Genomic DNA, 110,981 nt, shown 5'->3' with positions numbered 1-110,981 from the left:
AGGCTATTTTCATTCATTCATTAAGAAGCTTGCTGGAAATAACCTATAACTAGCCCTCGAGATTTAAAAAAAAAATGCAACAAAAAGTCTTCTTTTCGTGGAAGTTGATAATTTCACTTATTTTCACTCTGTTTTTGATAAGCTTCTTTAGTTTCCTGGTGTGCTTCAAATAATGCTCTCATCAACCCGAAACAGATAAATCTAGAGCATATTTTAATTAGGCTGACTTGTACACTAAGTTGTATCATGTTATTTTAAAATATAGGGGGCTTTTTACAGTGATTCGTGAAGGCCGCTTCACTGGTCCATATTAGGCGCCCAGGCTCCTAATATGGACCCTTTGTGATTTTTTCTGTATTTAATTTTTGCTGAATGTCTATCAAAGCTATTTCACTCTAATTAGGCCTAACGGTTAACATAAGAGAGAAGGACTACCAAACACAAAATGAAACTTCTTCGCAAGAAAACAAGCTAGTTATCAGCATGAAACAAAAAGTGGTCCATATTAGGAGCCCTTCCCCTACATCGCAGCTTTCTGGAGGTAGCGGAGGTCATTTTACAGTCGCCTTCTGTAATAGTAAAATCGTTCTAAAATTCTTATTTCTGTAAAACACCAGTAGTCTGCCACCTCAAAGATTTGTCCAGGTGTGTACATGGGATAAGTAAGTCTCACAAAATGTCAACTCGAAAAGACAACCACGCTTAAAGGCCCACTCTGCCTCCCGTAAACCATTAGTGTCCGTTCACAGACACCACCACGATTTTATATACAGTACAAACACGCTTTCGTTTAAACGCTCACCGCTAGGGAACACCCTAAGTTCTCTCCATAGACAGCGAGTTTTTCAAAGAATTGATTTATGAATCGGAACGCCATATCGAACGCCACGTCCACGCAAAATAAATTCGAAGTTTTGAAAGTTTGAAAAAATGGAGCCTGGATGCAGATCAAGCGAGGTGTGAATTGACTGGTGTGTGTAAGATGCAGCTCTTTTTACTTGATGGTGGGGAAGTAGGTTACCGAAAACCATGCAACTCTCCCATTTTTTGGAATGCTAGTCAACTGAGATTTCCCAACATTTGTGACTGTTTGAGGCTGTGCCTGTGTAGAATGAGTATTGCGCTTAAAAACGTACTGCCGCGACAGGGCTACCATCACATCCCGTGAGCTGCATCTTACCATTGCCCAAGCAGACGAAGTTTCTGCAAATTGCTAGTTTCTTCAAAGTCCACCGCCGCCAATCTTTGTGTCACTCGTAGTCGTTTGTTGTATTTTAGATTCAGAGGTATACAATCACGTGCTATTGCAGATCTAGAGTTGCTATAAAAACCGCAAACACTCAAGGTCATGAATAAAGTGGGTCACAGAGGGCCCCGGTTGCTCGGGGGTTGAATAAACCACGAGACATGGTGTAGGGTTTACGTGTGCTAAGTAGTCACTCAAGTGACATGTGTTTTTAAATGCTACCACGTATGTGTTTCATCATGTTAGTATTGTTGTTTTCGTGAAAAGATTCCATCGTTTTGTACACCTCCTGTGAGGCGGAATGATGGGGCTTTAAAGTCTACGCGGATCAGTTTTCCGTCAATCTAAAAGGGACGCAAAGTTTAGGGTTCCGGCACAGCTGTTCAGAAGAAGGTGGTTTTATTTGACGGGTGATGCTTTTATGACCAAATGACACGTTACAAAATGTAAGCTGGCCGTTTCCAAGATGTTTAATCAATACCCGAAAGCGTCAAGTTCTCAAGCGCGCAAACACACGAGCGTACACACATAAGAACACTCACACGCATGCGCACAAACACGTGCGCACATAAACACACACACACACACACACACACACACACACTCGTGTACATTGTATTTTGGTGAACAGAACTGCAGAAATAACGTGAGAAATGTGTTACCATGGTTTTTATTTTCACAGCTCTCGAACTCGTCGACTCGCCTTTTTTTTTATTAATCTTTTTCTTGTTATTATTATAGTGGTGGTCCTGGGGATGATGGTGTTGGTGGCGGTGGTTGTGGTGCTACTGCTGCTGTTGTTGTTGTTGTTGTTGTTGTTGTTGTTCTTGATAATGTATTATAGTGCAATGTGTATTATAGTGCGTGTGTGTGCGTGCGCGTGTTTGTGATAATTTATTATAATAGTGCCATGAGTACTGTTATTCGTTGATATGTGTTGAAAAGTGCACTGCAAAAAATGTTATATTATTGTTTTCCCCTAATGATTATTCAGCGCTTTTACAGGGTTTAAACCCTGGATACACGCGCTTGATAAATAGTGTGCATTCTTCTTCTTCTTCTTCTTCTTCTTCTTCTTCTTATTATTATTATTATTTGTTCTTTTTGTTGTTGTTGTTGTTGTTGTTGTTGTTGTTGTTGTTGTTGTTGTTGGGTTTTTTTTCTTAGCCACAAAAACCGATTCTTCAACAACGTCTTACTTCACTCGTCCATTTCGAGCAGCGAAGTCTGGTTGCGTTCATGAAGCGATTATTGCACAAAAACCATTTACCTTATAACCGTAATTTCTCATCTGAAAGCAAATCAAACGCAGCTTTGTGCTTCATTGTTTTCAATAATGAAAGCTGCTACCTACCAAAAAAATTATAGCACTTTAATTCTTATTTGACACTCCTGGGTACACCATCGATCAAAATAACGACACTATATATAACTATAAATCCAGCACTAACTTGTCGGCTATAAATCCTACACGCGCGGTGTTTTTTTACTCCGCGACGTCGTAAATCATAGCACTTTCTGTCGATAAAAAGCTGTTCGCTTTTTGACGTGTATGTGCGCCGTAAGACGCAAGAAGAAGATATAGTGCATGCACACTGCGAAGAAACCACAGATGTGCACTTGTTCTTGTTTTATTCTGTCTTTTTATTCATTGTTTTCTTTTTCAGATTATGTAAATCCCCTTTATGGAATGCAACCTCTGTAGTGCAATATCAAAAACAGTTAGTGCCTGCTGCTCATTGCCATTTGTAGCCAGCGCATAATGCCATACGCGGGGGGGGGGGGGGGGAGCGCAGTGCATGGGTACCGGTCTGTGTGTGTGTGTGTGTGTGTTAGTGTTTGTTCGTGTGTGTGTTAGTGTTTGTGTGTGTGTGTGTGTGTGTGTGTGTGTGTGTGTGCGTGTGTGTGATGGTCTGGAGTACGTCAGATGTTTTGTTTGTTTACAATTAGACAAGCCACACTCTTGCGTGCATTGCTTATATTGAATGGACAATATATTATCTTATGTCTTTCATCTTATGTACATTCAAGATCACTTAACATTTAATAAAGGTGTTTTTTTCAAATTGATTGATTAATTAATTAATTGATTGATTGGTTGATTGATTGATTGATCTTTCATCGGAAACACAATAAGCATTTCCAAACTAAACAAAGCACAAAAGAATAAAGACACACTCTTCCTCCTGTATTCAGTTCAGGTCACTGTCTCGGATCTGGTCAGGCTTTTACATAGGATGAGACCATCCCTCCATTTTGTCACCCACCGAATTGGGTGCCGTCTGTGCACAATGGTTTTTTCAATTAAGGAATTTTTTAAATGCCACCATTTGCACACACAAATTATTCATTACAAAAATCCAGCTCACCACAACAAGCAATTGAAGGGTTGCTTTTTGGTATGTGTTCTGGGCGGGGATGTAGCTCAGTCGGTAGCGCGCTGGATTTGCATCCAGTTGGCCGCTGTCAGCGTGAGTTCGTCTCCACGTTCGGCGAGAGATTTATTTCTCAGAGTCAACTTTGTGTGCAGACTCTCCTCGGTGTCCGAACCACCCCCCCCCCCCCCCCCCCCCCCCCCGCGTGTGTATACGCAAGCACAAGACCAAGTGCGCACGAAAAAGATCCTGTCAGAGTTCGGTGGGTTATAGAAACACGAAAATACCCAGCATGCTTCCTCCGAAAACGGCGTATGGCTGCCTAAATGGCGGGGTAAAAAACGGTCATACACGTAAAATTCCACTCGTGCAAAAAACACGAGTGTACGTGGGAGTTTGAGCCCACGAACGCAGAAGAAGAAGAAGAAGAAGGTAGGCCTATGTGTTCAATTGGAGGAATCGTCTCTGTCTCTGCCTGGCTAAATCTAAAATGGTGACCCGAACTGTTTTCACGAGAATCAGCGTGTTTTTTAAGCTATGAAAAATGTGTGCTGGTAAAAGAAACCATCGTTTACGTGTAAAACAATAATGTCAACCACGACAGATCTGTGCCTGCTTTTAAATGGGGTAGCAGCCAATAATTGTTCGTGGGCACTGCAAAAATCAGTACTGTTGCCGGGCTGCTTCGTGAGTAAGGCGGAAATGTTGTGCTGGATTTATTTTGTACGAGCTGGCTTCAGTGTCGGTCTGCAATATTGATTTAGTGACAAATGTACACTCTGGACTGGAAACAGCAAAGTCGGTGATGTTGGGTATGTGTTTCAGAAGGATGATAGCTTTACGCATGTATAAGTCTGTATACGGATGTGTGGAGATTCACAAGATGGTTTACACGGTAGATAAGATACCTTCACCGCAGCACCTAATGAAGTTATTTCCACTAATCTGACAACATTGAATGGTCTAGAGATTGTAAATGATGGTGTGCGTGTGTCCTTCAAAACAAATAGGCTACGTGTTGAAAGAACATTGCAACCAATGATAATAATTATTGGATATTTGCTTTGCAGTCAATCGCCTGAAACAATTTAGTACATGTGATGGAATGGGTGATCGTTTCGAAAAAGCTACTTCCATAATAAGTACTGAAACATGAACATATATATATGTCAAAGCATCACCAATGAGTGGCTAGCCAATATTCAGTTTCGTGCTGTTGTTTGCTTAGACTGTCCTTAAGCGTTTGATATAAACTGAAAATGAACGCCTTACTAAAAGGTGAGTGATGCATGGAAGAGGATTTTATTACTTCTATCCACTAACGTGTGACCTTTTCTCGCAAATAGACAGCACATTTCTCCACGTTAACAATCATTCATTGCAAACAACAATAACATTGGACTTCCACAAGTACTATAATCCGTCTTCCTCTACTGTCTCTCTCTCTCTCTCTCTCTCTCTCTCTCTCTCTCTCTCTCTCTCTCTCTCTCTCTCTGCGAAGACCTGCTTTTATTTCATAACAGCTAGCTTCCGTGAACACAGAAATAGTTATTAAAGTAACTAGAATTTAATTAAGTGAACGAACAAAATCCACATGTAAAGATTACTGGATCAAAGATCTTAATATTAAATAATGGAAATCATAGTAAACAAGAAAGCACAAACTCTTTTTCTCAAGCTTTCTAACGCTGCTATTGTCACAAAAGTTGAAAGCCGTACATTTACCAGGTGAATTCATAGATTTAAACCTGTCCTGGTTGGGGTAGAAACGAGCTGTAAAAACACAGTAAAGCATATACTGACTAACTGTTTCAGCTCATGTCATCGTTGCACTGTTGGAAGACTCACTCTCATGTACTGTATCTGGTTACAAAACAGTAAAACTGGAAAATAATTGTTTCAGAGTTAACCTTCAATGCGCGAGAAGCGGATTAAACCCTCAAAAGGGATTATCTGCATGCTTACTCCCATGGTACATGAAGTTCAATCAGATTCAGTTCAAACAGTGTCTGTATATTAACGTATCTGCATATCTTTCTACACAAGTGTAACCGAGTGCCGAAACACTACGATCACCTCGGGAAGCGAAGTGCAATCAAACAGGATTGAAAATGTTAGGGCTAATTTCTTCGCCCTATAAAAACTGTTATGCAAACCCGAAGGTTTCCATGAACATACAGACAATCGGAAACCACCAGACTCCATCACAAACAGAATTCCACAATACACCGGTGTTGACTTTTAAAGGCCAACAACTCGGGTGCAGAGTCGGCTGTGAAAGGAGCGGTAGCCTCCCCTGTCACAATCACCCCCGTCTGAATGAATTTTGTCCCGAAGTTCCGAACCGGGGGACCACTGTCCATCACAAGTTCGCAGAATGGGAACAGCACAAAAATGTTAAGTGGTCATATTATGCCATTACCTGAACATATCATGCCGAGTCCCATCCCTGCTCGCAAGCGCCAGATGTAACCGAGTGCCGAAACACTACGATCACCTCGGGAAGCGAAGTGCAATCAAACAGGATTGAAAATGTTAGGGCTAATTTCTTAGCCCTATAAAAACTGTTATGCAAACCCGAAGGTTTCCATGAACATACAGACAATCGGAAACCACCAGACCCCATCACAAACAGAATTCCACAATACACCGGTGTTGACTTTTAAAGGCCAACAACTCGGGTGCAGAGTCTGCTGTGAAAGGAGCGGTAGCCTCCCCTGTCACACAAGGTAACGGTGTACAATTATAAAAGGAGAAAAAAGTGTGGAGTCCAACAGTATAATTTTGTTTTCTTCCTCCCTTCCATCCTTCCTTCCTCCCTTCCTTCCTTCCTTCTTTTCTCACTTTTTTGTTTAATAATGTTTTCATTTATACATGTATACACAGCATCAGTTCCGTCGATGCTCGTTGTTAGTTATTCCGATGCTCACAATGTGTAGGTAAAAGAAAAACTGCATCCCTTCAGCTTTTTCATGTCCATGTCCAGGCGTTCACTTTGTGCTACTGTCAAGTGGTTTGTCCAGTCCCCCACCTCGCCTGAGACACAAAACAACAGGTGTACATTTTACGACATTTAGCCTACTTATTAACTTATTGATGCTTTTCTGTCCTGTGTTCTGTAACTGAATACAATTGTTCGTGGTAAAACTGTCATGACAGTATGTATGTGTTGTTGTTGTCGCTGTTTTGTTGTTGTTGTTGTTGTTGCTTTTGTTGTTTGTTGTTTTTGTGCTTGTTTTTTGTGTGCTTTGGGTTTTGGTTTTGTTTATTGGTTGCTGGTTTTGGTCTTCGGTCGGTTTGTTTGTTGTTTGTTTTGTTTGTTTGTTTGTTTTCCTTTTTGCTGTTTGGTTTATATGGGTTATTTCAGTTGTGTGCTAATTGGTTTTTGTGTGTGATTGTTTTTGTTGGTTTGTTGGTTGGTTTGCTTTTTGTTGGTTGGTTTGCTTTTTGTGCGTGCGTGCTCCGTGTGCGCGAGTACCTATGCGCGGGCGCGTGCTGATGTGCCAGCCCTTGCTTGTGTAGTTGGTGTCTGTGTGATTTCTATGACGCCTTGTTGGTGTTGCTGTTGACAAACCTTTGCGGTAGATCCGTACTGGAGGCATGTGTTGCGGGTGGTGTTTGTTGGTGTCGGCCTGCTGCATGTTGCTGAAGCTTGTTGCCCGCGCGATGTCTGCGCACAGTTCTGGGGATGCCTCTACTCCAAGAAACTCTCCGAGCCTACTAACTGTGTTCACTGGGTCCTGCTCGCCACAAAACGAACACATTTTTGTATCTTTCTGACAAAAAGGAATAGCAGGTCAAATCAAATCAAAACCAAACCAAACAGATAGACTGCTAACGCTCCAAAATCAAGAATCAAAAATCCAGAAAGGCTATTCATACCGTTTTGTCTAGAAACAAACGTTTCTTCTTCTTCTTCTTCTTCTTCTTCTTCTTCGTTCATGTTTTTAGCACGAGTGGTTTTTACGTGTTTGACCGTTTTTACACCGCCATGCAGGCAGCATACGCCGATTTCGGGGGAGGCATGCTGGGTATTTTCGTGTTTCTATAACCCACCGAACTCTGACATGGGTTACAGGATCTTTTCCGTGCGCACTTGGTCTTGTGCTTGCGTGTAAACACGAAGGGGGTTAAGTCACTATAGCAGGTCTGCACATAAGTTGACCTGGGAGATCGGAAAAATCTCCACTCTTAACCCACCAGGCGGCAGCGACCGGGATTCGAACTCACGACCTCCCGATTAGGAGGCCGACGTCTTACCACCACGCCAGTGCGCCCGTCAAAACAAACGTTTCAATAACTAACTTAGGTGGTTTGTTTTTAATTCTTTTCTTTTCCTATTGTTTAAAGGACTAGATTTTAATTTGTCTTGTTTTTTTTAGTTCTTTCTTAAAAGCTTCTTTCCCTTGATTGAAAAGATCAAAGAACTCCTTTTTTTCTAAAGAATTGTTCAGAATATACCTCTTTCAGGATTGTTAAGCGGTGCGGCAGAGTATAACAACTCACTCTGATGTGTCTGTTATGAACTGTGCGCTCGAAATCATAGCCTTTTCTTTCTTGAAAATATGCACATCGGAGCCACGATTTGCCGGCGATTGCTTGCCGCTGACTGGGATTGATCGCTAAGCAAGTGCGGATTCCAAAACTCACGTGACATCAAAACAAACCCACCTGTCCTCGGTCAAAACACGTACGTTGCCAGCGATCATTGCCGCAACAAATCGTGAACTCCGATGAGCATATTTTCAGAAGAAAAAGGCATCATATTAAGCGCATACTGCATAACATAGCCTGACAGCAGAGTTGTTTCTTCGTTGCTATGACAGGTTATAAAGCCAGTCGGTGCCGTGCTACTTGCTTCGCCTCCCTTTGAAAAACTTGCTTCTGTAAAAGGGGATCTTATTCTGCGCTGTGACCGAATAAGAAAGCTGGTCCAGGAGAAACTCAATATCGCTACACCAGCAGACTTCTTTTTAGTCTCTTCTTCTTCGTTCATGGGGTGAAACTCCCACGTTCACTCGTGGTTTTTGCACAAGTTGGTTTTTACGTGTATTACCTTTTTTTTTTACCCCGCCATTCAGGAAGCAATACGCGGCTATCGGAGGAAGCATGCTGGGTATTTTCGTGTTTCTATAACCGACCGAACTCTGACATGGATTTTTTCCGTGCGCACTTGGTCTTGTGCGTGTGTGTACACACGAAGGGGAATAGGGCAAAAACAGGTCTTAACATAATTTGACCTGGGAGATCGGAACAATCTCCACCCTTAACCCACCAGGCGCGGCCGGGATTCGAACCCGCGACCTTCCGCATAAGAGACCGATGTTTTATCCACTAGGCCACTGCGCCCGTCCACCGGCAGACCGGAAATCGATCTCATGTCCGAGACTGTCCTGAGACTGGGTGGAATGTTAACAATTTCTACCTGTAGGCTTATTCGATCTCATTAGTGTCTTACCTTTTTTGTGTCCTCGAAGGAGACGTTGAATACTGGGATATCCGGATTGTCTTTTATAAAGCTGTCCATTGTCTTCAAGGATGCGAAATAGTTTCCATTGTAATCTGCATGGGTTAACAAATTGCCACGTCGTCGTTAGCAGGAGAAAAGGGAAGGGAGAAAAGAAACAGACGAACAGACAACTAACAGACAGACAGACAGGCAATGTAACACAGACTAGTATACAGAAAGATCGACAAATAGGCAGACTGCAGATAGACAGACAGACACACCCACCCACACACACTCGCGCGCGCACACACACACACACACACTTACACTAACGCACACAAACACACACACACACATACACACACACACATACACACACACACACACACACACACACACACACACACACACACACACTAACGCACACACACACACACACACTCACAAGTGTTTGTACGGGACAGCTCGAGAACGGAGCAGTGTCATCATATGCCTTCGACAAAACTGACATGTACTTAAGTACAACAACTACAATAACAACAACATTTACAATAACAACAACAACAACAACAACTACAATAACAACAACATTTACAATAACAACAACAACAACATTTGCAACAACACCAACAACAACATTTGCAACAACAACAAATTCACTCACTATTGGGGGAGAAGTAAGACTGCGTGAATAGACTCTCCAATGTCAAATGCTCCCTCTTCGGATGTTGTTTGAAATGAAAGTACAGCGAAGTGAACACGTCCTTGACATTGCGATACACGTGTATAACCTTGACCCGTTTGTCCTTGACCTGCTTTGGGAGCATGGAGGCGGGCACGTGCGTGTTGAGCACCCTGGGTGACGTCATCTGCTCAACAGCCTGTATCTGAGCAGCTTCCAGCATCACTTGCTCCTTTGCTCGTGTTTCGTACTCCGCCTTGCCTGTCAGCAGCATGCAGCTCACTTCCCACAGCCAGTGAGTGCCTGTACCATTGAACCACCTTGACAAATTAGTGTACACTGAATCTGTCATCTGACACGTATCAGAAGTACGTCTGTTATGTAGGCAAGATATTATGAGAGCTTCATAGCAATCCACCAAGTCATTGCAGAAATACAGCGCTTTTTTCATTATACACCTCAAAATTGTAGCAAAATCTCCCGTTTTTGACAGCTCATGCGATCGACACCTGCATCAGTAGGAATAGCATAGCACACAAAATACGTAGGCCTAAGCTACCTAAGCAAAGCAACATGTTCTGGGTAGATAATTGATTTGACTTTCTTCTCGTATGTAAAAGTTGCAAAATTTGCATATTGTGATTTTTCGTCGATTGTTACAATGATCCCTTCCGTTTTTGTCCGGTCGTTTTTGAGGGTATTCTTATTTGAGCGGCGGTCACGTGATCCCTGTAAAAGAAATCTGTTATCCTAAAGGTGATCCAGATAGTCAAATGAACGGCCTTAACTGGCATAGAAAGTTTCAATGAAATGAAAAGGGAATTGATAGTTTGATTTGGGTGCGAAATTTGTCGCAATACTTTTTTGGCTTAGTTTACTATATTATCTTTCAAAACATTAAAAGAAATCCCAGACAAAAGAAAAAAACTTAATCAACAACCTCTCATAAACAGAGAGACGTAATCGCTCTAAGCATAGACGACGACAACAAAGGTAAGTTTTTTCTAAATTCCTTTGTTTCTTTTATCTTTTTATAGTACTCTTCCTCATCATATATGCTTCTCATTTAAACCAACAACAATACAACAACAACAAACTTTACCCGATTTCGGAAAAGCGCAGATAATGACGTCATCTTCACGCATCTCCAGCGCCCGGATGCAGTCGAGCTGTTCCTTCATGGTACGGTTGGTTAGAAAATGTTTTGGGAACAGAACGCCATCTACGACGACAGACAGTCCGTCGGGTTCATCCTCCTCCAGTCTGTTATTTGAGTTGTGTGCCTGGAGCAGCACAGATAAACCTAATTTGCATAATTCAAAACGGTTTTTCTTGAAGCTCGAGCTTGGTTTTCAAGTCGAACACAACATTACATATATTTTTTTGGATTCGGGAGATTATAACGAAAACGATGCAATCATTCTTAAATGTGTACGCAAAAACTCAATTTTCATCCAAATTTTAATGAACAAACTAAGTAATTAAGTGTTAAGACTCCGAATCGAAATCCAATCCCATAGTCTGCACTGAGTCAAAGAACGTTTGATTAAAAAAGACATATACCGTACAAACAAAACATCTGACGTACTCCAGACCATCACAAACACACACAGATATTTCAAGATGCATTATGATTCTCAAGCAATGATGGAAGTATTATAAGATTATAACAAAGAATAATGTGTTTGTTAAACAATTTCCTCAGTGCATTATGTATAATCATGTTTCAATAGAATCATACTGTACTGTAGATATATTATCAGTTGCAAAATAGTAGTAGGTTTTGCAAGAGAAACAGCATGTTTGATGTTTCACAGACTTGCATTTTAATTATATCAGGAGAGAGAGAGACAGACAGACAGACAGAGAGAGAGAGAGAGAGAGAGAGAGAGAGAGAGAGAGAGAGAGAGAGAGAGAGACACACACACACACACACACACACACACTCACACACAGATCGAGTTGCACAGTCATTCTCGATAATAGTATACAAATATCTACCGTGAGGTTGCTGAACACAACTTGACTTACCATTTCAACTGCCTGACCCTGAAGCTAATTCAGTGTTTAGCCGGGAAAATCCTTTCCCGCTTACATAGCATAGCCTATATACTTGTTATACAGTATCAGTTCCGGTTTGGTGACAGGCCAGTTTTGTTTACCGGCTGTAATACGCACAACTACTGGACAACCTTGGCGCGGCAGCGAAAGGTTAGATTCTATATCCTTTATAAGCTTCGGCAAAAAGGCCACAGCATATCACCACATACATATTCCCAATAGGAAATTCCCATGTGAGGACGTTAAGCCCCCCCTCCCCCGCCTATTCCACAGCCGGGAAGCTTTGTTAGATATTTTCTTACAACAGTGGAACCCCCTTTTAAGACCTCCGAGCCAAACATCTTAGAAAATCAGGTCTTAAAAAGGAGGGAGTCTGGAAACGGGGGTAAATTTACAGAGGTTATTAACAGAAAGTCTATGCTATGCTATGCTACATTTCTATTTTTGTCCCCAGAATAAGAATCTATTTGGGACATGAGGTGGTTGTTCGCTAAGAACAGAAAGTCTCAGAAAACAGGGTCTTAAAAATGGAGGAAGTCTGACATTTGGGGAGAGTGGCCAGGGGGTCTTAAGAGGAGGGTTCCGTTGTAGCCAAATCGCGCAGATTCAGTTGGCCATGCATTACATTATAATAGCCTACCTTATTTCGGGGCACATGGCAAGGATTTTCTTACCTTACTTGAATGACCTTGTGTTAAAAATACCAACAGTCCGACCGGACATCGGTCGCACCAAGTCCGAGCCCGAGCTAGCTAATTTTGTACACAGCTTTATCATTTTACATTCAGTCAATAACATTGAATGATTTAACGTGGGCGAGTGGTGAGGTTTGTCTTCCTGGGTATGTGTGTCTGTGTGTCTGTCTGTGTGTCTGTCGGTCTGTCTGTGCAGAGCATATTTCAAAAACTAACAAACGGATTTGTATGAAAATCGAAGTAGGCCTACACATTTTTGATGGAATTTTTCTTGTGACGTTTTTTCCCCGCTATTTGAGGACGTCATATTTACCCGTTTGCAAAAGTTGAAGTTGAAGCTGTCACGGCAAAATGTTTTCATCAATTTTATGGAAATTGTTGTCACATAATCTTTGACTCGGTCCGGACTACGGGATTGCATTTCAGCTCGGTACCTTAAAAATTCGTTATTGAAATGTTCATTCAAACGTTGCCTGTTTTTATTCCATTTTTTTAAAAATCGGAATTTGAATCATAAAAGTTATAACATTAAATTTCTTATTGCCTCCTGTATCCGAAAATATATAGTTTTGTTGTGTCTGATTGAAAATGAGCTTAAAAGTAAAGAAAATCGTAAAATAATCACTTTCTGTATTTTTGAAACAAAATTCCAAAAATATAGTTTTTATGTGTTTAACATTGAAAAAGTTAAAAAGGAAAAAAAATCGTTGAATGGATATTATGCTGTGAACCTTTTACTTCTCTGTTCGTCCCTCTGTCTCTATTTGTCTGTCTGTCTGTCTGTCTGTCTCTGTCTCTCAGTCTCTCAGTCTCTCTCTCCTTGTTTAATAACGAAGGTTAGAGAGAGCCGGACGTATTTCAGTGCATTCGATTGACTGAATGGTTAATCACGTCTCATCCACCATTCTTGTTCTGGGATCCATTACCGTGGGGGGCAGTTCAGACTGTCCTGGCAACACCGCTGATGGGGAGTCAAAAATACGCAGCTACACCGAATGGAAAGTAGATGACCTACAATATCAGTTAACACGGGAGAAGTGAGTAAAGTGCTGTTCACATGGTAAACTTTCTACCAACGTTCCCCTCACCAGCGATTTTAGTCGGCGTCAAGTCGGCAAGTCAAAATCGATGCCCATGTGAAAAGTGCAAACCAGAGCGATTCTCGGTCAGTTCAGCTATCGGAGTTTTCTCCTAATGCGGGAACATCGTCGTCAGGATATATTAAATGTCCTACAGGCATACATATTTTAGGTCTCTTTAGGCGGACTGGAATGGGGTTATATAATAAATGCGGGAACAGCAATTTGGATAGCTATATATAATATATATATATATATATGAGGCATTGCACATCGCTCAGACCGCACAAAACATACAGTCCTGGGCCCGCTACACAGCAGCTCACAGTATACGTTTTGTACGTTCAGCGTATACTTTCTGGTGGTATCAGCGGAAAATCCTTATCGGAACTACCAGCTGAACGTATACGGTCTCTTTAGATATTGACGTGACGTCACACGGTATACTGACGAATCGTCGCGTTTGGAGTTGAAAATGGCCGACGTCCGCTTCGGGTACCGAATCGGCATTTTCAGGCAATTTTACATGTTTGCAACACTCCTACCGTTTGGTAAACAGTAGTATTAGCTTTACACTTTATATTTTATACAATAGAAGTGTCTTAATAACCTCATTCTATCAAAACAACCTTTTACAGAGCTAAAAAGGGGAGGTAATTTTTGCAAAGCCTCACTGAGTAGCCTGCCCCTGCCCCCCCCCCCCCCCCCCCCCATCTCCGATTGAAATTTGATATTTTTAAACCTATTTCGTTTATTTAACTCAAAACATAAACACAGGGTAAGTTGACACAGCTGTCAGACTTTTTAACTATCTTCTACGTAGAAATCGAATCGCAATCTGAAATGTGAAAAGCAGCCTGGTGCCTTATTATTCTTTTTCGAAAGAGTCCTGTGTGGTAGACCAAAGGGAGATCACTCCATATGCCCGTTTCAAGGCGCGAGTTTTCCACAAGAAACGTCTCGACGGATTCACACTCACAGTAAGTTTGTTTAAATCTTTGCAATTCGATTGATTGATGTGTCAGAGTTTAATTCTGTATGTAGCTATTGTTTTTACAAGGGCCGGTTTAGTTGCTGCGTCGAGGTAATGAAAACCCGTGTATGTTCTAATCTTCTATTCCGATCTTGACTGGTAAAACTAATACTAGTATGAGTATGATGAGTCTTGAGTCTGACATGCTTTTCTACATCAGTCCAGGGTTCCACATCACGTAGAATTAAGGGTATAATACCCTTTGACCCTCCAAATCACGTACGAGATGCTCTCTGAAGAGGTATAAATACGTAACTGTTTTCTCTGTGAGCGCCTAGCCACAAGCATGTCATGCCTTAATTTGACTTTTTTTTAAAGAAACACTGGTCTAGAAATGTACCTACAGGATATCAACCCACTTTTGTTTGACATAGACCCTTTCTTTCCCACTTAACAGGAATCACACTGGGGGAGTGCATAAAAAAAGTCTTCAACTCCAATCTTCAATAACGTTTATCCTGGACTATGAGTGTGATTGATAGACTCATAGTGATACACTCACTTTGCTGAAATATCTCTTGCCGTAACCGGCACGGTTGGCCTAGTGGTAAGGCGTCCGCCCCGTGATCGGGAGCTCGTGGGTTCGAACCCCGGCCGGGTCATACCTAAGACTTTAAAATTGGCAATCTAGTGGCTGCTCCGCCTGGCGTCTGGCATTATGGGGTTAGTGCCAGGACTGGTTGGTCCGGTGTCAGAATAATGTGACTGGGTGAGACATGAAGCCTGTGCTGCGACTTCTGTCTTGTGTGTGGCGCACGTTAAATGTCAAAGCAGCACCGCCCTGATATGGCCCTTCGAGGTCGGCTGGACGTTAAGCAAACAAACAAACAAACAAATCTCTTGCCGTTGTTGACGTAAAAGTTCTTCAGTATAAATATATGATATATAGAGAATACTACATGGCTTGCTGTGTCGTACCAGATTTACATGAGTTGTTTTTTTAAATATTGAACTGCGAGCGAAAGCGAGCTGTTCACTATTTGAAAAAGCAACGAGTGTAAATCTGGTACGGAACAGCATGCCATGTAGTATTCTGTTTATCCTACATACTGTACTTACGTGTATTTTACTGAAAATGTCCTGCATTCGAGGCAGCTAAATTGAAGACGCTTGTTTTAGAACCTCGATCTCTTCTAAAGCCTCGTGCAATCTATTACGTCAAAGCAAAGAAACGTCACTCTGAAAGTGTGGCGTGACGTGTTAGTTCTAAAGATTCATCGAGGGTAATAAGCGAGCGCAATTTGTGTTTCTATAATAATGTTTGTCTCGGTGACTTTGGCATCATAAGCAGTGGAAAAACAGGTCCCTGCCAGACTTGCTTGACATGACCTCATTTACATGATATACACACGTGTGATTTGAACGATTATTATCTCACGGGTGTCTCTCTCACGTATGTAGGATAAAAATTGATAAGTATACATTGTGTGTCACTTTGTGTTTCAGATTACCTGCAGATAAAAAAAGCTGTCAAGATGCCCCATCATGCATTCCATGTGTTTATGTCTAGTCAATTAAAGAACGGTATGAATTTTTTTATTTCTTTATTTTTTTGTGGATAAAAATGAAGTTTATAAGCAATCAGCTTGTCAACCGAAGCTGCTATAAATCATCAGGTGTCTAAAACCAAAAGGCGCTGACTTTTTAAAAATTTTTTTTACGTGTCCAGGGATGTTCACATCCTCGGCTGGCCAATGACAATTCTAGTCAAATCAACCCTTTTGGTTGTAGTATTCAGTTTTAAAGACATTTAAACACTGCAGATCAACTGTGGTACGTACCGGGCCAGCAAAATTTCCGCCGGGCTATTGACTTTAAACCACAAAAAGAACATAATTGAACCGATACTTTACTGGGTGGTCTCCCTTTTATTGAATTGCATAAATATTTTCTTCACAAAAACCATGTGCATGGCGCCATGATGTTCTTTTTTCAAGTTTCCTTTTTGGGAGAGGCACCCCCGGAATCTGCGTAGCGGTATTGTGAACCGTTCACGGAGTGTCTCACCCTGAAATACCGATCCTGAGCCGGTGTGGTAACTCTAGGTCGGCCTGACCTTGGTCTGTCCTGTACACTTTAAGTGGCATTTAAAAGAGCTCCATTCATGCACATACAGTTTGTTGGGACAAACCAACATGCCTTGCAACATCTTCATTAGTTGTACCTGCTTGCAACCGGACAATAGCATTATGGCACTGGGCTTTAGTCAGTCGTGGCATTTTCCGCACCTTAATTGCAGGCGCGGGGTCACAGAATTGCGGTTGATATGGCTTTCTCATCTCTGCCACTTGAGGCTTAGACAGAGGCAAAAACATCACGGCGCCATGCACATAATTTTTGTGCAGAGAAGATTTTTGCAATTCAATAAAAGGGCGACCACCCAGTAAAGTATCGGTTTTATTATATTCTTTTTGTGGTTTAATGGTTTGCAACAATGCAACTGACAAATTTCAAACTGAATTTTGGTGCTTTCCTCTAACATAATTATTTGACAAAAATCAATGTTTACCTGTGTCAAGTTTCTTTTTTGGGAGAGAATATCATTATATATGTACGTAGATAAAGTAGAATTCCGTGTTAAAACAATGACAAGTATGAGTGAACTGCAGTTATATTACAGACACAACATAGATAGATAACAACGTTGATATTGTCAAGAACCATTGATTCATTGTTCAACACTATGTTTTAGCTCAAGGCTCCCGCGCTGAAACCTTCAAAGAGGGTGGATCAAGGTGGAAGAATGCTTCCCCTGAGGAAAAAGAAGCGTGCAGGGTGAAGGCTGCTGCAATGAACGCGTCAAGCAAGGCAGACCACAACAAGCTGAGAGACAAGCTTCGGAGTGTGGTAAAGTATTTTTACGTTTCAGATGTGGATTGCACGAAACAGATTGCTAACAAATTTCAGTAAGTGCAACTTCCATGGAGACCATTGCAAACGCCTACAGGGCTAACACCTTTCCCGTTCTCAATGGAAATCCATTTTTTGAAAACTTATAAAACCAGAGAATCCGGTTTCTAAAAAAAGAAAAAAAAAGGTATTATTTTCATGCATTTTGGTACCAGGAAAGGCTGTTCCTTAAGAAAAGAAACAATATTTAAAAAAAAAAAGGGGGGGGGGATTTGATCATCCCTGTACTGTAACTGTAAAGTGGAAGCTTCCTTTACCTCTGTGATTATGTGGAAAAGCAGGGTATCCAAGTTGTCAGCGCCTATGAGTGATTGTAGTTTTCCTGTCATGTTGACCATGCATAAATACCAGTGTTGGATAAAACAGAAAAAAACTCAATCTGAAAAGAAGAGAATGCTGTGAAAACTTGTGATGCTCAATTTTTGATACAATTGACCATGTATGTGTCTGCATGTGTAAGAAACAAAGAACAGGGACGTGCTGAATACACAGTGTTATTGATGTCTTCATACGTGATTATTTCTTTCTTTTCCCCAGTTAGTTGACTTCAAGAACGCTGGATTGGACACTTGCGTCTTCCTGTATGACAGGGAGAAGGCCAATCCAGCGTGCGAAATGTATGGTGACGGGGCCATTTTCAAAGTCCTCAAGGATTCCAGAATTCTCAGCAGAGAAATAGCCTCAGCCTGTAAGAATATAATTATCAGCATTTCACTGTGTTTGTGTTTATGTTAAAGGCACAGTAAGCCTCCCGTAAACCATCACAGATATGGTCAGGCTCTTACACACAGTACAAACACCCTTTCATTTAAACACTCACCGATTGAGAACATCCTAGGTGCCCTCCGTAAAGAGCGAACAATTTTCAAAGAATTTATTTTTGCGTGGTTTATCTTACCCCTGAGCCATCGTGAACCCGTGTGATCCAGTTTCCCTTTTTCACAATGTAGTCGTCAGTTAGTCATTTGAATGCGACTCGATGTGAGCTTATCTACAATAGCACGTTTTTATGCACGAAACAAACGGCTGTGGTTCACAAGAACTCTAGCGATGGCTTTTGACTGTTGAGAGGAACGGCGATATGTACTGATAAACCGTCGTCTGCTACGACCCTTGCGTGACCCTGCTTCCGGGCTTTTCTGAATGAGACGCGAAGGGAAGTAACTCATTTTTGACAATCTGCAAAATTAATTATTTAAAAATTGCTCGCTCTTTACGTAGGGCACCTAGGATGTTCCCGTTTGGTGAGCGTTCAAATGGAAGGGTGTTTGTACTGTGTGTACTATAAAAGCCTGACAGTAGTTTACGGGAGGCTTACTGTCCGGGCGTGATTTCCGGTATTGAATATTCATAACAGCCAGCACCAAAACGAGGCGCCATTATTGGTAAAAGCTAAGTCCACGAAAATAAATTCTTTGAAAATTTCTCACGCTCGACAGAAAGCAGCCAGGATGTTCCCGTTCGGTGAGCGTTCAAATGGAAGTATGCTTGTACTGTATGTAGACGCTCGGGGAGCTCTGTGATGGTTTACGGGAGGCTTACTGTGCCTTTAATCAACTTCAAATTATTATGAGAAAAAAAAAGATGGTGCTTGATGTGCCTTTTATCATTTGTTTTAATTGTTGGGTCAAATTGTTACTTTCTTTATGAAGCAAACTGTGTGATAGTGTTGATATATTTAGGTAGTTCATCAAGACAGCTACATTGCTCACAGAACTGGCATCATTCATTACAATTTATCCCTCTGGGGGATAAAAATCTTATATTGGGGGTAAATCCCAAACTCATTCTGGTGTGTGCACCAGTTGTAAATGTTCATGTTATTTTTCTTTCACGTTGCAGATACATGCAAGGTGACAACAGCTCTGCCACCTAGCCTCATGAGGGAAAAGGTTCGAGCACATTTGAACCTTGCCACAAGTAAGACTTTTTCTTATACCCCGACCCACTCACCACCAACACGCGAGTTCATCGTAGTTCACAATTTCTTGCGGAAATTATTACTGGCTCTTAATGATCACTCAAGATTACGTGGGTTTAGCTTTAGGTCATGGGAGTTTAGGAAAACACACGTGTGAACACTTCCACTGATCAGCAAGCCATTGGTGGCAATTTGTGGCTCTGATGTTTATATTATTGAAAGAAAACGATTAAGCGCATGCTGCATAACATACACATCAGAGTAAGTTGTAATCTGGATCACAATAAAGCTGACATGTTGACATGAGAGCAACAAACACAAAATAATCTTGAAGAGTGTATATATTTATCTTTCAGCTGTTTGGATTGATGTACTTTATGTTGTTTCAGGGGCCTGTCCTGGAATGGGGAGCTGTTTCCCTTACAAGGAAGTCCACAAGAAGGAGGTCAAAGCGCATGGCTGGCCTGAAGGCGTAAATGTGCGCGACCCCAGCTCCATGGGGAAAAAAGATCTACTGGCCTTGCTAAATGCAACCATTACTTTGGAGAAATGGTATGTGATGCATTGTCTTCCATTTTCAGTTTGGTACATACCTGAAAATGTCTTGGAGTACAATGCACTTAAGAGTGGTACTGTGTTTGTTTGTCAGAAGGTATAAAAGGCATATTGTGTAGCCCCTTTAGCCATTACTTTGAAGAAGGAAAACCACTAGAAGCATTTAGGTAGCGGAACACAAGGAAAGCACTTTGTATTTGACTGTTAGATTTATACTTTTTCTTGTGGAATGTATTAATTTAAGCGTCAATGTTTGAAGAATTAAGGTATTCCTACATACTGTGTCTTTTCCTGTAAATGTAACGTATTATCGGTAAACTGAAAATGGCTAAATTTCTGCTACAGTGCTGTTGACTCCGTTGAGCCTGCTGTGCCTGGAGTCAGCGGGTTGCTACGTATATATGGACAAGAAAAAGGTATGGAAGGTTTAGTGTTCTTTGTGCAAGTGACAAGTACCTTTTTTGTGTGGAAAAGTTTAACTCTTTTGCTGCCTGTAGGATGTCAGCTGACGGCCTGGGTAACTTGCTTTAACGAGCAAAACTTTTCTTTACTTTAAGGGCAGACACCACAGTGAAAAAAGTGATTTTTTTGTTCCCTGGTCATTTCCGTTTTCTTTCTGATTCTGGATTTTGAACCTCTTCTGGTTACTCTGATGTACTGATTTTAGATCAGAATTAATCATAAACGGTCAAAACGGCTAAATGAACAATGTATGTGTATGCAATTGTGTATTGAAAACACACAAAACAGCAAAAAAATGCGTATGTTTGAGTGGTGACTGTGAGTCAAACAAATCGTGAACGGTAGTCACGTTTGCATGACTGGAATGAGTTGTCTTTTCTTTGCTAGGATCAGTTCATACCGCGGACAACGGGAATTTCCGTTTACTGGTTTCGCGCCGTTAGTAACAGCAACAAGAAGACATTCCAAAGAGCCGAAGAGAACCGATGAAGATTCCGGGAAATTCCGTATGAACAATTTTCGCTACTGACCAATCGAATCGCGGATATTAAACTTCGTTTATGCTCGGTCTCGTTCGGTTCGATTCGGCCTTCCCAGAATGCAATATTCTTCAATTTCCGCCAGATCTTGCCAAAGGCGATGTGAAACATCTACAGCTGCGATTTTCCTTGGATATCTTTGTGGAATCTTCAGTTTATCACACGTTTTACCCCGATTTCAGTGCTAGACACGCAAAGGATGATTATTGGGTAAAATCAGATCAGTTGCAGAGGCTGGCGTGACAGAAGTTTAAAAAGAAATTGCGAGTCGATAGTGTCGTCTGCTATTGCTAAGAACGAATCGGAAGATCAAGTTTGTGCATTCAACTTCGTCCAGAATGAAAATTGGCTGGAAACTATGCTGCTTCCCTTGCAACAGCTCGGTTGGAGCAAGAAATCACCATCGTTGGTGTATGTTTGAAGCACGTTTCCATGTGTGTTTTGAACCACGACTTATTTTAGAGTTGCGGAGCGGAATGTGTACGGCAGTAAGGACAACACGGAGTTCGCCATTTATGGCAACGAAAAGGCAGACCCTATATCTTTTTTCGGGAAAAAAGCAAATAAGCTGCTTAAAAAAAGAACAATCAATACAAAAATGACTTTGTTCAGCCATGGTCTCCTGGGAAATCTGCTGCAGCTGAATACTAGCCCAAGCAGAGCAGTAAAGATTCCAAGCAGCTGATAAAGCTTGTAGTAGGTATGCATTTTTTCTTCTTTTTTTTGACAGAAATGTAGAAGTTTATACATGTGTTTGGTTATGTTTGCGGCTCTGGCTCTGTGTGTGACTGTGTGTGACTGCTGAAGAAGAGAATCTTACTAACAACACCCTGATGCAAAGAAACTGAATAGGATGCAAAGTCAGTAATGTGCGGCTACTGTGAAGCTTGGTTGTCACAAGGTTTGTCCTGTTGGGGCAAAACATCTGTTCTTTCCACATTTATTTTCTTGAGCATATTACTTATAGCTTCCTCCTGTGATCAAAGTTTTCTTGTGGCACAAACAAACATGCATTCACATGGACCAGTGAGTGAACATTGCTTGTGGTCATACTTCCCATGCAGACCATATGGTTTCTGCATGCAGTCAGAGACATACATACAGAGATGCATGAAGTATGTGCAATAGCTGTAGACCAGACCAGCACTGCCTTAGCACCGTTCACATGATTTTTCAACATCTTTTTGTTCACTGCTTGACTATTAGCACTGACATAAGCATGCGCCGAAATAACGTGTTATCACATATTACAATACCTGTTTTTCAAATGTGTGTGTAGGAGGGGGGGGGGGGGGGGTGTCATTGTTGGGAAAATGTGAATAGCCGTATTGAGTTTGTAATAGACATATCATATTATTAATTTTGAATTTATATTCTCTACAGATGGTGAGGTGGAAGCTCGAGAGGAGCTTCCAAAGTACCCATGGCACTGCATGGCAATTCACAGAAGTCAACCCTAATATCGTAGTATAAAAAGTAAAGGACACTGTTATAAATTTCCCTGATAAAATCAAAGCAAGTCCAAAAGAGGTCCAAGATAAGAGGCTTCACTGGTAACAATTTGGGAATTATGGATGGGCATAATTTATGCAGCGTGCACATAACGGATGAGAGTTGATCATTGTGACCTTGGAACAGGTTCCTTGGTGCTTGCAGAACACTTGCTGGTTTTTTTTAACATTTTGTTGAATTTAGTTTCCGTTTTTCTTGTGGAACTCAGCAAGACTTGTTGTTTTGTCAGTGTTGTTTTGTTACATGTTTCGTAAACGTTTGTGTGAAAAAAAATCATTTTCTTCATGTTTTGTGCATTTTCTCAAAACTACTTTTTTGTCACTTCAAAAGCCTAAGGCTTTTTTTCTAATAAACTTGCGTTGTTGAAATTTTGCGTACATCTTGAGTGTGTTATTTTGCAGAAACTGATTGAGGGATTTGTTGAAAAAAAAATTTCTTCAGAAGTTATACCCTTTTTGGGGGCGTTTTTTCATGAAATTCAACATCACTCACTTTCATCATTGATATTTTTTAAATGACTTGAGATATCAAAAAAAGCCTCAATCAGTTTCTCGGCATTGTGCTGAAGTATAAATAACAAGCATCAAAACTAAATTTCATGCAGTTTTAAAAAAGCCTTAGGGTTTTAAAAAGGGGCAGTTTGGTGGCCATCTTGGATTGCTACCATGGCAACCGATGGTCCAATTTTTATTTTTTTTCCATTTTCTCAGGAGATAGACTGAGTACTTAAATTCTAAAACAATTGTTGACCCAAGAGTTATGAAACAAAAAAAATCACTTTTAACACCAGTGCCTCCCCTTAAGGCACAGTAAGCCTCCCGTAACCATCACAGATACTGTCAGGCTTTTACACACAGTACAAACACCCTTTCATTTAAACACTCACCGCTTTAAAACATCTTAGGTGCCCTCCGTAAAGAGCGAGCTAATTTCAAAGAATTTATTTTTGTGTGGTTTATCTTACCCCATAGGCATTGTGAACCCGTGTGATCCAGTTTGCCTTTTTTCACAATGTAGTCGTCAGTTTGTGATTTCCAATGCGACTCGCTGTAAGCTTATCTGCAATAGCACGTTATTATGTACCTCTAAATCCAAACACATCAGAGGGCTGCAATTCACAAGAACTCTAGCGATGGCTTACGACTGTTCAAAGGAACTGGTACTATGCAGAACCGTCGTCTGCTTCGAGAAAGATGTTTTGTGTTACACGTTTCCGGGCTTTTCTTTTTTCAAACTTTCAAAACTTTTAATTGTACTAATCTTGTCTTGATGAAAAATTCTTTTATGATTTGAGAATGTTTGTGTAACAAGCTGTCAATTTGTTATTTAGATTTTAAGTTAGGTCTAGCGCCAAAACGCACCGTTCGATTTTGTTAACAGACAATCAGCAAAAATCATTCTTTTAAAATTGCTCGCTTTTTACGTAGGGCACCTCGGATGTTCAAAAGCAGTGAGTGTGTAAATGAAAGGGTATTTGTACTGTGTGTAAAAGCCTGACAGTATCTGTGATGGTTTACGGGAGACGTACTGTGCCTTCAACAACAGCAGAAGAAGAACAAAAACAAACAATGTGTATGTGGAGTATTCATTTTTACATCATGGTCACACTGTTGTCAATTAAGTTAATATTTTTCTCAGTTGTGTCTTTATGATTACTCCAGAGGCAGGGAAATAGCTCAATCGGTAGCTGCGCTTGTTTCTAAACCAGTTATCTCTATCGGCGTGCATCTAATACCCATGTTTGAGGAAGGATTTATATGACATTATGAGTCTACTCCATGCAGACTCTCGTCGTGTCCATATAATCTTGTGTGCACATATGCGCATCATAAAGGAGCTAAATTTACAGCGAAAGTATCAGGGCTTGGAAATATAAAAACATGCATGTAAGAAAAATAAATGTACTTAAAGGCAACTTGCTTTTCCATGTGAAAACAGTTCAGATTTCCATGAGGGTAACCTCACAGGATTATAAGAAATCTTATCCTAATCTTATGCTTTTCATTTTTACATTTAGTCAAGTGTTGACTAAATGTTTTAACATAGAGGGGGAATCGAGACGAGGGTCGTGGTGTATGTGCGTGTGTCTGCGTGTGTGTGTGTGTGTAGACCAAACTACTGGACCGATCTTTATGAAATTTGACATGAGAGTTCCTGGGAATGATATCCCCGGACACTTTTTTCGTTTTTTCGATAAATACTTTTCATGACGTCATATCCGTCTTTTGGTAAAAGTTGAGGCGGCACTGTCACACACTCATTTTTCAATCAAATTGATTGACATTTTTTTAAAGCAATCTTCGACGAAGGCCGGACTTCAGTATTGCATTTCAGCTTGTTGGCTTAAAAACTAATTAATGACTTTGGTCATTAAAAATCTGAAAATTGTAATAATTTTTGTTTTTATATAAACCGATCCAAATTTACGTTTATCTTATTCTACATCATTTCCTGATTCCAAAAACATATAAATATTTGGATTAAAAACAAGCTCTGAAAATTAAAAATATAAAAATTATGATCAAAATTAAATTTCCAAACTTGATTTAAAAACAATTTCATCTTATTCCTTGTCGGTTCCTGATTCCAAAAACATATAGATATGATATGTTTGGAATAAAAACACGCTCAGAAAGTTAAAACGAAGAGAGGTACAGAAAAGCGTGATATGCAGCACAGCAAAACCACTAACGCGCTGAACAGGCTCGTCAGTTTCACTCCGTTATGCACAAGCGGCGGACTACGGTCATTGTGAAAAAATGCAGTGCGTTCAGTTTCATTCTGTGGGTTCCACAGCTTGACTAAATGTAGTAATTTCACCTTACGCGACTTGTTCCTTGTTTCTTCTTTTTAATTAACAGAATGTCAATACTGACAGTTCTAATTTTTGTATTGGTTGAAGAAACTGTGGACATCATTATTCATGATTTCAGAATGAAGATTACTACAAAACGTTGACACACATCCTTTTCCTGTGTTTAGTCAGGACGGCATACCAATTAGTTCTTGGTACATGGAGTTATTGTGTGGATATGTGCACCGAAAGAGATGTAACATGTATATTGTGTATTATTTTCAGAAGAAGCAAATGCTGCTGCCAACATAACAACACTTCAGGAAGAAGCGTTCATAACAGGAGGTAGGTGTTTGTATGTGTGATGAGTTAGGTGGCAAAGAAGAGTTGGTTACTGTAAGTTTGAAAATGTATGCAGAAAAGATAATGCAAACAGCATAATTATATATCAGATTTGGTGTATAAACTCTTGAGCCTTAGATAAGTTATGTTAAAAGTGTACCCTTAGCAAACAATTGTACAAGGATTTGCACACAATGCAACTACCAATTATGGCCAACAGTCAACGAAAGAGTAGACTTTTCTGCAGAATACAGTCGGGCCCGCTTATAAGGAGCGCTCTGGGACGAATTTTTTACTCCTTATAACCGAGGTTCCTTATTACAGAGCTCTCAGATGTAAGGAGTAACCCAAGCCCAACTACCTTATAAGCGGGCTTCTGCATTTTCAGTGTCAGTATTAGCAATTCTTCTTCTTCTCTCTCTCTCTCTCTCTCTCTCTCTCTCTCTCTCTCTCTCTCTCTCTCTCTCTCTCTCTCTCTCTCTCTCTCTCTCTCTCTTAATAAATATTTATTTATTTAGAGAGAGAGAGAGAGAGGAGGGGGGGAGTTTTGTACTGAGGAACCGGTAGAACAAAACTATAGAATCGAACCTTACCTTGAATCTGAAAACCATTTAGGCAGATTTTCATCTGCAGTTTAGCAGTGCGTGACCAATTCCGCGATAAAGAAATAACAGTCTGGAATAGTAAGACCTTTTTACCTTGCACAAGCTTTTTACAACATCTGGAGCATGTTCCACGCCTCTGATCGCCTTTACTTCTGCAATCTGGACAAACATTAAATCTGATGTGTATGCTAATTGCTATGCAGGAATCATGAAATACAATACCATTTATAAAAAAAATTTATAAAAAACTATAGGAGCCACGAACTGCGCCGGATGGCTTGCTGATCACTTGAAGTTTTCATACGGCACTTGTGTTTGTACAGAATTCTGTTTTTTTCATAAATATTGTCATGGAATTGATAGGATTCCTAATTATGTACACGTAGTGCAAGCTGTCTTGAAGCAGTCAAGCTATACACATGCTTTGTAGTGCAATATGTATTTATCCAGCTGGCATTCTGTGACTTCATTAAGACAAACTTGTCTGATTCCTTATAGTAAAACATGTTTCCTTGATGTTACTTTGCAGAAGAAGCAACTACTGATGCAGCTGAGGTAAGTCATGCAATGCTGACTGAGGCTACAGGTAGGGAGATTGTGTTGCATGAAAATCTAAATACATGTACAGTGGATATTGTAGAAGGCATATACTTGTACTGTAAAGCCTCCAACTATTTCTTGAAAATGCCCCCAAAAATTGGTAGAAAAAAGGAGGGCTTTTCATTGGGAATTTAATAATACAATTTTGTCACAGGCAATGCAACTGCTTGGCAGTTCACTCTTTCCGATTTGCTGCCAGAAACACTAACATTTTCTTTTGAAACTTTTGCTCGGGTGGTGCCATTTTCCTCTGTATTCTATTAGTTCTTGTTAACCCGTGATTTGTAAAAATGTAAAAATATTTTACAAATCACGTCGAACCTAAAACCGCGATTTGTAAAAATGTAAAAATGAAAAAATATCGCATTCCACAAAGTAATGCATGCCTTTTATTATTATTATTTTTCTTGTTTAGAGCCTCTACGCTGAGTGGTGGGGGTGGTTTTAGTTCCACATCCCATTTTGGTGCAATCCCATTTTGCCGCCGTCCCATTTTTTGCCCCATCCCATTTTCGCGACATTTCACAAGCCAAACGTCATTTTACTAACATGTCATAACAATAGCGCGACATCCCATTTTGACACCATATCCCATTTGGCCGCCATGCCGTTTCACCGCATTCCATTTCGCCCCCATCCCATTGTCGCGACATTTCACAAGCCAAGCGTCATTTTACTACCGTGTCATAACAATTGCGCAACATCCCATTTTGACACCATCCCATTTGGCCGCCATCACATTTTTTTTATTTATTCTTCTTGTCAAGCCTCACTATACTACTATACTGCGTTATTCAACTAGGAAGACATTCCGTTTTCGCCAAATCCCAATTTTGTCACAATCCAAAATGTCGCGAAATAGGGATGGCGGCGAAATGGGATGACGGCAAAACGGCATGGCGACAACATGGAATGTGGCGCTAGTGGTATGACACGGTGGTAAAATGACACTTGGCCTGTGAAATGTCGCGAAAATGGGATGGGGGCAAAATGGGATAACGGCGAAATGGGATTGCGCCAAAATGGGATGTGGAGCTAATGGTACATGACATGGTGGTAACATGACACTTGGCCTGTAAAATGTCGCAAAAATGGGATGGGGGCGAAATGGGCTCACGGCGAAACGGGATTGCGCCAAAATGGGATGTGGAGTTAATGGTACATGATATGGTGGTAAAATGACACTTGGCCTGAGAAATGTCGCCAAAATGGGATGGGGGCGAATTGGGATAACGGCGAAACGGGACTAATAGATCCCTTGCCTTTGGGGTAGTGCGACGCTGTGACTGCTAGCTTTCCACTGGGAGGAAGCGACCGGAATTTCCCAACGATGGGACATCCTATATAATGAAGAAAAAAAAAATCTTAAAATTAACAGTCGCGCTACCCCAAAAGTCAAGGGATTTCGTTTTTGTCCCTTGACTTTGGAGATGACAAGAAAATATCGGGCGCAAAAACGTGATTTGTAAAAATTGTTACAAATCGCGAGGCGCGCCCCGTGATTTGTAACAATTTTTACATTTTTACAAATCACGGGTTAACAGTTCTTCTTCTGCATTGAAGTTATCACAACATCTTGAACTGTTATTTTTTCCTTTTGTATGGCACAATTATGCTTAGGAAAAAGGCTAATTCTGTAAATGTGGAAGTGACCAAAAACAGTAAATTAGTTGGTATTGATCTTTTCAATGCAACATATTAGATGACTTGGATCATTAGTGGTTTGCTGTCAGTGTAATTGTGGGATTTTTTTTCAGATATTGGGGAACTTCTTCACCCTTTGGGATTGCAGAGCCGATCACAGGAATCCGACAACAGAACTTCAGATTCTACGACTGCAGGGGAAAGTGGGTCTCGAAAAAGATCATACTACCAATGGGAAGCTGTGGACACAAAAAAGGTTGAGTCATATTTCAAAAGTGACATACAGAAGACTGGGAGAGGTGTGACAGGATCATTGCCTGGCATCAAAGAAATTCAAGCTTTCTTGACAGTGCACGATGTTTTTTGTGGTATTCCACTTGAAAAAAAACAAAAAGTCAGCTTGGTAAGGAGCAAAATATTTAACGAGAGAAAGAAGTTCAGGAGCAAAGTCGCTTTTGACACTGTGTAAATTTCATCTAATTTCATGACTCCCTAAACTCTCAGAGTTCTGATAGAGTTCCAATTTCCCAAAGATTAGGACTATCAGTGTCAGTGGTTATGAAGTGAAAATGATGCAACAACCACTTTTCATTCTCTTTTTCATCCTTTCCTCATCGTGCAGTGTCAAGAAAGCTCTAATTCCTATTAACTCGATGTTCTTTAACTATATTTATACATAAATGCATATTGTAAAGCAGTATGCATTGTTAGATGATCTTCCAGTTGCAGTGTTTAAATGTCGAAGCTGCTTTTCCCAGTTTTACCTAAGAGACCGACTGTATATTGTGTTTTTGTAGTATTGGTAGTATGATCTTCGTGTACACTACATTGCGGTATGCACGTTAAAGATCCCACGATTGACAAAAGGGTCTTTCCTGGCAAAATTGTATAGGCGTAGATAAAAATGTCCACCAAAATACCCGTGTGACTTGGAATAATAGGCCGTGAAAGGTGGATGCAGCGCCTATAGGCTGTTGATCTACTGGCCGATGTGAATGCGTGATATATTTATCACACAGATATGAGGTTCACAAAGATGCAGCAGACTCCCAGGACGAGGATTGAATTTTGAACATTTATGACAGAAAAAGAATGTCCTCTTTGACACCATTATGTTTGTGCATATATTTCACTTTTTGCTTTGTCACCTTCATTTCATCAAGTAGCATGGATGATATTACTATTAAATGTGTGTAAAATGAGCGTGAAGATAGTTTGTGTCAGTGAGGAACCCACAATACTGAGAGAGAAATTGGATTCTCTTCTGCTCATAGGTTGTGTAATAATTAATATGTATTATATATTGATATGCATTTTCTTTATACTGATACATTGGATTCAAATAAGCAAAAATCACTCCAGGGATCTTGATAACACTATTTCAAGCCACCTCACTCGGGTTTACCATGTGTCTACGGCGCGGTTTATCTCCTGAGCATGCGCAGAGGATCAGTATCGGCGCACAACGGCTTGAAAGTGGCTTGAAATAAAGGTTATCAAAATATCAGGATCCCTGTCGCGATACATGTGGCAGTGGTGTCATCACTGCTAACACTAGTACTATGAGTGAGAGTGGTGAGGAATGTGATTGAAGGATCATGAACATGCTCCTACTGGTGATGTGATGTAGTGATGATGTGTGGGTACCTTAATTCGAATTTTTTGTATTGACAAACTATGCAAACAATTATGTACATGTTATCATACATTTCATTGCATTGTTTGCAGTGTAGGTATTCCTTACTGATTTTGTTCTTTTCTCAGAACATTGTTTACTGTAGATACCTTAAAACGAAGTGAGTTAATTTTCATTTTTCCATGATCAAGGCTTTTATGAAAAACCTGGTGCTGATATGTGTCAGCCAAGATCTACAATGTTTTGGTTCATACTCATAGATTTTTGATGGTCCACTTATGTCTTTTGTATAAATGGAAATGAAATAATCCCATGATCGGTGAGTCATTGGCGCTGCCACGTGTATTATCTACTAAAGTGTGGCGTTCGTGAAGATGTGCATGTGCCTGTGTGTGTTGTACTAGTATAACGTATGCGTACATAGAATGACATTGCGGGTTACCTGAACATTGACAATGACGAAAGAAAGATTGTATGTGTGTGTGTGTGTGTGCGTGTGTGTGTGCGTGCGTGTGTGTGACCATGTTTGAATTTATTCGGATTTAGTTCTCTTTCCTTGTTTGTATTATGATTATGTAAGTGTAGAGCGCTCTGGGTTTGTCACCACGAGGTTTACGCGCTATATACAGGCATGGGAATTGTCCGCCAAACAAATTTTTTTTTGTTCCGCCGAAAATGCAAAAGTGTCCGCCGAAAAAATAAAGGGGGGAGGCACACAAAAAAGGCACCGGTTACTTTGGCCTTTGCGCAAAAGCCCGCGAAAACTTTCCGTACTTTGTTCACGCACTGCTACCGCCCGCCTCAGTTATTGAACTTTTATGTTTGAAAGTAAACCAGATTGCACAGATTGTGTTACAAGTTACATTTTCCTGTTTGTCTCAACAGATCAATTTTTTTTTTACAAATTTAAACCATATAATACATGTATATATTTTTGTTCTTCAAAAAAGCAAAAATTGGTACATTTTTGTACTAAAAACTCTGATTCTAAAAACAGAATTTGATGGCAAACTTGGAGCTCAGATGACACCAGATTGCACCATCTGGGTTCTTTGGAGAAAAATTTGTCCGGGGGAGCATGCCCCCGGACCCCCCTAGTAAGACTAGGCGCTTCGCGCCGTCGACTTGACGCTTCGCGTCTTCAGTTATAAATTTTCCGCCTTTTTTACAATTTTCAATTCCCATGCCTGTATATAAGTAATTGTTATTATTATTATTATTAATTAATATCCCATATATTTTGGTATTGCCGGCTTGGTCAAACATTTCGGATTGAATTTGAATATTTGTTAAATAGAAGTTTTATATACAGTCCAAATGTTCTTTTTACATTTGACTTTGCAGACCTTATCGATATCAATTTGCCCAGATTTTTTTGTTGTTGATTTTTTTTGAAAGTCACCATGTGACTCTTCAATACAAAATGTCTTACCACATGTTTGATTTGCCTCAAATCTGTGTGTGTGGGTGCGTGTGTATGTGTGTGAGTATGTTCATAAAAACTGTGGAATCGGACATGAACCTACGACAGATGATTAATGATTACACTCAAAGTACAACACTTCATACATTTACATTAACCCTGCAACCAAAGAACAATAAAGACAGTGTTTCAGAGCAGGTAGTTGACATGACATTTTTAGTGTTTTAGTATTGCAAGGAAAGTTTAGAATTCTAGGAGGCGATGTCAAGGTATATTACCACTATCAATTTCACCTGGCATTCACATTGAGTGATCTCACCAGGTTATTAGGATTCACGTTCATTCTAAAACGTCTCGCACAAGATCCATCATCTCTGCAAACATGTCGTAACTGGTCAAAGAATTAAGTTCTAATCAAGGAGAAACAAACTTAAGAACGCCCAAATGTACATTTCCTGAGGGACGCATACACAGGCGATAAAACCAGTCGCTGAATGGAGAGAAAAAAAAACTGAACTCGCCTTGAAGTGGCCTTATAATGCTACCACATAATTCAGGGCTTCCCTCGGACGCCCATCTTCAATGTTAAGAGGGTCTATGGGCGGCCTTAGAGGAGTTTTAGAGAGTTCCAATCAACAAGGCGAGCGCCCGATACACTTAATACACATCGCGAATAGTGTGAAATGAAGTGACTGTATTCATCAGAATATTCTAATAGAATACATCAACTATAGGGGAAGGGCTCCTAATATGAACCACTTTTTGTTTCATGCTAATAACTAGCTTGTTTTCTTGCGAAGAAGTTTCATTTTGTGTTTGGTAGTCCTTCTCTCTTAAGTGAACCGTTAGGCCTAGTTAGAGTGAAATAGCTTTGATAGACATTTAGCAAAAATTAAATACAGAAAAAATCACAAATGGTCCATATTAGGCGCCCAGGCTCCTAATATGGACCAGTGAAGCGGCCTTCACAAATCACTGTCAAAAGCCCCCTATACTTCAAAATAACATGATACAACTTATTGTGCATGTCAGACTAATTCAAATATGCTTTAGATTTATCTGTTTCGGGTTGATGAGAGCATTATTTGAAGCACACCAGGAAACTAAAGAAGCATATCAAAAACAGAGTGAAAATAAGTGAAATTATCAACTTCCACAAAAAGAAGACAATTTGATATATTTTTTTGAAAACTCGAGGGCTAGTTATAGGTTGTTTTCAGCAAGCTTCTTAATGAATTAATGAAAATAGCCTTTAGCTTTTATTTTCTTCGATTTGTTGAAGGTGGTCCATATTAGGGGGACTCACACATACTTTGAAATTTTGCTATTAGTTTTTGTTTGCAGTAGAAACTCGGGGTCAAAACTGCTAAAAATGTAACAAATACGGTCTTAGCTGTCATATATAGCAATTTTTGTGTGATAAAAGCTTTGGCTGTGGACAGAAACGAGTCCGTTTTAGGCGTCAAATTTAGAGTGAACGCTGCCAAAAGTGAAAAAAGAGAAAAAGCCTAACGGTTTTGAGGTTTGTGTTTCTGCAACTGTTTTGACATGTGCAACTTATTCAGAGAGGGTAAATACAGCGAATGAAATTGTTTTTAGCGCTCTAGCGCCGTTAGTTTGTCAGATCAAGAGGTGGTCCATATTAGGAGCCGGTCCATATTAGGAGCCCTTCCCCTACCTTCTTAGATGGAACACACGCACACAGTAATACACTCACACACACCCACACACACTTTCAACTTGACTTCCTGTTCTTTCTATTTTAATGTTGCCAACATGTCAGATTCCAAATGCATGATGCATACTTACAGAGACATAAGTGTGTCCATGTGCTTGCACTGGCAAGACTAATTGACGACGAGCGACAGTACCTGTGGTTGGCAGGATAACGGAAATGTAATGTGTCCCTGGACCCGTTCTTTAAAGGTATAATGCGTCCCGGGGCCCCCTCCAAGACATTCTAGTATGGTGATATTGGCTCCTGGTGCGTATATGACGCAGGGACCGCACTTCAGTTCGGGAGCCCTGTAATTGTACCACGGACACGAATAGAGACCCCACCTCCACCCCATTACTACCCTCACCTTCTTAACCCAATCCAATGTAATTTGTTTGTGAAATAATATGATCCCATATATTTTGGTATTGCTGGCTTGGTCGAACATTTCGGACTGAATTGGAAGATTTGTTAAATAGAAGTTTTATCCCCGAGTAAGCAGTACTAGGGTCCAACAGACTTTAATTGTGTGTGTGTCTGTCTATCTATCTGTCTGTCTGTCTCGACTTAACAGCTTATTGCTGTGAAACTACTGGGCGCAGTTCGTTCAAAAGTTGATACACTAACTTGATAATAGGTCCGATTGATCGTATTAAAACTTCATAATGTTACCTGGGACCTAAATGCGAAATAAACCACAAAAAAACGACTTGGCGGTGGGAGGAATTCGCGGTGCAACAGCCAGCCAGGCAGTCTGATAGAACGGTGCAAGGTCTCAGCCAACCAGACTATGGCATACTCGTAGCAAAGCCGCCGAATGGTACCGTAAACCAAGAATAGTGACGTAATTACGTCACGGTCGAAAGTCTTTGACGTCAATGCCTCCCTGTAGTCTTTTTCTCTCGCGCGGTGTGTGTGTGTGTGTGTGTGTGTGTGTGTGTGTGTTCATTTTGTGTACATGTGTCAGTGTTACTGTTTGTGTGCGTGTGCGCGTGCATGAGTCTGTACTCGTGTGTGTGTGTGAATGTCTGAAGAGTACTCGGGTCCAGCGCGAGCGTTTTTTATTTACAGTCCAAATGTTCTTTTTACATTTGACTTTGCAGACCTTATCAATTTGCCCAGATTTTGTTGTTGATTTTCAGTTTTGAAAGTCACCATGTGACTCTTCAATACAAAATGTCTTTCCACATGTTTGATTTGCCTCATATCTGTATGTGTGGGTGCGTGTGTATGTGTGTGTGTATGTTCATAAAAACTGTGGAATCGGACATGAACCTACGACAGATGATTAATGATTACACTCAAAGTACAACACTTCATACATTTACATTAACCCTGCAACCAAAGAACAATAAAGACAGTGTTTCAGAGCAGGTAGTTGACATGACATTTTTAGTGTTTTAGTGTTGCAAGGAAAGTTTAGAATTCCAGGAGGCGATGTCAAGGTAGCCTATAATACCACTATCAAATGTCGTTGCCTTGAATACTGTGATACAGTGGCATTATAATGACAGGACAAAGGTCACAATTATTGGTCTTTTTCTTCTTCAGTGCCATGAACCGTTTCAAAGCTTCAATGAAGAAGAAAAGATTACACACTAGAAACGGTTGTATACCATGTGAATCACTGAATTACTCGGAGTGCGTATCAGTAGCGTTTGCCAGCATTCCGCACAGCGATAAGCCGCTGAAGTATATATATATATATATATATATATAAAACATCAGAAATTGTGAAAGAAACAATTGAAAGTCAGCAGAGACTTTCTTCCGAGATTTGTTAAAATCTCTTAGCAGAGAAAGAGAGAGAATTAAGTATCCCTTCACAGACAGCCTATTATATATATAAACAAAACATCGAATGAATTTGCGTTATTTTGCGTGTTTCTCGTCTTCCTTAGTTTTATCAGATGGCATACACATATCTCATTTTGTCATAATATGACATTTGGGCTATTTTCCCATGCCGTCACTGATGCCGGTTCCCGCGTGTTTTCACAACTATTCTATCCGTTAGAACTATGTTTAATATACTCCAAAAGTGTTCTACAAGCACAGCATTACACATATTTTACCACAAGAAAAGCATATCGACAGTGAAGCACATTTATTGTAGGCCTAAATCCCGCATCTTGTTTGTTGAATTTAAAGAAACCCGATACTATAGTCCAGACTGCCAGGCTCTTCGCATTCAAAAGCGTGATATCTGCTAAAGAAAAAAAGATGGAATGAATCTGTTTTGTGCATGCTTCTTATCTTCCTTAGTTCTATTAGATGGCACAAAGAACTCATTTTATAAAAAAAAAAAAATTTAAATGACAATTTGGCTCTTTTCCCATTCCGCCATTGCATTCAGTTTAATTTATTCGTTACTTCACCCCGCGTGTTTTCACGTAACTATTCAGGCTATCCGTTAGAACTATGTTTAATTTACCCCAAAAGTGTTATACAAACACAGCATTGCACATATTTTACAACAAAAGCGGCATATATCAGTGAACTCGGCACTATTAGTGTACATCAGGGTTCCCTATGCCATAGCGCGCGTCCCTGCGTCCTATACGCACTAGAAGCCAAAAACACGTAGGCCCCACTAGAAATATATGCGGGAGGGGGTCCCTGGACGCACTAGATATTAAAAGAGCTTAATTTCCTTTATCGTGCGTACCGTCCGTATATATCATTTTCAGACTGCAATCAACACTTCGCAGTTCAACTGAGTCACTACACGTGACCACAATGTTTTTATAAGTACACTGACGGACTGTTCGGCGTTTGGACCCTTGTGACCCTCTAAAATACTGCAGTGGGGGTCCATGGAACCTCTAAAATTTAAAAGTGGGAGTCCCGGGACGCGCGCACTAGGAGGTATACATTCCGTTTCTTGTGAGTTGAATTTGGCAAGTATTGCCATCGTCCCATCCTGGGACGCACCACATTCGAAGGCACTGTGTCTCAACTATGCATAGGTTCTAGATCCTGGTTTGTTAGTGTTAAATGTATCCAGAGGATCTTTTCAAATAGTGGGTTTGACTTGCAGATCCCCGGCCTCCTTTTGTCGTAAAATATGTGCCTAACCCTAGGGTTAGGGTTAGGGTTAGGGTTAGGGTTAGGGTTAGGCCGGGACGGTTAGGTTGTTCACGACCTGATTAATCTCCCATGTTAGCGCATGCGCATTGACCGCAATGAGAAGAATTGTTCAGGCAGAGTTTTCAGTTCGTGACACCGGCTCATTTGGATATAATTTCCTCGACATGTCTGGTATCATTTCCTAACAGTCAGCATATTATTAGAAATACCTAATACTAGTGTCATACTTAGCAGGCATGGGGCAAAACACTTCATCCGTGACAAACCATTGATCCTGTCAGTGTGTCTAAACTATGATATTTCTGGGCAAAACTGATGATAAGGTCGGTCTGCAAAGTCAAGGGTGATTCTAGACCACTCGTCTAGGATACGTTCTTCCAATGAGTAAATTTAAGTCACGCCGGCAAACATAATAATCAGCCAGGTCTTGAAATGGGATTGGGCTAGTTCTTACCATAGACCTATACCCGTAAAATCCTTAGCAAACGCCCCACACAACCCCCCCCCCCCCCCCTCTGCACATATTTCGGGTAAAAGTAGGAGGTGGGCGTTTGCTAGGTATACACCCCTTAGCAAGATAACGTACGTCTCATCACATTTTCACAAGAAACAAAAATGTATACAACCATGTCAGATGTTGAGGCTGTCTCACATTTCAAATCACTGTTGGTTTCTTTTGGGACTGTATATATTTTGTAAATAAAGAAAATACCCACTATTACAATAGAATCAGGTACCTTTTTCTGTTAAAAACAACACACACACAAAACAAAAAAACGGGGTGGGCGTTTGCTAGGTAGTGACCCCTCTGCACACATTTTGACCAAACGTGGGGGGTGGGGGGGGGGGGGGGGGGGGCGTTTCTAGATGATACTGGGCGTTTGCTAGGGATTTTACGGTATTAGAAATACAAGGTCCCAAGAAGAAGGCACACCGCTTTTTTCATCTTTGCTAACCGTCTTCTCAACTCTGAAGCTAGTGGATTGTTTGAACACTATGATTACATGGACATGTACAATTTGGTCCAACGGCGCACTGTCATCTTCGGGGCGTAATGACGAAATGCGCAGACAGTACTGGCGTACGGGGCACGTTACAGGCTCCCCATTGGAACTCGCGGTTGTGCGGGTTCAGAATTGTGCTGATAGAGGTGTGCTTCGTAAGCACATAACACATCGCGCCACACCTCTTCTCATAAAGCTCAATTGGCTCCCCCCCCCCCCCCCCCCCCATACCTATCCTCAGTACTGAAATTTACGAACCCTCTCGCTCTCCCAGGTCCAGCTTTGAAAAGCTCCTCGAAGTACCAAACTTTTAACTGTAAACGTACGGAAAGAAATCATGTAATTATCAAGCCCCTGCTGTTTGGAATTCCGCACTGCCCGCTAAACTCCGCAGTTGCTCTTCCCTGTCACAGATCAAACAAGTCGCGTAAGGCGAAAATACAATATTTAGTCAAGTAGCTGTCGAACTCACAGAATGAAACTGAACGCAATGCCATTTTTCAGCAAGACCGTATACTCGTAGCATCGTCAGTCCACCGCTCATGGCAAAGGCAGTGAAATTGACAAGAAGAGCGGGGTAGTAGTTGCGCTAAGAAGGATAGCACGCTTTTCTGTACCTCTCTTTGTTTTAACTTTCTGAGCGTGTTTTTAATCCAAACATATCATATCTATATGTTTTTGGAATCAGGAACCGACAAGGAATAAGATGAAAGTGTTTTTAAATTGATTTGGACAATTTAATTTTGATAATAATTTTTATATATTTAATTTTCAGAGCTTGTTTTTAATCCGAATATAACATATTTATATGTTTTTGGAATCAGCAAATGATGGAAAATAAGATAAACGTAAATTTGGATCGTTTTATAAATTTTTATTTTTTTTTACAATTTTCCGATTTTTAATGACCAAAGTCATTAATTAATTTTTAAGCCACCAAGCTGAAATGCAATACCGAAGTCCGGGCTTCGTCGAAGATTACTTGACCAAAATTTGAACCAATTTGGTTGAAAAATGAGGGCGTGACAGTGCCGCTTCAACTTTCACGAAAAGCCGGATATGACGTCATCAAAGACATTTATCAAAAAAATGAAAAAAAACGTTCGGGGATTTCATACCCAGGAACTCTCATGTCAAATTTCATAAAGATCGGTCCAGTAGTTTAGTCTGAATCGCTCTACACACACACACAGACACACACACACACGCACATACACCACGACCCTCGTTTCGATTCCCCCTCGATGTTAAAATATTTAGTCAAAACTTGACTAAATATAACAAAACCACCTTTTCCACAAACCATAAAATACACTTTCAAGTCAGGTCCGTTCCTGATGCTCAATTTTGACTCAATGAACTGTACATAGTTCTTCACCGCGTGAGTGCCGCGAATGTTTTTGATTGTGCAATGTGTATTTTATAGTGCGTGTACATGATGTGTTTCCGTGCGTGTGATGTTTTATAGTGCTGTATTGTGTTATTCATTGATATGTCGTGTGACTGCACTGTAAATAATGTTATGTTGTATTTTTCCAATGACTGTACAGCGCTTTGAGTAGGATTAAACCCTGGACACATGCACTTTATACATATCATGCATTATTATTATTTAAATGACAAAAACGTCCTCAAAATTTTGTCGAATCACAAATTACATTGGATGGGGTTAAGGAGGCGAGCGTAGAGTAATGGGGAGGAGGTGGGGTCTCTATTCGTGTCCGTGGTACAATTACAGGGCTCCCAAACTGAAGTGCGGTCCCTGAGTCCTATACGCACTAGGAGCCAACTGAATGCAAGGTGAATCGCCTCCTGGAATTCTAAACTTTCCTTGCAACACTAAAAATGTCATGTCAACTACCTGCTCTGAAACACTGTCTTTTTTGTTCTTTGGTTGCAGGGTTAATGTAAATGTATGAAGTGTTGTACTTTGAGTGTAATCATTAATCATCTGTCTAGGTTCATGTCCGATTCCAGTTTTTAATGAACATACACACACACATACACACGCACCCACACACACAGATATGAGGCAAATCAAACATGTGGTAAGACATTTTGTATTGAAGAGTCACATGGTGACTTTCAAAATAAATCAACAACAACAAAATCTGGGCAAATTGATAAGGTCTGCAAAGTCAAATGTAAAAAGAACATTTGGACTGTCTATAAAACTTTTATTTAACAAATCTTCCAATTCAGTCCGAAATGTTTGACCAAGCCGGCAATACCAAAATATATGGGATATTATTTCATTTCCATTTATACAAAAGACATAAGTGGACCGTCAAAAATCTTTTGAACAAATAACCGGCTGGCAACATCAAGAATGCCACGAAGCAATCTGGTCTTGAACCATTTTTACTGTGTGTCCTAAGTTGTTTTAAAACACATATCATGAATCTGTTTCCAGTTCATGTTGCAAAAAATATATGTTTCATCTAGTCATGCCAGCAGGGTTATTATCAAATTTTATTTTCAAAAAAACTCCTTTAATGGTCTGTTTGCCTCTACAAATAATCTGCCAAGGTTTATTATCCCAAATCTGAAAACCTTTTAACGAATCAATTTTCACTTTTCTCTCATATTTTCTTAAGGACTGAAGCACACTTCCATAAAATAAAATAAAAATTTTGACTTCAAAAGTAACAAATCTCCATTGAAATGTAACAACTGATGGACAAACAGTGCATCATTTTCAATCAATGCCTTATTTACAATAGTCCCTGATCTCGTGTGATGTTCACATTGTAATGTATACATTCGGAAACACAATCATTGGTATCAATTACCTTAAATAAGGAACAGCATTTATTATAATGCTTCAGTAACACATTTCCATACCCAGCACCAACTTTAAATATCTTTCAATCCAGGTGTCATATAAAAATTAAACTACTTTTTACATGAAATTCCAACATCTTGAACCTGCGAATCCAATTTATCTTTACTCATGCCACAGAAGTATAAATGTCATACATATTTAAACCATCATGGCAATAAGGTCTGCAGACGACATTTCCCCGAATCTTTGCACATTTACCATTCCACAGGAAGGAACAAAAGGCTGCATTAACTTCTCGTAAAAAAGCTTCGGATAGGTCTGGCAATGGTACAGTTAATAAATAATCCAATTTGGACAAGACCATGGTTTTCAAAATTATAATTTTAACGAATGGAGTTAACTGTCTTCGGCATCAATCATTCAAAACTATTTTAATCTCTTTTTATTGTAATTAATTTCCAAAATGTTGTTGGTGTTTGTTGAAAAATCGACTCCCAATACTTTAACAATCCCAGTTCACGTCCCTCATATATCTTTCTTATGAATTTTACTTTCTTCCGATCCAGACAATTTGAGTTTTTTCATTATTTATCTTTAATCCAGAGAATTCAAAAAGATCTCTAGTAAGTTTTAACACATTCAACAAACGATTCCTTACTCCCATCCAAATTAAGAGTTGTATTGTCCGCAAACTTACAAATATTTATGCAACTTAGTGGTTCACTAGAACAAACATTGGACCTCCAAGAATTTGATTTGGTAGACTGTGAGGAGGAGGAGGATTCCAGTGAGTATGTCAATATGTAAATAACATCAATACCACCCACACAACAAAAACAAAAAATATGCATGCTCCAAATTGGAGATTAACTCAATTAACAGAAGAAAGTCTAGTTCAAAGCATAAACTTTGTAGTCACAAATGCACTGTAAATTACCCCTTAAGAATAGTTCTGATTACCGTGTACAGTATGTGCAGATTATACTCCTTGCAAAAACAGCATATCAAGGACCTTGTAAGCACCCACCAAGGTTATGAATCCATTTACTCAGAAGTAGCAATTAGCGTTTAATGGTAATGTACCCTTTGCATGTTCAGTTCATCATGAGAAATAGCGCTATTGAAATGACAATGGCAAACAATGTCTGCTTCTACCCAACTATAAAGATGAACACTGCATAACACTATGACCTATTGACATTTCAAGTTAGCCAACACTGTTGTCAGTTGCCTGGTCTTTCTTCACATGTCATCATCACTGGAATCCTCCACCTCGTCACATTCTACCAAATCACATTCTTGGAGGTCAAATGTTGGTTCTAGTGAACTTGCTGAAAGCGTCTCAAGCAGATGGCTTTTGGAATAAACCCAACTGTTAATGGCAATGTGCTTGGCAAAGTCCGTTGCACAAGTTTCATGGAGTTGCTCGAGTGCAATTCTCCGAGCACACAAAATGTGAAGTTCCCCGTACTGATCGGAACTTAACGGAACGTCACAGATGAGCATGTCCAGCTTCTTTTCCTTTTTCGCTAAACATGTTAAAAAAAGGCCCATATCCTTTTTGGTTGCTTCCTCCCCCTCACATGCACGTTCAAAGTCAGCATAGGCCAGGGCTGCCTTCTGTTGCAGGTGGTTGAGTCCTGATGCCTGGAGCTGGACATACACAGGGTGGTCCAGGTCCTTCAGGTCCTTGCTGCTCACCTCACAGCCATAACTCGCCAAGTTGTCCGAAGCTTTGGCCAAGTTTTGGCTGTTGATCTTCAGCTGCTTGCCAATCCTGGAGGCCACCGACTGTCCATCTGTTAGATCACACACACAAACGTAACAAAGAGTGCTAGCTGTGAGATAAAGCTTGTCTACGAGTTGTATAAAATAAATAACTGCGGACACTGGAGCAAACTTCTAAAAAAAAAACCTACTTTTTTTTTTATTACAAAGAAAATATATTTGCATCAGACCAGAGCAAATATTTGAACTTATATATCTTTTGAAAATTATTTATGCCATCATGGGAACAATTTTGCTCTCAAATTAAATTAAGAGGAAAAAACGCATAACAAAGATAAATTAAACTTAAAAGCGTCATTGCCATTTGAGATCCAATTTGATCTTTACAGGCACATAACTTCAATCGTTAATCTTGCTAATCAATTTGTTTTCATTAGTGCAGAAATGTGTTAACACTCATCAAATCTTTTAGATAGGCCTTCAAGTGATTTTGCTACGTGAATAACAATGGGAACACAAGAGATACTTTAATCTCACAGTCTCAAAAAGTACAGTTTTGCCTGAGTGCTGCTACCAGTACCAGCAACCCCTAGTTTGCCAAACAAAAGTTTATCTTATATAAAATAAATATAGTCTGCATTATCCAGGGATCGCGTTTACGCACGATTTTTTGCGTATTTGACGCATTTTAAAAGTCGCTGACGCGTTTTTTTCGCCGCGCCGCGTAAGCCATACGCAAAAATATTGTAACTTTTTCTTGTCTTCACGCAGCGCTTTTGCTCTGACTTAATAATCACCCGATCCTGAAACTGACTATAGGGCTCGAGAAGTGACGACACACATGAAATCTGCGCGTCAAAACTAAAGTCCGTTTCTTTTTGCATCGAAGTATCGCAAACGAACGTAACGAGGGTATTTCCAGATAATGTCTTGTCGGATAATGAAACAGACATTAGCTGCTCTCCCATCTCGCGCTTCCAAAAGGCGGAAAGTGTGTCTAGTCGTATTAGAGCGGGAAACAAACTCGCAAGGCCCGAAGGTTGGAGACAGCAGGGGTGTTATTCGACAGGCGTGCGCGGAGTTCGACAGGAAAACTCGCCGTATTTAGGTAAGGAGTGTCTTTAAGTCTTTCGTGCGTGTTTTGTTTGTGTCTGTACGTGTTTTCGTAGTACGCAAAAATATTGGTCCGTGACGCGTTTTTTTCGTTTCGTTGCGTATGACTTACGCGTTTTTTAAAAAGCTAGCGCGATCCCTGATTATCTGTTAGACACAGTCAACTGTCTTTTTCCCCCAGACAAGACATTTACAAATCACCTGCATATTTTGCACGGAGGTGGTTCAAGAACTGCCTCTCTTTTGACAAAGTCAGTGCAGTGGAAAGGCTGGTGCGCACAAATTTTGCCTTGGCTTCCACTGCTGCATTCTTAGTGCTGGCATCTTTTGCATCCAGTGGTCTGTCCAGTCTGCAGCGTCTCTGAAGCTTATGTGCCTGAATGAGAAGCCTGAAACAAAATTAGGCACAAATTAAGTGAGCCACACAACAGGCTAAAAAGAAAATGTGATGTGCTTATGAAAGAAAAGCAGCTACGAAGCCAGAATGTAATGGGTTGTCCCCGCTCCTAGATGTCTTCTTTTATGCCCTCACAGTGAATTCATTAGGGCATGTCTCCTTTTCCAAGCAAGCTGCTCTAATGAACCACCAATATGACAAAAAGGCACACTCTAACACAAACATCAATAAATATACATTCAACAAGAGGCGAAGCCTTCAAGGCTCACGTAAGAAATAGACAAACAGTAACACAAACTCAATCAGTCCGTCACACATACACACCCACACACACAGTAAGCTTAGGTGACACTGTGCAAGAAAGAGAGACACTTGATCTAGATCTGTCTGTGTCTGCATGTAGCCTACTTACAGGGACACGACTGCCAAATAGTCTCGGCCCGCTCAAAATAACAATGACCGAGACCACACACACCACGCGAGAGAGAAAGACTACAGGGAGGCATGCCGTCATGATGCATTAATTGACGTCAAACACTTTTGACCGTGACGTAATCTTATGCGAGCTTTATCCATAGTCTTGGATAACCACTCACACATAGACTCGGAAATGTTAAAGTTTCTACCACAGACATACACACACACACACGCACGCACGCACAAACGCACAGACAGACAGTTACGATCGCATAGGCTACACTTCGTGAGCCAAAAATCTCTTATTCACAAATCACCGTAATCACAAAATGAACCTAAAAATTTTGATTTTGTTTCAAGTGTGAGGGAATAGCCTTGCAGCCCACGTAATAATATTCAGCGTGCGTGCGCGTGTTTGAGTGATTTCATTGGTACGCATGCACTTGACGCCATCTTTTATGTGACGTAATTTACGACGCACGATGCTAGCTTTTAGAACAGCTTAGCACTGACGCTTCAAGCAGACGTGACTTTGTTGCAGACGACAAGCTGCTAATCTGTTAGTATCGATGTGCGGGAGTTGTTTGATAAAATAATAAGTTTCTTTAGGATAATAGTCCCTTACGGACATGGTTGGTTAACGACGGTTAGCGGAAAATAGAGTAGTATAAATTGAAGAAGAACCGGATTATTTGCCGGAAGTTAGTGATTCAGGGTCAGAGTTCACTGTAGCGCATGATTATGCGAAATAGTCCAAAGATTTGAGGTCTATATAATGTTTTGGATTTCAAGTGCGCGGCACTCTTTGTTAATCGGGAGTCATTTAACTTTAACTAAATTCCTTGTTAACCGGGAAAAGTAAACCTTAGCCGACTTCTTCGTTAATCGGAAGCCGGCCTTCATTACTAACCGTAAGGATTTAATTGCTTAGATCTGTTGTTAAACTTGTTTAATCATTCTTTGTGAACTAGGAACCTTGCAGTCTACACTAAATAGCTCCTTGTCAATCGGGAGTTCTGTTATAACGCTTGTATAAATTCCTTGCCAATCGGGAATCTGATAGCATCTCATGCACTAAATAGCTCCTTGTCAATCGGGAGTTTTGTTATAACGTTTGTATAAATTCCTTGCCAATCGGGAATCTGATAGTGATAGTATCTCATGCACTAAATAGCTCCTTGTTAATCGGGAGTTCTGTTATAAAGACTTTAAGTCTGAATAAGTTCCTTGTCAATCGGGAACCTGATAATCACCCCCCTTGTGTAAACGACAGTCAGCGACAGTACTGAGACACGACAGAGATAGTTGTGAAGTGACGAGTCTGCGTGAAAGTGGCGATGTTTTGATTTCATGCACTTGTAGAATAAAAATGATGTTTTAAACTGTACAACCACGGTGTGGGCTACATTCGTTGGCAAGAGAGAGGCCGTTGGCCGTATGAGAGTTGAAAACTAGAGTCTACTGCATCGGGGATAAGAGAGGGAAACGGGAAATATTCTTACACTCAAAACAAAACACAACGCGAGGTCAAACAACATCACGAGTAAATAAGAAACATCCTGCACAATCCCCTGGCAGCCCCCGGTTTTAATCAAATCTGCCACATTAAATGGTGACCGTGCACCAGGATTTTAACAAAGTTAGTAGATCTAGTAGAAGTAAATTTAACGGTAGCCCAGATAGCCCAGACCGTGGTTGAAAAAAAAAAAAAAAAAAAAAAGAGAGAAAGAAAAGAGAGGAAACGCCTCCAACTGTGTTTGTTTTCGAAGGACGTCGAAAAACAAGGTAAGAAAGAAACATTTTTTCATTGTATTTGCTACATTGTTGCCACACGTGTGTACGATGATTTGAAGCGGGATTGTTGCTATTTTGTATGACGTAGGTTCAGACAGGATTTGAAATGTGTTGGCTTATTATGAAATAAGTTCTGTTACATTCCCATTTATGAAGTTGATATAGTTCATGTTAGTGGAAGTTCGGCGAAGGTTTCGCAAAGATTGAATTGTTTTGAACAAAAGAAAGATGGGTATTTTGTCAAGACTAGGGCAAGTCGTGAGCGCTCTCTCACCAAGTTTTCTTACGGCTAAGGGTTCGATGGCAAGGAGAGAAGAAAGAGAAATAGAAATGGAAGACAGTTACCTTCGGGGAGGTCAGACTAGGTGGTCAGAAACACCACGAAGATATAGGTATCCATCACAATATCCAGAGAATGAACAGAAAGGCGAAATGCACATGTCTTTTGACTCAGGGTACGAGGTTGAGAGCGAACAGGCCGAGAACGGTCATGCGCATGCTTATGCAGGTCGGGGTCAAGGGTCAGCCAATCATAGGGTAGATGAGGGAACACGTCGCCCAGGTCTATTCATAGAGAGGGAAAAACCCTACCAACATGCCAGCAGGAAATCGATTCAGGCTGATAAGTACGATGGTACCTCAATTGATTTGAATGACTACCTAGAACATTTTGATGGGGTGTCGACTTGGAATGAGTGGACAGAAGAAGAAAAGGGGATTCAATTGTCGTTGAGTCTTAGAGGGGCTGCTCAGCAGGTGTTGGGGTATTTGCAACAGGAAGAAAAGAGAGATTTCGTTGCGTTGACCAGCGCGCTGGAAAAGAGGTTCAGTCCTAAAGAGAGAGTGATGTCGTACAGGTGCGAGTTTCGCAACAGAAGACGTAGAAATCAGGAAACAGTTGAGGAGTATGGGTTTGCACTCTGTCGCTTGGCTACCAGGGCTTATAGGGACATGGAAACTGGGGCAAGGGAACTCATACTGATAGAACAGTTTATTGGTGGATTGTCGGAAGAGGCTCTCAGAGAGAGGGTGCAGTTCGGACACCCCAGTACCCTAGACGAAGCAGTGTCGCTAGCCGGGGAATACGTAGCTTTCAAGAATAACGGGTTTCCCGAAAAGACGTTGAAAAAGCCCGAGGACGCTGGGTCAGCGATCCGATACGTAGGAGGAGGGGATGGAAGGAAAGAGGAAAACGCAAACGAAGAAGACATGAGTAGAAAAGTGGACATGTTAGAAAAGAAAATAGAGGAGTTGTCGAGAGGCAGGGCACGGAAGCCCGAGACGGGTAGCTGTTTCGTTTGCGGTGATCCCCAACATTTCGCTCGTCAGTGTCCTAGAAAGAAGGAAAGACAAGGGGGATGGGTACAGCCAAGGGGGAACGCTCAGTCAGCGCCGTTAAACTAGATGGGGTTGCGTTCGAGGCCAAGAACACAGCCCACCGTGAAGACGCAAAGGCCAATCAAGGTAGTAAAGAACAACCACCCGTGAGAGTAAGCATAGCTGCAGGCGCCTGTTGGCTAATACCGGTCGAAGTGGGCATGCAAAAGATAGAGATGTTGGTCGATACAGGGGCAGGCATGACTATTCTCTCGGCGGAAGTTTTTGAAGCTATGGGAGATAGGAGACCCAAGCTTAACCCAGTTAGCAATCGTTTGAGCATGGCAAACGGCGATCCTTTGGGAGTTCAGGGAAAAGGCCGATTCTCTATGAGCATCGATGGGCAAAAGTTCAGGACCCAGATGGTAGTGGGAGAGATCAAAGGGGCTCAGGGCATACTGGGGATGGATTTTCTGAAAAAGAATGCTACCTCTCTTGATTTTGGTAAGGGTACCTTGCATATTCACGGCCGGGCGGTGCAGATGATCAGTGAAGCGAGTCAGACGTGCGCTAGGGTTAAGGTCACGGAATCAGTGAACATACCCCCCAATAGCGAAAGGTTGGTCAGGGCTATGGTAACGGGAGATTGGACAGGAAAACGGGAGGGACTCATAGAACCCCTACGTCAGGCTAACAAGCACCCGGGTATGGAGGTGCCTAGGGCGATGGTATCTGTCGGGAGCGAGGGAATTTACGTTCCGATTTCGAACTTTTCTGAACATGAGATGCATCTAGAAGGGGGAATGATGGTAGCCTCTATTCAAGCAGTAGAGCAGGTGGAAAACAGGGACATTGAGAAAGAGAGTCACGATAGTAGAAGAGAGAAAGATGGTGTGGGGCTATCAGCGCCATTGACAGACATGATGGGAAAGGTAGACGGGGGAGTGAGCGCCCCAACCAAAGAAAAGTTACTGGGTTTAGTGAGTGAGTTTCGAGAAGTCTTTTACGAGACCACAGGGCAGTTAGGACGGTCCGGAAGGACCAAGCACGAAATCAATGTGGAAGGAAACAGACCAGTCAAAATCCCCCCTCGTAGACCCCCCATAGCGCAGAGAGAGGTGATCGAGGAAGAGGTGAGGAAAATGTGTGAAGCGGATGTGATAGAGCCAAGTGAAAGCCCTTGGGCTGCCCCCGTGGTTCTAGTGAAGAAGAAAGACGGTAGCGTACGTTTCTGTGTTGATTTCAGAAAGCTCAATGCGTTGACAAAGAAGGACGCTTATCCTCTGCCTAGAATAGACGAGTCACTCGATCTCTTGGCGGGTAGCAAATGGTTTTCTACCTTAGACATGGCACAGGGCTATTTCCAAGTTGAAATGAAGGATAGTGACAAGGAAAAGACAGCTTTCAGTACGCATGTGGGTCATTACCAGTTCAAGGTGTTACCTTTTGGCTTGTGCAACAGCTGTTCGACCTTTCAGAGACTCATGGAGTTAACGCTCCAAGGAGTAGGTTTTGACAGGGTTTTGGTATACGTGGATGACATAGTGGTTATGGGAAAGAGCGAGGAAGACCACCTGGAAAATCTGAGGAGGGTATTTCAAAGATTCCAGAGGGCGAACTTGAGGTTGAAGGCTGCTAAGTGTCAGTTGTATCAAAAGGAAGTGTCCTTTCTCGGGCATGTGATCTCTGAAGAAGGGATAAAGTGTGACGAAGCAAAGATAGAGGCAGTCAGAGATTGGCCTACTCCCACTACGGTGACGGAGGTTAGAAGTTTCTTGGGGCTAGCCTCGTATTACAGGAAGTTCATTAGAGACTTTGCCGACAAGGCTGTGCCTCTCACGAGTTTGACCAAAAAGCGAGCTATCTTTGTATGGGGTGACGACTGCCAGAGGGCATTCGAGCAGCTTAAGGAAGCATTGATCATGGCCCCAGTGTTGGCTTATCCTCGTAGAGAGGGAACGTTTGTGTTAGACACCGACGCATCGGGATGGTCAGTGGGAGCAGTGCTTAGCCAGGTACAGGATGGGGAAGAGAAGGTGATTGCCTATGCGAGCAAAACTCTATGTCCCAGCAGGCGTAGGTACTGTGTCACGTATCGTGAGCTATACGCAGTGGTCACGTTCGTGAAACACTTTCGCCATTACTTGGCAGGTAGGAAATTCCTCGTACGAACGGACCACAGTTCCTTACGGTGGCTTAGGAATTTTAAGAACCCAGAGGGTATGGTCGCCAGGTGGATAGCTACGCTAGACTCATATGATTTTGACATGGAATATCGCAAAGGCACACTACATGGCAATTCAGACGCAATGTCACGCAAGCCTTATCGTGCATGCAAACGAGACAACTGTTCAGAGTGCGTAGGCGAGAGCACGCATGTGCATGTAGTGAAACAAGATGCAAAGGAGGGAGAAAGCGGGTCAAACGCCGCAACCCCTGCCGAGGTTGTTCAAAGAACAGGCATAGACGGAAATCAGGTTACTCAGAGTAAATCTGCCCAGCATGAAGCAAGGGACGTAACTGGGGTATCCGTCGCAGAAAAAGGACGTGAGGAATCGCCTCCCGTTAAACACCAAATGGTTACTCGCTCTCAACATAAAACAGGGGAAGGAAAAGAAAAGCGGGATGGTCAGGGAAGCTCTCAGAGTAAATCTGCTTCGTGGGACGAGGATGAGTTTGTTTTGGCACCTAGCGAGTTTTGCCTTCCACCTGGGTACTTTGTGGGCACAGGGGAATCTCTAGAGAAGAGTCTAGGAGAAGGTTCGTGTCCGCAGGGTGACGTTTCTGTTCACTCGGAAGGGGAAGCAGGAACGGGGGTAGCTACGGGTACTATCGGGTCGCCAGAGGGGTCCCGAACCCATAGTGAGGTACCCGGCACACATGATCTCGTGAGAGAGATTGAGTCCGGGGAGGGCGCCTACTCCGCTGCGGCGGACGGGGCAGCCGAGAGAAGTGAGTCAGATCATTTGGAATGTTTAGAGGGGCTACGAAGCGATTGGTCCGATAGTTGGACAACGGAGGAGATAAGACAGTGGCAAACAGAGGACCCGGTGACGCGGGTGGTCATCGAGTTGATCAATAGCGGAGTTGAAAGGCCACGCGGGAACGAAGCATCTCAGTATAGTCAGGCGGTCAAGTCGTTGTTGAACTTGTGGGATAACTTGAGGGTGATAGAGGGAATACTTTACCGACGGATTGCGGCCGTGGGTACTGGTGAACCTCGCACGGTGCTAGTGGCACCTTCAGCAGTGCGTTACCGCATTATGAGAATGACACATGACGTTAGATCGTCTAGTCATTTTGGACGTGACAAAACGTTGTCTAGAGTCAAGCAAGTGGCCTATTGGCCAGGGATGCATAGTGATGTTGCGAGATGGTGTGCGGAATGCATCCCTTGCGCGAGAAAGAAACCTGGTCCTGGGAGGGGGAAAGAACCATTACAACACGTAAACGTGGGATCCCCTATGGACAAAATAGCCATTGATATTGTAGGCCCTTTGCCGATGAGCAATCACGGTAACGAGTATATCATGGTAGTGACAGACTACTTTACCAAGTGGGTGGAGGCCTACCCCCTAGAGAATCATACGGCCCAGGCAGTGGCCGATAAGCTGGTCACAGAGTTCATAAGCCGGTTTGGCATTCCTAATTCCATCCATACAGACCAAGGGAGGGAATTTGAAAGTGTGCTGTTTGGATGCATGTGTGACTTACTGGACATTGACAAGACAAGGACTACGCCTTACCGACCGCAAAGCGACGGGCTCGTAGAAAGGTTTAACCAGACGTTACAACAGCTGTTAGCCATCTTGGTTAATGAGCAACGGAGTGACTGGGACGATCACATACCTTTCGTTCTTATGGCCTATAGGGCTTCCCAGCAGCAGTCCACTAAGTGTTCCCCTAACCTGCTAATGTTTGGGCGTGAGGTCACTCTTCCTATCGGGATGGTCGTGGGTCCGGCCCCGGGGGAAACGAAGAGGGATTGCCCTAGCCAATAATTATGTGGAGTGGTTACGGGAAGGGTTGGAGCGGGCTTTTGAGTTCGTTCGAGAGAACGTGAAGAGTAGCGCCAGTAGGCAGAAAAAGTCCTATGACAGGAACTGTAAAAGAAGGAACTATGAAGTAGGGTCCCTGGTGTGGAGGTGGTACCCCCCCAAGGCCAATCAGAAGTTAGGCACCGGGTGGACGGGTCCCTACCAGGTAATGGCGGTGAAGGGTTACAGTTCCGTGCTCTTGCAGTATAAAGAGGGGTGTCCCTCTGTGTGGGTGCATAAGGATGACCTTAAACAGTACAGAGGGGTGGAGAAGGCTTAGGGAATGGTAAAGAAAAGGGGAAATAGACTATTATCGCTGTGGTAGACCCCCCCCCCCCCCCCCCCCCCCGTTAGCCTGACCCCATAGTACCGATTTTCTGCCCCAGTCCTGTCAGAAATTCGTTTGCCCCTTTATGATTAAATTTTTACTTTTATTCTGTCAGATGCGTGTCTGCCCGAACTGCGGGGAGGTCTTTAAGACGGGGAAGAGCCTCAGAGGGCATGTGTTCTCAACCCATCCCCGTCTCTTAATCACGACTGTAGAAGAAGAGAAAAAGGAGGAGGGTCGCCGCCTGCAATCCCACCCCCCAATTTCCCCTTTCGAAAGAAAGAAGAGAGAGGCGAGGGAGCAAAGAATGAGGGTAGCGGGGATAAGGACAGCGGAGGAGAGGAGGAAAGAGAGGGAGGTGGAGGAAATGCTAGCCGATTTCGGATACTACAGCCCCCCTCCCCCCCAGCCACAGCTCCCCAGTTACAATTTACCCACCGCTAATTTCCCCGTCCAGCTGCCCACTACCCACGCCCAGAGTGATAGGTGGGAAACTCGGCTGGTTGGCATGGGCCAGCGGGTGGGACAGACGATGGAGGCTCTTAAAGCAAGCAGGAAGTTCCTCATCAACCAGACATTTCATGTCGGGGTTTTCAGTCCAGAAAGGGGTAAGGGGGTGGATTTCATGATAACATAATAACCTGCTAACCCGCTAACCGGCCAACTGGTTGAAAGAAGAAGAAGATGCCTGCTAACCACCCCGCTGTCTAACTACAAAGAACATTAGTCGCATAACGTCATTGGCTCCCGGTGGATGGGTAATGCGACACCCTCCCCTGCAAAACCGGTGTCACAGCAAGTCCGTAACCTTCTGTGGGTCATCAATGCAGCCATCATCACTCACCTCTAACCTTCTGTGGGTCAGCAATGCAGCCATCATCACTCACCTCTAACCTTCTGTGGGTCAGCAATGCAGCCATCATCACTCACCTCTAACCTCCTGTGGGTCAGCAATGCCGCCATCATCACTCACCTCTAACCTTCTGTGGGTCAGCAACGCCGCTATCATCACTCACCTCTAACCTTCTGTGGGTCAGCAACGCAGCCATCATCACTCACCTCTAACCTTCTGTGGGTCAGCAATGCAGCCATCATCACTCACCTCTAACCTTCTGTGGGTCAGCAATGCAGCCATCATCACTCACCTCTAACCTTCTGTGGGTCAGCAATGCCGCCGTCATCACACACCTCTAACCTTCTGTGGGTCGTCGACGTCGCCATGCATTCGGCGAACTGAGAAGTTATAACATTTACGAGTTTCGATACTCTTGACCGGCCAGCACGGACAATAATGCATTTAGCTTTAGCGCTGGCCAGGTTAGATAGCTTGTGGTTGAAGTCAGTTCAACCAAAGAGACAATAATTATCGCATGGATAATGATAAGTTTGCCCGAGGACATTTCGAGGGCACTAGTAAGAAATATTTAGTATGTGTTCCAGATGATCTCTTGCAATTTTATTCAATTAATTGTTAACAAAATGACATTGAATTTGAGTGGTGGGGATTGTGAGGGAATAGCCTTACAGCCCACGTAATAATATTCAGCGTGCGTGCGCGTGTTTGAGTGACTTCATTGGTACGCATGCACTTGACGCCATCTTTTATGTGACGTAATTTACGACGCACGATGCTAGCTTTTAGAACAGCTTAGCACTGACGCTTCAAGCAGACGTGACTTTGTTGCAGACGACCAGCTGCTAATCTGTTAGTATCGATGTGCGGGAGTTGTTTGATAAAATGATAAGTTTCTTTAGGATAATAGTCCCTTACGGACATGGTTGTTTAACGACGGTTAGCGGAAAATAGAGTAGTATAAATTGAAGAAGAACCGGATTATTTGCCGGAAGTTAGTGATTCAGGGTCAGAGTTCACTGTAGCGCATGATTATGCGAAATAGTCCAAAGATTTGAGGTCTATATAATGTTTTGGATTTCAAGTGCGCGGCACTCTTTGTTAATCGGGAGTCATTTAACTTTAACTAAATTCCTTGTTAACCGGGAAAAGTAAACCTTAGCCGACTTCTTCGTTAATCGGAAGCCGGCCTTCATTCAGTACTAACCGTAAGGATTTAATTGCTTAGATCTGTTGTTAAACTTGTTTAATCATTCTTTGTGAACTAGGAACCTTGCAGTCTACACTAAATAGCTCCTTGTCAATCGGGAGTTCTGTTATAACGCTTGTATAAATTCCTTGCCAATCGGGAATCTGATAGCATCTCATGCACTAAATAGCTCCTTGTCAATCGGGAGTTTTGTTATAACGTTTGTATAAATTCCTTGCCAATCGGGAATCTGATAGTGATAGTATCTCATGCACTAAATAGCTCCTTGTTAATCGGGAGTTCTGTTATAAAGACTTTAAGTCTGAATAAGTTCCTTGTCAATCGGGAACCTGATAATCACCCCCCTTGTGTAAACGACAGTCAGCGACAGTACTGAGACACGACAGAGATAGTTGTGAAGTGACGAGTCTGCGTGAAAGTGGCATGTTTTGATTTCATGCACTTGTAGAATAAAAATGATGTTTTAAACTGTACAACCACGGTGTGGGCTACATTCGTTGGCAAGAGAGAGGCCGTTGGCCGTATGAGAGTTGAAAACTAGAGTCTACTGCATCGGGGATAAGAGAGGGAAACGGGAAATATTCTTACACTCAAAACAAAACACAACGCGAGGTCAAACAACATCACGAGTAAATAAGAAACATCCTGCACAATCCCCTGGCAGCCCCCGGTTTTAATCAAATCTGCCACACAAGTTTGAAAGAAGGGGTTGGGTGGTTGGTTGGGTATATTAGTTCCAATAAAAGATTCTTCTTCTTCTGAATTCATGTGCTGAAACACTTGTTGTTTTTTTTGTGCATGCGTGGGCCTTTCCCTGTATGCCATTTAGGCAGCCATACGCCTCTTTCAGGGGATGCATGCTGGAAGTTTCACGTTTCTATAATCCACACAACTCCGACATAGGTTATATGATCTTTTCAATGCGCCCTTGGTGTTGTGCTTGTGTGTACACACGAAGGGGTATAAGGCACTAGCAGGTCTGTACATACTTTGTCGAACCCAAGACCTTCTACTTGGGGGGTAGACATCTTATCCACTAGCCCACTGTCCGTGTCAATACAAGTTCTAAAAATGCCTTGAACCCTAAAAAAAAATTGTTAAAAAAGGTTTGCAACACATTCGACCCACCTTTCAATGTCTGCAGAAAGTTTCTCTTTTGTGTTCTCTGATTCACTTGTTTGCAGTTCAGCTCTGCAACAAAGAACAAATTAACAAGTAGATTTATCTTTGTGTTCTTAAATGTATTTAATTACATTACTATGTTATTATCACAGAAATAAAGGACTAGCTTAAACAAAAATGTGTGTCAATCACTGGTGTTCAGTAAAATTGACACACAAGGGCTTTTAACCAGACGATTTTTTCAGTTGTAATCTTTTTCTTCAAAACTTATTTGTACTTTTTCTTCACCGTCTCTACATACTTACCGTTTTTCTGCAACTTGCACAATGGTGTATGCATACTCCTCCCTCAATGTCAGCTTTGCATCACCTACAAATGACAACATATACATTTTTTAAATATTTTTTTTATCCTACATTCCTGAGAGAGACACCCGTGAGATAATAATCGTTCAAATCACACGTGTGTATATCATGAAAATGAGGTCATGTCAAGCAAGTCTGGCAGGGACCTGTATTTCGACTGCTTATGATTTCAAAGTCACCGAGACAAACGTCATTATAGAACTAAAGAATTTGCGCTCGCTAATTACCCTCAATGAATTTTTAGAACACATCACGCCACACTTTCACAGTGACGTTTCTTTGCTTTGACGTAATAGACTGCACGAGGCTTTAGAAGAGATCAAGGTTGCAAAACAAGCATCTTCAATTTAGCTGCCTCGACTGCAGGATATTTTCAGTCAAATACACGTAAGTACAGTATGCAAGATAAACAGAATACTAGATGGCTGGCCGTTTCGTACCAGATTTACACTCGTTGCTTTTTCAAATAGTGAACAGCTCGCTTTCACTCGCAGTTCAATATTTAAAAAAAACAACTTGTGTAAATCTGGTACGACACAGCAAGCTATGTAGTATTCTCTATTTATATATCAACTAAAATGGACAAAGAATGCAAAGATATTGATAAACTTTCACAAATTTTTCTGTGACAAATTTCCCTTTTATCATTAACACAACATCTTTTCTGAAAAAGGCACTTTAATTACACACAAACATGCTTCCATTTGAAACTTCGAGGTCGTCATATTGACGCCTGACCAAAGCTAATTGAAGCCCGATGGATGAAGATGAAGACTGAGAAGTTTCAAATGGAAGCATGTTAATGTTATTGTAATTCAATCTGACGACGATCTCTTTCCTGCTTTCATGCGATGGTAAACAGACAGAATTGGTTCCGTTCTGTTCACACACTACTTTCAGTCCACCTACCTGCCAGGGTCAAGTCCCAAGAAATATGTCTCTGTATTCCTATATTATCACTCTGCTCCTGTTTTGTTTTCTTTCACATACATTTTCCCTTCTTTTTTGACAGGTTTTTTGACAGCAAACTCAAAACACATTCTTTTCATCACAAAAGCGATCTTTGGAATTGACTGACGTAATCCGGAAGAATTCATGCATCAACTTACGTCACGTATTCGACGTCATCACTTCGCATATAAATGGTCTTGGTATTTCGCTGGCCTTCATATTTCCTTGTAAAATGACCCTCAAAGCTAACCGAGACTAGTTGAGGCTGTATCAATGCGCCTCGCCAGCAGGTTGTTAATGGATTTTTTAGCGAGTGGTTATCGACAATTAATGACCGGTAATTTTTCATGAGTTTGGGCATTTTGACCAATCACAAAATCTGTTTCATTAAAACGCAAACTTGATTGAATTACAATAAAACATAAAGTTCTTTGCAGTAATGCCTTTTAAATTTTAATTCACAATGTTTCTAAAAATCATCCAGAAAGACCACAACAGTTCTTGAACCATTCACTTATTTATGGTTTCTTACATGCTCACCTCTGACGCTGGGTTGTGAGGTACAATCCTTTTGCAAAGCTGTCAACCAGTCCTTTGAAGTACCAGCTGAAAGCAACAACAACAAAATAAATAAAATAAAAAAATTATTGTCAAACTACTTTGCAATTATCTTGGAATCAAAATGACAAGTCAAATTACAAGAGAACAACACGCTTCTCAATACTGAGTCAATTATCAACAAGTAAAGGCCTGTACAGCTTGCAGATGAAAAAAGCCCATATCAAGCCAGAACACCCTAACAGAACTGAACATATTTTTATAACCATCAAGACCAAATAACGACCTTACTTTTGAATGAAAGCATTGGAGCTGACAGCACCTACCTATGTCTGGGTGGCCCTTCAGTTCCTGCTCAATGCCCTGGAAGTCAGACTGTGACCTTTGCTTCATTCTGGCTGCAGTTTCCATCTGCCTCAACAGCTTTTTTCCTAAGCAATTAGAACAAAGCAAACAAAAGTAATAAGCAAATATTGAAGTGTAAAGTAAACAAAACAAAAATAACAACACTAAAACGGCAAGAGAACCAAAAATAAGATGGAAACAAACACACCAAGACATTTTGTTCATGCAATCAGACAATATATCCCCTACATGCTTTGTAATCCTGCCATGAGGGCTGCTGCAATCAAAAGTATTGGTGCAAGCTTCTCAAGTGTTCCTCAACCCCTGAACATTTGCTCTAAACTTTGGATCTGTAATGCCGACATTGGTTACTCAATGTGTGCCAGACACAGAGGCCTAGTGGATAAGACCCTGACCTCTCACGCAGAAGCTTCAAATCCCTACTGCGTCTAATTGGTTGAAGGTTGTTATTTTTCAGATCTCCCAAGTCAAATATTAAGCAGACCTTTGAATGCATACTCCTTTTATGTGTACACATAAGCACAAGACCAAGTACACACAGAAAAGATCTTGAAATCCATGTCAGAGTTTGGTGCGTTATAGAAATAGAAAATAACAAGAATGTATCCGCTGAAATCAGCCTATGGCTGCTTGAATAGCAGGGTAAAAATCAGTCATATATGTAAAAATCCACTCATGCACAAAATATGAGTTTATGTGTGAGTTTCAGCCCATGAAAGTAAAACTAGAAGGATCCTTGTGCATGCATTTGCACACACAGGTGGTACAATTTGAAATGCCTAGTGCCTGTACTGAATGATGACTGGGAAATACAGAAATCCCCGCGCAATTGGTTTGAAAGTGAAACCAGCCTGATAACAAAAAACTAATAACAAAGCCAGGGCGCTATGAATTGCTTGAGTCAAATAGCCTTTTTTGTAGAGAATGGTATTTAATGTGACACATGCCTTGATACCATTCCCAATGATAAAGAGACATTGTCACTTTGACCATTAAAAAATTCCACTTGGAAATTAGTTACATTTGTGATGGTATCTGCAGTTACTGTTCTTAACTGTACAAATAATTTCTTCCAGTTTAATGGTGCTTTTGTATCAAAAACCACCACCAACAACAACAAAAAAAGCAGAGGAAACAAATAAAAACACAAATACTAATACCATGAACATTAACTATTAAGAGTTACACAAACCTAGCCTTGAAAAGCTTTTTCTAGAGTATGCAAAAAGAGCGTCATTCAGCAGATCTTCTCTGCTGCCCATGGCCATCTGTTTGGAAGCTGGTGCAAATTTTCGCAAGTAGCTCCAAACACGCTCCATTCCCTCACCATCACAGAGACCAGCTCCAACAGTGCACCTCTGACCATAGGTAAGCTGAAACAGGAATAACAATTACAAGACATTAAATACCCAATGTTTGTCACGAGAAACTTGACTAAATGAGAAGGAGGATCAGTGTACCTGATAGAGCTAATGACTGAGCGTCTCAAGCATTCAGGATACAGTTTCAGGCTCCATCTCCATCTTGTCAATCTAACTTTCATCTTGCAGAAACAAATGGGTTCTAACAATGTAAAGTTGAACTGCTTCAAACATCTCTGCCACTGAACTTGTAATTTTTATCGCAAAGATTTTAGAGCAGAATTATGTATTATCAGGATCATTACAGATATACAGTGGTACCTCCCTTTACCACCCCTCTCTTTTACAGCTAGGGCCTTCAATATTACGACCGACTTTTCTCTGACGAATTTGTTCTCCTTCTTCGTCTTAGTATTTCTCACCTCCATATTACGTCCCCCCTCTCTAATACGACATAGGGCCGTCCATACATGGACTACAACTTTTCCCAAAATTATCACGGGTTTGATTTACTCTAACTTATATCTCCAGTCGAGCGAGTAAGCGTTACGGACACAAACACGTGCTGAAATCCTGCGGCACCTTAACGGCTGAAGCCATGGTTTTTCATTTCTATTTCAGGTCATTACTTTATTTTGAATAGATAAAGGTCATTCACCAGATGTCTGCTTCATTTTGCAAAGAACTGTGCAGGAACTACTACCTTTTAAACACGCAAAGTTACAGAAACGTTATGAAAGCAATCCGAACATCGAACCAAAATCGAAAGTTCTGGTGATGTCATGAAATTTTGCGATGTAGGTATGCAAAGCGTGTGTAAACATTTTTGGTCTAGCTAACAATGGCGGCCGACGAATATGGGTTTTGAAATCTGGAACTGTTCTTGGTTTTTCCCGATCCATGACCGAATGACGCGACATACAATAGATTATCCTCAGAATCCCGTCAGTGAAGTTTGAAGGTGAGTAGTGGAGTGTCCTAAATTACTCAACTCTGTGGACACACAGTAGTGCAGTTGTCCCTTGAATGAGTGAGTCAAGTTTCATCGTGAAAACTGACGCTTTTGGCTACAATTTTACATCATTTTCAACACACTGCCGCGGTTCTTATTCGCTTTGTTCCTTGCCTTTGGGACACTTTTCTTTGTTTTTAACGAAATCGTTGCTGGGTATCGTGTGTGGTATCGACATTGATGTGCATGCTAGGACCGCATGCTTTCGTTCAACCTCAGTTTGTCTATTTCAAACCTTTAACCCATGAGTAGTTACGGGGCTTCATTAAACAAGCAAGAAAACTGTGTTGGTAATTAATTGAATAGAAAACAGGTTACCATAATCGTTTAAGGAAAGAATAACATTACTTTGTGGGCGGCATCAATCAAAACACCAATGTCATTCCGGATCATTGACAGACCCGGACATAACAAAACAATCCTCTATGTTACGTTCCCTCCATATAACCGAATTTCGGTTACATTTTCAAAGACGTTAGATAGACATACCACTGTACATCAAAAACATTTAAATCTGTTATAGTTTTGAACAAACCTAAACAAAATTCATAATGTACCAAAGATATCATTTTAAAACATAATTCTAGCATCTTATCTTCATGTCCGTGACACATCAAAAAGGAAAAGTATGTGAGAGTACACTCACACACACACAATAGGGAAATGCGCAGAGCAGGCAAAGTGTGCAGAGCAGAGAAATGTGCAGAGCAGGGACAATCAATTAATTATTAACACCAGCATCACAGAACAGTTCTGTAACTCTCAAGGCTTTTTTTCTCACCAAAGAGTTTTAAATTCATTCAGAAGATTCATGAGGCATAAAATGAAATACATATATCATATGCTTACCTGGCAAGGCATGTTGTGTGCAAAACGATGGAAGGCAGGCACTGAGAATCGGAACTGCTCCACCAAGTTGCTCATGCGGTTTTTCAAATGCTTGTGCAGCTTGCACCCAACATCATACATTATCAGTTGCTGTTTCTCCCTCAAGTCGCTGGTTCTTTGTGGCAACTTTGAAAGCAGCAGAGATGGATATGCCATGCTACAAATAAGAGAAAAAAGAAACATATTGCTCAAAATTAAAAAAAAATTAAAAAATTTTAAGATAATGTTGTCTTCTTCTTCTTGTTGTAAGCTTACTGTTCTTAGGTGATTTGTGAATAAGAGATTTTTGAGTGTATATTTATTGATGTTTGTGTTAGTGTGTGCCTACTTGTCATATTGGTGGTTCACTAAAGCAGCTTGCTTGGAAAAGGAGACATGCCCTAATGAATTCAATGTGAGGGCATAAAAGAAGACATCTAGGAGCGGGAACACTCCCATTACATTCCGGCTTCGTAGCTGCTTTTTTCTTCATAAGCACATCACACTTTCTTTTTTGCAAAAAACTCACATTTCCCCTTGTTTCATGTTGAGCATCAAGCCTGGGAATTCATGTTGGCACACAGAACCAAATACACCAGTGACATCCAGCTTTTTGGTTTTGTTTTTGGATCGGATAGCATCACCAGCCTGGAACTGTGAGCAATCCTGAAAACATAGGTATTATACTTGATAAATAGAACCTAATAGTACAAAACCAAAGAAGATTATTAACAGCTGTCCTGCGTTCAGTGTTTGCTTCTTAATGTATTTTCCATGACGATACATAGTACATGTAGCGTTTAGTCATATCTCAAAAAGGAACGGCATCCGCAACTCATTTCACATAAGCGGGACACCCCTTTCTAGCAAATCATGCGCAGTTAAATTCACGGTATGCAGCTGAGCGCAGTAGATTTTGTCACTATGCACAGCTGTGTGCAGCTGCACACAACATATATTTAGCACTCTCAGTCTCATATTACTTAATAATAATATATATATATATACACGTTCATTATGGAGTATCTTAAACGGCATTTCAGACCTGAAAGTCCCAAAACTAGTGCAATAGCCTTTAGCTAGTGATTCTGGAAATTGACTAGCCAGAGAGCAAACTTTACTAGCCAAACCAACAATTTCTTTCAGCAACTTTACTTGCATTTGGTGAGTAGATGAACATTTCTATTCGCCAGTTACATGTTTCTACTCGCCACTTTCAGGGCTGCACTTTCCAGTGTCGGCATCACCTACCCTGAGCTATATTTACATTGTGATACATAATGAGAAGCTGAAATGAGTACCAGGACTCCCAACAAACAGGGACACTATGCATGTAATTGTTTTCTGGCTTTCAAGAAGTAAAGCAAGCTACGCTGAAAGAGTTGGCAGTTCTGATAGCAGCAGTGTACAGAAAATTAATGTATCCATGTGTTAATTTTAAAGTCAAACTGCTCAAAATGCTTGTAAAACTTGTTACTATGTACTTGATCCAGTTTCTCAATTATAAGACTTCTAGAGAGGTAGACTGGAAACATACCGAACAATCCTTGGATGATGCGTTGGCTGTCCACTGCTTGACAAACTCACTGACTTCATCATCCTTAACAAAGAAGCCGTCCTTGTGACGTGGTGTCTGGTAATTACCGCTGCGTTGTTTGTGGACCAAGGCAAAGTTACCATCCAAAGACAGCACGGAGCGACTTCTGTCCTGTTACAAATTAAAACAAGCCAGGTATTTAATCTCTAAACATGCTAATGATGGGTTGAAACAGTTCAATTTGCATGAAATCAGTTTATAACTTTAAGTAGCTATAGCCTATACATAGCTTAACATCTACAGGGGTGTACCTTAACCCTTACACTGGTGCAATTCTGTAACACACGTTACATAGCCACTAGTGAATTAACAGAGAAAAATAAAGAAAAACGGTCATATAGGTTTTCACATCCAATGGAGGTAATCGGAACCGACCAAACAGACTGAGCCAGTAGCGCAACATATGTTGCAACTATCAGCCTAAGGGTTAACCTATTTTGGATGCTAACCAGAATAGCGGGGGCCAAAATACTGAACTAACAAGAGCAGTAACTAAGAAAGTAACCACACAATCACACATACCCCCTTGTCACCCAGTCACACATGAAATCGCACTCAGAAAACAAAAACTAACCATTAACACTAACAAAAACACTGAACAGCATGAAAACCTGTTCAACAGATTTTTCTGAGCAGCATTATCTTAGACAATGTAGCGTGAAGAACAGACCATTCGTGGTCCTGGATGTTTTTAACCTTGAATCTGTTTGATCCTACCACAAACGCTGATTTTCGCTGCCTCTCGAGATCTCCTGTTTGCGTGTGTTCAATACCATAACAGCAGTGGAGTGAACACTTCAAGAATCAAGAAATCTCTACATTGTTACTGAAACGTGTGGTTAAGTGCAAGTTCGAAGCTTGGACACGAGTGAGAGGTAAGAGACAGCATCACGCTAGCAAACGCATTGAACGAAGATGGTGTCTTGTAGCACACCGAATGCGAGAGCTCTTTGCTCTTCCATTTGACTGTGTTGCATTTACACCTTTGTCGTGCCAGACAGGCAGTGAAGAGGAATTTTAAATTCGCACAGAGCAATTTGAAACCACCCCCGGCGGGCAAGTGCTAAGGTACAACCCTGCATCTATATATCCCAAACACAAAATAAATTACCCCTCTTGGTGATAAATTAATTACCAAAACTAAAACAAGTCCTCTAGATAAAAAAAAAAAAGTTATAAATATTACCTCCTCGCAAACTCCACAGGAATGGACATCAACATCAGCCAGTCTGCCTTCTCTTGTCACCTGTGTGCGATGATACCGATACTCATTGATTGCACCAATGAGATTGCGGTACAAATCCGGCTTGGTCTTGGCCGCTGTTTTTATGCCCATGAGGAGGTCCAGCTCCTGGATGGAGTTTGCAAATGCTTGCACAGACAAAGATCCATGCAGCTGCATACAAACACAGAGTTCCAGCAGTTGCAAGCTGAATGCCGTCCTTGGGTTACAAGGGGTTGCTGGCCACAAACCATACTGGAGCATCGTCACAGCAACACCTTCATCGGGACAAATGTCCATCCTGACATCTTGTGATACACCTGGATGGATATAAACAGAACGTCAATGCTTGACTAAATGTAAACAAATGAAAAACTGTAAGTTCATTATCCATTGGTTCATAAATGAATAAAAGACGGGCGCTGTGGCGGGGTGGTAAGACGTCAGCCTCTTAATCGGAAGGTCGAGGGTTCCAATCCTGGTGGGTTAAGTGTGGAGATTTTTCCGATCTCCCAGGTCAACTTATGTGCAGACCTGCTAGTGGCTTATCCCCCTTCGTGTAAACACAAGACCAAGTGCGCACGAAAAAGATCCTGTAATCCATGTCAGAGTTCGGTGGGTTATAGAAACACGAAAATACCCAGCATGCTTCCTCCGAAAGCAGCATATGGCTGCCTTAATGGCGGGGTAAAAACGGTCATACACGTAAATTTCCACTCGTGCAAAGACACGAGTGTACGTGGGAGTTTTAGCCCACGAATGCAGAAGAAGAAGAAGATAAATAAATAAGAAAGATTATCACACAACCATCAGAGAAAGGGAACAATATGAAACACTTTTGTACTTACCATGTGCATCAAAAACAACTATGTCAATGGTGCTGACATTGTCACAAATGTGTCTGGGCAGCTGTTTCAGGTGAGGTACCTCCTGGACTGGCCAATACATCTTGTCCTCCTGAATTATACAAAGTGTGTCAAAGACCAAATTGCTTTATTGTAAAAACATATGGTCTCATGTAATATAATGAACTAATCAATTATACCAAAAACAGATAACATGACGTACTGTTAAAAAAAAACAGATTGCCAACGTTCTAAACCAAACCTCTGTGAAAACAATAAGTGGGAAATATATGAAGTAAAATCTTACTGAAAATCAAACGTGTTTATGAAACATATCTGACTCACAGTCACAATGGAAATTAACAAAAATTACATAATTAATTTTGTTAGTCTGACCAGAGACATAGATAGAAGAGATGCAAAGCGCTGTCTTCCCGCTCGCGTTATCTTTGCCTACGGCAGGGGCAAGTAATCCTCTGTCTAGCACCGGCCGGCTGCGAACTGAGCTATCATTTACCAAACTTTGCACTCCAAAATAAAATATAAATAATAAATTGACAATAAAAGTGACATAATGTTACATGTATGGGAAGAATGCATAATTGTGCAAGTGTCTACTTTACCAAAAAAAAACATGGACAGTTGAATAAAACGTTTTTGCATCCATAATTTAGAGAAAAATAACCATTTAAAGGTAAACGTTGATAATTGTTGTGTTTTTAAAGAATTATAACTGTTTCATAGAAAATCATAGATAATAAAACATGCAAACTGTTCATTATTTGCACTCAAGAGAAACAGAAAATCACAAGAAGAAAATTATTGCATCATTTGGTGATTAGAAGATGAATGATAAAGAAAGCAATTTCGCTCATTTCTCCTTTATGAACTTGTAACTTTGTATCCACACGCCAGTGTGAGTGCGAGAACCACTTTTGAGTGAGACATAAAAGCATCAAATTTAATTACAGTGCGTCAAAAATTATACAAACAGATTAATGTACACACCAGTAATGCATTTGCTAGTTAAGGGAAAGTAAAGTTGCGCACAAAAGATAATAATAGCTCCCAAACATTGCCTCCGCGCACAATGTAAGGCAAGGAACAACAGCGTAGTACGGGATGAGTGGCTGACAATCGCGCGAGGTCACGCAGACCGAACGCGGTACCCCAAGAGTTACACGCCTCCCGGCCTCGCTTCGCATCTCTTCAATGTATGTCTCTGGTCTGACTTAAAAATCACGTTATCATTTTCTCTGTGTCTGTGATTACGTTTGTTTTTCTCTCGAAGAGCTAGATCCACATGGTAAAAGCAGCATACGTGACTCCGGATGAAGAAAAATACACTCTCCCTTATTAGATTACTTGCCTATGAAAAGCGAAACACTCAAAATCAATATCAAACCAAGGAGTGGGGAAAATAAATATTTAAGAGATAGCAAAATACATAGATGATATTAATATATTAACTCTAACTAAGTGTAAGTGTTTCTAACCTTCCAAATATATGGTTTGTGGAACATAACTGTCCGGTGGATATTAGAGGAGCAGTTATGACACAAGAAGACCATAGGCCCACAGTCCCAGCAGCGTATTATATCCGTCTGCCTTTTCTGACAATGGCTACATATTTGCACGGGGCACAGAGATTCAAGCCTGGTCTGCAACAAGGATCCTCGGAGTTCGCACCACCTGTCTTCCTCAACTGCTTTTCTCTGGCTATGGGCTGATAAGGTGACCTCTTTGCTGTCAATCTCCATAAAACCCTGGATCCCTGAAAATGAAAATTCTAAAGTTAAACTTATGTCAGGAAACTCAAAAACGCATACCCTTAGCTTATCAAGTGAGGATTAAGAGTTATAAGCGACACAAGTTAAATTTGTCATGTCAAATTTCACACTGGCACCACAATACTTTAAAGGCCGTGGCTAGAGGTCCGTCGAGCCTGAAGGCTCAAAGAGATGCAGTTTATTCGCAGTTGTCAGAGAGGGGGGAACAAGTTTAAAATTAAACAGATGATCATTTTGAAATAAAAAATAAAAATGGACCGACAATGGCAAGACTTGAACCGGTGACCTCATATTCTCCAGCCCATTTCACTAACGACTGAGCGAAGAAGGCAAGGTGACTGATGGGTGAAAAATGAAAGTCTATTTAAATATATTGTGAGATACTGGTGACTGCGGGTTCCCTAGACTGGAGGCTCCAAAACCACTCCCTATTTTAAACAATAACAAGATCATGCGTTAAAATAAGTAAAGAATGCCAATGGATTCTCAGCTGTGAATTTAATGAACACACTAAAGTTCAAGATTACCAAAAGTTCCTTACACCGTAAACAGTAGATCTACTTACAGTATTAGTAAGCTTAATTTGATTCAAAAAGCAAAATTCATCTCACTCCCCGAGTCACTCCGGCTATGGCCCGTTATGGTATGGCTGAAGTGCTCAAAGTTTCCATTAAATTTCCCTCTTTACCCCTTTTGCTATTGACAAATGTAATCAGCGCTGCTTCAGAAACAAGAAATTAATTAAAGAACAGCAGAGTGTCTACCTGATTCATCGGATTGAAGAGATGACCCTGGCGTTGGTTCTGTGCCGACTGAGAGTGTGGGGATGGCATCTTTAAAACTCTCTGTTTGTTCGGGAAAATCAAGGTCATCCAGTGTAGGCCTCCCCGGTTTCCATGGCAAAGACATTTTTTTGGGTTTCCCCTTTTTTGAACAGTCAAGCATTTCAAAATCGGTGTTGATGGGTTGCCAAGTTCGCCGACCCCTTTTCTGTCGATACGCCATGTTGAAACAATAGGCACGCTATTAAAAAAAAAAGTCAAGAACGGAAACTGGCAGTAAAAGAAAAAAGTCGCATATTTCAAAAACAAATTTCGTCGCGAAAGTAGCAACCAGATTATTCATCAGTATAAGTATACATGTCTTTAAAAAAAACAATACATGAACTACAGTAATTTATCTGTTTCCGATAACAGTTTTATACTGACTGTCACTCCTCATCGGAGACATCGCTTCGAACCACACTACCGTATACGCTGACAGTACACACAGTATACGTTCCCCTACTGTTCAGCGAGAACACATACATACGTTATGTCTGCTTATACCGAGGTGCAATGGGTGATATATATATATATATATATATATATATATATATATATATATATATATATATATATAATTCAGAGCTAACCAATCAGTAAGCACAATCAGGAAAGTCAGTCTTCGCAAAATCTGCGCCAAGTCACGGCCGAGTCGAGCAGCGCTCAACTGAGTTTTCGAGTCGCTGCTAAATCTGGCCTAAATCGAACCTAAAACGTCAGGGCCAGACTTTTCGCCGACTTGGCCTCGGGAGCGATTTCAAACCGACAAAAGTTGGGGAAAAGTTGCTTGAAAGATTGCCATGTGAACGGCACTTAAAAAATCCCCGTGTAGTAATAAGTGTCAGAACAATAACAGCAGCTCGGTCGGTCCCGCATGTACAATCACACAATAATGTCAAGAGTGCAGAGTCACGCCGACATGTAATTATGTTTGAAGGCCGTCTCGCCTGTTTCAAACGCGGACGACGGAATGACGCCAGCCGGCTTCTTAAACTGACACAGGCATTCTGATCATCATCGGTCCATGCCGTATCGCCGGCATCTCTCTCAGAATATCACATTAAAGCGTTTGTTTGTTTTCTAATTGATCTTATACAGAAAACCACGCTTTCTTGTTAAACTGAAGCGCTACTGCGTTCGAGGCTGTAAAAATGTTACGATCAGAAAGATGTCTTGCGACAGTTTAGCAAAAAGCAATACCTGTTCTCCTCAAAGAAACAGCAATAACAACAAGTCGCGTAAGGCGAAAATACAACATTTAGTCAAGTAGCTGTCGAACTCACAGAATGAAACTGAACGCAATGCAACGCAGCAAGACCGTATACTCGCAGCATCGTCAGTCCACCGCGCACGGCAAAGGCAGTGAAATTGACAAGAAGAGCGGGGTAGTACTTGCGCTGAGAAGGATAGCACGCTTTTCTGTACCTCTCTTCGTTTTAACTTTCTGAGCGTGTTTTTAATCCAAACATATCATATCTATATGTTTTTGGAATCAGGAACCGACAAGGAATAAGATGAAAGTGTTTTTAAATTGATTTGGAAAATGTAATTTTGATAATAATTTTTATATTTTTAATTTTCAGAGCTTGTTTTTAATCCAAATATAACATATGTATATGTTTTTGGAATCAGAAAATGATGGAGAATAAGATGAACGTAAATTTGGATCGTTTTATAAAAAAAATTTTTTTTTTACAATTTTCCGATTTTTAATGACCAAAGTCATTAATTAATTTTTAAGCCACCAAGCTGAAATGCAATACCGAAGTCCGGGCTTCGTCGAAGATTACTTGACTTGTAATTTTGATAATAATTTTTATATTTTTAATTTTCAGAGCTTGTTTTTAATCCAAATATAACATATGTATATGTTTTTGGAATCAGAAAATGATGGAGAATAAGATGAACGTAAATTTGGATCGTTTTATAAAAAAATTTTTTTTTTTACAATTTTCCGATTTTTAATGACCAAAGTCATTAATTAATTTTTAAGCCACCAAGCTGAAATGCAATACCGAAGTCCGGGCTTCGTCGAAGATTACTTGACCAAAATTTCAACCAATTTGGTTGAAAAATGAGAGCGTGACAGTGCCGCCTCAACTTTCACGAAAAGCCGGATATGACGTCATCAAAAACATTTATCAAAAAAATGAAAAAAACGTATGGGGATTTCATACCCAGGAACTCTCATGTCAAATTTCATAAAGATCGGTCCAGTAGTTTAGTCTGAATCGCTCTACACACACACAGAGACACCCACACACCCACACACACACGCACGCACGCACGCACATACACCACGACCCTCGTCTCGATTCCCCCCTCTACGTTAAAACATTTAGTCAAAACTTGACTAAATGTAATAAAAAACGCTGGCGCTGGACCCGAGTACGCTCCCCCAGTATGAAAGTTTTTGTCTTGTGCACGTGGATTAAAAAAAAAAAAAAAAATTTATTTATTTATTTTACACAATTAAAAAAATTATTAGTCTAATTAGAGTAAAACAAGAATTAAAAAAAAAACCCGGATCACTTGGATTAAAAAATAAAAATAAAAAAATTATTTATTTATTTTACACAATTAAAAAAAACTATTACAGTAAAATAAAACATTAAAACGTTCATAATAAACAATAGTAAACAAGAATTAAAAAAAAAAAAAAAATAGACCGCCCATGCCGGGAATCGAACCCCGATCACTTTGGTCACTGTGTGTCCCTGTCGCTCTTTCTCGTGCTCTCTTGTCTCTCTTTCAGTCTCACCGAGACAAACACTGCATTGTTGTTTCTTTGCCGAGACCAAATCCTCGCACCCGCTGGCTGGCTTGTAAATCACGCTTTTCTCGTCACTCCGTGGCGTGTTCGGCTGAGGCTGTTCGCAAAGCGACCAGCCTCCCACCGCAAAAACTCCCACCGTTAAGAGTGGCTTTTGTGTTTTTTGGGGCATTTAGGTCCCAGGTAACATTATGAAGTTTTAATACGATCAATCGGACCTATTATCAAGTTAGTGTATCAACTTTTGAACGAACTGCGCCCAGTAGTTTCCCAGCAATAAGCTGTTAAGTCGAGACAGACACACAGACACACAATTAAAGTCTGCTGGACCAACTAGTACTGCGTACTCGGGGATAACAATATGTGTAACAATCACACACACACAAACACACACACACACCAAGCATGTAACACCTAAAGAAGGGAACATAAAGTAAAAGCAAATCAGCTGAACAACTTTTATTTAATTGTCACTGATTATTTACATGTACATCAAAATTATACATGCAACAATAGGATACAGTAATACTTTAAATCCACCTGTTTTGACAACTCCAGCCCCCAATCTTTAGTTTAACCCATTTGCCAGCAAAGCACATGATCAGATAACACATTAATCACACAATGTCATTATTCACATTGAAGTCGGATAATCAAATCTGATTCACTGTTGTTGTTGTGAAACAAAACTACACAAAGTAAATAAAAGAACAAGTACACACAAAATAAGCACACTATGTTACAGCCAACAAGACAATACGAGCTTATTTGCCACACCCTTCTTTTTTGGAGACAAAAATGTAATTCATTCACATGTTAGTTGCATACAGCCTATAAAGTTGTATTTGTGTATAAGTTCATACAGTGGTACCTGCCTTATACACCTTAGGACACCTCCTATGAAAGGTTACCTCCTATGAAAGGTCACCTCCTGTTGTCCCTTTTGACTACATGTATAAGCTTGATCAAAATATACCTGTCGGAAGGAACGTTTGGGGGTTTAATACTGCCCGTCAGGTCTTAAATGCCTATATTGGACATGATTTGTTTTATATGATTGGGGATACCTGTCGTGACAGTCCACCTGCAAAGTAGGGACGCTTTAAGGTGGTCTTATGGGAGTCCTTGCATCGCAGCAGTGTAATAACCTACATTTCCATTTCATCTTTGATTTTCCTTCACTTTAAAGTGTGCATGCTAATGGATAATTAATTGGCAAATATGTCACACATTTGATATCATAATGCTTCTCTGTTTCTCATGCAGCCACTCACAAGGTCATCTCAACTTCGTTGTCACTGTACTTTTGGCCAACAAGTTCTAATTCCACACTGAATTACTGCTGAATATTTCCCCTTTCCACTGTCATATGCAATTTATTTTTCTGTTTAAAGGGACTCCTGACAACAACAACAAGAAGAGCAAACGCTCGATCGAGTCACTTTCGCAGTTCTGAATATTATATGAGGCATCAGATGGACAGGAAGAAATTGCTATTCACAACACAATGAGTCACGTTCACATAAAATTTGAGCCCGGTCACTTTTATAGTTTCCGAGAAAAGCCCAACGTTAAGTTGTGTGTTGCCGAACAGAAAAGGCTAGTTATCTCCCTTGTTTTTCTGATAACGTTCGTAAAAGGCTACAGATGTAAATACTTTGATGTAAAGAATAATCCTACAAAGTTTCAATCACATCCGATGAACTTTGTCAAAGATATAAAATGTCTAATTTTTCCTTTGACGCTGACCTGTGACCTTGAAAAAGGTCAAAGGTCAACGAAACCATCGTTAAAGTGTAGAGGTCATTGGAGGTCACGACTAAACAAAATATGAGCCCGATCGCTTTGATAGTTTCCGAGAAAAGTCCAACGTTAAGGTGGTGTCTACGGCCGGCCGGCCAGACGGCCGGACGGCCGGACGGCCGGCCGGACAGACTAACACTGACCGATTACATAGTCACTTTTTCTCAAGTGACTCAAAAACAAAAACATATCGCAACAAGAGCTACACAGTTTGGTTCTTGGTTCAGAATCTTGATACCACACACCAGGAGTATCTTAAAGTTATTGGTGTTCGAATTATTCAAATGTTCAAAGCGGTGTAAGGGAAGTCTTTGCAGATGCCTGATGGTAATGTTTCCATGCACTTTGTCTTTATGTTTACTTCGATCTCCCTACTTTTTGGCCCCTGACTGCAAAGGAACTTGCTCGCATTTGCTACAATACTTATTAGAAATCAGAAATCCAAATGGGTTTCATCTGTCAAGATGTAAGCGTACTTGTCCGCACAGAAAAATATGACGATGAACCCACTCAAGACTCTGATGCGTAAGAGTAGGACGCTCCTCTTTTCATATGAATTTTACTAATTAGCATAATTGCAGGGCACATTAAATCACTGCTGGTGCGTCTAAATTACAGTACAGCCAATGTACATTGGTAACAAAAAATGCCACCTGCCTCGAATAGACCAAAAGTATGATCTATAAGTATACATAAACAAACTTGACAACAAAATTCAAATTACCGATACTGATTAATAATGCTCAATCCTGTATCACTTCAAACCCTCTCCCTCCCTCAATTTGACGTATGATGCACATAAACACAACCTTTGGCAATGAGCATTATGAACAAGCCTGCGCAAAATTCACTAGATGTACAATTATATCTTTGAGCTACAAATGTTTAAGGATTTAAGAAATTAGTTCCCATCAGTGAAACACTAACTGCAAAAAAATGCGTAGCTACAGATCCTCCACTGACACAACTGGCAAAGACAGTTTGTGTTCCTTTCTTTGTATGAAAGAAACATACATCTCCCAAAACTGAGCGTGCACTGTTCAGAAAACTTCTTTCCCTCATTTTCACAGAAAACGTTTTTCCTGCAGTCTCTTGCACACACACACACACACTCACACTCTCTCTCTGAACATAAATACACACTGGAATTATTCATAACCCCGAAACACCTTCTTCAAGGTAAAAAAACAAACAAACAAAAAAACACGTACCAGTACCCACACACACAAACCAGGGCCATTCATTTATCAGTGGATAAATCTTCAGTGATAAATGTATCAGTGGATAAAAATTCTTCTTGAATCTACTGCTTTTACACATATTACACACACATCTCATAACAGGAAAACAGGAATCAAAACATCTGGTCATTCTATAAATGAAATTAAATGAAAAGATTAGCAAAGGATATAATGATTACAGAATCCAGGAAATAATGTGTCGAATTGCTTCTGCATGTATAGCATAGCTTGCAGTCTTCAAAGTCAACAAGGCAAGAGTAAATTTGCGCTCAACAAGCCTCTATAAGCTTGCATAAGATTAAGTGAAGGAAAACAATGATCTTTTTTTTTTAATAAGTTTTATTCTAATGACATTGTAAAAACAAGTTCTCAAAGAAGAAAACAGACAATGAGAAAGAGCAGAGTTCTCAATGCATTTGGAAATGTTGGCTCCAAGTCAATCATACAAATTCTCACAAGAGAGCTTACTATGAGCACAATGTTCCGTGAAAACACTATTGCAAAGCAACAAAAATGACACAAACACAAGTGCAAAGTATGGCAGTTGAAGTTTTGTCAAAACCAGTACATGTTGATAAATGCAAACTCCCCCCCCCCCCCCCCCCCCATCTACAGGAAACAACAACAATAACAAAAATCAGAGTTTTCAATTTCTCCACTACACACACGTACATGATTTATAAGATTATGAAAATCTCACAATGCTTGTTAGAGAGATTAAAACATTTATTAGTACATGTATGTTCACAAAGAGACATCCTGAAAAATTTACTTCAATATAACTGTATATGCAGGCACAAACACGATAATTGTACAAACACAATTAGTTCTGTTCACTTATGTGCGGCCACACACGTCATAGGCTTGTGACTGTTCCAAAAGTCCAATAATTCCCAATTTGGTGACAACTTCAGCACAGCCACACACAAAAATTGTGGTATCTTTTGACAACTCAAAAGTATGTGAAAATAGAAACACCACCCCTCCCCCCCCCCCCCCAAAAAAAAAAATCAAAAAAAAACTAGACCTAGAAAAAAAGTGGGATAAACTAATAGGGGGAAAAAGTGGGAGGGGTTGTGTTAGAGTGGTGGGGTGGGTTGGGAATTGAGGGGGTAGCTAGGGTGGGAGGTAAAGTGAAGAAGGGAATAAGGGAAGTAGAATGGGGAGATGGAGCACAGTAAAATGTACGCCCCACCAAACAATGTCTGACCGATCACATGCGATGTTGGTACAAACATTCTCTATATATACTTGCAAAATAAACTGATAAGGAAGAGTAAACATGCATGCAGAGGTTAAAGCGGAGAAAAATATCAAAAACAGAAAAACAGACTTGAGGTTCAGATGATCCTAATATTTTCAGATTTTTCAAACATTTTCCTGTCTAGAATTTGTAGAAATTCATGAAATCTGTCAACAAATACTCTTTAAAATAAGGAATTCCTGGTTTCCTGCTGCATATTTATCACTGTTTATGTGGTATTGGCTGTCTGTGGGAAGGATGAAGTGGTGATTAGACTTAACACAGTCTGCCAGTTATTTGTTACCAAAAACAAACAAATGAAACAGAGATGCTGATGTTTGCAAATAACAAGACAAAAGCAATTAAGAAAAATTAAATGGACTTGCCAAACAAAACAGATTTTCGGGCCCCCCCCCCAAAGGTGAGAAAAGGGAGTGTGTGTGTGTGCGTGTGTGCGTGTGGGGGGGGGGGGGGGTAAGGATCAAAGACACATTAGAAATGTAAATTTATTCATCACAGCGTGGATCACGCAATGAGAAGCCAAAAGATGAAGATGATGCCAACCCACAAAAAGACTTTAGACAGAAACTGTTCCTCTGCTTCTTGGGGGGATCCCGGTGCCGCTGAAACACACACAAAAATTCCATGACGACGTCCAAATGGATGCAAAGCACTGTAACAAGCACTTTTTATGGTGATGGTGTGTGAATGTTTCAGAGCTTCCAGATCCCTGGTGTTGTCTATTTTCTCTTGTTTCATTGTTATCTTGTTATTATAATAGCCCTGTTTAATCTCTCTCTTACCGCCGAAGTTCTCTCCCTCTCTCTCTTTTTCCGCACACACGCACGCACACTCTTTCTCTCACTTGTTCCATCTTTGCTTCATGTTTGATTTTAAAACTTACGTGCAGCAGGCCTTCCGTCATTGAAGTTGAAAGTGGATGCGAAAATGCCAAAGGGGAAAGCACCGATACCAAAGGAAAACTGGAAACCTCCATCCCCACCAAACCCAAAATTGGGAAAGGCCTGGAAAAAAAGGTTACAATTAATTAGCATTGACAGGAAAACGATTGTGGGACTTGAACAAAGTCTGAGTTTAAATGGATTTCACAAATTTTCTGGTTCTGAAATAAATGTACGCCAGGTTCTTATGATCACACACACACACACACACACTGCAGCCAGGCAGGCAGTACACGTCAGATCGACACACAGACAGGGAAAGGCACACACACAGCCACAGATGTACAAATGGATACAATTGCTTTTAGTTTTACACACATGTAAACAGACATCTGTATGACGAAATGAACTGCACATTATTTGAGGCTTACAATTTCTCTAAATCTCTCTCTCATATATATACCGAGCAACAAAAGAAACGCGAAAAAATTCTGCAATGTTGATTGACAAAATCTCCAACAAATTATAGAGTTAGAATTATCAAACCACAAAAGTTTGATGAAGGTATGTTTGACCTAGCTGTTGTGTGATTATTTTGATGCTGCGACTGTTTCAACACACGGGACAAGCAGGTTTAACGTTAACCAAGTTTTGGAGGTCTCGCTCAGTCAGTCTTCATCGCGCTCTCTGGCCACTGATCGGACACTGGTGGCTTCCAATGATGTTCCTGGTATTGTTAGTGGCTGTATTGAATCGATCTCGAAGACGTTGTGGCAGGAAATTGCGATCTTGTCTTATTGGGGTAATGCGAAAAATCCACCGCGTTGCATAACTGCAGTGCTTCCATTGTCAACAGAACCTTGGTGAAGGTGATATACTGTTGACATATGCACGTTTAAAGCACATGCCAGCGCTTCTGGATCATCCCTAGCTTTAAATCAACCTGGCATTATGGTGGTGTCAATCTTGGCATCCTGGCTGTTTCAAAAGTGAGACTGGCAGCAAGCGTGACATGGTCGCTTTTGGTTGCTAATGCATTAGTGAACACGTCTCACACATCAGATTTCTCCTGCTCCACTTGCACGTGCTGCGAGCGCGTATTATGTGTTTAACGTTAAACCTGCTTGTCCCGTGTGTTAAAACAGTCACAGCATCAAAATAATCACACAAAAGCAAGGTCAAACATGCCTTCATCAAAATTTTGTGGTTTAATAATTCTAACTCTATAATTGTTGGAGATTTTGTCAATCAAACAATGACAAATTTGTTCGCGTTTCTTTTGTTGCTCGGTATATATACAGACATGTATCCACACTTTACAGTCAGGCAGACAGACAGACAGGGAAAGACACACATACATGCACACACATACAAACACTTTTACAAAGACACACACACACACTCTCTCTCTCTCTCTCTCTCTCTCTCTCTCTCTCTCTCTCTCTCTCTCTCTCTCTCTCTCTCTCTCTCTCTCTCTCTCTCTCTCTCTCTCTCTCTCTCTCTCTCTCTCTCTCTCTCTCTCTCTCTCTCTCTCTCTCTCTCTCTCTCTCTCTCTCTCTCTCTCTCTCTCTCTCTCTCTCTCTCTCTCTCTCTCTCATTAACATACCCCAGTTCCTTCTGGTTCAGATCTCTGGCCTGGTGGGCGAGGTGGCAATTTTTCTCTGCAAACCAAAATCACAGGCAAACCTGATCAGAACACTTGCTCCTCCTCCTCAGTTGGAATCTTAGTCCTACACACCATCAGCCCTATCAACAAAGACGCTTGCAATTTAACCGTCCCATTTCTTCTACATGTATTACATTTACAACCAAGAATCTGTCCAGTAAATAGCTTCATTTCACACATTTTTACTTGTGAAAAAAACCTGATGCTAGAGCAGGAGTAGCAATTTTTCCCAGGTGAGTTTTATAACCTGAGTGTTACCGTATTTGATGGACTACAAGCCGCGACTTTTTTTTTTTTTAAATCGCATTTCGGCTTATAAAAAGATGCAGCTAAAACGTTACCTAAACTTGAATAGCATTCACCTAATGGAAGACGCCGCGGATTTTCATTTCGCTCGATTGACGACTACCGGTACTTTATTTATAGCTCTCTACTCAAGACTCGGCGCTTTTCTCTTTCTTTCGCGAATCTTCGTTTGTCAACAAGTCGTCGTGACAAGATAGCGTACAGAGAAACACCGGATGTATCAGGATCTCGCGCGTGCGAGATTTCGTTTTTTTGTGTCTCGCGATAGTTGGAGGAGCGAGAGCCGCCATGTTGTGTTTTCGTCTGCTCGAAATGTGCGCAAAAGTCGTAAATCATCCCAAAAAAGCTTATTATGTGTTGGTTACAAATTGTGTGTGTGATATTTTTCTTCAAACTTTTTCACTTTTCTTCTTTATTCTTGGAGCCGATTTCACCAAATACCGTATTTTCGTTTGCCTGGTTGTTTTGATTGATTGACACGATCTGATTATATTTATTTTCGACGGCGGCTAATATAGTGACGCGGCCTATACGTTGCTCGTCCCATTTTTTTTTTAAAAGTCGGGGGTGCGGCTTATAAAACGGTGCGTCAAATACGGTACTTCTATCTAGTGAGACACAATTAAATAATGCAGCTGCAAGCAATTTGAGATGTAACTTCATAAAGACACTTCCCTCCATGTATGCTTAAACGACCATGTAATGTAAACTTTCTTACTCTTCGATCTGTCATGCATGTGTTTACAAGGAATAAGAACGTCCTTTCTCTACTGGATGCTTCCAGTGCAGAGCAGGGATATTTTGCTGAAATAATTTGGACGATTGACATGGGTACGGTGTCACTCACTAACTTACAAAATTAATAAAGCATATAAATTCCCCCTCTGCGCAGAAAGGGCCAGGCTGAAGATGTTTTGGGTATGAAAGGATGCTCAGATTCTGTGTATGCACAAGCTGGGAAGCACAACGCTTACCTAGGATCTTGTGGGTTGGGATTTCCACGGCCATATATGGGAATCACTTTGTCTTTGCTGATGCCAGCTTTGCACACTGGACATGTCTGTCTGGAACGCCGTGTCTCCAACCACTGATGCAAACATGGCCAGCTGTAACAGCAAGAAAATTATAACCATTAAAGTTACAATAATGTACTCCCATGTAAATTACCGTCTGGTAAACTACGACCTGTTCATGCAGGCTCTTACAAGATATGAATACATCTCAATATGTGTGTGAGAACATACAAAAATGCGTAACCAAAAATATGCAATGGTAAAATCTTAAAAGGAGGAAACTGTCTTCTAGTGCAACCTGAATTTATTTTTAAGAAGAATTTAGAATAAATTCTTCTTCTTCGGCGTTCCAGGATGAGAATAAATTAAATCTGTAAACAAGCAATGGCACTTTCTGCAGGAATTAAATGTCCTCAAAGTGAAATGTTATGCATACATGTATGCATCAGATAGTAATTAGTATAGCTGTAAGTGTAACCAAAAGTTAACATTCTGAGATCCTTTCACTTCCAGTTGATCACAACACACTTCCAGTACCAATTATAAGGCCTTTATGCTAGCTAAGTTACCTTTCTGCTGAATCATGAAAGGAGGAACATTAACCTGAGGGGTGAAGGAGGACGAAGAGCTGGGTGAGGAACACTGTAAATTCATGAGTGTAAAGAAAAGAACATCTAATTTTACCTAATTGTTCCATTTCTTCTTGGAGGTTTTTCTTTTCTTTTCTTATCGCCCTTACCGTGTGTGTTGCATATCTTGCTATCTGTGGGAAGCTATCTTTTACCTTAAAAACGTGTCGCAATATTCATAACTTGTGTTCTTACAAATTAAACACATTGATATCAATCACTGCCACACCCATTTTGTACAATTCTGATGTTGGTCAAAATACAAAGTCAAACCGTGTTCCAGTATTAAACACAAATGATTGGACAATACATACATCAATGTTAAAGCACATGAAATAGCGGGTAGCAACAAGGAACCTCCATAAACCCCCAAAACATAAACTGAAAATTCACATTACCAAAACAAGTGTCCGCACATACTGACGACTGCATCGTTCGCTGTTTCAAGGCATATGTTGCATTCGTATGTACCCGCAGCTTCTTCCGCAGTGTTATTATCTTCGCTCGATGGCGAATTATTGTTTTGAGAGGTTGTTTCGGCACTCATCGTTCCGTCCTAGGTGCTTCTAACATCGTAAATAGATCAGCACCAAAACAACACATCGACTTTCACAGCCCAGACATACGTTGCATTGCGCATGCGTAGATTTGGCAGGGGAAACTAGGCTTGTAGCTTGTTACCTCCCCTACAGGTTCTGACTAATTACTGCGCGACCTCAAACTAAAGCATTTTCATGTAATATTTTCATATAATAGTTTTGTTGTTCTAGTATTTTCATAGTATTTTCTCACGTTGTATCATGTTTTAAGCCATAGGAATCTATAGTTTGTGCGATACTCCTGATGACTGCTATCCGATCTCGACGAACTTTTCGAAAGTTGCACATCAATGCGGCACTCCTGTAAGGCTTTCAGGGTAATCTTGAACTTTAGCGTGTTAAATGCACTTGTAATCATAACAAGTCATTTTAGATCCCTTTGAAGTTACGGAATGAACTCCGATGAACTGTACGAATGCATTTTGTTTACATGGGTCAAAGAAAGAATTATCCGTATGCTGAGACAAGGGAGACAACTCTTTCGTGTAAATGATGTCCCATGGTTGACAACGTACGCCATTTTCGGTGCATTTTCGTCGATTGAACAACCAAATTAATTAATTATGCTTAAGTTTGAAGCTCAATCCGTCAATTAATTTCACGACAAATGTTCTTTGGCTTGCTTACATGGACTTGTATCAAAAATGAGTAAAGAATAGCACTGGATTCTGAGCTATGAATTTAACACGCTAAAGTTCAAGATTACCGCTTTCAGTTTAGTTTGCAGGTTGTCAAAGAGTGGTAAAAACAAAATGGCGCTTGATAAGAGTGCCAACGCGAGGCTTTTCGTGCGACGATGACGTCAGTAACGTGGATATAGCCTGGGGACCGAGACACGGACCCGTGGATATCTAGCCACAAACAAACTGAAAGCACCCGGCGGAGCCGGGGACCCGGGTAGCTCAGGTGATAGAGCACTGGACTTGTGATCGAAAGGTCGCTGGTTCGAATCCGGGCCGGACACGGGTCAACTTTATGTGCAGACCCGGGCCAGAGACGGTATCCATCTCCCACCCCCGTGTCACCACAATGGCACGTTAAAGATCTTGGTCATTCTACCATAAGTGCAGATGGCTGATACCACCTAAACGGCACGCATACATGAAAAGCCGTGAGGGCGTAAAAACTCGAATCGTATAAACCAATTCATGTCCAATATAGGCAACTAAAGACCTGACGGACAATAAGCCCCTTAAAATGTACTAAGCACCGGATTTCTGCCACATCCATCCGACCATGTCCAGCGACTTGTTTTTAGAACACACGCGACCTCAAACTTAAGCGTTTACATGTCATGTTTTTGTTAAGGCTAATATTTTCACAGTATTCTCTTGCGTAGTTATACCAAGTTTTAAGTCATAGAAATGGAAAACAAGTCGCGTAAGGCGAAAATACAATATTTAGTCAAGTAGCTGTCGAACTCACAGAATGAAACTGAACGCAACGCAACGCAGCAAGACCGTATACTCGTAGCATCGTCACTCCACCGCCCGTGGCAAAGGCAGTGCACGTGGAATTGACAAGAAGAGCGGGGTATTCGTTGCGCTGAGAAGGATAGCACGCTTTTCTGTACCTCTCTTTGTTTTAACTTTCTGAGCGTGTTTTTAATCCAAACATATCATATCTATATATTTTTGGAATCAGGAACGGACAAGGAATAAGATGAAAGTGTTTTTAAATTGATTTCGAAAAAAAAAATTTGATAATAATTTTTATATATTTAATTTTCAGAGCTTGTTTTTAATCCGAATATAACATATTTATATGTTTTTGGAATCAGCAAATGATGGAGAATAAGATAAACGTAAATTTGGATCGTTTTATAAATTTTTATTTTTTTTTACAATTTTCAGATTTTTAATGACCAAAGTCATTAATTAATTTTTAAGCCACCAAGCTGAAATGCAATACCGAACCCCGGGCTTCGTTGAAGAGTACTTGACCAAAATTTCACCCAATTTGGTTGAAAAATGAGGGCGTGACAGTGCCGCCTCAACTTTCACGAAAAGCCGGATATGACGTCATCAAAGACATTTATCAAAAAAATGAAAAAAACGTTCGGGGATTTCATACCCAGGAACTCTCATGTCAAATTTCATAAAGATCGGTCCAGTAGTTTAGTCTGAATCGCTCTACACACACACACACACACACACACGCACGCACGCACGCACACACATACGCACATACACCACGACCCTCGTTTCGATTCCCCCTCGATGTTAAAATATTTAGTCAAAACTTGACTAAATATAACAAGTCGCGTAAGGCGAAAATACAATATTTAGTCAAGTAGCTGCCATTTTTCAGCAAGACCGTATACTCGTAGCATCGTCAGTCCACCGCTCATGGCAGCCAAAGGCAGTGAAATTGACAAGAAGAGCGGGGTAGTAGTTGCGCTAAGAAGGATAGCACGCTTTTCTGTACCTCTCTTTGTTTTAACTTTCTGAGCGTGTTTTTAATCCAAACATATCATATCTATATGTTTTTGGAATCAGGAACCGACAAGGAATAAGCTGAAAGTGTTTTTAAATTGATTTGGACAATTTAATTTTGATAATAATTTTTATATATTTAATTTTCAGAGCTTGTTTTTAATCCGAATATAACATATTTATATGTTTTTGGAATCAGCAAATGATGGAGAATAAGATAAACGTAAATTTGGACGTTTTATAAATTTTTATTTTTTTTTTACAATTTTCAGATTTTTAATGACCAAAGTCATTAATTAATTTTTAAGCCACCAAGCTGAAATGCAATACCGAAGTCCGGGCTTCGTCGAAGATTACTTGACCAAAATTTCAACCAATTTGGTTGAAAAATGAGGGCGTGACAGTGCCGCCTCAACTTTCACGAAAAGCCGGATATGACGTCATCAAAGACATTTATCAAAAAAATGAAAAAAACGTTCGGGGATTTCATACCCAGGAACTCTCATGTCAAATTTCATAAAGATCGGTCCAGTAGTTTAGTCTGAATCGCTCTACACACACACACACACACACGCACAGACAGACAGACAGACACACATACACCACGACCCTCGTTTCGATTCCCCCTCGATGTTAAAATATTTAGTCAAAACTTGACTAAATATAAACAAGTCGCGTAAGGCGAAAATACAATATTTAGTCAAGTAGCTGTCGAACTCACAGAATGAAACTGAACGCAATGCCATTTTTCAGCAAGACCGTATACTCGTTGCATCGTCAGTCCACCGCTCATGGCAAAGGCAGTGAAATTGACAAGAAGAGCGGGGTAGTAGTTGCGCTAAGAAGGATAGCACGCTTTTCTGTACCTCTCTTTGTTTTAACTTTCTGAGCGTGTTTTTAATCCAAACATATCATATCTATATGTTTTTGGAATCAGGAACCGACAAGGAATAAGATGAAAGTGTTTTTAAATTGATTTGGACAATTTAATTTTGATAATAATTTTTATATATTTAATTTTCAGAGCTTGTTTTTAATCCGAATATAACATATTTATATGTTTTTGGAATCAGCAAATGATGGAGAATAAGATAAACGTAAATTTGGATCGTTTTATAAATTTTTATTTTTTTTTACAATTTTCAGATTTTTAATGACCAAAGTCATTAATTAATTTTTAAGCCACCAAGCTGAAATGCAATACCGAACCCCGGGCTTTGTCGAAGATTACTTGACCAAAATTTCAACCAATTTGGTTGAAAAATGAGGGCGTGACAGTGCCGCCTCAACTTTCACGAAAAGCCGGATATGACGTCATCAAAGACATTTATCAAAAAAGTGAAAAAAACGTTCGGGGATTTCATACCCAGGAACTCTCATGTCAAATTTCATAAAGATCGGTCCAGTAGTTTAGTCTGAATCGCTCTACACACACACACACACAGACAGACAGACAGACAGACAGACGCACATACACCACGACCCTCGTTTCGATTCCCCCTCGATGTTAAAATATTTAGTCAAAACTTGACTAAATATAAAAAGGACTTATGATGCATTTTTGAAGAGCTAGCTAGCGAAAGTGAAAAGCCCTGGATTTTGTCACATCCGACCATGTCTGACTTGTTTTTAGAACACGCGCGACCTCAAACTAAAGCATTTACATGTCTGTAATGCATGTATATTTGTTGCTCTTGAATTTTCTCAGTATTTTTTCACGTGTTGTATCCTGTCCGCGAGTGAAACGGTTCAGTGAGTCTCATCATAACATCAGTCAAATTATCGTCGATTAGATTTCCATCTTTTCAGAACCTGATCACAAATGGCTGATCAGTAATCGATTTTGTCAATTTCCTTTTCGTTTCTCGAACCTGGTTACACGTGTGCCACTGACATTACTACAGTTCTGCTGCAGACAACCATTTTTAGCTGGTATTTCCACCGGTTTCAAAATTTGCTTCCAAAAGTCATGGTGCACCGCTTTCAATCTCAACAGATAAAACGAGGGTTTGTGTCAAATCTCAAAATAGTCGGGTAGCTGAAATCTGTAGCTTGCCAAAAAAATGGGACGCTAAACGTTGAGGGTTACAAGCATCCACCTGGTCTCAATGGAGAGTCTGGACGTGGAGTAGTGTAGTCTAGGTAGGTGGACATTCTGAATTTGGTTTGTTTGGCCGCCATGACACTTTTCAAAATGGCCGCCTGAAAATCTTATGCGGGCCATATCTCACGTGTTATATTTGATGGTTTCTGTCTCGTTTCCAATTTCCCCCTCGGTGGCCCCTTTCAAAAAGGGTACACACCGGTTCTTCTTGATTGCGAGTGTTATCGATTGTTTCGCTGTGGTTAAGAACCGGTGTGTACCCTTTTTGAAAGGGGCCACCGACTTCAACCCAGGTTTGAACGGCTCAACTGCAAGAATGCAGGGGCTCAGAGAACAATTTCGGGACATCTTAAGGGAAAACAACAATTCCCTCCAACACCATTTCGCCGAATTCATCGATGGGGAAATTGGAAACGAGACAGAAACCATCAAATGTCTCCGCGACGAAGCCCTCGCCATCGCGGGTAAAGATGAAGAAGCCCTCAACATGCTGAAACTCAGCCTCCAAAAATTCATCAAGGATGAACAAACTTTAGTACAACGCCACCGTGACTACGAGGAAGACAGGGAAAGACGCGAACACCGCAACCAACAACGAAAACGGCCACGGGACCACTCAACAAGTAACTACAGAATCCCCAAGCTGCCAAAGCGACAATAGGCAAAACTTGTGTCTAAAACCTACACTCCGGTCTGCCCTCGGGCGGACCACCCTCATCTTCCAAAAAGGGATGAATTGTTTCGTTGCTAAACCACCTTATGAAACAACCAACACACCCCCTCCCCTATCAACCTGTACATACAGTACACAGACAAAATAATGAGAAGGGTGAACAAACAACCACACCACTCCCCACATTTACCTGTACCATCAGTACACACAACAATACGGAGAAGCCTCAATCACTGAGAGGACAGTACACACAAATACACCCAAACAAGGGAAATGAAAAATAGTCATCTATAAATGATTATTCTCAATCGAGAAACAAAGTGATGAGGATATGGGTTTGAATAGTTGTCCCCTGACGAGGCTACCTTTCAGTTTCCCCAGAACACCTCTATAAAATCACAAAGAAGCTATCCTAACAATTTGAAACTGTAAATATTGCCGAAAAGTACTACAATTGGGAGAGGTACTTAGGGATCTCTGGGCTGCCTACTGCATTTGCCGGGTTTGGCAGACCCTTGATTTTTTACCCCCAGAAAATAAGCCGATTAATGCTCCGGTCAGATTGTCATTAAATGTTTGACTGAATCACCCTGAAAGAAACCCCATTGATTTAAATTGGCATTATATTGCTTCTATTAAAATGCAATCATGTACTGCTGGTAATTTGGCTCTTATTTTGAGCATGTACATGATTAGGCACAACAATGACTGAAAAACGCGAGAATTTCACGCAGAATGGACATATTTTTCGAAGTAATCATACAATGCACTACTTAGATCATGTTTATTCTTGCATATTTGAATTCTTCATGTCAAAATACATATATATAGCCCTTTAGTTTGTCACTTTAGTCCATATAACACGTGAGATAAGGCCCGCATAAGATTTTCAGGCGGCCATTTTGAAAAGTGTCATGGCGGCCAAAAAAACCAAATTCAGAATGTCCACCTACTTAGATCATGTTTATTCTTGCATATTTGAATTCTTCATGTCAAAATACATATATATAGCCCTTTAGTTTGTCACTTTAGTCCATATAACACGTGAGATATGGCCCGCATAAGATTTTCAGGCGGCCATTTTGAAAAGTGTCATGGCGGCCAAACAAACCAAATTCAGAATGTCCACCTACCTAGACTACACTACTCCACGTCCAGACTCTCCATTGAGACCAGGTGGATGCTTGTAACCCTCAACGTTTAGCATGTTGCACTTTTCTGAACTCAGCTACCCGACTAAAATGTTTCAGTTCCTTCTGCCACTGACACTCCTCGGATAGTGCCCCTTTAAATAATATTTCCATGTCCATTACACACACACACACCACACACACCGGCCACACACTCACTGACACCGCACACACACACACACACATACACACACATACATACAAACACTGACGCACACACACACTCACTCACACACACATACCGTGCATACACACAAAACACGCGCGCGCACGGCACGCAAACACAAACACACACACACGACACACACACACACACACACACACACACACACACACACACACACACACACACACACACACACACACACACACACTCAAAGAGCGAATAGGAAAACAAAAGAGCAAGGATCTTGCGTGTGTCATTTCTTTTTATATTTAGTCAAGTTTTGACTAAATATTTTAACATCGAGGGGGAATCGAAACGAGGGTCGTGGTGTATGTGCGTGCGTGTGTGTGTGTGTGTGTGTGTGTGTGTGTGTGTGTGTGTGTGTGTGTGTAGAGCGATTCAGACTAAACTACTGGACCGATCTTTATGAAATTTGACATGAGAGTTCCTGGGTATGAAATCCCCGAACGTTTTTTTCATTTTTTTGATAAATGTCTTTGATGACGTCATATCCGGCTTTTCGTGAAAGTTGAGGCGGCACTGTCACGCCCTCATTTTTCAACCAAATTGGGTGAAATTTTGGTCAAGTAATCTTCGACGAAGCCCGGACTTCGGTATTGCATTTCAGCTTGGTGGCTTAAAAATTAATTAATGACTTTGGTCATTAAAAATCTGAAAATTGTAAAAAAAAATAAAAATTTATAAAACGATCCAAATTTACGTTTATCTTATTCTCCATCATTTGCTGATTCTAAAAACATATAAATATGTTATATTCGGATTAAAAACAAGCTCTGAAAATTAAATATATAAAAATTATTATCAAAATTAAATTGTTCAAATCAATTTAAAAACACTTTCATCTTATTCCTTGTCGGTTCCTGATTCCAAAAAACATATAGATATGATATGTTTGGATTAAAAACACGCTCAGAAAGTTAAAACAAAGAGAGGTACAGAAAAGCGTGCTATCCTTCTTAGCGCAACTACTACCCCGCTCTTCTTGTCAATGATTTCACTGCCTTTGCCATGAGCGGTGGACTGACGATGCTACGAGTATACGGTCTTGCTGAAAAATGGCATTGCGTTCAGTTTCATTCTGTGAGTTCGACAGCTACTTGACTAAATATTGTATTTTCGCCTTATGCGACTTGTTTCTTTTTATATTTAGTCAAGTTTTGACTAAATATTTTAACATCGAGGGGGAATCGAAACGAGGGTCGTGGTGTATGTGCGTGCGTGTGTGTGTGTGTGTGTGCGTGTGTGTGTGTGTGTGTGTGTGTAGAGCGATTCAGACTAAACTACTGGACCGATCTTTATGAAATTTGACATGAGAGTTCCTGGGTATGAAATCCCCGAACGTTTTTTTCATTTTTTTGATAAATGTCTTTGATGACGTCATATCCGGCTTTTCGTGAAAGTTGAGGCGGCACTGTCACGCCCTCATTTTTCAACCAAATTGGGTGAAATTTTGGTCAAGTAATCTTCGACGAAGCCCGGGGTTCGGTATTGCATTTCAGCTTGGTGGCTTAAAAATTAATTAATGACTTTGGTCATTAAAAATCTGAAAATTGTAAAAAAAAATAAAAATTTATAAAACGATCCAAATTTACGTTTATCTTATTCTCCATCATTTGCTGATTCCAAAAACATATAAATATGTTATATTCGGATTAAAAACAAGCTCTGAAAATTAAATATATAAAAATTATTATCAAAATTTTTTTTCGAAATCAATTTAAAAACACTTTCATCTTATTCCTTGTCGGTTCCTGATTCCAAAAATATATAGATATGATATGTTTGGATTAAAAACACGCTCAGAAAGTTAAAACGAAGAGAGGTACAGAAAAGCGTGCTATGCAGCATAGCGTAACCACTACCCCGCTCTTCTTGTCAATTTCACTGCCTATGCCGTGAGCGGTGGACCACGAGTATACGGTCTTGCTGCGTTGCATTGCGTTCAGTTTCATTCTGTGAGTTCGACAGCTACTTGACTAAATATTGTATTTTCGCCTTACGCGACTTGTTTCTGCATGTTATGAATTTATACTACAGTTTTCAGCTTCCATGAAATAAACAGGCACTCAAAACAAAACAAAACAAAAAAGTATTGTAGTAACAAGTCATTGCACAGAATAAATCACGTCAGCATCAAAAAAAGAGGCGAAATACTTTTTTTCCTTTTTACATTTAGTCAAGTTTTGACTAAAATTTAATGTTTTAACATAGAGGGGGGGAATCGAGACGAGGGTCGTGGTGTATGTGTGTGTGTGTCTCTGTGTGTCTGTGTGTGTGTGTAGAGCGATTCAGACTAAACTACTGGACCGATCTTTATGAAATTTTACATGAGAGTTCCTGGGTATGATATCCCCGGACGGTTTTTTCTTTTTTTTCGATAAATACCTTTGATGACGTCATATCCGGCTTTTTGTAAAAGTTGAGGCGGCACTGTCACACCCTCATTTTTCAATTAAATTGATTGAAATTTTGGCAAATCAATCTTCGACGAAGGCCGGGCCGGGGTTTGGTATTGCATTTCAGCTTGGTGGCTTAAAAACTAATGAGTGAGTTTGGTCATTAAAAATCGGACACTTGTAATTAAAATTATTTTTTTTTATTAAACGATCCAAAATCAATTTCATCTTATTCTTCGTCATTTTCTGATTCCAAAAACATATACATATGTTATATTTGGATTAAAAACAATCTCTGAAATTTAAAAATATAAAAATTATGATCAAAATTAAATTTCCGAAATCGATTCAAAAACTATTTCATCTTATTCCTTGTCGGTTCCTGATTCCAACAACATATAGATATGATATGTTTGGATTAAAAACACGCTCAGAAAGTTAAAACGAAGAGAGGTACAGTAAAGCGTGCTATATGAAGCACAGCGCAACCGCTGCCGCGCCAAACAGGGCTCGTCACTTTCACTGCCTTTTGCACTAGCGGCGGACTACGTTCAGTTTCATTCAGTGAGTTCCACAGCTTGACTAAATGTAGTAATTTCGCCTTACGCGACTTGTTTTTTCTTCGTCTTTTAATTACACCTGTTCCTTGTCCCGTTGTGCTCTCACACCGCCCCGTCCCTGCATTCACTGCTCCATCCACATCTGAATTTTGTTCCGCTGCCAGACTTGTCGATTTTACAGACGCTCCAGGGGGGGGGGGGGGGGGGGGGGGGGGGGGGATGTCGGGTCGCTGCGGTGGGCTACCCTCGGAAGATGACCGTGACTCAGAGTCAGTGCACTGTGCACTTCTGCTGAGTCACTTCGACGGTGTTGAGAAGTGGGTCTGTCCCGAGCTAACGGACGCAGCCCAACCTAGCTACTATATATATGCACCGTACTAACGACATTGACTGTTTACGGTCGCGGAGACAGACTGAGTGAGCGTTCCCTCCAGAGAGCAGATCGCCACCACGTCCCTCCGCCGACCCCCCGGAACGTCACGTTGAAGACTGACAGCAGAACTATTATTCAGGGAAGGATCGAACAGGAACACTGAGACCAAGGTCACCGTGCATGAGAGCTCCGGGCACGAAGGGCCACACTTGAAGAGCAAGGACAATTTATAATTTTGGATGATTAATGAGATGAGGATGATTATAATGATGATGCTTTGGATTTCCAATTTGGTTTGAGACTACGACGTGCGGTGTTGGTCAGGTAAACAGAACCTGAGCACAAAGGAGAAATATTTAGCCTGTAGGACAGTAAGCATTCTCACTTTCTAGAGAGAGAGAGAGTAAGAGAGAGAGAGAGAGAGAGAGAGAGAGAGAGAGAGAGAGAGAGAGAGAGAGAGAGACAGAGACAGACAGACAGACAGACAGACAGACATTAGAAATGAGGAAGGCCACACAGTTCGCCCACGGTACGCAGTCTAATTTGTTGGATAGGTCTTGGACTGGTCTCTCAGAAGCCAACTAAACAACTTGCTTTTTGGTTTGAGGTCGCGCATGTTTTAAATTGAACAAGAGCAAGATCGGTTTGTAACAGAAATCCGGCGCTTTTCACTTTTGCTCGCTAGCTCTTAGAAAATGCATCATTACTCACTTTTTTTCTCTCTCTCTATGACTTAAAACTTGGTACAACGTGAGAATATACTTTTAAAATACTAGAACAACAAAAATATCACATGCCAATGCTTTAGTTTGAGGTTGTACGTGTTCTAAAAACAAGTCGGACATCAGTGGTCGGATTTGACAGACTGAATCCGGTGCTTCTCACTTTGGCTCACCAGCTCTTCGAAATTGCATCATAACTCCATTTATGTTCTTTTCTATGGTTTAAAACTTGGTACAATGTGAGAAAACACTGTGAAGATACTAGATCCACAAAAAATATTACATGTAAATGCTTTAGTTTGAGGTCCCGTGTGTTCTAAAAACAAGTCGGACATACGGTCGGATATGACAGGAATCCGGTGCGTTCACTCTCGATCGCCAGCTCTTCGAAAATGCATCACAACTCCCATCCTGAACGCTGGTAAAATGAGTTACTTCCCTTCGGGCCTCATTTATATTTATCCCTTTGTTTTCAGTCTGGAGAGGAAATCGATTTATTTATTTAGAGCTTTTCGTAATGTGTTATTGATATAAGCAGATTCGCGATCGTCGATAATGATTGTTCATGGTGTTGTGTAATTTTTTAAATACAAAGGAATTGTTATGTAAGACATTTTCAAGCGAGCTATCTTTCGCGGATGTGTTTACAGTGAAAACAACTCTGAATATGGCGAAAGTGTCACGTGATAATCAACTTTGTCACGGGATCATAACAAAATGGCTACGGCCGGAGCGGACGAAACTTTTTCCGTAACCGGTTGGGAGTGATGCAACAATATCATGGTCTCCTTCCCACAGCAGTCTCAACATTTCGACTTGCTTTGACCTCAGAACGATGTCCTTTATCATAAATGTGAAGAACAGAACGGAGATCACTGTCGAAGTCGGCCATTCTACAATCCCGTTCGTCTTTCGACTTTTATCAGAAACATTAGCGAAAAGCATATGGGAGATAACTCTGTATTCTTGTTTTGATAGATTTCGGCTTTTAGCCACTTTCTTTCCCTGTACTCGGCGTAGCAATTCAGTATCCATCCTGTCAGAGAGACACTATGATGAGCGATAGCGTGGACCGATGATTATCAGAATGCACAACTCCCTTATTTTTCATTTCAATGGCTTAAAACTTGGTATAACGTGAGAAAATACTGTGAAAATACTAGAACATCAAAAATAGTACATGTAAATGCTTTAGTTTGAAGTCGCGCAAGGTCGCGCAGTATTTAGTCAGACCGCTCCTACACAGCAACAGCAGTTTTGCGTTTTCTTTTGCCTGGTGCACCTTAAATTATCCATAAGCTTACAACCATACAAGTGATTTATCAAATCAACGACGTTTCATGTGCGTTTTATTGACAACGTCACTTTACTTTATGTCAAAAATAATAAGAACAAAAACTTTTAGGTTGACAAATTTTCACGAGGAACTTTCATTTTTCTACAGGAAGCACCAAACGCTGACGTGTACGCATGCGTACTTTATAACATCTTTCAACATGGCAGCGCAAACGTTTCAGCAAGAGTTCGTGCAGATGCCCCCCGTGACACGGGCTTACACGACTGCCTGTGTTTTAACAACAATTGCCGTGGTGGGTTCATGTCTCCTCTCTTTCTCATTCAAATATGAAATCAGTGCATTTCCGAGTAGCATAGAGTGTGTTTTATTTATGTAGCAGACGACGCATTTGCCTCAGAACATCGACACATCAACTGTTCCACCGCAAATTGCTTGTTAAAGAACACGTCACGCTAAGTCTAAAACCATAATCTTAAAGTGATCATGTCCAACAAGAAAACTGTCTCTCATCGCCCCAAGAGCTATACAGTTCAGGTTAGGGGTTGTAATTATGTGACCTAAAAGTTAAATAAAAATAAACGTTTGAAGGCTGAATTACTCAAATTTAAAACGCCTGTGTTTTTAGTGTGTTAAATTCATAGCTCAGAATCCAGTGGCATTCTTTACTTATTTTTGATAGGAGTATATCAAGTCCCTGTAATCAAGCCAAAGAACATTTGTCGTTAAATTAATTGACAGATTGAGCTCCAAACCTTAGCATAATTAATAAATTTGGTTGTTTAATCGATGAAAATGGCATACGTTGTCAACCAAGGGACATTACATGAAAGAGTTGCCTTCCCTGTCCGCTGACACGGATAATTCCTTCTTTGATGCATGTAAACGAAATGCATTCGTACAGTTCATCGGAGTTCATTCCGTGACTTCCAAGGGATCTAAAATTATTTGTTATGATTACAAGTGCAGGTTCTACAAATTTGGAGGCTTAAATGCCTCTGAGTTATGAGCTATGAATTTAACACACAAAAGTTCAAGATTACCCCAGACTGTAATTCTCAATGTGACATGCATCTTTTTGCGTCATAATTTTCGTCCTACCTTGCGACCCTGAGTATTTCATGTGCTATTCCTAGAGATACAGATTAGAAATTGAGCTGAGAGCTACATGCAGAGTTCGTTTGGGGAGTTGAATAGATGACAACACACAAGAAGAAGGTCTTAGAATTATAGTAGTGTTTGAGCTTTCTGTTTTTCAAATCTGAATGCTGTGTTTGATTTTAGACCGTGATATTTTCCAACGAACAGTGTATTTGTTTCTGTTATGCGAAGCGTTTTAACCCTGTAAGGCATGGAATTTGCATGCGTAAGCTAGACTAGGTTTGACTTCCTCAATCCAACGATCTTAATCTGCTTTGGCGAATGGGTATCAATGAGGACTAAATAAATATTATGACAGACGGAAGTCCGGACTCGATCCTGACACAGGAGAGATGGGTAAAGCAAACCGCTCGCTGATTAAAATTCATTTAATTATTTGGCAAAGTTTCGGAGCAGTTTTGAGCAGATCATTTCAGGTGATTATAAATAATTATAGTACAATGGTACCTCTATATAACGACTTTGAAAATGTTACCAAAATTCGGTCGTTATATGGAGGGGTCGTAATATGGAGGAGTTGGTTTATGTTCATGTCCGGGCCGTCACTGATCCGGATTGAATGACATGGGCGTTTTGATTGATGCCGCCCACAAAGTATGGTAACCCGTTTTCTATTCAATTAATTACCCACACAAAGTTTGCTTGCCCCGTAACTATATTCAAGAGTTGATCGATCAAGTTTGTAATATAAAACACACTGAGGTCGAACAAAAGTATGCGGTCCCAAAGCATGCACATCGTTGATGATGTCGATAACATTACCAGTTACAAATCAGTCATACGATAGCCAGCAAGGATTTTGGTTAAAAAAGAAACGAAAACCCGTGGCTTCAGCTGTTTGTGTGCCGAAGTGATGTTGTACACGGAAAGGATTTCCGCAAGTTTTGAGCGTCCGTATCGCGCACTGACTCGACTGGAGATATAATTAGAGTAAACCAAACCCATGATAATTTTGGGAAAAGTCGTTATAAGTCCACGTATGGACGGTCGTATGTCGTATCACAGAGGGGGACGTAATACGGAGGTGAGAAATACTAAGACAAAGAAGGAGAAAAAATCCGTCAGAGAAAAGTCGGTCGTATTATTGAGGGACCCGTAAAAGAGAGGGGTCGTAAAGAGAGGTACCACTGTACAGCGAATAACCATTGAACTTTTTAAGGTCCAAATCGTCAGAAAACTTTACAAAATGGCGCCTTAGGTGTACTGAGTATCTTTAACATCACACACAAACACAAACTCTGCATTCTATGCCATGAAATAGAATAAGTGCGATTTTTAGTGTCACTGTTTCAGTGTTTGTATACATGTGTGAGTGAATCAGGGATGTGGTGTTTAATACTATAAAGTATCCTTTGGATTTCAAGTGTTAGCTGGATCACGAAAACATGCAGTCACTCACTCGCTCACTTACTTACTTATACTTACTTATACTTACTTACTTACTTACTTACTTATTCACTCACACGCACACAAACACACACGTAGAGCACATGAGCGCTCACCCAAAGAGAGGGTCTGAAGTCACCACCAGTTTAGTTGAGATATATATATTACAAAACCATTTAGCTAAAGAATCTTTCTGGTTTATTCACAGATTGACTCTATACTGACACTGCAAATGAGTTCTCTTATGGCAGCTGGAAGGTGTTAACTAATAGTTCAGTTTAAAAAGAAAACAACTGAGGACATGTTTGTCAAATGTTATTTAGTGACATTCTTATAAATTGCTGTTGATGATTCTGAACATTTTATAGAGAAATGCATTCTGTCTTTGTTTCAGCAACTGGATATCATCACACCATTTCAGATCTATTTCAATCCAGACCTGATATTTCGACAATACCAGGTATGTAAACTCAGAGGCAAAAGAAACGCAAATGCTGCAGTGAAGATGGCTTACCCATGAATTTTAATGTCGAATTAATTATTTCGGGTTAACAATAACAAGGAAACGAATTGACCGATACAAAAACCATACGGAAAAGTGTATTGGGATGAGAGCATGACGTGCCATGTTCCACTGAACACTGTTTGAAGACTGTTGCAGGGGTGTACCTTAACTTTTTTTTGCTACCGGCCAGGGGGGCCGGTAAGTCAAAAATTGAACCGGCCCCCCAAAATCCCAACCGGCCCCCAACCTGCCGGGATTTCTTACAACCGCCCCAGCGGCTCGTCGCGTGCTAACCACATACACAAAAGACGTACATTCATACTTATAATGCATACATGTGGATTTGCACTACTAATAACTACCACAAACACACACAAAACTTGATGACTAAAGTGCTATGTTTTAATATAATGATAATTAACCTTGTTTTTATAAAGAATTTAAAATAAAAGCCGCCACAAAGAAACAAGAAATCAAAACCACATTCACACCCTGTCACACAATCACACACTAAACCTCACTAAAAGTTACCCCCTTTATGTACCCCCTACCACACAATTTACAAAGTAATTTACTATGGAACTCTACTTACCACATAAACACACACTACAAAAGAGTAAATCAGCATTTTTTAAAAAAATTTAAATTATGTTTTTTGTTGTGTAAAACCAAGTATAAAAAGCTGACTACAAAAAAAAAAATTCTAAGTTGCTTTCTTGTTTTGTTTCTTTGTCTTTATGTCTGTGTTATTAATATTACTGTTAGATCAAGCAGAAGTATAAAAGTTGCATACCAGCCAAATTTACCACAGCTTAAGTCATAAATAATCAAAAGCATTATTTATATTTCATTTCTATTTCCTAATGAAAACAAACAGATGTTCAGATTTCCTGATCCTAGAATTGTTCACAGGTGATCTTTATGCTTTTGATTCAGCAGAGTTGCATCCCTTGTCCTATTGTTGAAGGTCTGTCTTTTCTTCTTTATCACATATAGTGGATCGGGTTGGTTTTTCTTACTTCCTTAGTTGAAGAGAAATAATTGACAGCAGTAGTACTGTCACTACTTGTACTAAGTTGGTCAGCAAAGCTGGTGTTAACATATTTTGGAAAATGGTCTCAATGAGTATCCCTGCAGTCATTGACATAATTATACATTTCCCAGAAACTGGATCACGGTACATAGCAGGCACATCAAAGGAAAAATACAGAGGGCTAGGGGGAATATGTTTGCTCTGGATGGGGGTCAGATCAAAGGCAGATGCATTGTAAAAGCTGGTTGGCCTTGAGACCTGGGTCAATGACCGGTACTTGCAACCTGAACACAGCTGCCTGTCGAGACACTGACCTTCTTACTCGGGTCAATGACCGAGTTTTTATCTGAGAGGAAACTGTTTTACAACATGTGAAAGTCTCTGAAGGTTTGGTGAGCGCAGGATAAGATATAAGAGAGGGGGTGAAGTGAATAGCGCAAAGAGGGGGGGACAAGGGGGGTTTAACTATTTTGACTGCTGATGCAATCGCCAGCGGCTCGTGGCACTGGAGGGGTGATGACACGGTCAAGTGAGGCGGAGGGGGGTAGCTGTCTAGCCAATGTGTCTGGCCTTGATTGGTGGTAGTCCTGAGTCCTTCTGAAAGTGGGGGAAGGGGGGGGGGATGAGTGGGCAGTAGAGAAGTGACAGATTTTGAGATCGCCCGCCCGCAGAGATATTTGTTCGCGGGCCGTTCGGATTGACTACGTTGCCTAACAACTTTGTGCTTCAGCGAAATTTGAACTCGCCAGGCGGGCGATATTTAGAGTAATTTCGAACCCGCCCGACGCGATTTGAAGTCGCCGGGGGCGAGCGGGCGAACGCCAAAACTCGCCCCTGCTGTTGAAAGTCAAAAGCGTGTTGCTCCTCCCTGGGCGTTGATGACTGTGGCGCACCTCCGGTACATGGAGAGGACGAGGTGATTAATTTGCTGCTGAGGGACCTGAGCCCACACCTGGGTCACGGCAGCACGCAGTTCTGCTGCTGGGCAGGGTCTCCGGGCAAGGGCATTAATCCTTCTTTGCATGATGTCCCAAAAGTGTTCGATTGGGTTGAGATCCGAAGATCGAGCAGAATGAGGCAGAATGTTCACGCTGTTGTGACGCAACCTGTCCTGGGTAGCACGTGCAGTATGGGGACGGGCATTGTCTTGCTGGAACAGGCAGTTCTGGTACCTCTGGACAAATGGAACCACATACGGACGCAGGACTTGATTGATGTAGCGGTCTGCATTGACACCATTCCCACGACCTTGGCCGACGTTCTGAAAGACGACAGGTCCCACTCGCTAATTGACACCAATGGCGCTCCATATCATGACGCTGGCACCTCCCCATCGATCATGCTGCAGGATGTTATTGTTAGCAAACCGCTGTCCAGGTCTTCGCCAGATCCGGACACGCCCATCGCCAGGTTCCAGGCAAAAGCGCTTCTCGTCCGAAAAAAGAACCCTCCGCCAGTCCCGATGGCGCCAGTGGGCATGCTGCTGGGCCCAGGCTAGACGATCCAGGCGATGCTGAGCTGTCAAGACGGGACGTCGAGCAGGACGCCGATTTACCAGGTTCTGCCCACCAAGGTGTCGGCGTAGAGTTCTGGCACTGACGGGTTGTCCATGCACCCCAAATGTGTTACGGGCTGTGTTGGCGGCAGTTTCGAATGCATCTCGCTGGTGTTGATGGACAAGATGGCGATCTTGTCGGGCTGTTGTTACCCGGGGTCTGCCACGTCCTGGTAAGTCTCCGGGACTGTTATTGGCATGAAAACGTTGCTGCAGGCGATAAACCGTGGTGACATTTACTCCAAATGCCCTAGCAACTTGCTGAACTGATTGTCTGGCATCAAGTCTCCCGATCGCCTGTTGGCGCTGATCTGGTGATAGTCTCGGCATCGCGCCTGTGTCGCAGAAATGAATGTTGTAACAGTTTTGTGTGTATGGTACAGCTTGCCTGAACACTCTGAACACGAAAAGCTGCTTTTCCACATTGTGCATGTGCTGAAAGTGGTCCCCATGACGGTTTGGGATCCCCGTCAACAAGACCTCATGTGTGACCCAGATAATGGCAAACACGGTTCTGACAAGATAAGACCGCTAAAACAACAGGTGCAGAACATGCTAGTATCATTATTTTCTTTTTATTTCAAGTCTATAAAGGTTTAATTAACGCATCCTTTATTTGCGTTTCTTTTGCCTCCGAGTATATACAGTGCCTTACTCAAGTTACTGTATGTTCATAACTTATTAGAACGGTAATACCTTGAGTGAATTTATTTAACTAATTCATTTTGCCAAAAGGCGTTGTTGCAACACAGAATCTTGTCAGATTAGCAGTTCTTTAATAGCTGCTACATCTTATTTTTGCATTTGCCAAAGAAGGGGAGTTAAACATTCTTCTTCAGCGTTCCAGAATTTTCTGGTTACGTGTAAGCTCGTTTGCCCATTTGGGTTCCCCACACTATACTCTGAGAGCATAGTCAGCTTCACTCTGCTTAAGTGCTTTCGTTGAGTAGGCATGCTGGGTATTTTCGTGTTTCCATAACCCACTGAACTCCGACATGGATTACAGGATCTTTTCCGTGCGCACTTGGTCTTGTGCTTGTGTGTACACACGAAGGGGGTTAAGTCACCGGCAGGTCTGCACATAAGTTGACCTGGGAGATTGGAAAAATCTCCACTCTTAACCCACCAGGCGGCAGCAACCGGGATTCAAACTCACGACCTCCCGATTAGGAGGCCGACGTCTTACCACCACGCCACTGCGCCGTCGTTAAACATTCAATGTGTGGATCTGTAAATATCTGAAACAGATAGGCCTACTTACAATTCCAAAATTGAGAATTACAAAGCCCAGTTGTTTTATCGACACGTGCTTGGGGGATTCAGGTGTCCCTTCTGAGACTCTGTTCATCTGGTTTGTGTTTGTTCTTTTTTTCTGAGCCCACGGTCTATTTTCATATCCTTGGCGTTAGCCAGCTAAGTTTTCCGTTGCAAGTAAGAAAATACAAAAAGAAAGAAAGTGCGATATTGAAACATTCATGCAGTCAAATCTCTCGGCAAAAACACGAGGGAGAATACTGCTGTGAATGTTTGCACTAATTGCCATTCATTAAGCATTCCATAAGTTCACCCCTCCTGTTGTTTTTTAGAGACTTTAAGTTTAACATCTTTCTGCTTCTAGCCAACCATAGCATTATTTGTAGTGCGAGGCACTTTAGAGAAGAATATATACTACATGTATGGTTTTGATTCGAGGCAATATATACTGCTCTCTGCATGAAAGGATATGATTATTTTTAGTAGATAGTTTTCAACAAACCTACCTACGTAACAGAATTTACTTATCAGTAATCCATTTTCTAGCTATGTTATATCACAGTCATGTATACTAGGCTCATTTGAATGAAACCAACATGCAGCACATTTACTTTTTTTCGGAAAACTTAATAACGTCTCCTATGACTTGACTGTCTAATACTAATTGAAGTCATCATGTGATACATTGCACTACGAATACACTAAAAGAGGGAACCGCTTTAAACACAATAGGCTCAGGATTCAGTGTACTAGTTTTGGCAGTAAAATGAGAAATGTTGCTATGCGTGTACTATTTTACAGGTATGGCGCTTGGTAACCAACTTCTTATACTTTGGACCAATAGGATTCAACTTCCTGTTCAACATGATTTTTGCTTACCGCTACTGTCGCATGTTGGAAGAGGGATCGTTCCGTGGCAGAACGGCTGACTTTTTCTTCATGTTCATCTTTGGAGGCTTCCTCATGATTGTATCCTTTGAAAGGCCAAGATTGGGTGGGGTAGGAGTTCACAGTACTTTGTGTATAATGTGTGTGTGTGAGCATGTACTTCTTTGTCTTGTTCTACATTTGTGATTTGTGACTTCCACGTACCGGCACGGTTGGCCTAGTGGTAAGGCGTCCGCCCCGTGATCGGGAGGTCGTGGGTTTGAACCCCGGCCGGGTCATACCTAAGACTTTAAAATTGGCAATCTAGTGGCTGCAGTCTTAAAATGGGGGTTGAACTGTAGTTTAAAGCTGACAAATTGATTGAACAGATTTCATTTTCAACAAGCCGCAGAATCCTTAACTCTTTTTCTCCAGCTGTTGGCATTGTTTGTCAACCTGGTGTTCCTGGGTAGTGCCTTCACCATCATGCTGGTCTACGTGTGGAGTCGACGCAACCCCTACGTCCGCATGAACTTTTTTGGCCTCATGAATTTCCAGGCTCCTTACCTGCCTTGGGTGCTACTGGGTTTCTCCTTGTTGCTAGGCAACTCCATCATTGTCGACCTTATGGGTGAGTACAGAGGTAGAGGAGTGTAGAGACAGAGACATTTTTAGTTTTGGCACCCAGCCTCAGAGGAAAATATGTATTATAGGTCCAAATGTCTTTGCTTTGTTAGCTTGGTGGGGAAAATGATGGTCACAAGACCTTCCACTTGTCAAAACTATTGGACAGTTGACAGGCCAGAGTTCAGACCAATGCATCAAATCAGAAAAAGTCACATACTCAAAGAATTAAGACATAACATTTTGCAACTCTTTTGGTATAAATGGCTTCACATATATATATTCCAAGGTAATTCTGAAAATGGATGTTATTTTATTCAGATTTGTTTTCCATCCATGTGTCTCACACACAGCCGTGTGAATATCAGAGAATCCAGAGAGGGGAGGGGATTTAAAGTGGCATTAATGTCTGATGAGGGATAGGTACATGTATTAGACAAAGTAGACTGTGTGGTTCTCAGTGTGCATAGGTTGCTTATACAGTTAAACTTAATGTATGGTTTCATGCATCAAAAGTTGTTCATGTCATTACCTCCATTCTTTCCTGTTTGTGTTCAAGAGTGAATTTTGTGTGGGCAGGTATTGCTATTGGACACATATACTACTTCTTTGAGGATGTCTTTCCCCAGCAGCCAGGAGGATTCAGATTGCTCAAAACACCAGGATTTTTGTGAGTATTAAACTTCTAAATTAGTGCTAATGTATGCGTAATAATACAGGCCTGTTTTACAGAGGGTTTGTGTGTGTGGTTGGTCATAGAAACAAAATTGCTAGGTGCAATTTTGATAGCGTTTAATTTTCACATCACTTAAGGCTGGAGTATACTATGGAGGCCCAATTTCAAAGTGATTAGGTAGGTTTAAAAGTTACTTTTTCTGTTAGTTCAATGTTTGCTTTATCAGGAAAATACAAAATATAAAGGGCTTAACGCGCAAAATTTTAAGATAACGACTGAAGTTTAAGCAAAGGTATCAGATTTTTTCACGCAAACACTACTGAATGAATTGTAATATTGTATTGGGAAAATGTAATCAAAATAACAATCAGATGATCACAAACTGAAGAAGAGAAATAGGGAAGCAAAATAGAACATTAAGCATAGTGATTTTACTTGTAAATTCGGAAAAAAATCCTTTTGTATCCATTTTGAAGCTCAATTTGAACCATGGAACACCAACAAACATTGATTAAAAGTGTTAAAGGGAGTACAGTGTTCAGAAATAGTGTTAGATACCAAGTTGAGTTATCCCTCTTTACCAATTTTAAAAGAAATACACCTTAACGCGCAAAATCTTGAACTGTGATGCTTTTACTACCCCCACCCCCTACCCATTTTTGAGTCACTTGAGAAAAAGTGACTCTATGTAATCGGTCAGTGTTAGTCTGTCCGGCCGGCCATCCGGCCGTCCGTCCGTAGACACCACCTTAACGTTGGACTTTTCTCGGAAACTATCAAAGCGATCGGGCTCATATTTTGTTTAGTCGTGACCTCCAATGACCTCTACACTTTAACGATGGTTTCGTTGACCTTTGACCTTTTTCAAGGTCACAGGTCAGCGTCAAAGGAAAAATTAGACATTTTATATCTTTGACAAAGTTCATCGGATGTGATTGAAACTTTGTAGGATTATTCTTTACATCAAAGTATTTACATCTGTAGCCTTTTACGAACGTTATCAGAAAAACAAGGGAGATAACTAGCCTTTTCTGTTCGGCAACACACAACTTAACGTTGGGCTTTTCTCGGAAACTATAAAAGTGACCGGGCTCAAATTTTATGTGAACGTGACTCATTGTGTTGTGAATAGCAATTTCTTCCTGTCCATCTGATGCCTCATATAATATTCAGAACTGCGAAAGTGACTCGATCGAGCGTTTGCTCTTCTTGTTCATAAAAGAGTGCATATTATCTACCAAATAGAAAAGCAGGGTAGTCAGATGATCAAAAGCTTAAGAAGAGAAAGAGGGAAGCAAAATAGAACATCCAACATAGTCATTTAACTTGTGAATTCACAGAAAACCTTTTTTTTACCCATTTTTGAAGCTTAATTTGAAGCTTGGAACAGACAAACATAAATTAAAAGTGTTAAAGTGATTACAGTGTTCAGAAATAGTTTTAGATACCAAGTTGAGTTATCCCTCTTTACCACTGTTAAAAGAAATGCACCTCTTGTTGCGCAAAATCTTAAACTGTGATGCTTTTACTACCCCTACCCATTTTGCCAGAAAAGAGTGCATATTCTCTTTCAATTAAAAAAGTAAGGTAGTCAGATGATCAGATACTGAAGAAGAGAAATAGGGAAGCAAAATTGAACATTCAACATAGTAATTTTAATGTTGAATTCAGAGAAAACAAATTTGTTTACCCATTTTTGAAGCAAAATTTGAAGCTTGGAAGACAGACAAACATAAATTAAAAGAGTAAGAGTGGTTACAGTGTTCAGAAATTGTGTTTGATACCAAGTTGAGTTATCCCTCTTCACCACAGTGAAAAGAAATACACCTCTTGTCGCGCAAAATCTTGAACTGTGATGCTTTTACAACCCCCACCCCCTACCCATTTTGACAGAAAATAGTGCATATTCTCCTCCAATTAGAAAAGTAAGATAATCAGATGATCAGGAACTAAAGAAGAGAAATAGGGAAGCAAAATAAAACATAAAATATAGTGATTTTACTGGTGAATTCAGAAAAAAATGCTTTTGTACCCATTTTTGAAGCTTACTTAGAAGCATGAAACACAGACAAACATTAATTGAAAGTGTTAGAGTGGTTACAGTGTTCAGAAATTGTGTTTGATACCAAGTTGAGTTATCCCTCTTCACCACAGTCAAAAGAAATACACCTCTAGTCGCGCAAAATCTTGAACTGGCATGCTTTTACTACCCCCACCCCCTACCCATTTTGACAAAAAAGAGTGCATATTCTCTTCCAATTAGAAAAAACAAGTCAAAGTAACTAGAATTTGTTTAAATACATCTTTTCTGTCAGTCTAAGGATTGATTTGTCCATTTAAAACAAACAGACTAGGATTTAACGCACCCATTTTAAGATAATATGAATATGATATATCAGACTTTTTTTATGCAATTACTACTGAAGAAATTGTTTACATTTTACTGTGATTTTGTAAACAAATTAACAATTAATTGTTCAAAAATCAAGAAGACTAATATTGGAACAAAATAAAGTATGAAACATAGTTACTGCCCTGGTAATATGAGAAAAAAACTCTTGTGTATCAATTTTGAAAGTCATTTTCAATCATGAAACACAAATAAACATATAATACAAAGTGTTAAAGTGGTCAGGATGCGCTGAAACTTAGGTAAGTTCAAGTTGAAGTATCCTTCTTACCGATGGAAAAAGATAGGCACCGTCATACGCAAAATCTTGAACTGTAATGATTTAACTAACCCTACCTCCCTACCCATTATGAGAGAAAATAGTGAATTTATTCTACCAATGAGACAAGTAAGTAAAAGCGACATGTCACTTGTCAAATATTATTTTGATGTAAGTTCTGGTTTGTAGAGAGAACAAAATGAAAATTAAAGGGTCATTTTGCTGATTCAGTAGATAATAATTTAAATAAATACAACTTGAATATGATGTCGCTCTTACGCAAAATAACTATTCACTCAGTTTATAAAATTATACTGTGCAAATGTAAATAAATGGAATCGTGTTTATCTTCACATGAAAAAGATTGATAGAGGATCGGAATAGAGCATAAAACATATAAACTGTCCTGGTAAATTGAGAAAAAAGACTTTTGTACCCATTTTTCAAAGTCATTTTTAAGCATGAAACACAAATGAACACAACGTTTAAAGCGTTGAAGTGGTAAGTATGTGCTAAAACTTTGGAACATTCAAGTCGAGGTATCCTTTTTTACCGTCAGACAAACAAAATACTCCACTGAACTCGCAAAATCTTGAACTTTAATGCTTGTACTACCCCTACCCCTACCCCCTACCCATCATGACAGAAAAAAATGCATTTATTCTACATAATAAGAAAGGTAAGAAAAAGCGACATGACAGTTTTAAACTATTATTTGTTTATGTAAGCTCAGGGTTGCTGAGAAAAAGAAATGCTAGAACTCACATTTTTTTAGTAGAGAAATAACAAGAACAACCATTAGCTGTGTCATGGAATTACTTTGTTGGGCTGAAACTTAGCTGTTGTGTTGGTGTTTACTGTGTGTCCTGGTCCAAAATATCTTTCACATTTTCATCTACACGTAACTCACATTACTCACTCAAGTATACAATTCCATTCACAGAGGCTTTCGGGGAAGGGGGTCTCGCACTCGTGCGAATCACACCACAAAATACAAAGTATAACGTACACAGATTTTATTACTGAACCAAAAAGCAAATTAAATCATAAATAAATCAATCAAACAAAACTTCTACCCAATGACACACTCACTCTCGGTTCACACTCTGCGCGTGCACACTAGCACGTATACCGTTCCGACGTTCGTCTTCGCACAAGTCTCGGGCACACGATTGTCCAAGAATCACAATAATCCTCGTGAATGTCACAGCAGGCACAGTAAGCTTACGAAGAAAAGCCCAAATGGGAGCGTTGATGGTGGTAATCCCGGCGTATGCCTCCAAATACTAATTAATTAAATATTGAAAATAAACAATCGCACACTCCCTGTCCATTATTAATACAACCTTTCACCCCCAAGCTCTCTCCCAGTCTGATGACCAATCCCTAACCAAAACTATCCAAAAGGGGGAAGAAACTTAAAACTACATGTACATCGCTAAGTTAATTGTTTCCCCTGACAAGCTGTTTACATCTTTACACACTATAACTCCTTTACTCGCTACCCCCCTCTCAAACACACACACACACACACACACACACACACACACACACACACACACACAGAGTGACACACACAGTGACACATGCACGCGCGCACACACACACACACACATACACACTAGCACACACACTCCGGTTTGGTAAGTTACCTGATAATGTAGCCTGTAGATCTAACGGGGAGATCTGATCAGACAGGAGTAGCAGTACTTTCACATTTCCGATATTCAGCGACACACTTGTTTTCTTCGAGAGGTTGATCTTTGTGCGATTCTGGCGCCTTGTCACCACGAACGTTAAAAAAAACCGGTTATCATCACGATCAAGTCAGTCAGCATTCACCCCCTCAACACAATCTTGTCCCATAGTGATTTCTGTCAGCAAAGAACATGTGGTTCTCAATTCAGAAGACTGATTTGTTGTCTTCCAGTCTGAAATTCAGATCTACCCCATCTACATGCATTGATCTGAGCAAATAAATGTAGATGCGATCATTTGCAAACATCTCTTCAACACAATCTGCATCTTGTCCCATCGTGATTCATGTCGGCAAAGAACATGTGGTTCTCAACTCAGAAGACCCCTTTGTCATCTTCCAGTGTGAAATTCAGATCTGCCCCAAGTACGTGCATTGACCTGAGCAATAAAATGTAGTCTAAGTGATAATCTGAGAAAAAAAGTCTCTTCACGTGAATGCTGCCACGTCGTCATAAGTTCGATGTCTTTTATCCAGAGCAGGAATTAACACACTTTTTCATCAGCCGTTTGTTTTGAGTATCCGCAGACTGCTTTCCATTACCTGTCGTCTGTTTTAGCTTGAAGTAGGGGTCATTCAGTCAGCCAACATTAAGTGCTTGTTTTACTGACACGTTCTCACGCACGACATGTCGTAAATGCAAGTTCTAACGATTGTTTTTAGTTGCAATGATAGAAAATATCGATATTTGTAAACTTCTGCCATTTCCTAATGTTTATTTCATTATTGGCATATGGATAAGGCTAATGCGTGCATTACCTGTTACGACACACAAAGCGTTCTATATCCAACATATTTTCAAAAGTGTTCTCCAGCTTCAAAGCCCCAGTATGTCTCAAATGGTTTACAAAACAAGTTAAATCTTCCGATGAAAAAAGCAGTTCTAACCTTATAGAACACACTTGCAATAGCATTTAATAGCATTAAATGAAACAGTTCGTTTGAATTGCTATTTCGTGGTTTTATTTAACCCCTGAGCCATCGTGAACCCGTGTGATCCACTTTCCTTTTTTTTCACAATTCAGTCGTCAGTTTGTGATATCAATGCGACTGGCTGTATCTGCAATAGCACGTTATTGTGTACCTCTGATTCTAAAACGCAACAAACGGCTGCGAGTCACACAAACTTGTCGGCGGCGGCTGGCTTTAAAGAAAGCGAGCGCTATGCAGAAAAATCTTCCGCTTTGAGACACGACCTTTCGTGACCCTGCTTCTGGGTTGTCCTTTTTGACTCACATGCGAAGCAAAAGTGAGTCTATGTACTCACCCGAGTCGTCCGTCCGTCCGGCCGTCCGTCCGGCCGTCCGGAAAACTTTAACGTTGGATATTTCTTGGACACTATTCAGTCTATCAGTACCAAATTTGGCAAGATGGTGTATGATGACAAGGCCCCAAAAAACATACATAGCATCTTGACCTTGCTTCAAGGTCAAGGTCGCAGGGGCCATAAATGTTGTCTAAAAAACAGCTATTTTTCACATTTTTCCCATTTTCTCTGAAGTTTTTGAGATTTAATACCTCACCTATATATGATATATAGGGCAAAGTAAGCCCCATCTTTTGATACCAGTTTGGTTTACCTTGCTTCAAGGTCAAGGTCACAGGAGCTCTTCAAAGTTGGATTGTATACATATTTTGAAGTGACCTTGACCCTGAAATATGGAAGATAACTGTTTCAAACTTAAAAATTATGTGGGGCACATGTTATGCTTTCATCATGAGACACATTTGGTCACATATGATCAAGGTCAAGGTCACTTTGACCCTTATGAAATGTGACCAAAATAAGGTAGTGAACCACTAAAAGTGACCATATCTCATGGTAGAAAGAGCCAATAAGCACCATTGTACTTCCTATGTCTTGAATTAACAGCTTTGTGTTGCATGACCTTGGATGACCTTGACCTTGGGTCAAGGTCACATGTATTTTAGTAGGAAAAATGTGTAAAGCAGTTCTTAGTGTATGATGTCATTGCTAGGTTTAGCTGAAGGTCAAGGTCATGTAAAGGTCAAGGTCAAGCATGTGAGTCGTATGGGCTTTGCCCTTCTTGTTAAACTTTCAAAACTTTGAATTGTACTGATCTTGTCTTGATAAAAAAAGAAATCTATAATGATTTAAGAATGTTTGTGTTACAAGCTGTCAATTTATTATTTAGATTTTTGAGTCACTTGAGAAAAAGTGACTCTATGTAATCGGTTAGTGTTAGTCTGTCCGGCCGGCCGTCCGGCCGTCCGTAGACACCACCTTAACGTTGGACTTTTCTCGGAAACTATCAAAGCGATCCGGCTCATATTTTGTTTAGTCGTGACCTCCAATGACCTCTACACTTTAACGATGGTTTCGTTGACCTTTGACCTTTTTCAAGGTCACAGGTCAGCGTCAAAGGAAAAATTAGACATTTTATATCTTTGACAAAGTTCATCGGATGTGATTGAAACTTTGTAGGATTATTCTTTACATCAAAGTATTTACATCTGTAGCCTTTTACGAACGTTATCAGAAAAACAAGGGAGATAACTAGCCTTTTCTGTTCGGCAACACACAACTTAACGTTGGGCTTTTCTCGGAAACTATAAAAGTGACCGGGCTCAAATTTTATGTGCACGTGACTCCCAGTGACCTCTACACTTTGACGTCTGCTTTGGTGACCTTTGACCTTTTTCAAGGTCACAGGTATGTCTTGAAGGAAAAAAATTGAAATATCATATCTCTGAAACTATTCATCGGATTTGATTCAAACTTTATAGGATTATTCTTTACATCAAATTATTTACATCTGTATTGTGTTGTGAATAGCAATTTCTTCCTGTCCATCTGATGCCTCATATAATATTCAGAACTGCGAAAGTGACTCGATCGAGCGTTTGCTCTTCTTGTAAAAGTTAGATTTTAAAAGTTCTACTTCTAGCGCCAAAACGAGGCGCCCGATTGTAGATCAGACTAGACGGTCCACGAAAATAAATTTTTTGAACATTTCTCACTCTCAACGGAAAGCAGCCAGGATGTTCCCGTTCGGTGAGCGTTCAGATGGAAGGGTGTTTGTACTGTGTGTAAAAGCCTGACAGTATCTGTGATGGTTTACGGGAGGCTTACTGTGCCTTTAATCATCACGTACATTTTTCCATTTTTCAACTTTTGTCACTTGAAGAAAATGTCTTCATATGGCAAGGGAAGTGAGAAATGCACATTACACATAAGCTTCAGTGAAAAGTAATCCATGCTATCTGTTCTAAAACATCCTGTCGCAAAATTGCTTTCCCATGTGATTAATTTTCTCTCTCTTATCCACCACAGAAAATACATGTTCGACAGCCATCACGAAGATCCAAACTACAACCCCCTGCCAGAGGATCGACCTGGTGGATTTGATTGGGGTCAAGGTCAACAGGTAGGGGAAGATAACCCTGAGCCAGACCAGCAGTGACCCCCTGCTCTCCAAGTTACTCTCCCTGAATATGCTTACATAATATGCTTGTGATGACAGAACTACACAACTGGAGAATGAGGCATATACTCCAGATATAGCTCCATGGAGGTGATGTCTTATGTTGAAAGAAGAGTGAACATTTTCAGATTCATTCAGTATGTTCAAGAAACCCACGTGGGGCTAAATTTGGAAATTGCCAAGCATGACAGACACAGCCCATTTATTTTTCAAACCACAGTGGCTGGGATAAAGTATGAGAAAAAAAATCGTAAAGAAATTATACTAGGGAGTGTGGAGTCTCTGTTCTCTGTGGATCTTGTTCTGATAAAAGCAAGACAAGAACTGCTGTGTGGGTGAAATCCTTAAATGCTGTGCGTGCTACTTGGTGTTCATAAAAGTGTACAGTTATTTCAATATTTGTACAGTGGGTAATGGTTTTGTGATGTGAGTGTGTGTGTGTGTGTGTGTTTGACTCAGAGAGAGTGAGTGTGTGGACATGTGTTTGGGCACAAGTGACACGCTATAGTAACAGTTATTTTTGAGTCACTTGAGAAAATGTGACTCTATGTAATCGGTCAGTGTTAGTCTGTCCGGCCGGCCGTCCGTCCGTAGACACCACCTTAACGTTGGACTTTTCTCGGAAACTATCAAAGCGATCGGGCTCATATTTTGTTTAGTCGTGACCTCCAATGACCTCTACACTTTAACGATGGTTTCGTTGACCTTTGACCTTTTTCAAGGTCACAGGTCAGCGTCAAAGGAAAAATTAGACATTTTATATCTTTGACAAAGTTCATCGGATGTGATTGAAACTTTGTAGGATTATTTTTTACATCAAAGTATTTACATCTGTAGCCTTTTACGAACGTTATCAGAAAAACAAGGGAGATAACTAGCCTTTTCTGTTCGGCAACACACAACTTAACGTTGGGCTTTTCTCGGAAACTATAAAAGTGACCGGGCTCAAATTTTATGTGAACGTGACTCATTGTGTTGTGAATAGCAATTTCTTCCTGTCCATCTGATGCCTCATATAATATTCAGAACTGCGAAAGTGACTCGATCGAGCGTTTGCTCTTCTTGTTATGAAAGAAAGAGATATTAAACTGTACAGTCATGACCATGAATGCATGAAATGGCGAGCTTAATGTTGTTCTATTTTAAAGATCTTATAGTGAAGGGAAGGATTAGTGCTCTAAATTCTAAGTCTCCAAGCGCCGGAGAGAATAGGAATTGAAACGAGCAAGTGACACTCATCTTTTTGATGAGACTGGTTGTGCACAAGTCGCACATACTGTTGTCTCTATTTAGAGTGCATGACTTTCCTTTATTATTCAATCTTGTCAGTAGCACTCTGCCTCACTTGGTTATGGTTCCATTTTGAATTTGTTTCAAGTACATGTATCAAAATACTGGTGACATCTGAATGGATGATGTTTGGATTGATAACTGTGTAGTTTGTGTGGGCTGTGAAATGTTTCCAAGACATACAACTCTTTCACAACCCATACAAACTCAAAATATTTCTGGAATGTATCTATTGCGGTGATTTTTGTTTTCATTGAATGAGATGCACATGTATGATCATGCCTTTCACTCTGCCTACAGAGAGAGATCAGCTATGCGAAACAGTATGAATGAGATTGCTTGTAGTGTTGCATTGTTCAATGATTTTTACAGAAAAAGGTGTTTATATCTATAATCGAGTCCGAAGTCGACTTCGTGCAGACCTTGCAAAGTCTTTTTAACTGAAAAATTCAGTGCCATTCAGCTTTGTGCAAAGTCGACTTCGCCAAATAATTTGAGGTAAATAATATATCCTTGCATGTAAGGTATGGTCCAGATATCATCACCAAAACAGACATAATTAGCTGCAAACATCAACCTCCTCTATCAGCTGAACAGTCTGCATGTGTTCTTCTTTTTGATTGCGCTTTTGCATGTGTGCACAAAAAAAGAGAAGCTGAGTGATAAGGAATTATTTGTACATGGATTTAATGTCTTATTTTTGTGCACTTAAAAAATTCGAAGGTAACAATAAAATAATTGCAGGGTAAGAAAGTTTGTTTTGTCTTTGTGCACACACACACACACACAGTTTAACAAAAAAAAAGTGGTGCTTTTTCTTTTTACTGTGAGAACAAAGCTAATTGGGTATAAATGCTACAGAACTGTTCTAAGTAAACAACTTTAAAACATTTAACTCATTAAACACACATGATCTTTAATTTGTTCATCTCTTTCAAACTCGACCCCAGCTGTACTTGCAACTCTTCAAGCATCTTTGGCAATTCGGAATGCAAATAACATACAACGTATCATGTTCAACATTGGACCAGATAATTAATTTGACCAAAACACACACATTACTGCTGATAGAACAAACAAACACAACAACCTTGCACGCATGCTTATACTTTCTCATTAAAAAATAATAATGTTACCGTACTTTCCGGGTGACAAGGCGCTTCGTTATACAAGACGCACCCCCTTCTTTTTAAAAAGAATTGTAATCCAGTCACCCATTGGACGCAGGGGGCCGATAGGGCGCACCAAAATGACCCAGTTTTTGCCATGAGAGGTGGTTCCCCTGTCATATCTGAGAGAGGAAACACTTCCTGCACCGGGGTCAGTGACCGGTCAGTGACCGACTTTAACTCAACTCAACTCAACTCAAATTTATTAATCCATATGGAAATTATGTTGTAACAATACTCATTTCCAATCAAAAGAATAAGAATGCATACTAAACACAGTCTCACTAACGCAAACAGTCATCCGTCAAGTCAATTCTGCCAACTCACAACTCACTCACACAACAACAGCAACAGCAATACAATTTAACAAAAACCATAATTCCAATAACAAAAAGACGTCCAAGAGTCCACCTCCACATCCACGCACACACAAGGTTTACAAAGCACCACATGTCGACTAGAACACCGCACATTTGGGCTACGGTAATACAGTTACTAAAAATACATACTTTACAGATAACCCAGCAACAGAGTACAGTAATAATTATGACAGAGAAACATGATAGAGGCCTCTAACATGTGATTGGTTGAAAGCATGGATAGCTCTGGGAACAAAAGAATTGCGGAAACGTGACGTTCTAGCAACCATAGCCCTCAGTCTACCACTCCTGTCAATGCGTCGAGAGTCAAATTCAGGTTTCAGTGGGTGTGTCTCGTCAGCCAAAATTGAGGTCAGTCGGTCTGAGTGAAAATATGTGTGCTCTGTGTGTGCGGCCAGATCAAAGGCATTGTGATAGCTGGGTGGCCTTGTTTATAGACACGACCTTCTTCCCACGGGTCAATGACCCAGTTTTTGCCATGAGAGGTGGTTCCCCTGTCATATCTGAGAGAGGAAACACTTCCTGCACCGGGGTCGACCGGTCAGTGACCGAGTTTAACAGAGTGGAAATCTGTGTGTGCGGCCAGATCAAAGGCAGGGCAGTACCTAGTAGCTAAAACATGCATTATCACAAGTTGTTTGACTGGTACTCAAGCGGTCTCTTTGATTTTTTTCGTATTTCATACACGGATTAGGCGCTTCGTTATACAAGACGCAGGGGTCGAACTCTAGGAAAAAAGTCGCGCCTTATGACCCGGAAAGTACGGTAAGTGAAGTATGTCCACCAACACAGAAGCTATGAGCAACATTAGTGAATACACTTTAACTGCACACGATCAGAAATAAAAGGTTTCTGGACAGTACTTTAA

The 110,981-nt window shown here is 40.7% G+C and overlaps 5 protein-coding genes across 5 annotated transcripts; 2 read left to right on the top strand and 3 right to left on the bottom strand.

The window, feature by feature from the left end:
• Nucleotides 1–4,966: 4,966 nt before the first annotated feature.
• LOC138975961 (sulfotransferase 1E1-like) lies at nt 4,967–11,530 on the bottom strand. Its single transcript, XM_070348734.1, has 5 exons — nt 10,855–11,530; nt 9,735–10,055; nt 9,080–9,183; nt 7,196–7,361; nt 4,967–6,657 (listed from the first exon to the last, which is right to left on the bottom strand). Exons 1-5 carry the CDS (start codon nt 10,931–10,933, stop codon nt 6,548–6,550), a joined length of 780 nt encoding a protein of 259 aa, XP_070204835.1. The 5' UTR covers nt 10,934–11,530; the 3' UTR covers nt 4,967–6,547.
• A 2,323-nt stretch (nt 11,531–13,853) lies between these two features.
• LOC138975959 (uncharacterized) lies at nt 13,854–31,235 on the top strand. Its single transcript, XM_070348732.1, has 10 exons — nt 13,854–14,567; nt 16,067–16,144; nt 17,313–17,467; nt 18,068–18,218; nt 19,373–19,450; nt 19,841–20,003; nt 20,352–20,422; nt 25,599–25,658; nt 26,790–26,846; nt 28,618–31,235. The coding sequence occupies exons 2-10, from the start codon at nt 16,096–16,098 to the stop codon at nt 28,971–28,973; spliced, it is 1,140 nt and encodes a 379-aa protein (XP_070204833.1). The 5' UTR covers nt 13,854–14,567; nt 16,067–16,095; the 3' UTR covers nt 28,974–31,235.
• An 8,206-nt stretch (nt 31,236–39,441) lies between these two features.
• LOC138975958 (uncharacterized) lies at nt 39,442–66,759 on the bottom strand. Its single transcript, XM_070348731.1, has 14 exons — nt 66,174–66,759; nt 65,116–65,393; nt 63,623–63,731; nt 62,739–63,094; nt 61,493–61,663; nt 60,485–60,621; nt 59,938–60,133; nt 57,908–58,088; nt 56,676–56,780; nt 56,332–56,397; nt 54,781–54,844; nt 54,482–54,544; nt 43,202–43,389; nt 39,442–41,958 (listed from the first exon to the last, which is right to left on the bottom strand). The coding sequence occupies exons 1-14, from the start codon at nt 66,412–66,414 to the stop codon at nt 41,402–41,404; spliced, it is 2,712 nt and encodes a 903-aa protein (XP_070204832.1). The 5' UTR covers nt 66,415–66,759; the 3' UTR covers nt 39,442–41,401.
• Nucleotides 66,760–69,450: 2,691 nt separating this feature from the next.
• Nucleotides 69,451–78,459, bottom strand: LOC138975960 (E3 ubiquitin-protein ligase RNF185-like). Its single transcript, XM_070348733.1, has 5 exons — nt 78,208–78,459; nt 77,142–77,273; nt 75,802–75,856; nt 74,198–74,318; nt 69,451–73,916 (listed from the first exon to the last, which is right to left on the bottom strand). Exons 1-5 carry the CDS (start codon nt 78,354–78,356, stop codon nt 73,819–73,821), a joined length of 555 nt encoding a protein of 184 aa, XP_070204834.1. The 5' UTR covers nt 78,357–78,459; the 3' UTR covers nt 69,451–73,818.
• An 11,327-nt stretch (nt 78,460–89,786) lies between these two features.
• LOC138975946 (derlin-2-like) lies at nt 89,787–109,317 on the top strand. Its single transcript, XM_070348721.1, has 7 exons — nt 89,787–89,951; nt 90,493–90,637; nt 93,284–93,349; nt 98,038–98,205; nt 98,539–98,734; nt 99,307–99,397; nt 107,124–109,317. Exons 1-7 carry the CDS (start codon nt 89,884–89,886, stop codon nt 107,251–107,253), a joined length of 864 nt encoding a protein of 287 aa, XP_070204822.1. The 5' UTR covers nt 89,787–89,883; the 3' UTR covers nt 107,254–109,317.
• The last annotated feature ends 1,664 nt before the right edge of the window (nt 109,318–110,981 follow it).

Source organism: Littorina saxatilis, linkage group LG9 (assembly GCF_037325665.1).
Source record: "Littorina saxatilis isolate snail1 linkage group LG9, US_GU_Lsax_2.0, whole genome shotgun sequence".
NCBI lineage: Eukaryota > Metazoa > Mollusca > Gastropoda > Littorinimorpha > Littorinidae > Littorina > Littorina saxatilis.
The sequence above is the reverse complement of the archived record's forward strand: the minus strand, read 5'-3'. Positions and strand labels throughout refer to the sequence as shown.

What these genes read in the sequence shown, in the direction of transcription:
- LOC138975961 (XM_070348734.1), bottom strand. Translation starts at nt 10,933, where the DNA reads ATGAAGGAACAGCTCGACTGCATCCGGGCGCTGGAGATGCGTGAAGAT. An exon ending in CTGCGCTTTTCCGAAATCGG is followed by an intron (nt 10,056 to 10,854) that starts GTAAAGTTTGTT and finishes TCAATGGTACAG; the next exon opens with GCACTCACTGGCTGTGGGAA. An exon ending in GTCTTACTTCTCCCCCAATA is followed by an intron (nt 9,184 to 9,734) that starts GTGAGTGAATTT and finishes TAACCCATGCAG; the next exon opens with ATTACAATGGAAACTATTTC.
- LOC138975959 (XM_070348732.1), top strand. Translation starts at nt 16,096, where the DNA reads ATGCCCCATCATGCATTCCATGTGTTTATGTCTAGTCAATTAAAGAAC. An exon ending in ACATTTGAACCTTGCCACAA is followed by an intron (nt 19,451 to 19,840) that starts GTAAGACTTTTT and finishes ATGTTGTTTCAG; the next exon opens with GGGCCTGTCCTGGAATGGGG. An exon ending in AGAAGCGTTCATAACAGGAG is followed by an intron (nt 25,659 to 26,789) that starts GTAGGTGTTTGT and finishes GTTACTTTGCAG; the next exon opens with AAGAAGCAACTACTGATGCA.
- LOC138975960 (XM_070348733.1), bottom strand. Translation starts at nt 78,356, where the DNA reads ATGAGTGCCGAAACAACCTCTCAAAACAATAATTCGCCATCGAGCGAA. An exon ending in CCCAACCCACAAGATCCTAG is followed by an intron (nt 75,857 to 77,141) that starts GTAAGCGTTGTG and finishes TTTGGTTTGCAG; the next exon opens with AGAAAAATTGCCACCTCGCC. An exon ending in CTGAACCAGAAGGAACTGGG is followed by an intron (nt 74,319 to 75,801) that starts GTATGTTAATGA and finishes CTTTTTTTCCAG; the next exon opens with GCCTTTCCCAATTTTGGGTT.
- LOC138975946 (XM_070348721.1), top strand. Translation starts at nt 89,884, where the DNA reads ATGTCCTTTATCATAAATGTGAAGAACAGAACGGAGATCACTGTCGAA. An exon ending in TTTTAACAACAATTGCCGTG is followed by an intron (nt 90,638 to 93,283) that starts GTGGGTTCATGT and finishes TCTTTGTTTCAG; the next exon opens with CAACTGGATATCATCACACC. An exon ending in TTGGAGGCTTCCTCATGATT is followed by an intron (nt 98,206 to 98,538) that starts GTATCCTTTGAA and finishes CTTTTTCTCCAG; the next exon opens with CTGTTGGCATTGTTTGTCAA.
- LOC138975958 (XM_070348731.1), bottom strand. Translation starts at nt 66,414, where the DNA reads ATGGCGTATCGACAGAAAAGGGGTCGGCGAACTTGGCAACCCATCAAC. An exon ending in ACAAACCATATATTTGGAAG is followed by an intron (nt 63,732 to 65,115) that starts GTTAGAAACACT and finishes TGTATAATTCAG; the next exon opens with GAGGACAAGATGTATTGGCC. An exon ending in GTGCAAGTTGCAGAAAAACG is followed by an intron (nt 54,545 to 54,780) that starts GTAAGTATGTAG and finishes TCTTTGTTGCAG; the next exon opens with AGCTGAACTGCAAACAAGTG.